General features: G+C 37.5%; 3 protein-coding genes across 5 annotated transcripts in view; 1 reads left to right on the forward strand and 2 right to left on the reverse strand.

The window, feature by feature from the left end:
• Positions 1-7,024: 7,024 nt before the first annotated feature.
• Positions 7,025-75,366, reverse strand: SDHAF3 (succinate dehydrogenase complex assembly factor 3). The gene is made up of 2 exons (XM_072784068.1): positions 75,104-75,366; positions 7,025-7,766 (listed from the first exon to the last, which is right to left on the reverse strand). The coding sequence occupies exons 1-2, from the start codon at positions 75,275-75,277 to the stop codon at positions 7,563-7,565; spliced, it is 378 nt and encodes a 125-aa protein (XP_072640169.1). The 5' UTR covers positions 75,278-75,366; the 3' UTR covers positions 7,025-7,562.
• A 67,096-nt stretch (positions 75,367-142,462) lies between these two features.
• The window catches only part of DLX6 (distal-less homeobox 6), a 20,670-nt gene continuing 18,953 nt past the window's right edge, over positions 142,463-144,179 (reverse strand). Inside the window, exon 5 of one of the 3 annotated variants that reach the window (XM_072784063.1) lies at positions 142,463-142,709. In XM_072784063.1, the coding sequence (XP_072640164.1) occupies positions 142,595-142,709 (115 nt within the window). In that variant the 3' untranslated portion in view covers positions 142,463-142,594. The remainder of the gene's footprint in view (positions 142,710-144,179) is intronic. The other 2 variants (XR_012011010.1, XR_012011013.1) reach the window with 2 other exon arrangements.
• The window catches only part of DLX5 (distal-less homeobox 5), a 4,383-nt gene continuing 3,866 nt past the window's right edge, over positions 143,663-144,179 (forward strand). Inside the window, exon 1 of the mRNA XM_072784067.1 lies at positions 143,663-144,179. This exon is cut by the window's right edge and continues 61 nt beyond it. Within this exon, the coding sequence (XP_072640168.1) occupies positions 143,886-144,179 (294 nt within the window). The 5' untranslated portion in view covers positions 143,663-143,885.

Below are 144,179 nucleotides of genomic sequence, written 5' to 3' on the forward strand. Positions count from 1 at the left end.
GGATTGTGATGACTCCAGCTTTGTTCTTCTTTCTCATAGAGTTGCTTTGGCTATTCAGAATCTTTTGTGGTTCCATGAAAATCTTAGGATTATTTTTTCTAGTTCTGTGAAAAATTCTATTGATATTTTGATAGAGATTATATTGAATTGGTAGATTACTTTGGGTAGTATGTATCTTTCCATTTAATTGTTTCATTTATTTGTCTTGTTTACAATCTCATTCATCAATGTCTTAGTTTTCAGAGCACAGGGCTTTCACTTGTGTGGTTAAATTTATCTCTTAGTATTTTTCCTTTTCTTTTTTTTTTTTTAAAGATTTTATTTATTCATGAGAGACACATAGAGAGAGAGAGGCAGAGACACAGGCAGAGGGAGAAGCAGGCTTCATGCAGGGAGCCCGACGTGGGACTCGATCCCAGATCTCCAGGATCACATCCCAGGCTGCAGGCAGCACTAAACCACTGCACCACCAGGGCTGCCCAGTATTTTATTTTCCTGATGTGATTGTAAATGGGATTTTTTTTAATTTCTTAATTTCTCTTTCTGCTAGCTCATTTTTATTGTACACAAATGCAATAGATTTCTATTAATTTTGTATCCTGCAATGTCACTGAATACATTTATTAGTTCTAATAGTTTTTTGATGGCATCTTTACGGTTTTCTGTACAGAAAACCCTAGGTCATCTGCAAATAGAGATGGTTTTGCTTCTTTCTTACCAATTTGGGTGACTTTTCTTTTTCTTATCTGATTGTTTTAGGTAGGATGTCCAGTACTATGTCAGATAAAAGTGGTGAGAATGGATGTCCTTCTCTTAATCCTGTTCTTAGAAGAAAAAAACTTAAAGCTTTTTACCAATGAGTATGGAAGATCTTTTTCCATCCTTTCACTTTCAAACTGTATGTGTCTCAGTTTTGAAGTGAGTCTCTTGTAGGCAGCATATAGATAGGTTGTATATTTTAACCATTCAATCATCTTATGTCATTTGGTGAATTTAGACCATTTACATTTGAATTATTGACAGGTATTTACTTACCACTATTTTGTTAACCGTTGTCTGGTTGTTTTGTAGATTTTCTCTCTTCCTTTCTTCTTTTGCTCTCTTCTTTTGTGGTTTGATTACTTTATTTAGTGTTATGCTTGGCTTCATTTTTCTTTATTTTTGGTGTATCTATTACAGCAAGTGGATACCAAGAAGATCTTGTATATAATAGTTTATATTCAGTTGATGGCTGCAATCAAACATATTCTGAAAGCATTACATTTTACATTACTACATTACTACCCCCCTCTATTTTTTATGCATGTCCTATATTATATATTAAAACTTATTTTGTGTATTTGACTAATTTTTATAGATAAAATTGATTTTCTACTTTTGTCTTTTAACTTTATTAGCATTATGAATGATTGATCTAACTTTACTGTATGTTTACTTATATCAGTAAAATGTTTTCCTTTCTTAATTTTCTTGCCTGTAGTTATAGCCTTTTATTTTCCACTTAAAAAGTCTCTTTAACATTTCTTATAAGGCTTGTTTAGTGGTGATGAACTTCTTAAACTTTTGCTTGTCTGGGAAACTCTCTCCCCTTCAATTCTAAAGAACAATCTTGTTGGGTAGAGTATTCTTGGTTACAGGTGTTTTTTTTTTTTTTTTTTCCTTCAGCACTTTGAATATATAAGCCACTTTCATCTGGTCTACAAAGTTTCTGCTGAAAAAGAGGCTGATAGCCTTATGGAGTTGCCCTGATATTTAACTGTTTGCTTTGTTGTTGTTGTTGTTTTTTAATTTATTCATGAGAGACAGAAAGGGAGAGGCAGAGACATAGGCAGAGGGAGAAGCAGGCCTCCTGTAGGGAGCCTGATGTGGAACTCAATCCCCGGACCCCAGGATCACGACCTGAGACAAAGGCAAATGCTCAACCACTGAGCCACCCAGGGATCCCAATAGATTTGTTTTTAAATATGAGTTAGATATGCCAAATAGAATTTCAAACACAGATCTGAAGTTGAGAAATGAGATTTAGGTTGGTGTTATAGATTTGAGAATACAGTTAATATCAAGAGAAAAGCAAAAATGAATTATTGTGACCTCATCAAGATAAAAAGCTTTTGCACAGCAAAGGAAACAGTTAACAAAACTAAAAGGCAACCTACAGAATGGAAGAAGATACTTACAAATGTCTTATCAGATAAAGGGTTAGTATCCAGACTTTATAAAGAACTTATCAAACTCAACACCTCAAAAACAAAAAAATCCAGTCAAGAAATGGACAGAAAACACAAACAGATATGTCTCCAAAGAAGACATACAAATGCCCAACACACATATGAGAAGATGCTCAACATCACTATCAGGGAAATACAAATCAAAACCACAAGGAGATACCAACTCACCTGTCAGAATGGCTAAAATTTAACAACTCAAGGAACCACAGATGTTGGCAAAGATGCTGAGAAAGGGGAACCCTCTTATACTGTTGGTGGGAATACAAACTGGTGCAACCACTCTGGAAAACAGTATGGAGGTTCCTCAAAAAGTTAAAAATGGAGCTACCCTATGACCCAGCAATTGCACTAGTAGGTGTTTATCCAAAGGATACAAACATAGTGATTCAAAGGGGCACATGTACCCTAAGGTTAATAGCAGCAAAGCCCACAACGGCCAAAATGAATGACAGATGAATGGATAAAGAAGATGTGGCACACACACACACACACACACACACACCCCAGAATATTAGTCACCATGAAGAATGAAACCTTGCCATTTATAACAACATGGATGGAACTAGAGAATATTATGCTAAGCAAAATAAGTCACTCAGAGAAAGACAAGTATCTTATGATTTTACTCTTATGTAGAATAAGAAACAAAACAGGAACATAGGGGAAGGGAAAGAAAAATAAAGATGATAATAAAGGAAGGCAAACTGTAAGAGATGCTGAACTCTAGGAAACAAACTGAGGGTTGCTGGAGGGAAAGAACAATTGGGTAATGAGCATAAAGGAGGGCACTCGATGTAATAAGCACTGGGTGCTATATGCAACTGATGAATCACTAAATTCTACTCCTGAAACTAAAATACAGTATATGGTAACTAAATTGAATTTAAATATTTTTTTAAAAGAGTACAGCTAATTGTAGCAATGTATTTGTAAAGTAAGAGTCCTAAAGATGAGTATTACCAAAAAAAAAAAAAAAAAAGAAAGAAAAATCAAAACCATAAAGGACAGTTAGGCAGTATACAAACCAAGAAAGAGTGGTTTATTTTTTTTAAGTTTCTTAATTTCAATATAGTTAACATATATTATATTAGTTATTATATTAGTTTCAGGTGTAAAATATAGTAATATAGTAATTCTGTACACTACTCAGTGCTCATCAAAAGTGTACTCTTTATCCCCAGCATCTATTTTACCCATCCCCATCTCCTTTCTGGTAACCATCAGTTAGTTCTCTATAATGAAGTCTGTTTTTTGTTTTGTTTTACTCTTGTTTTCTTTCTTAAATTCCACATGAGTGAAATCATCTGGTATTTGTCTTTCTTTGACTAACATTTCACATAGCATTGCACTCTCTAGTTCCATCTATGTTATTGCAAGTAGCAAGATATCATTTTTTTGTGGCTGAATAGTTTTCCTGTGTGTGTGTGTGTGTGTGTGTAAACCAACCACATCTTCTTTTTCCATCCATAGATGGACACTTGGACTGCTTCCACAGTTTGTTGTAAACAGTGCTGCAATAAACATAGGAGTGCATGTAACCCGTTGACCTCGTATTTTTGGATTTTTTGGGTAAATACCCAGCAGTGGGGTAACTAGACCAGGGGGTCTATTTTGAACATTTTGAGGAAACTCCATACTGTTTTCCACAGTAGCTGCAACAGTTTGCATTCCCACCAACAGTACACAAGGGTTCCTTTCTCTTCACATTCTTGCTAACACTTGTTGGCTCTTATGCTTTTAATTTTAACCATTCTGACAGGTGTGGGGTAATACCTCATTTTGGTTTTGATTTAGATTTCCCTGATGATGAGTAATGTTGAACATCTTTTCCTGTGTCTGTTGGCTATCCGGATGCTCTCTTTGAAGGAATGTCTGTTCATGTCTTCTGCTCATTTTTAATTGGATTATTCATTTTATGTGTTTTTATCAGTTCTTTATATATTTTAGATACTAGCCCTTTGTCGGATATGTCATTTGCAACCATCTTGTCCCATTCAGTAGGTTGCTTTTTAGTTACTTCCTTCATTGTGCAGATTTTTATTTTGCTGTAGCCCCAATGTCCCATGGGACTACATGAGAGTCCCATGTAGTCCCATATGAGAGCATGTGAGTGAGTTGGAGACAGAGGGGCAGAGAGAGAGAAAAAGAGAATCTTAAGCAGGCTCCACACTCAGTGCAGAGCCAAATGCAGGACTCAATCTCACAACCCTGAGATCATGACCTGAGCCAAAATCAAGAGTCAGATGCTTAACTCAGCCACACATTTGCCCTGCCCCAAAGGTTTATTTTTGCTTTTGTTTCCCTTACCTCAGGAGACATATCTAGGAAAATGCTGCTATGGCCAATGTCAGAGAAATTATTGCCAGTGCTCTATTCAAAGATTTTTATGGTTTCAGAGCTTACATTTAGGTCTTTCATCCATTTTGAGTTTATTTTTGTGTAAGAAAAAAAAGCGGTCCAAGTTTCATTCTTTGGCATATAGCTATCCAGTTTTCCTGACACCATTTGTTGAAGAGACAGTCTTTTCCCCACTGCATATTCTTTCCTCCTTTGTCATAAATTAATTGACCATGTAATCATGGGTTTATTTCTGAGTTTTCCATTCTATTCATCTGTGTCTTGTGCCAGTAACATACTGTTTTAATTACTATAGTTTTGTAATATAACTTGAAGTCCAGGATTGGTACCTCCAATTTTTTTCAAGATTGCTTAGGCTATTTGGGGTATTCTGTGGTATCACATCAATTTTAGGATTTTTTTTTTCAATTTTAGGATTTTTTGTTCTAGTTCTATGAAAAATGCTGTTGGTATCTTGATGGAGATTGCATTAAATGTATAGGTTGCTTTGGGTAGTATGGACATTTTAACAATATTTGTTCTTACAATCCATGAGCATGGAATGTCTTTGTGTCATCTTCAATTTCTTTCATCAGTGTTTTATAGTCTTCAGAGTACCAGTCTTTCATCTCTTTGGTTAGGTTTATTCCTATGTATTTTACTATTTTTAGTGCAATTTTAAGTGGGATTGTTTTCTTTCTCTTTCTGCTGCTTTGTGTATAGAATGAAATGGATTTCTGTACAGTGATTTTATATCCTGCAACTTTACAAAATTCACTTAATCAGTTCTCTAGCAGTTTTTTGGTGGAATCTTAAGGGTTTTCTATATACAGTAAACAGGAGTGGTTTAAAAACAGTAAGGAATAGTTAATACCATCAAGCCTCACAGGATAACATATCAGTTTTGCAGTGCATAATATCCTATTGGTTTTGACAAGTGAGTTACATTAGTGAGAGCAGTGGATGAGGTTAAAAGAAAGGGAGACAGTGACATTGAGGGTATTGCTAAATGGATGGAGGAAGTGAAAGATCAGAGAAACTAGGACAGACTAAGGTAGAAGTGAAGGCAGTACAAGAATAACATTGAAAAAATTGAGTGGCCAAAATCCTAGAGTTCATAGTTAAAGACCATTCCCTAACACTGCCAAGTGCAGCAGTTCCCAAACTTTCTCAGTTTACATACTCTTAGTGTCTCAGTATTTACAAAGCATACCTACAGCAAAAACTAACAACAACAAAAACCCCAAAAATTCAAGTTTCATTTACTACATAGTTCTAATAACTCAGTTTTTATGCCCTAACAACTTAGTATTTGTTTGGACACAACACAGCTTTTCAAACTTTGTAATCATATTGAACATTTTTGTGTGATACTTTTATCACAGCAATTGCTAAAAGCACAGTTTCTCAAAGAAATGTCATCCAAAAGGATGCTGCAATGTAACAGTAAAACTTTGAAAAACCTCAAGCTAGTAATTTGTTTGGTGTCCAATAAGTATGGCTGTGATTTCCGGAAAATTTTTTATGAGTGGTTTAAGTGAATTTTGAACCATTAGAAAACCATCAGGTACTACATATGTCAACCATATGGATGTATTAAGGTCGCCAAAGTGATGGCAAGACTTGAGATGGAGAAGTATGAGCCAGTTGCCAAAGAAAAAGAATAGGGAAGTATAACCAGAAAGAAAATAGTACAAATGAAAGAATTAAGTAAAGGTGGCATGGTGATGGGTTGAAAGGGACAACAGGAGGAGATTCTGTGTTACAGTAAAAAGGATCCACAACTCCCACTTCACAAAACACAAAGAAGTATTGTCCTTTTGGGTGTTAGATGTCTATAAGCCAGGAAAGATGAAAAAGACTGTATTGTGCAGAGTTTAAGGATGTGATATATTTGTTCATGATGAAATGGTTCCTAGATACAAGCTAGATTTTAAACTCCTAGAGGGCAAAAGCTTTATTTTATTCATTTCTTATATTCCTGGGGCCTACAATGTAGACCCTAGATTATCACGGATTTACTGACTCCCTTTCAATGAGAAAAGACAAACATCAACCTCCAAACTGACTCAATGAGGGATACTAAAAAGGACTGAGGAGTCTGGCAGCCATACACAAAGAAAAAGCCCAATATGGCAAAAGAGAGTAAATATAAATCAATTATTAATCTGAAAAATGATCACTTCAGAATCTCAAAATAGACATACATAACTATTTTTTTTTGATTAAACATTTTAGGATATGCATGGGATTACCACTTGACTATTTCAGTTCATAATGAATTAAAAAAATTTATGAGTATTTTTATCTCCCCAATTATGAGGCAATACATGAGATTCTCAAGGTAACTACAAATTGTATAATTTAAGGGTTCATCTGTTATTAATAAACACTGTAGAAACATTACACTAAAAAAAAAATCACACTACCATTTGTACGATAGATTATACCATGTGTGGTACTGAATCTTAAAGCTTCTTTTTAATCTTCCATTATATCTAAACAATGACTGAGGGAGAAAGGATATTTACAAGAATAATCATACATGCATTATTAAAGTAGAAATGATGAAAATTTCAGGGTGACAATACATAAATACTAACTCTGTTGGAATTCCACATCTGTTATTATTACAATATACTCATCTACTGATGCTAAAACCATGAGGCTAATGCTTGAACAAAAATAGCATTAAATTTATACATAAACTTCTGGCAAAATTCTACAATTTTGTCCATTTTAGTCATTCTTTCTTGTTTAGTCCAAAAATCAAATCCTATCTAGCAAATACTGTTACTTCAATAATCCAAAGTTTTGTCTACTAGTCATATATTGATCTATACATTGTCGATAACATCCCCAAGTAAAAGAATATTTCATTAATACAGGCATTCTCAAAGCCTAAAATCTTAAGAAATAAATTTAAAAAAAAAAAACATGAGAGTTAAAATAAGGAGTTCTGAACTTAAAATGCTTTGCTAAGTTTTATTGTATAGATTAAAATTCTGGTTTCCTAGATTCAGTAATACTAAATTGTCTGTTGGGTTTAGTAGCTTCTTGCATCAGCTCCTGCAACTGTCCAATTTGTTCATCACGAAAGTCATTAAGTTTTTCTTCCGGTAGGGCAGCTCCAAAACATACTTTTTCTGTTGAATTTTGTCTGTTTTCATTAGTTTGTTGCCATAGCACTGAGGCATACACCTAATAAAAAGACCAAAAAAAAAAAAAAAAGTTATATATATAAAAGTAAGATATATATTTACTCATTTAATGTTAGAGAACTTAAAAAAAGTCTAATTCCAAGTCACTATTTTTCTCCCATCACTGAAGATACAAACAAAATGGCTGCTGATTTACTATTGGTGAAAATTTCAAATATATGTTATTTTTAGCACTGTTAAGAGTTTCAATAGATTTTAGCAAAGTTTTTAACCTGGAGATCTGGGGGGTTGGGAATGGCCCATGGATAGACTTGAAGAACATGCATAAACCACCCAAAAGTGATATGCTAAATTGTACGCACAGAACTACTGCAAATAGTTCTGGGGCTCTAGCTTTCCTCGGGTTTTCTTTTTTTTCTCTTTTTCTTTTTAAAAAATTTTTATCTATTTATTCATGAGAGATACAGAGAGAGAGAAAGGCAGAGACACAGGCAGAGGGAGAAGCAGGCTCCATGCAGGGAGCCAAGCCAGGACTCGATCCTGGGTCCTCAAGATCATGCCCTGGGCTGAAGGCAGTGCTAAACCACTGAGCCACCTGGGCTGCCCTTTCCTCAGGTTTTCAAAAGAGAGTGGTGGTTCTTATAGACTTAACAGTAGGTTTCAAAATGTATTGTTAATTCTCTTACTTTCAATTAAAACACTAATTCTCTCACACTAGAGAGAAAGTTATCAAATCCTTAACCTTTTAATATTTAATAATAATCTTTGTCAGGAAAAAATTCTCTATTTTTCATGCTGTAGTTTTTCTCTCATTCAATCAGCATCTTTAGTCTAATACTCCAACTACTGTTGTCTGGCACAAGTGATACATTTTTGAAGCAGACTTTCACTCTACAATCAATCCTTTAATCAGACAGTAAGTAACAATATATTTTAGTTCATGAAGTTAAAAGAATGTATGCACCCTCTAGGTAAGTAAATATTTAACTCTATATAATGCCACTAACTCTATCTAGTTTAATTAAATTGTTTATAACTGGACTGCCATTATTACCAAAGAAACTTTAATTCAAGACATTCCAAATCTTTACCTGTATTGAAAATATTTTATGTTTTACAGAAGTCAGTTTCATATAATAACTGAAAAAGAGTTGCACAAATGCAAGCTTTATCAATCCCACCTCTAAGTATATGCCCCAGAACAGGGTTTCTCAACCTTCACACTATTAACAAATTGGATAATACTTTTGTAGTGGGGTGGATGGGAATCTGTTCTTGCACCATAGGATGTTTTAGCAGTATATCTAGTCTCTACCCAGGAGATGCCAGTAGCACACCCTCCTCAGTCTTGATAATCAAAAATGCCTCCAACCTTGCTAACTGTTCCCTGGCTGACCCAGGTTGAGAACTATCATTCTAAAGAAACTTTCAAACATGTGACTGAGTAGCATAAGAAGTGTGGTACTACTTGTTAAAGCAAAAATTGGAAACAAGGGCAGACCCGGTGGCTTAGTAGTTTAGTGCCGCCTTCAGCCCAGGGTGTGATCCTGGAGACCCGGGATCGAATCCCACATCAGGCTCCCTGCATGGAGTCAGCTTCTCCTTCTGCCTCTCTCTAATAAAAAATCTTAAAAAAAAAATTGGAAACAATCTCACTGTACTTCTCAGTAGAAGAAAGAACAAATACACTAAGGTTTATTCAGATACTGCATCTTTTCAAAGAGCCAGGTCTTGGTTTCATTGATCTTTTCCATTGTTTTGTTTTGTTTTTTAGTCTCCATTTCATTTATTTCTGCTCTGATCTTTATTATTTCCTTCCTTCTACTAGATTCAGGCTTTGTTTATTCTTTAGCTCGTTTAGTTCTTTTAGCTAGCTAGCTCTTATAGGTGTAAGGTTAGGTTGTTTGAGATTCTTGTTTCTTGAGGTAGGCCTGTATCACTATAAAATTGTTTTCACTGCATTCCAAAGATTTTACTGTTGTGTTTTCATTAATCTCCATGTATTTTTTAAATTTCCTCTTGATTTCTTTATTAACTCACTGGTTGTTTGGCAGCATGTTGTTTAGCCTACTACATGTGTTTGTTTTTTCCATTTTTTTTCTTGTGACTGATTTCTAGTTTCATACCCTTGTGGTCAGAAAACATGCATGATACGATTTCAATCTTCTTAAATTTTTTGAGACTTAATTTGTGGCCTAACGTGACCTATCCTGGAGAATGTTCCATGTGCACTTGAAAAGAATGTATATTGTTGTTTTGTATGGAATGTTGTATATGTAAGTCCATCTGGTCTTGAATACAAAGCCACTGCTTATTAATCTTCTGCCTTAACGACTACCCAGTGATATAAGTGGGATATTAAAGTCCCCTACTATTATTATATTACCCTAAATTTCTCTTAGTATCTGTTTATATTTGCTTTCTGTATTTTGGTCTCCAATGTTGGGTATTAGATATTTACAATTCTTATATCCTCCTGTTGAATGATCCTTCTATTATTATGTAGTGCCCTTCTTTGTCTCATTACCATCTTTGTTTTATTTTTTTAAGATTTTATTTATCTGAAAGAGAGCACAAGCAGGGGGAGTGGCAGAGGGAGAGGGAGAAGCAGGCTCCCCACTGAGCAGGGAGCCTGACATGGAGTTCCATCCCAGGACCTTGGTATCATAGCCTGGCCCGAAGGCAGATGCTTAACCAACTGAGCCACCCAGGTGCCCCACAGTCTTTGCTTTAAAGTCTATTTTGTCTGATTTGAGTATTGCTACCCAGTTTTTCCTCCCTCCCTTTTACATGGAATATCTTTTTCCATTCTTTCACAGTCTACATGTTTGAGCTCTGATGTGAATCTCTTGTAGACAGTATACAGATGGGTCTTGTTTTTTTTAATCCATTCAGTCATCTAATGTCTTCTGATGGGAGCATTTAGACCATTTACATTTGAAGTAATGGTTGATAGGTATGTAACTGTCATTTTGTTAAACTGTTTTCCAGTTGCTTTAGTTGTTCTCTGTCCATTTCTTCTTCTCTCTTTTCCCTTGTGATTGGTGAATTCCTGTGGTGTTATGCTTGGCTTCCTTCCTCTTTATTTTTTTGTGTATCTATTATAAGTTTTTAGTTTGTGGTTACCATGAGGTACATATATAACATTATATATAACAAGGATAAAGCAACTATATTAAAATGGCAGCCACTTAGGTTTGAACATTCTAAAAGAACTTTTTAACTCCTACTTTCACAGTTCATGTAAATGTTGTCATATATTACTTTTTATTCATATTTTCCCTACTTTCAATTAGGGCCTCCCCCTCCCACCTTAAGTCCCTTTAACATTTCTTATAAGGTTGGTTTAACTTTTCTTTGTCTGGGAAACTCTTTCTCTCTCCTTGCCAGGTAGGAAACAAAACAAAACAAAATCATAAAACCAAAAATATTCTTTCAGCTCTTTACAGGCCAGAAGAGAGGGGCATGATACATTCAAAGTTTCTGCCGAAAAATCAGCAGAGGCTTTATGGAGTTTCCCTCTGTTACTGCTTTAAAATTTTCTCCTTATCTTTAACTATTGATATTTCAATTATCATGTGTCAAGTGATGTGGACTTCCTTGAGTTCATCTTGTTTGGAATGTTCTGTAGTTCCTCAACAAAGATGCCTATTTTCTTCCCCTCTCTTCTCCTTCTGGGACTTCTATAATATAAATGGGTACTTGAGAGTCTAAAAGATATTTTGAATCATTTAAAAAGCTTTTTCGCTGTTCAGCTTGGGTGCTTTCCATTACCTTGTCTTCTAGATCACTGATCAGTTCCTCTGCATCCACTAACCTGTTGATTCCCTCTGATGTATTTTTCAATTCAGTTACTGTATCCTTCAACTCTGATTGGTTCTTTTTTTGTATTTTCAGTCTCTTTGTTGAAGTTCTTACTGAGTTCTCTTCAGTGAGCATCTTTATGATTATTACTTTAAATTATATCAGACATATTACTTATCTCCATTTCATTTGGAGTATATTCCTCTGTCTCATTTTGCTTGACATTTGGTGTTTGTTTCTATGAATCAGAACTTTCCTAAACTTGAAGGAATAGCTTTGTGTATGGTCATCCCTGGTGGAAGCTTTGGCTTCTTGGTGGTGACTTTGGCTGGCTGGAACAAGGTGGGGGTGGGAGGGTCTCAAAGCTCTCTGTTCAGAGGATATCCTGGCAAGATAGCTAAAATGAGAGAAAAGTGGGGTGCTCTAATGGGGCAGGGGCCCTGGAGTCCCAGGGACTTCCACGTAGGGGGTGTCCTGGTGGGGTGGTTGGAGCCAAGGTGAGTCCCAGGATGCTTAGTACAGTAGATGTGAGCTAGGAGGTCCCCAGAGCATACTGAGTAAGCCATCTGGAGCCAAAGCAGTGTGGCCTAGACTGTTCCAGGATGCTTAGCACTGGTATACCTTTGTACCTTGGCATGATGGCTGGAACAGCAGTAAGTGCTGACCATGGGTATTCTGATTTATGTTTCTCTGAGGCTGCCTTGGTGGGATGGCTGAGGCTGGTGTGGACTCGGGTCCTGGGGCTCACTGGGGTGATAGGTTAGCTAGGGCACCCAAACCATTCTCCTGTCCATGCTACCTAGGAGGAGGGGGAAACATAAACCAAGGCTCTTGCTAGCCCCTCCTACCCAGAGAGAATTTCAGCAGCTCCCTTCTTGTTTGGTCAAGTTTCTCTTCTTGTTCAGATCCTTTATATTGTAATAGTAGTTGTTGTTGTTGTTGTTTTTTTTTTTTTTTTTTTTTACCCCTTACTTAGCTTTTCTTTTCTTTTTTTTTTTTTAAATTATGATAGGTGACAAGGATTGAGGAGTGTACTATTTCACCCATTCCCCCACCTACCACCCCTCTGGTAACCATCAGTTAATTCTCCATAATTACTTGTTTGGTCTTTAATTCCACATGACTAAAATCATACAGTATTTGCCTTCCTCTGGCTTATTTTGCAGAGCATTATTTTCTCTAGCTCTATCCATATTGTTGCAAATGGCAAGATTTTTATTTTATGGCTGGGCAATAGTCCATTGTATATCCATACCACACTTTCTTTATCCATTCATCTATTGAGGACACTTGGGCTGCTTCCATAGTTTGGCTACTGTAAATAATGCTGCAATAAACATGGGGGTGCATGTATCCCTTTGAATTAGTGTTTTATATTTTGGAGGTAAATACCTAGTAGTAGGGTAACTGGATTACAGGATCTATTTTTAACTTTTTTTAAGGAAACTCTATACTATTTTCCACAGTAGCTGCAACAGTTTGCGTTCCCACCAAGAGCGCACAAGGGTATCTTTTTCTCCACATCCTTGCCAACACTTGTTTCTTGTGGTTTTGATTTTAGCCATTCTCATAGTGTGAGATGATACCTCATTTTAGTTTTGGTTTGCATTTCCCTGATGATGAATGACGTTGAGCATCTTTTCATGTGTCTATTGGCCATCTGGAAGCCCTCTTTGTAAGGATATCTATTCATGTCTTCTGCCCATTTTTTAATTGTAGTATTCATTTTGGGATATTGAGTTTTATCAGTTCTTTATATATTTTGGATACTAGCCTTTTATCATATGTCATTTGCAAGTATCTTCTTTCATTCAGTAGGTTATCTTTTCATTTTGTTGGTTCTATCCTTCACTGTACAGAAGTTTTTTATTTTGCTGTAGTCCCAATACTTTATTTTTGCTTCTATTTTCTCAGGAGACCCATCTAGAAAAATGTTGCTATGGCCAATGTTAGAGAAATTACTGTCTGTGTTCTCTTCAAGGAGTTTTATGGTTTCAGGTCTTACATTTACATCTTTAATCCATTTGGAGTTTATTTTTGTGTATGGCAAAAAAAAAAAAAAAAAAAAAAAGGTGGTCCAAGTTTCAGCCTTCTGCATGTAGCTGTCTGGTTTTCCCACCACCATTTGTTGAAGAGACAGTCTCTTCCCCACTACATATTCTTTCCTCCTTTGTTACAGAATAATTGACCATATAATCATGCATTTATTTCTGGGTTTTCTGTTCTGTTCCATTGATCTATATGCCTATTTTTTAAATTTTATGTATTTGTTTGAGAGAGAGAAAGCACAAGCAGGGAGAGGGACAGAGGGAGAAGCAAACTCCCTGCTGAGCAGGGAGCTCCAAAGTGGGGCTCAATCCCAGGACCCAGGGATCATGACCTGAACCAGAGGCAGATGCCCAATGACTGAGCCACTCAGGTACCCTATTATGTCTATTTTTATGCCAATATCATACTGTTTTAATTACTCCATTTTGTAATATAACTTGAAGTCCGGAATTGTGATAACCTCCAGTTCTGTTTTCCTTGTAGTTGCTCTTCTTTGTTCTGTGCCCCAGGGCATCTGGCGCTGGTGTGTGCTAGATGGTCTGAGCTCACTGAGGCACCAGGCCTGTGAAGATGCTCAGCCCCTGTTCCCATCTGTACTTTCAAAATGGAGGGGAAGCATAGGCCTGGTGCTCACCAACAGTTCTCTTGCCATTTGGCAGGATTCTAGGACTGGTTCCTTTACATTCTAGTTGCCCCTTTCAGCCATGGCTTTTTTTCTATAGTCTAGAGCAAACATATCTGCTTATCATCCCTCAGTACTATCCCTCCCCACCATAGTTTGCAGTGCTTGGGGTGGAGGTTCTCTTTGTTACCATGTAAAGAATAGTAAGAGAGATGGAAACATGGTATATCTATCCTTTGTTGTACAGAAGCTGTTCAGTCACCCCTCAGGTTTTTGTTTTTGTTTTTCAGGAGGAATTGCTCTATTAATAGTTAAATCAATAGGTATACCAATGAATAAATAGGTATACCTATTTATCGATATAAATAGGTATATCAATGTTGGAGGTAAGGTCTACTCATAGTAAACCATCTTGGACTAGAATTTCAGACACTACTTTATAACCCATTAACAGGTAAATAAACTGTCTATTTATCAGCATGGATGAATGTCTAAAACAGAATCCAAAAATTGTATTTTAAAAAGTTCTGAAAAGAAGAACAAATTTGGAGCATTCACAGCATCTGACTGCAGAACCGACAAAGCTACATTAAATAATTAAAACAATGTGATACAGGCTTTAAGATAAACATATAGACCAACAGAATAAAATTTAGAGTCCAGAAATAAACCCTACATATATGGCCAATTGATTTTCAACAAGAGTATCAAGTCCACTCAATGGGGTAAAGAATAGTCTCTTCAAGAGACACTCCTGAGAAAACTGGATCCCTCCCTCCCAGTATATACAAAACTTAATACAAAATCCATGAAACTTCAGATCTAAATATAGGAGATAAAACCATAAAACTCCTAAAAGAAAATAAGTCTTCATGACCTTGAATTTGGCAATGAATTCTGAAAAATGACCCCAAAACACAAACAATAAAAGAAATAAGGAGATCCCTGGGTGGCTCAGTGATTTAGCACCACCTTTAGCCTGGGGCATGATCCTAGGGACCCGGGATCGAGTCCCATGTCAGGCTCCCTGCATGGAGCCTGCATCTCCCTCTGCCTGTGTCTCTGCCTGTCGTTCTCTGTGTCTCTCATGAATAAATAAAGTCTTAAAAGAAAAACAAAACTGTGCCTTTAACAGAATCAAAAGCTTCTTTGCACATTATTAAAGTGAAAAAACAAACTACGGAATGGGAAAAAATAATCACAATCAATGTATTGGATGAAAACACCCAGCCTATAAAAAAACAAAACACAAAACTCCTATAACTCAACCACAAAAAGACAACAGCCCAATTTTAAAAGTAGACATTTCTTCAATGATGATATAGAAATGGTCAACGAGCATATTATTTTTTAAAATATTTTATTTATTTATTCATGAGAGATACAGAGAGGCAGAGACATAGGCAGAGGGAGAAGCAGGCTCCATGCAGGAAGCCTGATGTAGGACTCGATCCAGGGACTGACTCCAGGATCAGACCCTGGGCTGAATGAAGGCAGCCTGCTTAACGGCTGAGCTACCCTGGGGTCCCAGGTCAATGAGCATATTAAAAGACACTTAACATCATTAGGGAAATGCAAATCAAAGCCCTATTGTGTTGGCAAGAATCTGAGGAAAATAGCATTGCTGATGGGATATGAAATGGTACAGCCACTATGGAAAACAATTTGGCAATTCCTCACAAGGCTAAAGAATTATTGTATGACCCAGCAATTCCACTCATTGGTATATAACCAAAATAAATAAAAGCAGGAACTCAGAGACTTGTACTCCTCTGTTCATAACGGCCTTACTCACAAAGGCTAGTATGTGGAAACAACCCATGTGTCCATTAGATGAATGGATAAACAAAATGTGGTATAGATACAAGGAAATAATATTTATCCTTAAAAAGGAATGAAGTTCTGGTATATTCTACAACATGGATGAACTTTGAAAACATTATGCTAAGTGAAATAAGCCAATATTCTTCACAAAGAATATTGTAGGATTCCAGTTACATGAAACATGTAGAATAAACAAATTTAGAGGGACAGAAAATAGAACAGAGGTTACCACGGGCTGGGAAAATGGGATTTATTTCATAGCAGGCACAGGGTGTCTGTTTGGGTAAAAAAAAAGGGTTTGGGAATAGAAAGTGGTAACTGATGCACATTGTAAATGCAATTAATGCTCATGAATTATATGCTTTAAAATGGTTGAAATGGAAAATTTTATGTTATATACTTTTTTTAAATCACATTAAGAAAAAGGTTATGCAAGAAATTTTATATCAATTAATGGTGGAGTAGCTTTTATCAGACCAACTTTCCTGCAGATAATCTTGTAACTCCAGAGAACTATAATCAAACAACAACCCCAAGGCACTTGAGAACAACCAGAGTTACACAGAAAACAGAAAGGAGTTGACTCTTCAGAAATTGACAGAGAATACTGGGTTAGATTCCCATATTTATGGCTTTTAATCTAAGATTCCTGTTGGTGCTGAGAGGTAAGGGAAGAAGCTGTGGACACTGTGGGCTAACTACAGCAATTGGAAAGTGACAAGGGGATATCACAGGAAAAAAAAAAAGAACTATAGAAAGGGAACTCTGAATTCTGTAAATAAACTCTGCCAAAATATCTGGCTAACCCCATAACTATGAATGCTCAGAACAGACTCAAAACAGCCCCCCAAAAAGGGTAAAAAAAAAAAAAAAAAAGATATTTCAGTAGCTTCTCATCAAAGAAGACAGAATTTGGAATCAGAGTTCTGCCAAATTAACTGCTTGATAAAATCAAGACACTTTGGAAGAAAATAGTGGAATAATGTCTCTACGATGTATCATTCAGTGTCCAGGAAAAAAAAAAAACCAAGATTACTAGAAGCTTGGAAATTCAAAAGAAAAGATAATGTATGAATGGAAAAGTTAATGTCTGAAAAGATTCTATTTTTAAGTAATCGCTACACCCAATAAGAGGCTCTAACTCACAACACTGACATCAAGAGTTGCATGCTCTACTGACTAAGCTAGCCAGGTGTCCCTGGTGGAAAGGGATTTTAAAGCAGCTATTATAAATATGTGTAAGTATATAAAAGAAAATTTGACCATAATGAATGCATACATGAGAAATTTCAGAACAGAATAAATTGTTAGAACCAAATGAAAATTCTAGAACTTCATGATGCATTATCTGAACTGTAAAAAAAAAAAAAAAAAAAAAAAAAAAAAACCCACTGGGCTTAAAAGCATACTAGAGTTGAAAGAAGAAAGATCCAGTGACCTTGAAATATATCAGAAGTCATTCAATCTATAAGAAAAAAACTATTAAACTTAAGATCAATGTTATATGAGACAAGGTCAAAACATTTATTTAGATGGAACTGGAGAAAAAGAATGAGGCAGGAAATATATTTGAAAAGTAAATATCTGAAAAACATACAGATTCAAATTGCTTAGCAAGTTCCCAGCAAAAACTTACAAAATGAAGCCACTCTTGGCCACATTAGAGTTTTAAAAAGGACCAATAAAGCAAAAATCTTACATTTATAAACAGTATACCCATTTTTTATAGATTTCAAAAATATATTATTCATAAACATATATAAATGCAAAATATATTAAAACAAATATGGAAACAATAGCCATCAACGTCAAGATACTGATTATCTCTGAGGACGAGGAAAGGGGAAAAGATTGGGATAAAGTTTTATCTTCACTCTTAATATCTTTTTTAAAGAACTAAATCAGTAAATTCCAGGAGTAAATGGCCTCACTGGTAAATTCAAACTCTTGCAAAAAAATTTAGAGTATATTTCCTATTTTACTCATTTTACAAAGCCAGCATTACCCTGATACCAAAACCAGACACAGCCACTGCACACAAAGAAAATTAGAGGTCAATATCCCTGATGAACATAGCTGTAAAAATTCTCAACAACACATTACCGAGCCCAATTCAACAATACATTAAAATGATCATACACCATCAAGAAGTGTGATTTATCCCTGGGATATAGGATGATTCAGTGTCCATAAATCAGTGTGATACACCACATTAACAAAACGAAGGATAAAAATCATATCTCAGTAGATACAGAAAAAGCATTTGACAAAATTCAATATCCATTCGTGATGATGGTAAGAGCAGATGTAGTGGGCTTGATGGTGCCATATATATATATATATATATATATATATATATATATATATATATATTATATCAAGTCCTAACTCCTAGAACCTGTGTTATCCTATATGGTGAAGGATTTACAAATGTATTTAAAAGCTAAATACTTGGGCAGCCCTGATGGCCCAGCAGTTTGGTGCCGCCTTCGGCCCAGGGTGTGATCCTGGAGACCCAGGATCGAGTCCCACATTGGGCTCCCTGCATGGAGCTTGCTTCTCCTTCTGCCTGTGTCTCTGCCTCTCTCTCTCTCTCTCTCTCTCTCTCTGTCTGTCTTGAATAAATAAATAAAATCTTTAAATAAATAAATAAATAAATAAATACAAGCTAAATACTTGAGATGAGGAAATTATCCTGTTGGACTCTAATACCATCAGAAATGTTCATCTAGGAGAGAAGTAAGAGAGAAATTAAACACACTAGAAAAATGATGATGTGAAAATAATGATGTGAAAACAGAGTTTGGAGTGATGTGGCCACAAGTCAAGGAATCCTTACATCTACCAGAAACTGGAAGAAACAAGGCTCAGGTTCTCCCCCAGAGCCTCCAATGCCTTAATTAGGACATCTGGCATCTAGAACTTTGAGAGACGAAACTTCTGTTGTGTTAAGCCTTCATGTTGTGCTAATTTATTACAGCAACCCCAGAAAACTAATATAGCAGTAAACTACTGAAAATTTTAGAAAAGTCTAGTAGAAAAAAACCACCCTTCATGTTATAACAAAAGATGTTACCTGTTAGCAAAAGATGAATTCACTGTGGCTGCTAATTCCATTTCTCACTAGGGCTTTTTAAAAGGCAGAGGACCTACAGTACCAGTTAATCAGGGATTAAAAGACTAAAATACCTTGAGACTAGTTCTGCTTTCACTGCACTTTCTATATATTCAACTTGAATCCAGTTGATACCACTAAAATACTGGTAAGAAAGTAGATAGAATCTATTAGAATATGACTTTAATGTATATAAAAAATAAAAATAAACTTAGTTTAATAAAATTATCTCTGAAGTATTAGAAGACCAACTTCTATTGCACAGGGTTTTTTTTGTTTTTGTTTTTTTTTTTAAGAATAAAAGTGAACTGTATGAGATTTTTTTTTTACCAGCTTTGGAAATTAATAAACATTACAGGGATATCCTAACAAGAGAACAACCAGATATGATGCACCCCCTGATACTTATCACCTATACCAAAAACCAACCTACACCTAACAAGCCCATACATCTAACCCAATTTACAGAATAATGTGTTAAACCTCACTATGGGAATGCAATCAGCAAAACCCAGACTATAGGAATGCAATTGGCAGAAATCCAAACAATCCCAATCTAAGCTAATAAAGGAAAAATCACAGTAAGAAATCAGTAAGACACCACCTTAACCAAATGATTGAAGTTAACACAGTAATAAGTGATATTGATAGCATTGTACCTCCTGCTAACACTGCACTGAAAAGGGTACGTCAGCTCTGTAGTATTTCTCCCAGTAATGTACAACCTCAATGTAATCCTAAGAAAACATCGAATTGCAATTCAGGGACTCTTCATCAAATAACTACCAGGAATTTTCAAACGTTTTAATGATGAAAGGAAAGACTAAAGAACTGTCACAGATCAGAGGAAACAGTGGCAACGTGACATCCAAATGCAGTGTGATATACTGAATTAGACTCTGGAGCAGAAAAAGAATATTAGTATAAAAACTGGTGAGACTGACTATACTAAGTAGTTAATAATATTGTACTGATGTTAATTTCTTAGTTCTGATCATTGTACTGTAATTATGCCAAATATTAACATGTAGGGGAGCTATACTATTTTTGCCACTCTAAGTTTAAAGTTAAAGTAAAAAGCTAAGAAAGGGCAGCCTGGGTGGCTCAGCGGTTTAGTGCCGCCTTCAGCCCAGGGCATGATCCTGGAGACCCGGGATCGAGTGCCATGTCAGGCTCCCTGCATGGAGCCTGCTTCTCCCTCTGCCTGTGTCTCTGCCTCTCCCTTTCTCTCTCTCTGTGTGTCTCTCATGAATAAATAAATATCTTTTTTAAAAAATCTAAAAAAATGTTTAATTTCATAAAAAGGGAGATTTAACAGACATACCAATTATGATGTACTAATTTATCTGGATTCTTTATTTTTTTTAAAAGAAGAAGAAGTTTTAATGCCAAACTTAATTTTTGTAAATCGAAGAAAAAAGCAAGCGTTTTCAGGTTCAATATTATCTGTTCTTTGCCATGTCAAATTCTAAAATAACTTTAGTTTTCTTCTTTGAATTCTGATGACTTTACAAGAAAAAAGTTTGCTTTGAAGCTATCCTTTCTCATCCTGAGATATTTTTTTCTTAAAGATTTTATTTTTCTAGGTTGAAGCACTTATGTGTTGGTGAAAGGCTGTAGTGCTTTCCTGGCCTGTCATGGAAGCCCATGCAGAAAAAGGAACCAGAAGCTCAAAGTAGTTTGGAGTGCTGAGCCCCCTACATGGAGAGCAGCTGGAGAGAGTCCCACAGTCCTTTGATGAATTTGATGGGAATGAGAAATAAACTTTTGTTAAACTATGAAAAATATTTTCTTTTGAGAAGTCTGTATACCCAACATTGGGTTCGAAGCCACAACCCTGAAATCAAGAGTTGCATGCTCCACCCACTTAGAAACCAGGCACACACACATGCCCCCGCTCCCCCAGATCTTTATTTCTAATGAGGTCAAAATTATTTCCTGGCTACAAAGTTCTATCCCTTTTAGTTACTGTTGTTAATTAATTTTGTTTGATCCTCACTCTTTCCTGCTGCCAATTAACCATTTCTTTCAGTTTCTCCTTCCTCTCTAGTAAGTATTCATTAGAGAACACACTAAGGTTCTTTTTCTTTAAGACTTTATTTATTAGAGAAAGAGAGAGAGAGAGAGAGCGCACATGTACAAGCGGGGGTGGGGTGGGGGGAGAGAAGAGAGAAAGAAGACTCCCTGCTGAGCAGAGAGCCTGACTTGGGGCTTAATCTCAGGACACACACACACACACACACACACACACACACACACGGAGATAGTGACCTGAGCCCAAGGCAGAGACTTAACTGACTGAGCCATTCAGGCACCCCCACAGGTTCTTTAATGAAAAAACAAACAACAACAACAACCACCTACATTTACCAGCAGTTTTTCTTCTTTCTGTTTCTGGAACTATTTATTGAATACCTTACCATTACCATAATTCTTAAGCCGTAAGTAAAATATATCAAAATAATTTTTATTTATTTATACATGAGAGACAGAGAGAAAGAGAGAGAGAGAGAAAGAGGCAGAGACACAGGCAGAGGGAGAAGCAGGCTCCATACAGGGAGCCTGACGTGGGACTCCATCCCGGGTCTTCAGGATCAAGCCCTGGCCTGAAGGCGGCGCTAAACCGCTGAGCCACCGGGCTGCCCACAAAACAATTTTTAAATAGGTTTCACAACAATTTCCTTACCAAAAGAATAGGACCTCACTTGATACTTTTTTTAAAAAAAGATTTTATTGATTTATTTATGAGAGAGAGAGAGAGAGAGAGAGAGAGGCAGAGACACAGGCAGAGGGAGAAGCAGGCTCCATGCAGGAAGCCTGACGTGGGACTCAATCCTGGATCTCCTAGGCCCTGGGCAGAAGGCCGTGCTAAACCACTGAGCCACCTAGGCTGCCCCTGCTTGATACTTTAGCATATGCTGTGAATCCTGATTAAATTCACTTAGTGTACCATTAAATTCACATTATAAATACAAGTGGTAATCACTGAGTTTGCACCATCTGCCTCACAGGCTAGCATCAAAGGTAATAAGACTCCTCATACACCTGGCATACAAAAATTGAGACTGATTGGTTCTTATGAACAAATCTGGGCCACAATTCTTTTAAATGCAAATATCGAACACTGTTGGTAAGAGAATAAGATTTGAATATGGGACAATGATAGAGTTACAAAAAGCCAGGAATCAAGTCAATAAATCTATGGACTTCATACAGTTCAGACTATAATTGTGAGTGATAGGATTTTCAGGGCAGAAAAGATACTAGACCCATTCATATCTTTAAAAAGTCTCATGTATATACAAATAGATATAAGGATTGGTCAAATTTGGGGCACCTGGGTGGCTCAGCGGTTGAGCATCTGCCTTTGGCTCAGGTCATGATCCTGGAGTCCTGGGACTGAGTCCCGCATCAGGCTCCCTGCAGGGAGTCAGCTTCTCCCTTTGCGTATGTCTCTGCCTCTGTGTGTGTGTGTGTGTGTGTGTCTCTTTTATTTATTTATGAATAAATATGTGCTCGCTTCAGCAACACATATACTATTTATGAATAAATAAATAAAATCTTTAAAAAAAAGGATTGATCAAATTTAAATAGGTACACCTATACTATGCAACAGTTAAAATGAGCTCCCCAAGACAAGTGAAAAAAGCAATTTGCAGAATATTATGTTAAAAAAGTCATTGGCATATGTTTTTAGATTATGTACACATTTATATAGACAATAGAATACTTATATATTTATACATGCAAATGAAGACACTGAAAGGATGCCTACAAAAGTTTAGGGGGTGGTCTTTCATATTCTGTTCCAAACATTTCACTTCTGTAATATTTTGATCTTTTATAATAAATATTAAATAATGTTTAAGTAATTAAATGAAAGGAAAACAAAGCAAAGAGAACCTTTACTGGACAAATTCTGGAATGAAAGAACTTAGGGCTCTGATTTTCATGATTTGTCCTAACAGCAGAGGCCAAGTCAATTTGCCATAAAGATTAAAAGAAAACTCAAATTCTCATTTTGTTTAATCACATATCTACTATTTGCCCTTTGTTCTTTAAAACAAAATTACAACTGAATAGCCCAAAATACAGAAACATTTTTTTTGTAGTTTTATGGTTTTTACAGAAACATTTTTAATTCTAGAAGAAATCACGATACAATAATAAAAATTACCAAATTCTAAATTAAAAAATTGTTTCACAAAAGGATATTCATATATAGAAAAACTTTGTCATAGGTCCCTTTTAAAAGTGAAAACAAATGAAGATCTTTTTTTTTTTTTTTTTTTATGGCAACAAGTCTATTTGCATACAAGGTGACCCGGCAGGTGACCATCAGAGAACACACTGCTGTTTACAGATACAGAGAACCGAACAAGAGCGTGTTAGCACGCGGCCTTACTGTACACATGGGACACTGGTGAACACTGGTTTCAGACACTGCAATTAGGAAACAGAATGGGCCAACGCCACCTGTCGAGAGGTTCACGGATCACTCAGCAGTGCCGTGGGCGGTCTTTACCTGAAAGCAGAATCACGATCACTCTGGCAGTCTCTGAGCAACTCTAAAACGCAAGTCTAGTGAGAGGTACGACAAGCAAGCAAGCGAGAGATACCCTGTCCCATCAGAGGGAGGCTGATTCAGGGCCTACATTGGCACGTTTCTCAGCGGCAATGTAGCCGTTTTAATAGCCTGGGTTTCCCTTACCACATTTGTTGGCCATCAGCAAAAGTAAGAATTTCCGACACATGAGCTGAATAAGCCTAGGATTAAAAAGCAGAACACTGTCCACGTTAACAGAGCTGCTGCTACTTTGTGACTTCTGCCCAGTTCTCACCTGTTGTCCTGCAAAATCCCCTCATCTGATGAATTTTAGCAAAGCTTCTAGCAACTGTTAACAGACCTTTCCTAACCCAGCTCTAGATGCTAAGTATCAGAAACAAGTGCCCGTGAAGTGGATGTGTCCATGGGAAAATGGCATTAGGAAAGCCTAATCTTTCTAACTACATATCATTTCACGTATTATTAGTCCTATTATTAATTCCCCTTAGAAGATAGGCATATATAGTGCTGCCATGCCCAAAACTTCCTGGAAAGCTAAAATAAGAGTAATTTTTCAGGGTTTTGCTAAATTCAATTGTTTGTACTCCTTCAATGTAAACTCCCAAAGAGAAAGACAACTACTAGATCCAGAAGGAAAAAGTTACCTTTCTCCCAAAAATTACTTAATTACTATAAGATTTTATTCAGTAACATTGAACCAACAAAGTTTGGAACATTTAGTCAAGCTTTCTCTGGAGAACTGATTAAAAATGCCATGTCTCCTGGAGGAGCAAAAACAACAAAAACACCCCCCTCCACAATAAACCTGAAAGTTACCTGAATTTTAATAATTAAATTCAAAGACACCTTAGGGATTTCAATCACAGCTTCCTAAGTCATTAACACAATATTTTATATTAAAGAAAAAAAATGAATCTATTTTGTCAATAATAAATTTGATTTTTTGGCTGACAGATTTTATGGTTTTCATGTCAGCAATGACTTCCATTTTTATGGCACAAAAACATCAAATACCACCTACGCTATTTCTTAGCACCCAAATAGCTATAATACATCACACTGATTCACAGAATACAAACAATAAGAATAGAAAGTAGCACTAGAACCACCTATTGATGTATTTCTCAGGTGGCCATGAACCTGGGCCTCTCTGGAATCAAGTTCCCCAGGTTCCTCTGCCCAGTGAAAGCAAGCAGACTCTGGACTCATCTGTGACTCCAGGGATTAACAAAAAAAAAAAGTGTTAGTTGCTACTCATGGGAGAACAAAAAAAGAGACTAACCACATGGAACATAGAAGATTCCTGGTTAGGGATATAGTATGGAAATGTAGAGAAGATCTGGTTCACAAATGCTCTTTACAGTTGTTTATGATGAATTCTGTATGTCCTTGATATTAGACCCATACAAATCAAGTATTTCATAATGGCAGAAATGAAAAGTCAATACGAATAACTATATTTCTGTTTAGGAAATTCATCCAAAAGTTTCTAGAAGCTTAATACTAGCATTGTATTTAAAGTAAATATTATTACATAAGATATCTTACTTAAAGGCAACTATCACAAAAAACATATTCATAAATTTTTTTTATTTAACTGGTCAATTTTTTAAAACTATGAAGATAAATGCATTATATGTACATTTATTCTTTATAATATAATTTGTTTCAGTAAGTTTTAGAATACATTATGTTCTGCATAATGTATATAATTCTGATCCATTAACAGAATATTTTAAAAACTATTAATCAAGCTCTCAAACTAGATACCTTTATTAATCAGAACTAACAAATATGTATAGTGTAGGATTGTTGTGAGAATTAAATGAAAAACTGTTAATATTTCTATAAGATCTTTGCATTCAGTCTGTAAAATACTATAGAATTCTCTTCATGGTTGTCTTTATGAATACTCTTGCCTGGAATGCTCTTCTCATGGCTGGCCTCTTACCTCATGTCACAACTTAAATGTCTCTTACTTAGAAAAGCCTTCCTGATCATATAACTTTGTTACTCTTTTTCTCAGTACCCTAAATATTCTGCTCAGTACTTATCCTTATCTGGTATTTTTACTTGCCCCACTAGAATAAAAAGTCTGTGGACATAGGGACACATCTGTCTTTTTCACTACTGAATTCCCTTCATCTAACATGGTGCCTAGGTCAAAGAAAGTGCTCAATAATTACCATCTTAATGATGACTAAATAAATGTCCAAACAACTACCAGAAACCACTCTTTCGAGGTATTACAGGCACAAGGTTAATGCATCATCTTCAAATATGCCTAATTTATCTAGTTTTTTTAAAGATTTATAATTTAAGATATTGAGAGGAATACAGATATTTCCATAAAGTGAAAATATCAGACCTTATTTCTTACTTATGATTTTTCCAAAGGTTATCTTTGCTCAAAGGTTGTCAAACATTTTGGTCTCAGAACTTTATATTCTTAAATACAAAGAAAGAGGTTTTCATGTGGATTATATCTACCAATGTTCACATTAAAAATTAAAAATTTTTAAATTCATTAAAAATCTATGTATTACCAATAAACTCAAAGTAACAACACATTTTTATGGAAAATAACTTTTCAAAAACAAAAACATCCTAGAAGAATGGTACTGGTTTACTAATCTAATAATTGGTTTACTACAAAGACAGCTGGATTCCTTTTCTATTGTGATATGTAAATTTGGTTGAAGTAGATAAAGAAAATCTAACCTCACACTGATTAATAAGTGTAAAAGGGAAGCATTTTTAGTACTTTTTCTGATAACTGTGGATATCTGATAACTGTGGATATTATTCTTTGATACTGCACCAAAACTAAGTAAGTGGTAGTTTCTGGAAAGTTGCCATGTACCGTATCAATGAGCTTTTCCTACTCTACTACATTAACCCTTTGAATGAAATGTTTATCCCTCCATGGTTCTGTAATATCATGCATTGGTCATGTTTAAAATAGTGGTTCACTAAGTTATGCTCATCTCCTAAATGCTGATGTTTCACTACACAGTATTTTAAAATTACATTTATTAATATCATTACTGATAAAATGAGAAAAGACTTTTTCTTGGGAACTGTCAAGCTTACATTGATACAAGTTTTCCAAAATCCTAATTTTTGCTCAAAAGCTCAAATTTTATCTTTGGCAATCAATATCAGTAATTTTCCATGACCTGATGAGCTCACTTCACTCATTTTTGAGAAGATGTCTGCAAATATCACATCTGAGCAATGATTTATCTGTCAGTTGCTCTTTTCAGCAAAAACTGTACACAACTTAAAAAGTATTAACTAAAATACCTTTATAAGTGCTTTTACTCAAGACAATCATCATACTTTGGTATGTTATGAAGCCAAAGTGTTTCATGAGTACTTCCTATTTCTTCACACCAAATATTAAAAAGATGCACTCAAAGGTAAATATTTAATAAAATTAGTAACATTTACTATTTCATTACGGACATTCTTATATAAAATTGGCTCAAAAAAAAAAAACACCTCAGGGAGTTGAGGACAGATCTAGAAGAGGATCCTGAGTTCCCTTCACCCCACAGACACAACTACGTATATACAACTAGCTCTGTAAATGACTTGAAGATTAGCAGAAAAGATCTTCCACAGTTACAGAGAGGAGGCCACATTGAAAAGACAGGAGGGGTGGAGACTCCAGCAAGACCAAACACAATTGGGAGGGACAACCCAAGCACAAAGAAGCCAGAAGATCAGACATCACATGAGACAATGGACACTTACATTGGAAAATGAGTCCCCATAACAAACATCTGGCTTTGAAAACAAATGGGGCTTACCTTTGGGAGCTTTTCAAATAAGCAGGACTCAAACTCCAGGTACTTTAGAACTCACTGGGCTTAACACCAGGGAGAGCCAAGGTTGACAGGAAACTGAGTCCCTGCCTTTAAAGAGCCAGCATAATAAATTGGGCCAGAGACACCACACAGAGTGTGGAAAAGTTTGAAAAGTGCCTGGGATATACATGAAGGAGATTTATTTACTATCTCAGAACATGTGCTGCCAGGGAAGGATCTTCAAATTTCTCCAGGAACAAAATGCTGGCAGATGCCATTTCTCTTTCCTTTCCTCAACCAAGATAGTCAGATATTCTTGGAAGCCACCACTAATGTATCTATCGTGCTAGTACCACATGCTCGGCCACTGCATTCCCCTGAGGACCCACCCATCTAAACCTGCCTGCTTTGGCTGACTTCCCTCCAAAGCAGCTCCAGCTCCACCACACCCTGCAAGCAGCCTCAACAGAGACCACCACTCCAAAGTGACTACTATCCTGAGGAGAGGGGAAAATAAACCCACACATCAGCACACTTGTAGTTCTTGTATTGCTGAGCCTCTTAGCTGGTAGCACAGAGAGCAAGCCCTGCCATTCAATGCATCTGCAACTGTGGCAGGGAGGTTAACTGCAGACACCTACTCTGGCTGCTAGCCCCACCACCTAAAGCTTGTGGTGGCCTCAGAGGAGCCTCTTAATACTGCGGGGATCAAACCCTGCAAGGTGCACCCACAGCAGACAAATCAGGACATTGCAGCTAGCTAGGCTGAAAGCAAACACAGCTTAGCCACAACACTAGGGTGCATGCAGTCCATAGAGAAGACACCCTGGAGCACTTGGTGACCCAACAAGATTGAGCACAGGGCACCACAGTGACCTGTTGTACACAAGGCCACTACTTTCAAGACCAGGAGATGGAACCAACTTCTCTAATACATAGAAAACAAGAGTTAGGCAAAATGAAGAGATAGAGGAATATGTCCTAAATGAAGGAACAGGACAAAATGACAAAATGAACCAAATGAAATGGAAATAAGCAAAATACCTGACTGATAATTCAAAATAATGATCATAGATACCCACTGGACTTGAAAAAAGAGAAGAACTCAGTGAAATCTTAAAGAGACAGATAACATTTAAAAAAAAATCCAGAGAGCTGAAGAATTCAAGAGTGACATTAAATAGTAAAAAAAAACAAAAACAAAAACAAAAAACAAAAAACTGCTTCACATTACATAGTGAAAAAAAAAAATCAAGAGTAGAAAAAAATACACTAGAGGGAGTCCATAAATTAGAAGATGCAAAAGAATGGATTAGCAATCTGGAAGATATGATAATGGAAAGCAACTCCATAAATTAGAAGATGCAAAAGAATGGATTAGCAATCTGGAAGATATGATAATGGAAAGCAACTCCATAAATTAGAAGATGCAAAAGAATGGATTAGCAATCTGGAAGATATGATAATGGAAAGCAACTAAGTTGAAGAGCAAAGAGGAAAAAATAGTAATGAAAAATGAGAATAGGTTAAGAGAACTCAATGACACTAACAAATGTAATAGCATTTGTATTACAGGGATCCCTAAAAAGAAAAGTGAAAGAGAAGGGAACAGAAAACATGTTTGAAGAAATAGCTAAAAACTTCCTAATCTGGGAAAGGAATGGACATCCAGATCCAGGAAGTACAGAAAATCCCTAAAACAAGATTAACCCCAAGAGCTCCACACCAAAACACATTAATAATTACAATGGCAAAAAGTAAAGGTAAAGAGAGAATTCTAAAAGCAGGAAAAAAAAAAAAAAAAAAAGAAGCAGCAGCAGCTACATACAAGATATAAGAGAAACTCCTTACAACTACCAGTTGATTTTTCAGCAGAAACTTTGCATACCAGAAGAGAGTGGCATGATATATTCAAAATCCTGAGAGGAAAAACCCTGCAACAAAGAATAATCTACCTAGCAAGATTATCATTAAAAATAGAATGAGAGTTTCCCAGACAGACAAAAGTTAAAGGAGTTCATCGCCACTAAACCAGCTTTATAAGAAATGTTAAAGGTGCTTAAAGTGTAAAATCCATTAAAAAAAGAAAATTATAAAAGCAAATATATAGTAAAAGTAGTAGACTAATCACTTATAAAGCCAGTATGGAGGTTAAAAATCCAAAAATAGGGGATCCCTGGGTGGCTCACTGTGTTAGCACCTGCCTTTGGCCCAGGGCGTGATCCTGGAGTCCCAGGATCGAGTCCCACATCAGGCTCCCTGCATGAAGCCTGCTTCTCCCTCTGCCTGTGTCTCTGCCTCTCTCTCTCTCTCTCTGTGTCTCTCATGAATAAATAAAATCTTTTTAAAAAAATCCAAAAATAGTAAAGTGAATTACTTCTATAAAATAAGATATCCTAAATAAAAAGATGTAAAATATGCAATTATATACATAAAATATGGAAGTAAAAATGTAGCATTTTAGAATGTGTTCCAACTTAAGTGACAATCAACTTAATATAGACAAATGCACACATGTATATGACTCTAATGTAACCATGAATAAAAAACCTGTAATAGATACACACAAAGCCAAACACAAGATAGCAAAAGAGAATGAACTATAAAAACAACCAGAAAATAATTAACAAAATGGTAATAAATACATACCTATCAAAAATTAAATGTAAATGGACTAAATGCTCCAACCATAAAATATATGTAACTGAATAAATTAAAAAAAAAACAAAACACAAGAACCATCTATATGCTGCCTACAAGAAACTTGCTTCAGACCTAACAACACATACAGGCTAAAAGTGAAAGAAAAAAAAAGGAAAAACATATACTATGCAAATGGAAATGAAAGAAAAAAAAAAGCTGGGGTAACAAAAATTATATCAAACAAAATAGAACTTAAAACAAAGACTGGGCAGCCCGAGTGACTCAGCTTTAGTACCACCTTAAGTCCAGGGCCTGATCCTGGAGACCTGGGATCGAATCCCATGTCAGGCTCCCTGCATAGAGCCTGCTTCTCCCTCTCTCCCTCTCCCTCTCCCTCTCTCTCTCTCTCTCTCTCTCTCTCTGTGTATGTGTCTCTCATGAATAAATAAATAAAATCTTAAAAAAAATAAAAATAAAACAAAGACTATAGCAAGACAAAAAAGTACACCACATAATAGAGGGATCTATCCAACAAAAGGATTAACAAATATAAATATTTAAGCACCCAACATTAGAGCATTTAGATAGATACAGCAAACATTAATAGACATAAAGGGACAAATTTGACAGCAATGTAGTAATAGTATGGAATTTTATTTTATTTTTTTTTTTTTAGTATGGAATTTTAACATCCACTTACATCAATGGATAGATCATCCAGACAGAAAAATCAACAAGGAAACAGTGGCTTTGAACAACACAATAAACCAGATAAATACAGAATATTCTATCCAAAAACAGCAGAATACACATTATTTTCAAGCGCACATGGACCATTCTTCAGAACAGATCACATGTTAGGCCACAAAATAAGTCTCAATAAATTACTCAAGAGACACAAAAGGATGTAAAATATGAGGTAATATAAATAAACCATGGAGGAGACAGTGGCGTTAAGAAGACTGAAATGTCACACATCTTTTCCAACCACAATGATACGAAACTAGAAATTTAAAAAATCTGGAAAGAACACAAATGCATGGAGACTAAAGAACATGCTACTAACAATGAATGGGTTAACCAAGAAATCAGAGGACATAAAAAACATATGGAGATGAAAATGAAAACACGTGACCCAAAATCTTTGGGACACAGCAAAAGTAATTCTAAGAAAGAAGTTTATAGCAATACCAAAACTACCTTAACAAAATGAAAAATCTCAAATGAACTAACTCTATAGAAAAAGAAAAAACAAAGTCCAAATTAGAAGAAAGAAAATTATAATTATAGTTACTTACTATATTATTTATAAATATATTCCTATATTTAAAATATATGGAATATATAAAATAGTTTATTATAATACATATAATTTTATATATGTAATTTTTAAAAGATTAATGAAACCAAGAGCTGGTTCTTTGAAAAGATAAAACTCATAAACTGTTAGCCAGACTCATCAAGAAAAAGAGGACTCAAAATCAGAAATGAAGGAAGAGAAATAATAATTGGCATCAAAGAAATACAAATTACAAGAGAATACTATGAAAGAGTATATGTCAACAAATTTGGACCATCTAGAAGACATGGATAAATTCCTAGAAATATATAATCTTCAAACTGAATAAGGAAAAAAAAAAAAAAACGAGAAAATTTGAACAAACCAACTACTAACAACAAAATTAAATAGGCAATCAACAAACTGTGAACAAAAGTCTAGGACCAGATGGCTTCACTGATGAATTCTACCAAACAATTAAAGAAGAGTTAATATCTATTCTTCTCAAATTCTTCTAAAAAAAGAAAAAGGATAACTTCCACAAGACCAGCATTACCCTAATACTAAATCCAGACAAAAACACTACGAAAATAAAAAACTTCAGGTCAGTATCCCTGGTGCGTATAGATGCAAAAATTCTCAAGTAATTATTAGCAAACCAAATTCAAAGATACATTTAAAAAATCATTCACACATGATCAAGCGGGGATAGCAAGAGTGACTCAATATTCACAATCAATGTGATATACCGAATTCAAAGAGAAAGAATAAAAATCATATTATCATCTCAATAGATGCAGAAAAAGCATCTGATAAACAACAATACCCACCCATTCATGAAAAAAAAACTCTCTACAAACTGGATTTAAAGGGAACATACCTCAACATAATAAAGATCATATATGAGAAACCCACAGTTAACATGTACTCAAAAAACAGAAAGCTTTTCCTCTAAGATTAGAAATAAGACAAGGTTGTGTACTTTCACCACTTTTATTCAACATAGTATTGGATGTCCTGGCTATAGCAATTGGACAAGAAAAAGAAATAAGTCATCCAAATTGGTTGGGAAGAAGCAAAACTGTCACTATTTGCAAATGACATGATACTATATATAGAAAACCTTAACTAGTTCACCAAAAATGTTATTAGAATAAATGAATTCAGTAAAGTTGCAAGATACAAAATTAACATACAGAAATTGGTTGCATTTGTCTACAGGAATAATGAAGCAGCAGAAAGAGAAATTAAGAAAACAACTACATTTACAATTGCACTAAAAAGAATAAAATAACTAGAAATAAATTTAACTGAGGAGTTGAAAGACCTATATTCTGAAAACTGCAAAACATTGATAAAAGAAACTGAAATGACAGAAACAAATGGAAAGGTATACCATGTTCATAGATTGGAAGACTACTGTTAAAATGCCCAAACTACCCAATCTATAGATTCAATGTAATCTGTATCAAAATACCAATATTTCCGAAATGCCAATGTTCTTCACAGAACTAGAACAAATAATACTGATTCTAATTGTATGGAAACACTGATGACCCTAAATAGCCACAACAACCTTGAAAAAGAAAAACAAAAGTGGAAGTAACACAATGCAAGACTTCATGATACACTACAAACTACAGTAATCAAAACAGTATGGTACTGATACAAAAACAGACACATAGATCAACAAAACAGGATAAAGAGTCCAGAAATACGGGGCAGCCCAGTTGGCTCAGTGGTTTAGCGCCGCCTTCGGCCCAGGGCATGATCCTGGGGATCTGGGATCAAGTCCTGCGTCGGGCTCCCTGCATGAAGCCTGCTTCTCCCTCTCTGTGTCTCTGCCTCTGTGTGTGTGTGTGTGTGTGTGTGTCTCATGAATAAATAAATAAAAATCTTTAAAAAAAAAAAAGAGTTCAGAAATAAACCCAAAGCTATATGGTCAATTAGTCGATGACAAAAGAGGTAAGAATATACAATGGAAAAAAGACAATCTTTTCAATAAATGGCGCTAGGCAAATCTGACAGCTTTATGAAAAAGAATGGAAAAAAAAAAAGAAAAAGAATGAAACTAAACCACTTTCTTACACCATTCACAACTCAAAATGAATCGAAGACCTAATGTGACACCTGAAACCACAAAACTCCTAAAAGAAAATATAGGCAGTAATCTAAATACCTACAGAAAGCCAACAGGCAAAAGACAAAATGCTCAAAATCACTAATCATAAGAGAAATGCAAATCAAAACCACAGTGAAATATCACCTCACATCAGTCAGAATGGATAGTATTAAAAAAAAAAAAGGAAGTGTTAGTGAAGATGTAGAGAAAAAGAAATCTTTGTGCACTGTTGGTGGGAATGTAAATTGGTGCAGCCACTGTGGAACACAGCATGGAGGTTCCTCAAAAAATTAAAAATAGAAATACCACATGATCCAGTAACTCTACTACTGGATATTTAGCCAAAGAAAATAAAAACACTAATTGAAAAACATATGCACCTCTTTGCTTACTGCTTATTGCTTATTACAATAGTCACGATATGGAAGCAACCTAAGTGCTCACTGGTAGACGAAAAGATAACGATTTGGTGTGTGCATATATATACACACACACACAAACATATATATGGACGTATGTGTGTATATGTGTATGTATACACACAAGTATATATATGCATATACACATATGCACATGCACACATATGTATACAATGGAATATTACTGGGCTACAAAAAAGAATGACATCTTGCCATCTGCAACAACATGGATGGGCAGAGGGGATATTAAATAAGTCCAAGAAAGATAAATATTGTATGTTTTAACTTATATTTGGAACTAAAAAACAAAATGAACAAGAAAAGAAAACAGACTCTTACATACAAAGAACAAACCTGTGATTGCCAGAGGGGAGATGGGTGGGGGATGGGTGAAAATGATAAAGAAGATTAAGAGGTACAAACTTCCAATTATAAAATAAGTCATGGAAAAATATATATTTGTAAAATAAGTCATGGAGATCAAAAGTATAACATAGGAAATATAGTCAATAGCACTGTAATAATGCTGCATGGTAACTATACTTATTGTGGTAAGCACTAAGTAATATACAGAACTGTCAAATCTGCTGTTGCATATTAGAAACCAATATGACACTGTATATTAATTATACTTCAATAAAAGAGAAAACTGCAAGTGCAAAGCAGTGATGAATACAATTCTACCTGTGCCGTGGCCTCAATTTGTGCTCAAGTGCCAGCAGTTTTACCCATCATTGTTCTGAACCATCAGTTCCACTTTTAAAGCACAGCCTTTCACAAAGTTACCTTTCATTGACTTCTTATCTCACTATAAGTCTTCCTGAGAAAAGAGAATTTTCTACTTACATATATTTGGAAAATGCTGCATGCTATATTCCATCTTAGAAATTAACTTTATTTGTTAGTATATTAAGGGTTTGAAACATACCAAAAAAAAAAGGAAGACCATAAAACTATTCAACAATGTTCCAAAAACGTATCTACATGACCTCTTTAATGAGATCAAACAGATCTCAAAGCACATACCTGAGAAAATGTTGGTGTAACTATAAAACCTCATCTTTAATATGAAGATTCCAAATTGCCTCACAGAAGAGCCACTCTTTTTTCTGACTTTGCATTTTTCTTTCATTAAATCTTTACTTTAGTTGTCAAATATCTGACTGCTATTAGGATTTAACAAAAATCTATAAAAACAAGACTAAGTCTTTATAATTTCTCTTTGGGACAATACACGTAAAAATGTGAAGAAACATTGTCAACTCATATGACATGAAACAAATAAGGCAAAACTATAGTCAAGAAGGCAAAATGATTTGCATATAATATAGTTAACAATCAAGAAAACTTCAAAAGATTGACTAAAAACATTAATCAATAAGGGTGCTCAATAAAATGAGTTAGTACCTAAATTAACAGCGTCACACAATATGTAAATATCAAAGATAATTTAGAGAAATAAACCCATGTCAATTCTCCCCAAATTTACTTATAGACTCAATGCAATCCCAAATCAAAATTCCAGCAAAGTTTTTGTAGAAATCAACATGCTGATTCTAAAACATATATGGAAAGTCAAAAGAAATAAAATAGTCAAAACAGCTTTGAGAAACAAAAACAAAGTTGGAAGACTCATACTACCTGATTTCAAGACTTGCTATAAAGCTAAAAACTCCAGATAAATATGGCATTAGCAAAAAAGACACAGAACAGAATAGAAAATTCAGAAATAGCCCCCATGGCCAAATGATTATTTATAATGATGCAAAGGCAACTAAGTGGAAAAGCGATCATCTATTCAATAAAATGTGGACAATGTCTAATTATAAAATCAACTTAACATTTAAATGCAAAAAAGTGAAAATCCATACCTCATACCATGTACCAAAATCCATACCTCATACCATATACCAAACTTCTAGAAAAAAATCATAGGGAAATACTTTTTGACCCTAGAGAAAGCAAAACTTTATTATACACAAACCCAAAAACAATCCATATAAGAAAAAATTATTAATTGGATTTAATCAAAAATTTTAAGTGTTTGCTTCCCTAAAGACATTGTTAGAAAAATAAAAAGGTAAGCCACAAACTGGAAAAATATATTTGCAAAGCATGTACCTGACAAACAACTTGAATAGGATAAAGAATTCTGGTAACTCAATAATAAAGAAACCAACAATAAAAGGAAGGGCAAAAGATTTGAATATAGAATAGGGATTGCAATAAAAACACAGAAAAATGCTCAATGCATTAATTACTAAGGAAATCCAAGTTAACAGTGAGGTATACTACACATCCTAGAAAGGCTAACCATACATACTAGGACTAACCATATAAAGTGTTGACAAAGGGATCCCCAGGTGGCTCAACGGTTTAGTGCCTGCCTTCCGCCGAGGGCGTGATCCTGGAGACCCGGGACAGAGTCCCATGTCAGGTTCCCTGCATGAAGCCTGCTTCTCCCTCTGCCTGTGTCTCTGCTTCTCTCTCTGTGTGTGTGTGTGTGTCTCTCATGAATAAATAAATAAAATCTTAAAAATAAATAATAAAATAAAATAAAATAAATAAAATAAAAGTGTTGACAAGGATACAGAACAACCAGAACTCTCAAACACCATTGGCAGAAATGAAAAATGGTACAACCACATTGGAAAACAGCTGGGGGGAATCCCTGGGTGGCGCAGCGGTTTGGCGCCTGCCTTTGGCCCAGGGCGCGATCCTGGAGACCCGGGATCGAATCCCACATCAGGCTCCCGGTGCATGGAGCCTGCTTCTCCCTCTGCCTGTGTCTCTGCCTCTCTCTCTCTCTGTGACTATCATAAATAAATAAATAAATAAAACTTAAAAAAAAAAAAAAAGAAAACAGCTGGGTAGTTTCTTAAAACGTTTAAGAAATGACCCTCCTATTTTAATCATAGATATTTACCCAAGAGTAATAAAAGTATATGTCCACACAAAGACTTGTACCCATTATGTTCATAAAAGCTTCCAATAACCAAAATTGGAAGCTCAAATTGCTCAACAAGAGATAGACAAATTATGGTAGAGCCATACAACATAATACTACTCAGCTATTACTCAACTACATTGATGGATCTCAAAAATAATTATGCTGAGTGAAAGATGCCAGGCAAAAACAAGTACTTACTGTATAACCTCATTTATATAAAATTCTAGAAAATATAAACTGATTTATGTGACAAACATAATCCATGTTGATCTGGGCCTGCGGAGGAAAGAGAAAAGCAATAAAGAGAATAGAACAGAAGGCACAAGGAAACTTTTCAGAGTGATGGATAATTTGTCACATTGATAGTAGTGATGGAATCATAGGTCAAAATTCATCCACTTTAATATGTGCAATTCACTTTACATCAATATCACCACAGTAAAGCTGGGGGAGGGGGAAAGGAGGGAAGAGGGGAAGAGGAAGGAAGAACATAGGAGGAAGAAGGAGAACAAAACTAGCCAAGTCCCTCTGTACTTATTCTCTCCTCACAACCCAGTGCCACTGGAGGAGGGAAAGTCCCAAGAAATCAGCAAGGAGATAAAATTAACTATATCTAAAGATGGTAAGGATACAGTGAGATATGAATGCATATACATAACTGATTAATAATTCACATGGAACAGAAACAGCTTATGTGGATGATACATAATGATATTATGACAAGACTCGAAAAACATCTTAAAAATCCTCTTTTATTTACCCAATAGTTTATCATTAAAATGTTTAAGCATCAAAAACTACTTTCAGTTTAAGAATTAACAAGAAAATAGAAAAAAAGTAGACATATAGAGATTAACTTCATACTTTATTTTTACAAAAAAAACCTGATATATTTATTTTTTTAAAGATTTTATTTATTTTTTCACGAGAGACACAGAGAGAGAGGCAGAGACACAGGTAGAGGGAGAAGCAAGCTCCATGCAGGAAGCCTGATGTGGGACTTGATCCCAGGACTCTGGGATCATGCCCTGAGCCAAATGCCGATGCTCAAACACTGAGCCACCGAGGTGTCCCTAAACTGATATATTTTAATAATTACTTTTCTTTTTCATTCTACAGACTTATATTTGGTAAATAAAAAGTTGTATAAATTCTATACTTTTTCTAAAAGTCTTTTACTGTTTTTACTACTTTTCATATATAGTGCAGGATAATCCTGCATTTTGAAAAAAGGAAAGATGAAATAAATGATTATATAAATTAACTTTAGAACATGATGCATTCAAATTATATTTTAATATAATCTTTTTAGAAAGTGACTGCTTTCTAATTACTAACATATTCTGGCTTGCATCCAAAAAATCCAAAAACAACTTACATAATTCTCAATTATTTTCCAAAACAATCTACCAAAAGATCAAGTGAGTTACTCTTGATCAAGCTAAATAAGGTATTTTTTAAATCACATATGAAATTGACAGTAATTTTACATTTCAATTTAGGGTCATGTGCCATGATCTAAAGCCGATTATTATTACCTTAAATATTACTTTATTTCTGAAAGACAAACTTAACAGGAAATAAAAATATGCTAGGTCTTAAAAAGTTATTTTCTGCATTTAAACATTATTGTAATGAATCAAATAAGAGAGTGTAGCATTATCACTGTTACAATATTACATGAGTTACCCAGAAACCACTTATTTATAACAAATGGAAAAAAAACAAAAAACACAACTCAATCACTAAAAGAGACAATATGATTAATCATATAAAAATGAACTTATAGGATATTTACTAATAGGTTCAAAAACAGAGATAACAGGAAGAGAGAACAAAAATTACTTTATAACACAACACAATAATAAAAGTAAAAGGTGGGATGAAAACACAAGCCAAAGTGTAAATCCATCCTCAACACCCCTCATTAACTGCATTGGCATGAAAAAGGGCATTAAATTTTTTAAAATGTTATCAAGCATTTTCAAGCGAAAGAGAGCCTGGATCAGTCACAGGAGTATTTTGATTCCCTAAGCATAACCTTATAGTGGAGAAAGTTATACCACTATAAAAGCCCATGGTCATAAAAGCCCTTATACGTCACATGCAATTTTGACACATGCAATTTTTTCAAACTGCAAGGATGGTGACCATTATTTCTACTATTCTACAAGATCCTTCATCATCTGGTATCTTATGTCAGCCTCATTACAAACTACCTATAGTTCCCAAATATACCCCATTCTAGTTCATGCATCAACAACAGGCATATATTCCCTCTATTTGGAATGTCCTTACCTGTTTCATGGCATAAGACTTCAAGACTCAGCTTGTGTGTCATTTTCTTCTCCATTACATCTATAGCCCTACCCCATCTGCCTGTGGTGTTCCCCTGGCACTTTGTATACATTTCTTAAAGCATACATCTTACAGCAGGTTATTTATGTTATTATGTTCTTTATGTTAGATTTTGAAGCCAAAACCTTCAGGCAAAGGAGCATGCCTAGGCACTCATGCCTTCAGAGTCCAGCATTACCAAGCTTCAATATATATTTATTAAAGAAAACAGGGAGAGAAAAGTTATAAAATGTGCTGGCCTACTAAGACCCCTGTTCTCAATTCACCTGACAAATTTTGTCTCACAAAGGAAAGAGCCAAGTTAGCAGTATGTATATTACTCCCAGCATTTCACAAAACAAACAAAAGTCAACAAATTTGAAAGGATGAGCCTGCAAACCTAAGTATCAGAATTCAGACCCTAATTTAAGGTCCGAATTAATAAATTTAAGGTCCTTCATTAATAAAATGAAGATATTCAGTGAGGATTAATAAAAATGTGATTATCTGGGGGTGGTTTTCATGTCTCCTTTATACTGTTTCATAGAACCTCCCCTAAGATCTTATTTTTTTAATCAAAAAATATTTTAAAAGCAGCAGTCTCTTTAATACTACATTCACAAGTCAAATGTTAATCTTTAAATAAATAAAATACTTAAAAACCAACTAAAGAAATACTAAACAGGAAGCAAAATGAAGAAAAACAAGCAACAAAACAAAAACAGGAAAATTTCTTTCAGATATCCTAATTTGAAGTAAAGAAATTTATTTTACCAGTATATAAATATAAGTATAACCTGGTCTCTTAAAACTAAACTTAAAAGCAGTTCTAAGGATAACCATGCCTTCCACTTTCTTCTTCTCTTTTTATATAAAACCTGCATCACTCAAAAGAATAGTCTCAGTGGTAAATAATCAATCACAACAAATTCCTTTAGTTTTTCATTTTTATTTAAAGGATAAAATGTAGCTATTTTATATATGTGTTTAAACTTTCTCAAATGATGAATAAAATTTAAAGACTGCAGGATCCCTGGGTGGCACAGCAGTTTGGCGCCTGCCTTTGGCCCAGGGCGCGATCCTGGAGACCTGGGATCGAATCCCACATCGGGCTGCCGGTGCATGGTTCTCCCTCTGCCTGTGTCTCTGCCTCTCTCTCTCTCTCTCTGTGACTATCATAAATAAATAAAAATTAAAAAAAAATTTAAAGACTGCTTAACAAAAAGCATTGTTTTGAGAGGATGATTCACTTTAAGACACCATCTCTTTTCTTTTTCACAGCCAGCTAGTTTAATCTGTTTAAGAGTTACTCCATCATTTGATCAAAGATGTTTGATCAAGCTACTGTTTTCCATTAAAGTTCCTCATAACTATAATAACATTTTAACTATGTTCCCTAATATATTTATTTTGCCATCTTTCTTATAGTTTAAGTTCACTATTCAATTGTTTATATGATAATAGTATGTGGCTTCAAAGTTCAGCAAATTATGAGAAATTACGTTAGTATGTCTTAACCTCCCTCAACCCCCAAATTGGTAGACTGGCTTTACTCCAAAACTTCACTCCTAGTTATTCCAACAATTTATCAAGTGGATTAGCAGCATAACTGTCATAGCTATATAAAAGAATCATGAATCAGTACACCTTAAGTTTAGTTTGGGGATAATGATTACCTTGCCACTACACATTCAGAAACAATGACATTAAATACAGTCATTCTGCTATGAGAGAAACCATAATGGTGTCCTATTTCTCACTGGATCAAATTTAAATTCTATCAACCAACCCCAGAATTATTTTCCTATTTAAACAGGTATTCCCTACTCCCACAGTAGGAATACGTGTGTGTGTGTGTGTGTGTGTGTGTCCAACTCTACATTGGCATGGCCCATAATTTTATTACTTATATAGCTATCACAGTCACTGGAAGCTACTATCTAGCAGGCAAGACATTTTATTCAGACAATGAAAGATCAATGAATTAAGTAAGAAAATAAATACCAAATCACTTTCTCATTGGACCCATCTCCAGGTCTGCTTTTCCCTTCTTCTAAACTCCTACTCCAGCTATTCCTTCCATCTGAAATGCCCTCCTTTTTCTCATTTGTCAATCTAAAACCTTGCAGGGAAGACAGGTAGACCAACATTGAAACTATAGCTATAAAAGCTCTTTGTATTTTAAGATTCACTTTAAAAAAAAATAGATAACAAATTGAGTAAGGTCAATATCAGTGATATTTTACAGAATATAATTTGTTCAATTCTACTTATTTGCACATTAGAAATGTTTATGCTTTCCCTTTTCTGTACTTCAACTAGATGCCTACAAATTTATTTTGCTTTGTATATGTGATATGCATACACTAAAAAGGCATTTTGTGCACGTGTGTGTGTGTGTGTGTGTGTGTGTAAGAGAGTAGGTGAACATCAGATCACTGGACTTAATTAAGATGATTGCCTTTAGGAAGCAAAAAAGAAATGCAAGAATGGGGAGGTATGGGATAGAACAGTAATGTTTATTATAAATGTTTTGGTGCTACTTGATGTTTGAAGATATGTAAACTTACAGCTTTAAAAAAATAATGTTCAGGGCTAGACCGGGTGGCTCAGAGGTTTAGCGCCACCTTCAGCCCAGGGTGTGATCCTGGAGACCCAGGATTGAGTCCCATGTCAGGCTCCCTGCATGGAGCCTGCTCCTCCCTCTGCCTGTGTCTGTGTCTCTGCCTCTCTCTCTCTCTCTCTCTCTGTGTGTGTGTGTGTGTGTGTGTGTGTGTGTGTGTCTCATGAATAAATAAAATCTTTAAAATAATAATAAAAAAATAAAAAAATAATGTTCAATGATTATGACTTTCTGACAGTTGACTGTATACCCTAACTGCTTCTCAGATTTCTAATCTGCATTCATTTCCTAAAGTGAAGTCTTCTTCTGTTTTTCTGTCAGTTTATCAGTCTTAAATCTCTAAAACAAAGAGTCATCATTAGCATCACCTGGGAGCTTGTTGAATATGCAAATTTCTGACCTCATCTCAGACCTACAGAATCAGAAACTTCAGGTGGGATCCAATAATCTTTAAGAAGCCCTCCAGGTATTATGCTGAGTGAAATAAGTCAATCGAAGAAGGGCGAACATTATATGGTCTCTTTCATTTGGGGAATATAAAAAATAGTGAAAGGGAATAAAAGGGAAAGGAGAAAAAAATGAGTGAGAAATATCACAAAGGGAGACAATATGAGAGATTCCTAACTCTGGGAAACATAAACTAGGGGTGGTGGAAGGGGAGTTGGGCAGGGGATGGGGGTGACTGGGTGATGGGCACTGAGGGGGGCACTTGATGGGATGAGCACTGAGTGTTATTCTATATGTTGGCAAATTGAACACCAATAAAAAATAAATTTATAAAAAAAAAAAGAAGCCCTCCAGACGATTCTTATGTACCCCGAAGTTTGAGAACCATTACTATAATGGTTTAACATTCTCTTTTCCTGACTCCTTCCTTCACAAAGGCTGCAGCCTAACAATTTCCGTACATAGATATAAGTGCACAGCCCATGTAAAAGATTGGTTCTATTTAACATATGTACCTGGGGGAAGGGGTGAATTACCACAAACACTGCTCTTTATTCTGCCCTCTAATATCCAGGAACTAATAGTTGTTAAATAATAAAGTTGAGAGGTGCCTGGTCAGTCGGTTAAGCATCTGCCTTCAGCTCAGGTTATGATCCTTGGGGTCCTGGGATTGAGCCCCGTGTTGGGGCTCTCTGCTCAGAGGGGAGCCTGCTCCCCCTGCCACTCCGTCTGCTTGTGCTGTCAAATAAGTAAATAAAATCTTTAAAAATAATAAATTTGAAATGTTTTAAGGGTTGCACAAAAAGAAATAGTATGAAGACCTTTTCACGAAATAAGTTGTCTTTCTTAACAATAAATTAAAATAAAAACTACTATAACATTTAAAAAAGAAGTACTTAAAGATATCACACTTTTTACCACTCTGACTAGTCCTCTCTTGATTCTTAATAAAACCATAGAATGTGTTCTATAGGGGCAGCCCTGGTGGTGCAGCAGTTTAGCGCCGCCTGCAGCCCAGGGTGTGATCCTGGAGACCGGGGATCGAGTCCCACGTCGGGCTCCCTGCATGGAGCCTGCTTCTCCCTCTGCCTGTGTCTCTGCCTCTCTCTCTCTGTGTGTCTCTCATGAATAAATAAATAAAATCTTTAAAAAAAAGAATGTGTTCTATAGCACATATCCATAAATGCTAATAAAGCAAAACAAAGCTTCTAAGGATTATTAATTCTTCACAGCAATAAACATTTGGAAAAATCAATTGTTACTGTCATTCTAATGATGAAAAGCTAATATGGACCCTGGAGCAAAATGGAAATCAACTGAATGTTTGTTGGGGAAGAAGAAAATAATAGAGTTAAACGGAGCTTAGTTTAATACCAAAGTAAATTTCAATAGCAGCAACTATAATGTGTTGCTAGTTTTAGTTTCTAAAAATTAATCAGCAATAAAATTAAAGTGACTATGTAGGTCAGAGTCTTAGTAAGATTTTTTTTGTAATTTTGTTCTACTTTGATATATCTTAAATTGCAAACACTTCTAAACAAACATTAATATATTAATATTTCAAGTGGTATGGGCTTGGAAGAGGGTTATTTTCTCAATAAAACCTTTATTCATTATATTAAAATGTAAAAATTTTTTAAAGATTTCTTTTAAAAGAGAGAAATGCGCAAGCAGGAGGAGGAGCAGAGTGAGAGAGACTACTCAAGCTGACTTCCCACTGAGCACAGAGACTGACACAGGCCCCAATCCCAAGACTGAAATCATGATCTGAGCTGAAATCAAGAGTCAGAGGGTTAGCCCAGTGAGCCACTCCCACACCCCAAAATGGAAACTTAATGTATTCAGTATGATCTCAGGCTGAAAATAACAGACGTATAAATGATTAACTTAAGAAAAATATTATGCAAAAAAATTATATATATATATATATATATTATATCTGTCAAAGTACTGTTTCTGGGAAATTTTATCGACCCAAACATGTTATCTTAGATCTACTAGAAACAGGTTCATATTATGTTACATCTAGCAAATAATTTCACTTTAAAAATTCTAGACATTAATCAAAATAAAGAAAAATTGAACAAATTTCTATCATGGCCAATCCCTAAAATGACTCAAGGTGAAAACTGAAGACATAATTTCTGATAACTTAGGCACCTGGCTATATTAGTATATCCAACTCTAAGCTCTGGCTTGTCATAAATATCGTACCACACTGTAGAAAGCCCTACTGCAAACTGTGGATTATATCTCAATGTTATACCATACTGTAGCAGAATCAGCTTAAGAAAAATAATTCTCTTTTACAAAACAAATTTACCATTTCATATGCAGTCTTACCCATTCTTTTTAAATAAAATACCTTCTCAAACAGAAATAGGACTATTTTTAAAAGGCTCTTAAATACAACTTAACCACAAAATCTCAATAAAATGTAAAAATTATTAACTTCCATAACAAATAGTTCTGAACTACCGTAATAATGGGGAGATACAATAATGAAGATAATACAAATAACATATGGTTAAATTTTATGTATACGCCACTCAGCTGAACTGGGCCTTAGGCTATTTTTCTAAAAACAGTTTGACCTGCTAGTCTGTGTTTCAAACAAGCTGAGACCAGAACCACTGCAGCTACTAAGAATCTTAATCACTGAAGGTTCCAAGAAGAATGAGACAGTGACTGAGTATGTTGGACCTGTCTCGCATGCCTCCTACAGTGTCCAGAGGAAATGAGCCAGCATTCTCTACTTCTCACCTTTCTCATTTCCCATTTTGGGAAGGTCATATTCAAACAGTAAGAAAATGCAAAGAAGTAGAGATGCTGCACTCCACAAGATTTATGCTCCCTTAACAAGTTAACAAGTTTCCCATTTCACTGAGTTATTAGGCCCTGGCCTTATAATGAGACCAACTTCCAAAGGATGTACATAATCTCCAGTGCATAGAGATCATGTAAGTTTTTATACTAATCTTCATACACTGTAGAACAAGAATATTTTAAAGAATACATTTTCACAAAATTGAATATTCAACCCTAAACAGAATTTCCTTAAAATCTCTACACTTCATTAGTATATATAAAAATTGTTATCATCTAAACCAATATATTAGGGAAAATGCTTTTTTGGTGTTTCCAATTTCAATAATAGAGTCTATAGTATACTGTCCTCCTTTTACAATTTAAAAAAATGTATATTATTACTTTGGTAAAATACACTTGGGGAGCAATTAAAACTTTCATTTCATGATAGATCTTCCCTTTCCAGTCTAATTATGGATTGATTTTCAAAAGACAACTTACAAGTCACTAGAGAGAAATTATTTTGAAATTCCCAAAGGGCTATGATTCAATCTGTATTATATTTATGAACTACACTTTTGAAATTTAATGGCATTTTTTTTTCATTTCTAAATAATTAAAGCCTCTGGTATTTTACCTTAGAAATTGGCAAAGTATACTGGAATTTTTGATAAATTTCATCTCATTGACTTTTCTTAAATGCCTGTAGGCTTGTAACAAACCGGTAAATCTGACAGAAATAAAGACTAGAAGGAGAAGAAATGAAGAACAGTTCAGTTTGATTACTTGGACAGGAAAATAGAAAGTATTTGTTAAATTGGTTGTTGAAGTTGATTCAGCAGAGATTAAAAAGCTCTAGTATTAATGGTAAGTAGAAATGAGCTACCTGAGTATTGGGAGGAAGAAGGAATTGGTAAAGTGAAAAAAAGGTAACAAAAATAAAGATGATACGGGGTATTTCAATCTTTCTTATTTAGTACAAATCAGTGATTCTGATTAAAAACTAATCAAAGAAACACTGTTATTATAATCATTCCTTCTTCTATCCCAACCAATAGCAGCTAATTTATAGAGTCCCACAAACTACATGCTATTTTTTTTTAAGAAATGACAAAGACCCTACATTCACTAATTACAGTAGCCAAGATATGGAATCAACTTAAGTATCCAATGATAGATACATGGGTTAAGATGGGGGTGGATGTGTGTAATGAAATATTACTCAGCCATTAAGAAAGAATGAAATTCTGCCATTTGTGACAACATGGATGGATCTAGAGGGTACTGTAGTAGGTAAAGTAAGTCAGAGAAAGATGGACCATATGATTTCACTTATATGTGGAAACCTAAAAAAACAAAACAAGAGAAACAGATTCACAAATACAGAAAACAAATTCTTGGTTACCAGAGGTGGGAGGGGTTGGTGAGAACTAAATTGGTGAAGAGGATTAAAAGGTACAAACTACTAGTCATAAAATAAATAAGTCATGGGGATATAATGTAAAGTGTAGGAAATACAGTCAATAATATTGCAATAACTTTGTATGGTAACAGATAGTGACGACTTATTGTAAGGACCATTTCATAAAGTATAAAAATATCAAATCACTATGAGGCACAACTGAAACTAACAGGATAATGCATTCAATCACATTTCAATAAATACATAAATTTCAAAAATAAATTTAAAAAGAGATGACAAAGAAACTGGCACAATGTATAATTTTATACCAAATTCTAAAAATAATGTTTCCATTCCAACAAAAAGTTCTACTACCAGTTTCACAGGTTTTCTTTTACACAATGACTGTATACTGTTCTCCAAACCGAAATCCTCAGGAGCCCTTTGCTATTCTTTTTACAAACTTACTTCTAAATTCCAGAGTCTCAACATTACCAAGTCCAAAGCTAATCTCAAACTTTAACGCCTCTCCCTTTCACTACAATCCTGTATTGACAGCTGCCTACAGTTTTTCTCCATTTGGATACTTTCACTGTGGGTATCATGTCCTTGTCTTTCCCAATGTGCTCAGAACAGAAATATTCTCAAACATTAAAAAAAAACATAAAAACAGATGTCACCAAAAATGGCAGTGTAGGAAATTCCAATAGTTCAATAGCTCTCTCCACAAAAGCAACAAATATACTGGCAAAAATGTCAAAACCAACTTTTTCAGAACTCTGGAAACTAATGGAAAACTTGCAGTAACCGAGTAAACATTTAGCTAAGAAAAAAAGGTCAAATCTTGGTTAGAGAGCTCTGTGATATTTTAACTCCCTCTAGTCCTGTCCCACCCCCTCCAGCTGGACAGCGGTTGAGGACAACCGGTAACTTTCCCAGTATAGGTATTCAGTATCAGAGAGAACAGAACAGACCTTATTCTCAAATGATTGGGATTTTTTTGTTGGTGACTCCTTAGAGGAGCAGCTAGCTCAAAGGGCTCGCTTTTACCTGTCCTCTCAGAACTCTCCCAGTGCTGAGGGACCACCAGGGATATCTGTCAAAAACAGGTAAGGCAAATGTACTAGTTACTGATGCTTGGGGTAAGAGGTAACATTTGAGGCAAACAACAGATTAACCAAAAAATTTGGAATAAAAGTCTAATGAATAAGATTCTCTGCTAAGTAAAGGTTTTGAAAAGCACCCACATATTTCTGGGAATTTAAAAGGTCACATACAATGGCCACATGTCTAAAATGTTGAGAGTTTAGATTTTGTGTCAATGTTTAGAGGAAAGCCCTCCAAGAGGGATGCCTGAACAGGAACATCCATACACACTTTTCAAGAGCAAGACATAAATTTTTTTTTTCAAGACATAAATTTTTATCATAAACCACTGAGACCCTGGGATTGTTGCAGAAGTTGGCATTAATTATATGAATAATACAGACCTAGAATCTAAGGAACCTAGAAGATATACATGCTATTTTGCTCTAAAATGAACAATTTGTTTAAAGAAAAACGAGTGACTTTTTTATACTATGTTCTGTTCACTTAGGCTCTCAGCAAATATATTTTCTTTATAGCTTTAAATCACTAACAAGTATTAAAAAGAAAAATATAAATACAGACTGTTTTCATATGCACATACAGGTATATTTTTCTGTAAGTTATTTAGGGCAGTGTGTTAGCCCCCACACCATATCTTAAATTTCATAATACATATTGTTAGGTAAATAGAAGTATATATACTCAAATTTAACTTTGCTGCACTACATCTTTTTTATGAGTTTCACCGGAGTCAGAGAGTTTTAGCATTAACATCTGGGAGCAATAACTGAAAATAACAACTATGAACTAGTTTCAAGCTAAAAACAAAAAGCAACACAGTCCATACAAATCTATTCATATGTATTCAAGTCCATGCAATTACTCTTCTTAATAATAATGCTTCAGAAGAGAAATATATGACAAAAATAGCTGTGAATAATAAAAAGAGAATCACCTGAAACAATGGGAATGCAAATTAAATTAAAAACATGCAATTGTTAACAGTTCATCTGGAATGACCAAATCCCTAAACCTGCATTCATCTTGAATTCATATTTTTAAACAAAAAAATTAACAATACTTTTAAAAAATGCTCTAAAAAGTATATAGCAAAAAAAAATTTTGGAAGTGATATTTCAAAAAATGTCAAAAATGTTAAAATATTAACTTCCTTGTGCATGTTGCCATATTCCTTACTTAAAAGTAACATGATTTTTTTTTCCTTATAGTAGCATCAAAATGCCAGTTACAGGATGCCTGGGTAGCTCACTGGTTGAGTGGCTGCGTTTGGCTCCTTATGATCCTGGGGTCCTAGGACTGAGTCCCACATCAATCCCCAAAGGGAGGATGCTTCTCCCTCTACCTGTGTCGTCTCTGCCTCTCTCTCTCCATGTCTCTCATGAATAAATAAATAAAATCTTAAAAAAAAAAAAAAGCCAGTACAGAGTTTTCTAATTTATGAGTCCTGTTTGAAGATTTAGTATTTGGTAATTTTCTGATTATAATGTAGCCCATAAATGCTAAAATCAGAGTACCAAAAATGTCATATTAATAAGTATAGAATATATAATATTGTATGCAGTAAAACAGATTACAAACTAAATGCATGAGGTAAATGTTTTGCTTAAAAATTAGATTACAGATGCCCACCCAAATCGCCCCCACCAAAAATACGCATCATTAACTTTACATTTGTAATAGTTAGGCAGCATAGATTGTCCAAATATTACTTTATACAAAATCTATTAACTGGAATCTCGTAATAATAAGAATCTGTCAAAAATGCCTAAAGATACATACCTTACTTGGTAATGGACAATTCTGAAAAAGCTGCATGCACCTTATTTTATAAGTTGAATTATTAAATGAATTACAGAATGAAAGGGTTTATTCCTAAAATCTCTGTTAATGTTTAAAAAAAAAAAGCCTTTGGAAATAAAATCATCAGTCCTAATTAATCACATCTTGGGTTCATATTCCATAAAGGTTTCCATTAAATGATTCTGGTCTATATTATTTTCTAGTTACTTTTTCCAGCATTATAGCACATGAATCTTCCCATTTTAAATAAATATTTATAAATATAGAAACTAGGAAAGTGGTTATAAGATTAAAAGAAACGTAGATTTAAAAAAAGGAAAAAGAATGACAGCATTCAAATTCTATATTCCTAGAGAAAATAAATGTCAGCCTCCTAGAAATAATCTCCTCATTAACCCACCCTGAAAAGGAAACCAAGGAATCTAGTAATGGCTGTGATTTCTATAACAGTTCCCCAGCTCTAACTGACTGGAATATAGAAACCAAAACATTCGGTCTTGTTATCAGGAAATAGAAGAAAACTGTCATAACATGGATATCATGCACAAAGTAATACTGACTTGAAGAAGTCTGGAGAACATAGAAAAGAATCAATTTAGGGAGAAAGTAAAATGATCTTTGAAATTCTTTTAATTCACTAGCCCATTAGTCTCCAGAGTGAGATGTGAGCACCTGAGGGATACAGGGATTACAGCAAAGCAATCTACCAGAGTAAAGGAAGAAAACAACCAGAATTTCTATGTAAGTTTCTTATTTAGGAAATAAGGGGAATTTTGTTTTACTGGTATTTCGGTTATAGGTTATCACTGACACCCTCCTATGTAACAAAATCATGTAGCATTCAGATAATAAATGAGGTTAGTTCTCCAGTTCCTCCATGCCACCAAAGCAGACAGAGACCTCTCCCTCTAACCTCTACATCTGCTTCTGGTCTATGGCGTTTGGATGTACTAGTTTGATAAGCCAGTTAAATAGATTTTCAATTTATATTATCTAGTTTAACTAAACTAATTCATAAAATGGACATGTGGCTTTAAAAGATGCCCATGAAGAACCCTCTGGTTGAACACAGTATTAATAACACAGTGCCAGCAAAGAAGATAACAGAACACTTTTCCAACTACTATTAAATCATCCTAATAGTACATGTACTACTAGTACATCGACCAGATTAATGAAGTAAAAACAATGGCAAAAATGTACCCTTGATATGTGATGAGAATAGAATTTACTTTTGTGGTTTTCCTCCCCAAAACTCATAACCCCAGTTTATTCATGAGGAAAATATCAGCCAAGTTGCAGTTGGAGGACATTCTACAAAATACCCAACTTGCACTACTCAAAATTGTTAAGGTCATCAAAAACTGGGAAAGTCTGAGAAACTCCCAGTCCAGAAAAGGCTAAGGAAACATGAGAACTAAATGTAATGTGGTCTCCTAAATGGGATCCTGGAACAGAAGAAGGTCATTAGGTAAAAACTAAACAAATACGAATAAAGAATGAATTTCATTGGTTGTGACAAATATGCCCTAACTTTTTGAAAAATGGTAACATAATTAGGTCTAAAAAACTCAGCCTAAAATTTTCAAAAGCATTAATACTATCTGAAATACAAATTTACATCCACTATTGATAATGATGAACATTTTGCCTTAAGTGCATATTGTGCTTCAGATATTAGCTAATTAATGATAAGATATACTCAGAATTTATAAAATAGTAAGTATATATAAATTTATGCCCCAAAAGGATGGAGACCACAATTCTAGAAAATGAGTAGATTAATTAGATTTGATACTACTGTTAATGTATCACCAATTATTTATTGAGTACACATTAAATGTCAGGTGCTAGAGATACAAGGATAATCATACAATTTCTGATTCAAAGCAGCTTATAATTTGGTAATCAAACAGAAAGTAAAAAAGTAATTAGTACACAATGTAATCATAAAAAGCAGTAAGAGAATAACTGCCATAAATAGAAATGAATATAGTTCAATGAGAGTGCTTGGACTGAGAAATGAGACATGAGGCACAGAAGATGCCTGGAACTAGGTGCCATATAGACTGACTCTCAAAGGACAAGAAGTTGGTCAAGCTAAATAGGAGGAAGATGTTCCAGAAAAAGGGACCAGCATGTACAGGAGTCTAGAGCTATGCTATCCAAGAGCACAGCCACTAGCAACGTGTCTACTGAACACGTGAAATACAATTACTGAGAACCTGAATCAATCTAGGGAAAAAGTAAAATGAATAGAATAATTTTATTTCATTTAAAGACTGAAGCAGAGGATCCCTGGGTGGCTCAGTGGTTTAGCGCCTGCCTTTGGCCCAGGGCACAGTCCTGGAGTCCCAGGATCGAGTCCCGCGTCGGGCTCCTGGCATGGAGCCTGCTTCTCCCTCCTCCTGCGTCTCTGCCTCTCTCTCTCTCTATGTCTATCATAAATAAATAAATAAATATTTAAAAAATAAAGACTGAAGCAGCTCAGCATAGTCAAGATATCAATTCTCTCCCAAGTTTAACACAATTCCTACCCAAATCCCAGAAATGATTTTCGTAGACACAGACAACCTTATCCTCAAATGTATATGGAAAAAAAAAAAGGTCTTAAAACAATTTTGGAAAAGAAGAATAAAGTGTGAAGAATCACTCTACTTGATGTTAGGACTTACTGTATAGTTACAGCAAACAAGACAGTTTGGTGGAGGGACCAGCCACACAGATCGATGGAACAAATTGAAGAACTGAGAAACACATTCACATGCCTAATTGATTATTCTCAACAAGGTGCAAAAGCAATTCAATGGGAGAGAAATAGTCTTTTTAACAAATGGTGCTGAAGCAATTAGACATCCATAGGCTAAAAAAAATGAACCTTGAGCTAAACCTTATGCTGTATGCATACGTTAAATCAAAGTGGAACACTGATTTAAATGTTAAAAATATAAAACTTCCAGGAAAGAAGAAAAAAAACATAAGAGCAAATCTTTAAGGGAGTTCTTTGACTTGACACCAAAAATATGATCCATAAAAGGAAAAAATGATAAATTGGACTTCAAAATTTAAAACCTTTGTTCTGAAAAAAACTGTGAAGAGAATGAATACCAAATTACAGTCGAGAAGAAATTTGTGGGGATCCCTGGGTGGCGCAGCGGTTTGGCGCCTGCCTTTGGCCCAGGGCGCGATCCTGGAGACCCGGGATCGAATCCCACATCGGGCTCCCGGTGCATGGAGCCTGCTTCTCTCTCTGCCCCTCTCTCTCTCTCTCTCTCTCTCTCTCTCTGTGACTATCATAAATAAATAAAAATTAAAAATATATTAAAAAAAAAAAAAAAAAAAAAAAAAAGAAATTTGTGTAAGCCACATATCTGACAAAAGCCTAAAATCTAGAATACCTATTAAAGAATTCTCAAAACTCAATAGAAAAAAATCTAATTAGAAAATGGGCAAAAGGCATGAACAGACGTTTCAAAGACAACATACAGATGGCAAATAAGCATATGCAAAGATGTTCACCATCATCAGTCATTAAGAAAATGCAAATTAAAACACAATGAGATATCAATACAGAGCTATCAAAATGACTAGATAAAAAAAGTAGTGACAGTAAGTGCTGGCAAGGATGTAGAGAAACTGGTCAATTATATATTACAGGTAGGTGCGTAAAATGATATAGTTGGTCACTCTGGAATATAGTTTGGCAGTTCCTCTGAAATAGACTTGCACATTGGGACACCTGGGTGGCTCAGCAGTTGAGCATCTGCCTTTGGCCCAGGGAGTGATCGTGGAGTCCTAGGATCAAGTCCCATGTCGGGCTCCTTGCATGGAGTCTGCTTCTCTCTCTACCTATGTCTCTGCCTCTCTGTCTGTGACTCTCATAAATAAATAAATAAAATCTTCAAATAGACTTGCACTGCATAAAATATTTTCATAGGAAACACAACTTTCTTGTTTTAACAACTGCATTGTGTATGATACTGCTGTCATGCTGTACTAAGGGAGGCAAGTGCAAGCGTTACTTAGAGCACTACACACAGCACACAATCAATCTAGTTAGTCTCCACAGACTGACACAGCTCAAGTGAGGTTCTTCTAGGCATCAGTGTCAGGCATATTAGAATACGCAAGACAGCATGACCTACAGTGATACCTATTAATTGGTAATTAAGTCAAAATACCTGTTTTTAAAATTATACATAATTAAATTTGTTGCAGCTTAAAAATACAATATGGACAACTTTAAATTTAAAGGAAAGATATATTGATGCAAAACTGAGTAGATTCAAAAGCTAGAACTAGGACCAAAACATAAAAAAATAAAAAAATAATAAAAAAAAAAAAAACCTGGAAGAAGCTATTACAAACTTCATGATGAATGGCAACTGTAATTTACCAGAGCAGAGTAAAATGAGGAAGCTGTTAGGTTTTGTGTCGATCATTAAATTTATAGATCCAAATTCACCCAAAGACTGCTCTGTGAAATGGGCCTAAGCCCTTTAAATATTTTTCTTTTGCCAGCTGGCACAGTGTTCAGCTTTGTCAGTAAAGAGCACAGGAAAGACACCGTAGGACTAAAGGGCTTTGCCTCCTCAGGCTTCCTCCAGGAGCGTTCCTCCAGAACACTTAGCTCATGTAATACCCAGTGGCCAAACAATCAGTAGCCAACAGCTCCCCTGTGTAGTGAGACATCTCTGTGTACACAGCTTGGGTGCTCATTTCTGGCAAGATCGAAATGGCAGATGGCTAGCAGGTGCCAGCAAAGCACCACAGCAACTTCTCTGTCATCCAATGAGTTATAGCTATGCCCCCAGCAGCAAGGTCTGGATTTAAGACCTTAAGGTTAGTGGAACACTTTCAATTGCTATTTCTTAGGAGTGCTATTGTTGGCAGCCCTAAAATTTCACCTTATGTGGCCATTAATTCTTTTAGGTTTAGATTTCTTAAGATCCAAATGTCTTGCCAGGTCTTATCTGTTCACATAATACTTTCTAGCAAAACAGATCTAAAGCAAATATTCTTTTTATTTGGAAGATGGAGAAATCAAAGAACTAAACTATGAAACATGACAAAGGTGATAGGGCAAATCAGTGGCCAGGGTCAAAAACTAAAAACTCTTGACTAAATTCAATATTTTATTCCTAAAACTATAGTATACCATTTGTCTACCAAATAAACATTAAAGGGATAAAAATATAACCACCACACATTCTGACTGATAGAGGATCATCCTGGTTTATTACCAGTTTTCACATTTCATCCAGTTTAAAATTGGTAAAAAGTGAAAAAATCCAGGACCAAATTATTAACAATTGCATTAAGATAGCTGGACTGGTACTGGCATACCTTCATTTTGTACTTCCAACTTTGGCCGGTCTAGTCTAGTAGAGTAAAAGATGAAAAAAAGACAAGCTCTCAAATTAATAAGTGGTCATCCTAGAGGATGACTATAAATAACCCATGTGTCTTACGTAACCCTTTCCTGATTGGCGTAACCAATATGTTCTTCTTGAAGACAGCACGCAAGGCCTGAGTGATAAGCAAGTGCACTCAGACACAGAGCTTCTAAACTTGTAACTTTCTAGTCTAGAGTAGAACACAATTAACTCTCTTAAAGATGAAATATGTGACATTGTCAGCGCTACTGTAAATTCTGCAAAAAAAGAAAAGTTCAACATTATTTTTACATTATTTAAGTGATAATATGAATATATATTTTGGTGGAGTGCCAAAGAAACAGTTTTATTAAATTTAGAGACCCTCCTTAGAGAAGCAATGTACTTGGCATTAATTGTAGTGCATATACAATTTATAAGTATGCCCAAACTGTGATATTCTAATCAAAATAGAATCTGTTGTCAAAATTGACATTTTTAAAAATCCGTAGTTTACACAGTAAGACTAATCCAAAAATTTTGTGACAAGGCTAACATTAAATCAAACACTTCAGCATGGTTCTATGAACTTCCTCTCTGCGCTGCCTATCTATAGATTTAAAAACTACTGGAGCTTTAAAAAAAACTAATTTGTAAATCAACCCAAGTGTTCTATAACAATACTGAACTTCTTTTGCAAACGAGTCTTTAAATTTTGGTTGCATTTTTTTTCAAATCCGTTGGAATTCTTAACATAGGAGACAAGCAAAAAGCTTATGCTTTTAAAACTTTCAACAAATGGCTTTTTAAAAAAACAAAACTTGTAAGCAGGAAGACTGAAATTTACTGTTACTAAAATGAGAAACAAATTAAATGTTAAGAGCACAAAATGTATACAAGATTTAATTCTGAAATTCTATCGTTACATATCTATCTCAATTTCTAGCAGCAATCTTTTAAAGGAGCTATTTACAATTGGATGTATTTATATTCATACTAAAATGGATAAAAATTGAAAAGTCCTAGGATTTTAGAGCATCTCAATTTGGTAAAACATTCAAATTATCATAAAGACAACTTATCTGAGAAGCTCTGTCTCATGTATTTGTCAAAGAAAACTACCCTAAATGGAAACTAAAAACTAGGGATTCCTGGGTGGTGCAGCGGTTTAGCGCCTGCCTTTGGGCCAGGGTGCGATCCTGGAGACCCGGGATCGAATCCCACGTCAGGCTCCCGGTGCACGGAGCCTGCTTCTCCCTCTGCCTGTGTCTCTGCCTCTCTCTCTCTCTCTGTGACTATCATAAATAAATAAAAATTAAAAAAAAAAAAAAAGGAAACTAAAAACTAGTACCTGTTAAAATATTTGGGCTTAAATACTGATACATTTAAAAGCCAAGGGATCCCTGGGTGGCGCAGCTGTTTGGCGCCTGCCTTTGGCCCAGGGCGCGATCCTGGAGACCCGGGATCGAATCCCACGTCAGGCTCCAGGTGCATGGAGCTTGCTTCTCCCTCTGCCTGTGTCTCTGCCTCTCTCTCTCTCTCTCACTATCATAAATAAATAAAAATTTAAAAAAAAATAAAAATAAAATAAAAGCTAAAAGATGTTGATTTGAAAATATCCTCCATTGAGCAGAATTTACCTTCAGTTCCTTTGATATCTCAACACCCACAGAAAGGTGGTTTTCTCAATTAAGTCAACAAGTGAAATATGTTAACGTTATCATAAAATATAACTGTAAAAGGCTTGAAGCAAGCAATTTTAAGGGAAAACTTTAAATAAAACCATATTGCTAAAACTATATTCTTCAGGAAAAAAGTGATACAGTATCACAGATACAGCTATAAAGAAAGGACTAATATTAATATGTCCTGACATAAACATCCTATTTATGTTCTTTCTGTATTGTTCATATAATCACTGTGGAGGGGGTTTGTGCTAAAGTAAACAGACTTATGTAATTTTTATATTCTGAAAACTTATTTTTGGAAAGTTTTCAATAAGAGCTATTTTATAGGTCTATCAATATAAGCCAAATTTTTAAGTCAATAAATATACATTTTACGTATGTTGTTAATTTTTAGTGCTTTATTCCCAAGTGTCCCAGTTTTGACAAATTATACAGATAATATATAAGATAAAACACTTGCAACTTGAAAAAGGCCAGAATGTTACTAGCTACAGGTAAAAAAAAAAAAAATGTCATGTTATTCCCCTTTTTTTAAACTAGATAATCTAGTGTTCAAAACAAAGAAAATAATTGGCCTATTTAAGTCTCCACAAAATTTCCACACCTTATTTTGATCTTTCTCAGGTCATCATTTGAATAACTCATAATTTTACAGTTAACCTGCTGTACTTACACAAAACATGGTATTTAAAATTTTATTAAAAGTATACTGCTTTAGTAAGAATCACAAACATTAACTCAAACACAACAATGTATCTGGGTAGCTATCTACCTTGCAAGATAGTGAACTCCGGAAAACAAGAGTATATCTGGTGAAATTTTTTTACCACTATGAATTATCATCTGTCTACAGTGGTATATGAAATGTAGTAAACAATTAATATATATTTACAGAATGAATGAATTCCTTAAATTAAGACAAGGGTGATTTCAGAGAAGATATGACAATGACAGAGAAAACAGTAAAGAGCAGGAAGCATGAAACAGCCATTCAAAACTCTAAGCAAATTAACATAAAAGAATGTATATTGCATCAACTCCTTAATTTCTAAAATAAAGTCAAATACAAGTCCACATATCAGGTTTCATACATTTATAAACAGTAAACAACCATACTAAATTTCCCCTAAGCTAATAATAAAAAAAAAAGACATTTACCAAAACAATTATTTTAAACATTATTCAAGGGAAACCCATGAAACCTTCAAAAATAGATTAAAACTGTATACAATAGAAAAAAATGCCACTTTAAAATTAGTGAAAACACTTAAAATGGCAACAAATCTGTAGCCGACATACAAACATGAAAGTTACTAGCTGTAATATGAATAGATAAATACTATTTCAGATAAAATTGAAACCAACTTTTCTGAATTTTTCAGTCAATAATCTTTCCAGCTATAAGGATCTTCTGCCATCATGTGGAAATTTTTGAAATTACACTTATACAAAAAAATGGCAGTACCTTGAGAAACCTCTTATATTGTTTCCCAATATTAGAATCCAGTTATAAGCTAGATATATATTCTTAGAAGAATTTGATGACAATAATTGTGCACAGGAACGCTTAGCTCCTCTCTTCTGAAAGAAGATGGTGTTTGTTCATTGCAGCTTAAGGAAACTGCATGACTTTCAACTTCTCAGTTTCCAAGACTCAGCAGTTATGGCTTTCCTAGGTCTCTCCCAGTTTATGATCTTAAATTCCTTAAATATGCATTCCTTATCTCTTCTCCATTTAGGCACTTAAAAGAGTATCTTCAATGGAAAAGGAAACAGAAATATAAAGTTATTTTAACTTATCCTAATTAGGAACCACAGATGTCAAATATAAATTTTATAAAGACCAAAAGTTTATCAACAGCTATAGAAAAAAAAAAACAGCTATAGCAAAAAATAAAAATAAAAAACTGAACCAGCTATTCATACATTCATATGCCTAATGACTTATGAATATATCTAGATAAAAACATAGAGTACTTGGAATAAGCCTAGTACCTTATGAAATATAACACTGAATTCTGGGCAGCCCTGGTGGTGCAGTGGTTTAGCGCCGCCTGCAGCCCAGGGCGTGATCCTGGAAACCGGGGATAGAGTCCCACGTCGGGCTCCCTGCATGGAGCCTGCTTCTCCCTCTGCCTGTGTCTCTGCCTCTGTGTGTGTGTGTGTGTGTGTGTGTGTGTGTGTCTCATGAATAAATTAATAAAATTAAAAAAAAAACCACTGAATTCTTATATACTTATGAAATAAATTTAAAACTTCTCATATCACAGTAAAAGCCTTTGTTTAAACTATTAATCTTTATAAAGACTACAGTTCACACATTCAAATGATTGTTAACTTTTTTTCTTTTAAAGATTTTATTTATTTATTCATGAGAGATACAGAGAGAGAGAGAGAGAAGCAGAGATACAGCCAGAGGGAGAAGCAGGCTCCATGCAGGGAGCCTGATGTGAGACTCGATCCCGGGACTCCAGGATCACACCCTGGGCCTAAGGCAGGCGCTAAACCTCTGAGCCACCCAGGGATCCCTTGGTTAACTTTTTAAACTAACCATGGGCATTAACATGTTTGGTCTTCATCTTAAATATAATCACACGTTTTTTTTTTTTTCTTTCTTTGGGGGGAAAATAAGATTTACCAAGCATTTATTATAAGCAAAATACTGTCCAGGAGCTTTAAAGTATACAAAGATAGGTAAAACATAATTTTCGTCCTCAAGGAACATACCATCTACTAGTGCCAAAATGATGTACACAAATAACTATATAATGCTGAAAGCATGAAGTACCAAAAAAAAAAAAAAAAAAAGACCCAAAAAATACTGTTTTAGGAAATTAGAAGATAGACGTTGGCTTTTTATTAGAAGAATTAATTAAGAAAGAGTTGATAGGCAAGTACTGGAGCTGCTATGAATGAAAATTTAGGCTTTGGCCATACAGAAAAAGGAAACTAGTTAGGCCACATGAATAGTAAAAGCCAAAACAACTTATGGCCACATTCAGAGAACACCACTCAGTCAAACAGAACCAGAACATAGGATACATGGCAGAGAATATTGAGATAGAAAGTAGGAAAAATATATTCGAGTCAGATTTTGTATGGTTTTAAGCTGTAGGTTAAAGAGTGGTCAGTGGGAAAATAGTGATGATTTTCGATAGAGGCAATAATGTCAAAGTTTTTTTTTTATAAACTGGCAATTAAAAGAGACTAAAGGCAAGATTATTTATGAAATTACTACAAACACCTAGCGATAATGAGAATGGGGACAGTAAGTCAGGGCTCTGATATGGTAAAAGGATAAAGATAAGAGAAAAGGAAGAGGGGAATCCCTGGGTGGCTCAGTGGTTTAGTCGGCCTAGGGCATGATCCTAGGGTCCCGGGATCAGCTCCCACATCAGGCTCCCTGCATGGAGCCTGCTTTTCTCTCTGCCTCTCTCTCTCTCTCAATCTCTGTCTTTTATGAATAAATAAATAAAATCTTTAAAAAAGAGAGAGAGAGAGAGAGAAGAATTAGAAATAATGAAATCACAAAATTTGTTTTCAGCACCCGCAAAACTCTTCCCTGGAAATCTTGCCTCCTTCTTTTTTTTTCTTTTTTGAAGATTTTATTTATTTATTCATGAGAGACATAGAGAGAGAGAGAGAGAGAGAGGCAGAGACACAGGCAGAGGGAGAAGCAGGCTCCATGCAGGAAGTCCAACATGGGACTCAATCCCAGGTATCCAGGATCAGGCCCTGGGCCAAAGGCGGTGCTAAACCGCTGAACCACCCGGGCTGCCCGCCTCCTTCCTTTAATCTCCTTCTTACTCTTCACTAGAGGTAAAATAGCTAGCATTTATTGAGTACTATGGTACCAAGCAACTGTTATGAATATATTACCTTATGGCCTCCTTAACCTTAGAGGTAACTACTGCAGGTATTCCCATTTTACTGATGAAGAAACAGGCTTGGCATGGTTAATCAAATTATCCAAGGTCACAGGGTAAGGGACTGGATGTTAGCCAATGTCAATAATCATTAAAGTGTTACTAATGGAATCTCTCATAGAGATAACTATATTTTTGAAAGAATCTCAAAGATAAAAAGATCTTCAAAACCTGGCAGAATGGATCAATATGAAGGAAGTCAAGTGACAAGGCAGATACACGAGTAGAAAACTGCCTAATCATAAATTCAATTGGTTAAAGAGAAGTTTTCCTCCCACTGGACTCCTACTACCCATTGTTTACTGCCAAAAGACCAACATTCTCAACCACTATTCTTTAAGGTACACCGAGTCTCATATTATCTTATACAGACTTGTAGTGGACTTAATAAACTTAAGGATACTGACCATGTATTAGCCTCTGAATTGACTGAAAAATAACAGGCACTGAATGAATGAATGAACACTGAATGAAATCAACTTAGGTGGTGGGCTGCTTCTGTCTCTCCTCCCTGGCATAATGTGACCAACATCATCACAAAATTCATCCCACATTTGGAACAATTTCTCCATGTCCCACCTTGAATATGATGAAACCTCTCTTCTGATTCTTTGCTTTCTTTCCAGTTTCTGACCTTAATAATGTCCTCTAGATTATCCGTCAACACTCTCAATTTGTAAAGACCAAGGAAAAACAAATGGCTAGCCCCATTTACATTAGAAGAGGTGTTTCTGGGATCCCTGGGTGGCTCAGCGGTTTAGTGCCTGCCTTTGGCCCAGGGTGTGATCCTGGAGTCCCGGGTCCCGCATGGGCTCCCTGCACGGAGCCTCCTTCTCCCTCTGCCTGTGTCTCTGCCTCTCTCTGTCTCTCATGAGTAAATAAATAAAATCTTTAAAAAAAAAAAAGAAGAAGGAGGAGGAGGAGGAGAAGGAGGAGGAGGGGGAGGAGGAGGAAGAAGGGGGAGGAGGAGGAGGAGGAGGGGGAGGAAGAAGAAGAAGAAGGGGTTTCTCCTAAATCCTATGACCTTTCCAAAGGTTCCCTAACCCACTGACTCCCTCTCCTCATTTATCAAGGAAAGGCTTTACTTTCCAAGGGATCCAACAGTACCCATGTGCAATCATGACAGGATTCTCCTTTGCTGGACTATCCAGTAGGCAGTGAAGAGGATTTGAAAGACGGGGCCAAGTCTCCAATGCTCTCAGCTTTGATTTGTATATACTTTCCCAGAGAAACAATATACTAGTAGTTAGGCTCCTAGGTAGCCCTGCAGAAAAGTCTATTCAACCTCAGTGCAGTTCTAACTGTAATAGCACAACAGCAATTACATTTTATGTTTTCATTTTAAATATACCATATTTATGCCATATTACAGGCTAAATAGTTGTTTATGGTTAATTCCGGTTAAAAGCATCTCAGTATCCATAAAAGGAGGATGAATTATCATTAGTCTTCCAAGTATTGAGTAGAGCAATAAACTGCTGGGAATCAAACTACACTAAGTAGAAAGTTAATAAACATATTATAATTAAAAGCAACATACACTTCTATAATTACAAAGATAAAACAAAAAGAAAAACAAATCATTAGGATTTGGGATCCAGTTTGCTTTTAGGGAAGAAAAAAAACTACTAAATAACTTTTCAAACTTCGGATAACTTCAAACTAACCCTGCTACTATTTAAGAAAATATAGCTTAAAATTATACTATAGTTCAATCTTAATATATGAACACTTGCTACCTCCTTAATTTAGGGTGTGGAGCACATTTTGATAGCATTCAGTTGAAAAGAATAGAACTAAAATGATCTGGTATGTCTCTCTCATCAAAAGTGCCAAATCTAAATTTGTTCTTCACATCAAACAGAAATTAAATTTTATTCTTTTTAGACACACGACATCGACATTTGTAGACATACCCTATTTAAAACAAATCTGATGTATGCAAATGCAGGTTTACACAAAGAAACAAATTACGGGCTGATTATTCACTTCACAAAGGATTCACAAAAGAAATCCCTTTAATAGTAAGTTTGCCAGTATACTTAAAATATAGTTAAATTTCAAAAGAAATCAATTTATAAACAACTTTTCAAAAATATAGTACAAAATACAAAAGTAGTTATAAAGTATCAAGCTTCAGAAACTTCTATTATTACAATGTTTTTCCCAAAAGCTTGACAAATCTAGAAGGTGAAACTAACAGATTAAATACAATAGCTGAAAATGGCATAGAAATGTATTTTTTAAAAAAAAAAGAAATGTATATTTTAAATAGTTCTTAAATATATACTTTTCTAACTATCCTAGTAATAAACTACCAAATTCTTCTTTAAAATTACATGCAGAGACTAGCAAACCATAGTCAATATGGCTAAAGGTGACCCAAGAAACCAAAGAGCAAAGAGTCTGTTTTGCCTTCTTTATATAAGCCAGAAGTACAGAAGAAGAAAAGATCAGATATCCCAATCGGCATTGCAGTTTTTATTTTGTTTCTCCTTTGCAGTGTTCCAAGTGCTCGGAGATGTAGAAGATAATCTCTGGGAAAAGGAAATCCAAATTTAATGATTCAAGTATAGAGATTTTTTGGACCAACTAAGGGAAGAGGGAAAGATCCTAATGCCCCCAAATGGTCATCACTGGCTAAATTCTTCCTGTTCTACTCAGAGTTCCACCCTAATATCAAATCCAAAAACCCCAGCATGTCCACTGAAGACCAAACAGATGTGGAGTAATCTGATAGCCAAAAAAGCAGCTTCACAATAAGACAGTGAAGCTAAAAAATAAATAGAAAAAGAATTTAGCTAGTGTGGGAAAATTTGATGGTACAAAGGAGATAGCTTGTTGTCTAAAAAAAGAAAAAAAAAGGACGAGGAAGAAGGTGAAGAAGGTGAGAGGAGGAGAGGAAAGTGTTTGGGGAAGAGAGGAGGATAGCAAAAACTGAATATCTATCTCCACATGAATTTCAGAGTACAGAAAACATGGTTATAAACGTCTTTGAGGTGTCTCTGCCCTCATTAGATTTAATCACAAAACTAGAATATAATCATACTGCAGTTTCTAAAAACATCCTAGAAATATTAAGTGATTTACCATGAATGAAGTAGTGAAGGGTTTCAGGGCACTCAGACACTATAAGAAAGTTATACATATTTCCAAGTATTTTTAAATTAGTTTTCTCACTCTGTGCACCTTGCTCTTGGTCTTGGAAAGGCATCTAAAGATGCTCATGACATTTTTTATAAGTGGTGCTAACTAGGGTTATAGGGTTATTGGCTAGAAATCCCAAGTTATTAATTGTATATATCCATTGCTTATAAAATGAATAAGTAACACACAAACTATCGAGGCCCATGCTGGGAAGTGTGAGGCAGTGAACAAGATGCCTTTTGGAAGAGTCATGGTTTAGAATGTGTGCCGTGAAGCTAGACCCCTTAACGCTACATGCTGATGCTGTTATACGTACATGTGCATTTGCCATGCCATCTACTGACACTTTAGTTTGGAAGGGGGAAAGTTTTTTTTATAAGAAATGTATGTATTCTTTTATTCAATGGAATAGTTTTTAAACAAACTGTAGACCTCTTCACCTTAAACAAAGAGTCACTGCACCAAAGTCCAGAAACCTTTGCTACTTACATAAAATTAGCAACATTCTGCAATTTTTCATTTGTTTATAATGATGGTATTTTTTTTTAAAGAAAAATACACCATGTGGGTATAGGCATTTAAAATCTATTCATAGGGGATCCCTGGGTGGCTCAGTGGTTTAGCGCCTGCCTTTGGCCCAGAGCACGATCCTGGGTCCCACATCAGGCTCCCAGCATGAAGCCTGCTTCTTCCTCCTCCTGTGTCTCTGCTCTGCCTCTCTCTCCCTCTCTCTATCATGAATAAATAAATAAAATCTTTAAAAAAAAAAAAGAAGAAGAAGAAGAAGAAGAAGAAAGAAAGAAAGAAAAAGAGATGCCTAGTGGCTCAGCCGTTGAGTGCCTGCCTTTAGCCCAGGGCGTGATCCTAAAGTCCGGCATCCCTGCATGAAACCTGCTTCTCTCTCTGCCTATGTCTCTGCCTCTCTCTGTGTCTCTCATAAAGAAATAAAATCTTCAAAAAATAAAATAAAAAATAAAATCTATTCAAATAAAACATAAATATTTGAGTGAGAGCATAGAAGTCAAAATGCAGTTTATTTTGGAAATGCTTCCAAGTTCTAGTGACTTAGGAGAAGAGCAAAAACTTGTAAATAAGAGAAATATGATCCTCCCTTAGGAATCAAGCTAATTAAATCAACACACCATGGGAAGTATCTGAATTCTCTCAGGCCCAGATGATAATTTGGTAGCTTAATCTATTAACATGTTAATAGCAATAATGGTTTAACAGAAAATGTTTACAATGAAAGTAATAAACTGTTAAGAGTCGGCAAACTTACTAATACGTGTTCAGCACTGCCCAGGAGAAAAAGGGCAGTGAAACAGTAGAACCCATGATGTTTTCTACTGTAGATACAGTGAGGCCTGATGAAAAATCTCTCACTTTCCATTATTATTTAAGATTTTATTTATTTATTCATGAGAGACACAGAGAGAGAAGCAGAGACATAGGTAGAGGGAGAAGCAGCCTCCCTGTGGGGAGTCTGATGCCTGACTCAATCCCAGAACCCTGGAATCACAACCTAAGCCAACGGCAGATGTTCAACCACTGAGCCACCCAGGTGCCCCCCACTTCCCATTATTTTAATTCCATGTTTACTAAGCAACCTTCTAAACACTAATTCCATTTCCGAGAAAGCTTAACAGAGGTCCACAATCCCTTACCTACAGTTCTGAAGTCAAGAAAGTTTCAACAAACAAAAGCTTTTTCAGAACTTATTTGGCAAGAAATTCTGATCTAAATGGATATGAATCGTTTATTTACTCCACTTAATATTAAAAGTCAAATTTACTATGGAAATATTAATGTTATTTGATTACAGGGTACCACCCCAGATTCCACTGGGGTGTTTCTTAAAATTCAGTCATACTCCTTATTACCTTTCTAAAAATTAAAAAAAAAAAAAATTCTGAATTGAGACACATCTGAAAAAGAGTTCCCAGGATCTAGATATAAATATTCTGACTCCTGGAAGAGAAGAGCCCCCTTCACCAGTTCCCACTCTCCTCCTCATAGAAATGAATATTCTGGCCTATACTTCATTATTTATAAATTTAGTTAGTGTAGTCTGATGCCAACATCTGATCATCTCTGGGTATATTGGTATAGTGGTATATAAAGTTCAATTCCAGACCTACAAGATCAATTACTAGGAATTATAATCACAATGTTGGGTGGCACATACCTATCAGGAATCTTTTTCCTAAACCTACTGGCTTCCAAGCCACCAAGTCAACCTGTTTACCTGTCTTCCATTTTCTCTGACCTACCAGAAGACAAACCAATAGTTAACCAATCTCCCTCCCAGTCCCATCTGTCAGGCTGATACAACTCCTACAATACCTAAAAAATGCGAAAAATACTATAGATTTTTAAGTTATTAAGTAGCAATTTAATTTTGATCAAATTAACTTAGTGGAGAATCGATGAATATTTAAGTACATCTCTAGGAAATTAAGCAAGAGAAGATTCTTCATGTTGTTTAAAACAACTTATACAAATGGCCCTGATGATTCTTTTCTGATCTTGGATTATAGCACCAAAAATTCTAAAATAGGTCTTCTAGTGGTTAGGTAAAAGAATAACTAGATAAAGTTTAATTTTGAGTATACATATATCTTTTTTTCAGCAATGCTTCATAGTTTTCAGTTTATAGGTTTGTACATCCTTTGCATCATCCCTGAGTATTTAATATTTTTGATGGTAAGCAATATTTTTAAATTTTAATTTCCAAATTTGCATTGCTAGTATATAAAAATAGTTAATTTTTGTATGCTGATCATGTATCATGCAACTTTGATAAACTAATTCCAAATTTTTTTGTAGATTCCATCAGATTTTCTGCATAGATAATCATATTGTCTGTGAATAAAGACAGTTTGATTTCTTTCTTTCCAATCTGGATATCTTCTATTTCTTACTTCAGTGGCCATTTACAATGCTGAATACATGTTTAGATTTTCATTTCATTTACAGAACTTAGAAATAAATCATAAAATATATAGCTGACATTATTCATTAAATATGAAGAAGTTTAAGTTTAACCTACAAAATTTTAGAGGCCAAAATTAGGAAATATATTTATAAGGTGCTGGTATTTGACTCTTTTAATGTGTTCACCTCAGTGCTTTATAACATGAGACTGGTAACAAAAATAATTGAGTATATCCAACTGCATTTTTTTAAATAACATTTATTGGCTTTTCTTATAATTACTAAGGTAGCCCTGATCTTTGCAGAGAATCTGGAAAATAGGTGATTCAAGGAAGAAAATTACAATCACGCTTTATCATATCTAACCCAAAGATAAACACTATTTACATTTAATTATAACATGAACAGTTTTCCCAGTCATTAATTCTTCTGAAACACTATTTCTAGATTCATACTAACACACTCATCATATGGCTACCTATCATTTCATTCTTGATTCCTGATTATTTCATTCTTGCCATCACTGGATATCTACACTGTTAGATTTGTCATTATTACCATATACATGCAGTACAATTAACATCCTTGTAAATAAATCGTAGAATGGTCTCTTACTAGATAGAGTCCCTTTTGCCCATTCTTTTATTAAAGCTGTGTTTTCCCTATCCAAGCTAATAAGCTTTTTATATTCATTCTATTAATTATATATCACATTAATTCAAAATATATTCCATTTGCCTTTTTAACTTTTTAAAAAATCAGGAGTTATTAATTTTATGTTAATTGTAACTGTATTACAGAAACAAATAAAATGTATTTTTTTTACCCATTCTATTACTATTAAAACATATTACCCTAAAACTAACAGAAAAGATTAAAGAGAAAAATCAGGATTAGCAACGGAAAGTTTAAAATAAGTTAAGCCATTTGACATAGTTTTAACTCATCTAATATAACCGTATCTTAGAAGTAAAAGAGAACTTATCGGTTCATCCCTATATTCAAGGATAAAACATTACTTTTTCTACTGAGACCACTGAGGCCTAAATAAATCTTTCAAAAATTACCCAGAAAACTTATGTGCCAGACTATAACAAAAGTTTAACAGTTACGTAACATCAACTTCCATTCTCATTTTATTGCTGATGAAAATTCTTGAGAAAAAAATGTCTGGCAATAGCATCTTGGGCTAATAAACTTAAAAAAAGGTCATTATTTAAATAATAACTAAACATTGGTTTATTATGCTAGAGGTACAGAGAATAAAAACATGAGTAAGAAGCTTCTCTTTCCCTTAGGAAAAATACAAAAAATGGAGAAGCAAATATACAAATAAATTGTAGCAAGCAAACAAGCAAAATTCAAAAGAAAAATATTGATAACCATTTTATACTGCAAAATTTTAATATGTTTTTGAAACAATTAATTTCATGAGGTAAGAACACAAGATTTTTGTCCTATGTAGCTAGCTGTGTGATACTAAACAAATCATTTTACTGCTATAAATCTGTTACTTTCTCTTTAACATGACAGAACTGGGGTTCCAGCTTAAGACGACAGGCTGGTAAAATCATAGGAGCATATTTTTTATATCCTCCGCTCTCAAAATGCCTTTAAACTGATAGTAAAGAATTTTTAAAAGGAGTAATCTATAATGATTAAAAGAACAAGGATGGAGCCATTGGCAGTCAAGAGATTTCAGTGAATTTCTCAAGACAGAAAGCAGGTAGAAGAGTGAACTCATAGAAAGTGCACATACAGGGAGCGACAGCTTAGAACAAAAAAAGAGAGAATATAGCTGAAGATAAAGCCCAAGTGCCAGAACCAACTGAACACAAACACCAGATAGATAAGGAAATCAGGAATGAGAAGCAAATCTAAGGGCAATAATGGAAACTCTATGCCTAAGAGTAATTTTCCAATCAACAAGCCTATCTTAGGCAAAGTTCTGTTTCTTACTGCTTTACTTATAAATAGGGACAGATAACCAAAATTCACAAGATATTTGAAACATAGAATATGGAACAGAAATATTACTCTTTACTATAAGCCCTCCCACACTAATTTTTTAAGCAGATATTGATTTTTTAAGTACATTAACTGAAAAAAGCATTTACTATAGCAATTTGAAGCTGCCTTTCAATTCTAATACTCTATGTAATATTTCAGACATTTGTTTTTATTAAGCAACTGTAAAATATATTTCAAAAAATAGTAAAACTATGCATATACAATCCTTTATCTTCTTAAATTCTTTTTTTATCTTCTTAAATTCTATGCAAAAACTTATTTCAAATTTTTAAGACTGTGTTATGTATAAATATACATGTGCAGAACTGGTTTTTATTTATTTATTTATTTATTTATTTTTTAGGGGGCACCTGGTTGGCTCAGTCAGTAGAACACATGACTCCTGATCCTAGGGTTGTGAGTTCAAGCCCCGCACTGAGTATAGAGATCTATTTTAAAACTATAATCATTAGCATATTATTATACTATCACCATTATTTAAAGTCTGTAAGTTTAAATAAATTTTAAATCATTTAAATAAAAGAAATAGATCTCTATGTTTCAGTAACAACATCAATATACACAATATTGATCAAATTAGTATTTTAAAAATACCTTTTGTTATTTATAACACAAGCATTGTTATAACACATCTCATGATATCAAAAGTTAAATATTCCTAAATAAAAATACCTTAAAAGCATCACTAAAAAGCCAAATGCTTCAGAAATAGAAAAAAAAATGTTTTATGTTCCAATGATAGTTTCATCTCCTCTCCTTTATCCTTTTTTCAACCATTAGATAAGGACCACAATATTGCTAAAAAAATTTTAAAAGGTAAAGCTTAATGTAGAAAACATACACACCATCCAATAAACCATCACAAAAACACTACATTGAGTAACCTTTCTGCATAAACAGTACAAATGAGAGGTTAACAAATTACTCCCTCATACTTGGTGGATACATTGCTCAACATATCCGATCCATCTACTAAACAGAGAGGTAATTCATTCCTTTTCTAATGCAAGCTAAAATACAAACTACAAATCAGAATGTTCAAAAGCAACAAAATGAGGCCCCCAAATTAGGTAAGAAAGGCATACAATTATAAAAACTGCAAAATACCCATCCAAGCCTAATTATCCTAAGTTAAGGAAACTTTAAATATAGGTGACAGGCAAGTTAATCATACATTTTTTATCTGATGATCTACTTCAAAGTCGTAAATAAGACAAAGATATCCCATGTGAGTTATAAATGGATGGTTACATGAAATGTGAAGCACTTCCTCTTCTCAAATACAGCAAAACAAAATAAATCAAATGTTACGTATTATGTCTAGACCATCATACAAAGAATTAAACACAAGAAGGACAAAAGAATGTTCCTTTTCAGAAGTAGCTAGAAACAACCAAATACAAAAAAAAAAAAAAAAAAGAAAAAAAAAAAGAAAAGAAAGAAAGAAAGAACCAACCAAATACAGAAGAAAAGAACAGTTCCAGCATTGTACTTCTACCTTCACTCTCTTAATTCCTAAATGTTAGTGATCTATCTTCCTTCCCCCACATTTTACCCAACCTGGGCACTTTCAGCCACACCTTTGAACCAACTATAGTTAAGGAATTCCAATTCTTTATTTCCAGCCACAATCTCTCTTCTGACTATGAGACTATGGTTTCTACATTAAGCCTTACCTTTTATCTCCACTTGACTGTCCCACCAGAATGTACCATACTGCACTCATTCTCCACCTGCTCCTTCTATATACCTAGTCTGGTTACTGGTATGATGTTCTTAAACCTGAGAGTTATCCATTCTATTTCCTCCCCTTTTATCAATCCTCTATGGGTCCCCAAGTCAAGTCTCAGTCTACCTTATAAAGGATAACACATACATCCATACTTTGCATTCTCAACACCTGTCTTGGTTCAGGCACATATATATTAGGGATTCCTACATCCCTCCTAGGAGTTCTCCCTACCTTCAATCTGAAGCATTCTTCAATCATTCCTTTGTATTGCTGCTAAAGTGACCTTCCTAGAATATAACTCGAATCATTTCACCACTGCTTAAAATCTTCCAGTAATTCCAAATAAAAACCTAAAATCCTTAGCAGAATACCTCTGTAACTTTCTCTTCTTAATCTCTCATTTAAGATATTAAATTTTAAACACATCATTGCAGATCCTGGAAAAAAGTCATACTGTTTCTTAATTCAATTCCTCTGCATAGGTTAGTCCCTCTTTCTACAAAGTCTTGTTCTTAACATGGTAATTTTGACTTGCTCAAGGCCCAACTCAGACATTGTATGTGGCCCTCAATTTCTCCATTCCCTATCTGCTCCCATCACATTTAACAGACACACTTTCATACTGTATTATAATTATCTAACATATGCTACTAAATTTCGGACACCATGAAAGTAAAATACAATTATCATTCTTTTTTGTATCTCACAATGCCTAGCACTTCGCTGGCAACAATAGGTGATCAATAACTATTTACAGAATTTGTAAGCCGTTTCACTTTTTCCAGAAACAAGTTCTACTATAAACATCACCCAACAGAGAGAAACAGCTCCTTAAGAAAAAACAAAAGAAACCAGGAAAGCAGTAGACATAAACAAATGGGGCAGAAAAGGAAAAACTAAACACAAAGAGTCTCTTCAGAGTGGCTCTTGAGAACTGTTTTTTACCCTTCATCTCACATTCTATCACAAATGTCTTACTTGCTATTTAATCTTCAACACATTCTAATTTTCCAGAAAATAAGTGATAAGAAGTTCTCTCCACAATTGGGCAGGCAGAGAAAAAAAATGGAAAGTACTACCTAAATCAGCTATTCTTCAAAACTGAGCAGTTAGGACTTTAAAAACATCATAAGACCATTGATATATCCAGCCCCAATTCCACTTCTAACAGTTGCCTCCTAAAAGACTTAAGACTACAATATTTCACCAATGAGATATCAAACATTCTCCCTAACATACTGCCAACATCTCTTTCTGAACCTACGTTTTTTTTCTCTTCCGTAAGATATTATATAAATTCAGTATTTACTCTGTAAACAAGCATATGCATTTTTATCCCTAAAATGAAATACTTTCTTCTGACTTTCCCCTAAGTGGTCCTTGAACAGAAACTTCCCCAGCTGAATTCCCTTTATCATTTGCAACAGTTTTCCATGATTACAAATGAAAGGAACAGAGACCTTTCCTCCTAATGCTGGGGCCTCTATGATGTTTGATCTTTCCCTTCTCTTTTCCCCAGTGGTTCCCATACCTAAGTTTGCCCCTTAAAGTAAAACAAATTCAGAATCTATTCAAGTTCATACGTAATTTTAGAAGTGTGTGAGAATATCAAAACCCAAAGTCCACAAAGCACAGGAAGTCCACAAGTGTGTTACTCTCAATTAGCTTGACAAAAACATAAGCATCAAGCTAGTAATATTCATGTGTGCCAAGTATGTAATCATCATTAACCAAAACAACAGAAATCCATGCCATAACTAGTAGAAACAGGTATAACATAATCATTAATTAGATGTTTTGAAGAATACGTGGGGTAGGGGAGGCCCAGAGGACCGAAGGATATCACTTTCCAGTATCACCGCCCTAACCAAGTTGTTCTCCCCCTCCAAGTTATTAAAATCTTCTCTACCCTTCATCTTTGGAAAAGAGCAACTAGCTCTCTTGGCAGAACCCAACCCACACCTTGCAACTCCAAGGCTTAGACTGAGCTGCCTTGCAACTGTGAGAATTATGATTTTATCCAAATAGTTAGATTACTAGGTTTAAACTAAATTTTACCCAGCTGCTAACTCATTAATTACCAGGGCTCTAGCCCCATGGAATACACTTTTCTCCATTCTAAAAAATAAGTAGAAATGTTAGATCGATAATAGGGAAGAAGGGAAAAGGCTTACCTACAGAAACATTCCAATAAATAAATTCAAAAGTAATGAAGGAAATAGGAAATCACCATGAAAACACAATGAATAAGAGCAAAATCAATGATGTTCCAAAATAGTTGGCAAAATTTAAGGAGAAACAGAGTATCTGTATAGCTTCAGAATATCTCCCCAAAATATACACTAATTTCACAATGGCAAACAGTAACTTTACAGTGGAGAAACTTGGCAGACATCACCTTAACTAAGTGATCACAATTAACATCACCATCAGTAAGTCATGTTGACATCATGTGCCTTCTTATAGGACAGGTTTAGAAAAACTCACCACCTTTGTTGGTATCCCTCTCACTAATGCACATCAGTCTAATCAGGAGGAAAAAAAAATCAGATAAACCCAAATTGACAGACAATCTACAAAGTAATTTACCAATACTTTTCAAAAAAAAGTGTCAAACACATGAAAGATAAGAAAAGATTGAGAACTATCATAGACTAGAGAAAATTAGGAGACAGGATGACTAAATAAATGCAATATGAGATCCTGGATTGGATCCTGCAGCTGAGTAAGAACATTAGCAGATACACTGACAAAATGTCAATAAAGCCTCGGTTAACATCACTGTAGCAACGTTAATTTCTTTTTATGTCAATTTCTTATTTTTGATAACTGCACCATGGTTATGTACAATGTTATTAACATATGCAGAACTGCATGTAGGATGTATGGGAGGAGGGACTCAGTTCCTGTCTGAGTAACTCTTCTGCAAGTTTTAAATTAATTTAAAAAAAGAAAAAAAAAGCTGAATTCCAGATACCAAGCTGTGTAGGTCAATCAACAACCCGGTTGTTTGTTTTTTTTCGTTGCATCTCTCTCTCCAATTGATTCTGTTTCTACTCTTGTGCTAAAAAGCTTCCAAGTTCTTAGACTTTAGGAACTCTCAAAGTGCCCTATTTCTTCTCAAACAGAGCTAGACTTCCTTCCTGTCCTGCCACAAACCGACCTGGCTTAAAAGATGTCACTTAAATGCCCTAACTTCTTACAGATTCACTGCTATTAGCTATTCACAAAGTGCTATTAAATGGCAGCTAACTAATATTATTATTTCACAGATAAAACTAAGATAAATTAAGTGATGTGACATTTAATAAATTCCAGACTCTGAATATGAACCCAATTCTTTCAGCTCTAAGACCAAGTTACCATATTAAAAGAAAGCAATTTGCATGTAAAATTCAACTTCCCTAGCTCCATGCAAGCTGATTACCGCTAAGTCATGGTTTTAAAGTTCTAAATTGGGATCCCTGGGTGGCGCAGCGGTTTGGCGCCTGCCTTTGGCCCAGGGCGCGATCCTGGAGACCCGGGATCGAATCCCACGTTGGGCTCCCGGTGCATGGAGCCTGCTTCTCCCTCCTCCTGTGTCTCTGCCTCTCTCTCTCTCTCTCTCTCTCTGTGACTATCATAAATAAATAAAATTTAAAAAATGAAATAAAGTTCTAAATTTCACGACTGTCCTAAACAACACTCTTGCAAGCTACAATCAAGAATTCTGAGATTCAGTGAAAAAGGCCTGTGTTCACCCTAACCATAACCTATATAATTAAAAAGAAAAAAAGACATTGGTCTAAACCAACTTTTTAGGCTTTCCAAGCATCGCTTACCTCTGTTCTTTTACCGACACTGCTTCATGCTTTCAAACACCTGAGATGTCCCTCTAATTTCCAATTCCATTAATTTCTTGATATTTGCAAATCATAGCGAAGAGCAATTCTGCTAGGCCTCCAATCCCACGAAATACTCTAAATACCTTTTCCCCACCGTCACTCAAAAAAAAAAAAAAAAAAGGGAGAGGGGGTCGTCAAAGGGCTAAAATCTAATGCCTGTGTCTGAGTTGTAAATGTGCAAGGAGACAGGGCAATGTAACCAAGTACCGGAACTTGAGACCCGGGAAAAATCAACTTTCATCTGACTTAAGTCTGAGCATTTTTCCCTTCCACCGCTTGCCGTTGTATCTGATATCTCAGTCAACTGAGAACATTATTAAGACCAAGAAAGAGGGCAGCCCGGGGGGCTCAGCGGTTTAGCGCCGCCTTCCAACCAGACCCTGGAGACTCGGGATCGAGTCCCACGTCGGGCTCCCTGCATGGAGCCTGCTTCTCCCTCTGCCCCCCTCTCTCTCAATCAATCAATCAATCAATAAAATGTTAAAAAAAAAAAAAAAGAGCACGGAAATGTAAAAAAGCGGCAGTTATGGAAACAACCCTCAAGTCTGAAAACTGGGTAATGAGAAAACCAGTAATTCGTGAATGAGCGTTCGCTACGAGGGGGCAAAAAGCTGGTGGACGGGACTTCCTCAACTTTGTGACCTCCCATCCCCATCCCCATCCCTTCCCTCCCGCCTCGCACGCGCAGGAGCTCCAGAGGATGGACCGTCCCGGAGCCGCCGAGGTCACCCCGATGTCACCAGCTGCAGCCCGGAACCGGCGGGGCAACACGCAGGCACGGGTCGTAACTCTGGGAAGGGCTCCCAGGTTCACACCAACAGGCTGCGGCTGTGCGATGCTGCGGGGCGCCCGGGGCAACCAGCGGGCACAGGGGTCTCCCACAGGGACACCGCGGGACACCTCTGAGGGTCTGGGGCATTCACTTGCCTCCCATTCCCGCAGGAAACGCTGGGCCTCGTCAGAACCCACGGTCTTATGTCTCCTAAATTCGTCCTTCACGTACAGGTCGCCAAGGGTTTTGAGGTCTGGGGGCAGAGCCCGGTGCAGCAGCAAGATGCGCCGATACAGGGCCCGGACCCGCGAGACGTGCCCGGCCGGCATAGCGGCGCGCGCGGACGGCCCAGCACCACGCAGGCGCACAGACGCGGGGCGCGCCCCCTGCCGCCCTCCGAAGCCGGGGGTCGGCCCACCGGAAGCCGGGCGGAGGAGGGCGCGCGACCTTCATCCGGTTTGGTCCGCTCTCAAATCAGGACCTTCCGGAAACCCCGCTGCTGTGACTGACGGGGAAATGGGCGGGTTCTGGTCCGGAGGGGGCGTGGCCCTGGCGGAGAGGCGCGCGCGGCCGCACCGTTAAGGCCCGCCTTGGCCCCGGCAGCGGCAAGCCCAGCTCGTGTCGCGCCTCAGCCACACCGCGTGGCCTCTCCCGTTCCTCCTACCCTTCTTTCCTGATGAAGGCTGCGAAAGCTTTCATCAAAATCGGGCTCCTCCAGGAAGCCTGCCATGGTTGGCTCCACCCACTCCGAGCGTTTTTCAGCGTTTTTCAGTCTCCGAGTGGGACTAGGGTCAATCCCTGCCTTCAGCACTACCCGCTACATACTTTGCGTCGTGCTGTGTCCCTAATTTGTACCCTGAAGGTGCAGCCTCTTTCACTTAACTCAGCCCTGAGCCAGCCAGCAGGTGTCATTAGCTCAAGTCAAGTTGGCTGCAGAAGAATCCTAGAGCAACATTTATTTTTTAAGATTTTATTTATTCATGAGAGACACAGAGAGAAAGAGAGGAGCAGAGACACAGGCAGAGCGAGAAGCAGGCTCCATGCAGGGAGCCCGATGTGGGACTCGATCCCGGGTCTCCAGGATCACACCCTGGGCTGAAGGCAGGCGCTAAACCGCTGGGCCACCCGGGGATCCCACATTTATTTATTTTTTTAAGATTTATTTGAGAGAGAGAGAGGGAGGGCAGGGGGAGGGGCAGAGGGAGAGGGATAAAGAATCTCAAGCAGACTCCCCTTGAGCACAGAGCACACCCCGGAGCTTGATTTCACGACCCTGAGGTCACGACGTAAGCTGAAATCCAGAGCCGGAGGCCTAGCCCACTGAGCCACCCAGCCTCCTCTAGAAACATCTTAAACGTGTCGTTTCCAGGGCCATGATTCTGGAGATACTGATTAAATAGTCTGAGCTGAAAACATAAAATCGGGACATTTAAAAAAAAATCTCCACCTTTTGCAAAGGTGAGAGCGAGAGTGTGACTGCTTTCTAAAGCTGGCAGCCACTTGGCCTCTGCTTTCCCACCACACCTTTGGTCCTTCAGCAAATGCTGATGGCTCCACCAGCAAAATGTATGCAGAACTGGACCATTTCTTACCGTGCCCTCAAACGCAACCATCCCTCTCTCTCCAGGCAACGCCTCCTAACATTACTGTAGCTTCTTGTGTCTCTGCCTCGGGCTGTGATGAACGTAGGTCATGATCCACCTAAACTGTAAGTTAGATCATGTTGCTCCTCTGCTCAACAAAATCCTTCAGGAAAACCAGAAGTCTCTCCACTTCTTAGCTCTCTAAATTTTCTCCTACTGCCCTCTCCCTAGTTGGCCACACTGGTCATCTTTGGATGATACTGGCATTCTCCCAGGGGCCAGATACCGGGCATACTCCCAACTGAAGGCCCGTGTGCTGGCTGTTCCCTGTAACTGGAATGCTCTGCCTCATATATATCTTCTTGTCTAACACCTTCCTTTCACCCAGCTCACTGCTTCAGATCCCCCCTAAGACGCTCCCTGGAGACCATATTTGAAATTACATCACCATGCCAAGAACTCCCTAAAGCCCCCTCTAAGCTACATTTTCCTATAAAACACAAATTTTGTCTTCTTGCTTATTGTCTGCCCCCCCACACACACACACACCCTAGAATATAAATTCCATGAGGCATTTTGTGATTTTGAGGGTGTCAAATGACTCCTATGGCCTGCTGGTGAGGAAGGGGCAAGAGTATAGGAATTTACGTGATTCCCTCACAGATTTTTTTCTGTGTCAAGACTTTTTCAAGGTGAAAGAAAACACATACCCTGCTAGCAAGGGCAGGGACTTCCTTATTTTAGTGCCCTTTCCAGGGACCACCACAGTCCCTAACAAATAGTAAGTACTCTAATATGGATTACCTTGAGTGGACTTTTTCCTTCTGCTTAAAATTTAGAAGAAAAAAATATTTGTTTAAAAGAACACAGAAAAATTTTTAAATGGATTTAATTTGGTATTATGACAAACCACATTAATGGCAAAAATTGAATGGCAGTGTAGTTATTTTACTTCAGGAAATTTTTTTAAACCATATTTCATCTGTTAATATCCCTATAAATTGAAAATTAATTTCTTGTTCCAGTTTACTTTTTTTCTGGTTTCCTTTGGGGCTAAATTACGTGTATAATAAATATTTCTTTCAGAGTCAAAACTCTTGTAAAAATGTGGAAAAAGCATTCTGCCAATGAATTAATAAAAAATAACAATAAAAGACTTAATTCAGCCTAAAGGGAGCAGAAAAGGTCCACAGAACATTGGGCAATCAATACTCAGAAATGGCAAATGATGGGTGAGAGAGAAGCCAAGACATAGCGGTTAGGCCTTGGGAAGAGGAATCAAGTAATAACATATATAATGATAGATGACCTTTATTTTTTTACAAAGAGCTGGACAGTGAGGTATGTTTTGAGGACAAAACTTCTCTGATTCCTTGACCTTCCAATTTAGGCTGGCAAGTTTTCCTCTTGTGGTCAAAACAGCCATTAATTGAAAATAAGATCAGAGTTATATTCTTGGCCACTAATCCAGATCAGTTCACTTCAAGTAGGCCTTTCCTTTATCCTTCCTCCATATGTTTCTTTTTCCTGTGTGTTATTAAGCAAGACACTCAACCACTCTGTGCTTGGATTGTCTTACATGCCAAATGCTGGCTTAGGTCATTTCATACCTTCCAACTCTGGTAATCTAATCCTGATTTGTCCCAGATTCCTTCTAGAATATTTTGTAAAAGTAGAAGCAGACACATATCTACTCTGAAATAATTACTTTGAAAAGACTTTTTTGTTTTAAAGTAGGCTCCATGCCAGACTGGAGTCCAAAGCAGGGCATGAAGCCCATACAAGGCTTGAGCTGAGATCAAGAGTCAGTTGCAGGGTGCCTGGGTGGCTCAGTTAACTAAGCATCTGCCTTCTGTTCAGGTCATCATCCCTGGGTCCTGGGATCGAGCCCTGCAATAGGTCTTCCCTCCTATGGAGCCTGCTTCTCCCTCTCTCTCTGCCCCTTCCCCCTGCTGTGCTCTCTCTAGGTATCTCTCTCACAAATAAATAATATATTAAAAAAAAAAAAAAAAAGAAAGAAAGAAAAGCCAGTTGCTTAACTGACTGCACCACCCAAGCACCCCTGCTCCGAAAGGACTTTTAAAAGAAGGGAAAACTCCTCAAAACTTTGTGTGGAATACATCACCTAAGCCTTTCAGGGCACACAAAATATAACAACCATAATACACCCATACCCATAAAGAAGATCAATGCAGCAATTTCACTATGCAGTATGGTACCTGTGCAGACCAACTCCTGCACAAATAGACATAGAAGAGGCTGCTAGAGAAGTTTTTTGCCAAACAGAGAACTTTGAGGTCAAAGGAGATCGAGAAAAATTGATGAATAAGAAAAAATAAACTGAAAAAAAGAATTCCATTTTTAAGTAATCTCTACACCCAATGTGGGGCTTGAACCCACAACCTGAAGATCAAGAGTCACATGCTGTATGGACTGAGCCAGCCAGGCCCCACACACATTTACATTTCCTATTTCTATATAGACATGCATCAGAAAAAGCTATTCATTTTTTTCTGGTGATCAATTAAAATGTATACTAATTTTTTTTTATTTTTAATTGTTTTAATTTAGAAAAAGTAAAACTAAACTGAAAGGAGACAGGAAACACCTGTGTGAGGCATACTGCCTTGTTACTTTGTATTACGCTCTAGTGTTTACATGAACATGTTGAGGGACGCCTGGGTGGCTCAGCAGTGGAGCACCTGCCTTCAGCTCAGGGCATGATCCTGGAGTCCCAGCATCAAGTCCCGCATCAGGCTCCCTGCATGGAGCCTGCTTCTCCCTCTGCCTCCCTCTCTCTGTGTCTCTCATGAATAAATAAATAGAATCTTTTTAAAAATGTTGAAAATAATCTTACTTGCTAATAAAGTTGAAACCTTTCCCCTACAGCAGAATGAGAAAGGGTTGGTGAATGTGAGAGGCTGGTGGTGAAAGCTCTGAACACTCACTGCTTTATGTCCTTAGGAATGGAAACACATGCTTAGGCTTGAATTTGGTTTCATAAGTGGCTCATTTTTTTTAATTTATGGCTACTAAATTCCAAATTTCCAATCTTTGAGAACAAAAAGCTAAATGCCTAGAACAAGATACAACTTTGACTCAAACAACCTTCACATGCTTAGGGGTCAGGAGAGATGAATAAGCTGGATTTAACCACAATAACTACTTATAGTCCCCCAAACAACACCACAAATGGTCTTTTATTTTCCATTTTACCTCAGAGTCCTAAATAGGAACATCACTATGTGGAGGTGAAAATGTAAGAGGAAGGACTTCTTTAAACATTTTTACTTGGTTTCTGAGTATCTCTAAGTATTGAGATGCAATGGTAAGGAAGCAGATCATCTTGAAATCCAAAATTTCAAGTTTAAATGTAATGGTTCAAAGAATGCAAGAAGCAAATAAATTCATAGAGAGTCTGTTCTTTGAAAGTCAGTTTGGAAAACAGATTAGTCTTCATTTAGTATATTCCTAAGTTTCTGAAACATGTTACACAAGAAATATCAAAGAGGAACTAAATGTAGAGAAAGATCTAACTAAAAGGAATATTTTAAATATTTACAATTGTTGATAAATGGGGATGGAAAATCAACCAAAGTTGAGATACATTGTCATGTATAATAATTTAAAATACTAAATATAGAGATCCCTGGGTGGCTCAGCGGTTTAGCACCTGCCTTTGGCCCAGGGTGTGATCCTGGAGACCCGGGGTCGAGTCCTGCATCGGGTTCCCTGCGTGGAGCCTGCTTCTGCCTCTGCCTGTGTCTCTGCTTCTCTCTGTCTCTCTCATGAATAAATAAATAAAATCTTTTAAAAAATACTAAATATACTAATGTTTTTCTAAGGGGAAGAAAACTGACCATTGCCATGAAGCTGAAAACAAATTCAACACCCATTTCTGATTTTTAAAATAATAATAAAATAGAAATCAATGGATTTCTTTTTTTTTTTTTTTCTCTCTCTTGAGAGAGAGCAGGATTAGGAAGGGCAGAGAGAGAGGGAGAGAAAGAATCCTAACCAGGCTCCTTCCACTGGGAGTAGAGCCTGATGTGGGGCTCGATCTCACAACCCTGAGCTGCAATCAAGAGTCAGACACATAACTGACTGGGCCACCCAGGCACCCCAGAAATCAATGGATTTCTCAACACAAAATCCAACATCTTATTTAATGGAAAACATCTAAAATAATAGGTAAGTTTTGCATAAAAGGAAATGGAAAAAGAACATATATTCTCCTCACAAAAGATAAACCAAAAACTGATTTTTTTTTAAGTTACCTATGAGGATGAGTTTGGGTGAGGGGCAAGGCAGAGAGGATACAGATGGAAGGGAGATGTTTCTAAGTTTATATAGTTTCAACTTTAGAGCAGTGAAAATCCATAGAAAAAATCACATTAAATTTTTTTAAAAGCTAACATCAGTATAGAAAGCAAATCTTAAAAATGATTGCTAAACATTGTTTTGCCCATACACTGTCAGTTTTGTTCAAAATAGTTCATCACTGGGGTGCATGGGTGGCACCATCGGGTAAGCATTCCACTCTTGATTGCAGCTCAGGTCATGATCTCTGGGTCCTGGAATTGAGGCCTGAGATGGTCTCCACAAGCAGTGTGGAGTCTGCTTGAGATTCTCTCTCCCCCTCCTCCTTTACCCCTCCCACTGGTGCTGCCTCTCCCTCTCTCTCTCTCTCTCCCTCTCAAATAAAAAAATAAAACCTTTAAAAAAAACAAAAAATATAGTCTATCACCTACATTTATATCCTCCTTTCCCAAAAGTTATTTAGTTGATGTAAAAATTGATGTTTACCCCTCTTTCATAAATGTTCTCTAATTTTGCTACATTGTAATCAATGAATAAGTTGTAATTTATCAAATCATCAGGAAAAGGAATTTCTTCAAATTTCCTTTGAGCTCTTTTTTTTTTGAGTTTCCAACTATGCTTAAAAGAATATGTTGTTTCGTAAGAAACAATAAGTGTTGGCAAGAATGTGAAGAAGGGGGAGGAGCAAGACGGCGGAAGAGTAGGGTCCCCAAATCACCTGTCTCCACCAAATTACCTAGAAAACCTTCCAATCATCCTGAAAATCTATGAATTCGGCCTGAGAATTAAAGAGAGACCAGCTGGAATGCAACAGTGAGAAGAGTTCGCGCTTCTATCAAGGTAGGAAGACGGGGAAAAAGAAATAAAGGAACAAAGGCCTCCAAGGGGGAGGGGCCCCGCGAGGAGCCGGGCTGAGGCCGGAGCGAGTGTCCCCAGGACAGGAGAGCCCCGTCCCGGAGGAGCAGGAGCTGCACCGACCTTCCCGGGCGGAAAGGGGCTCGCGGGGAGGTGGAGCAGGACCCAGGAGGGCGGGGATGCCCTCGGGCTCCCGGGGACACTAACAGGCACCTGCGCCCCGGGAGAGTGCGCCGAGCTCCCTAAGGGCTGCAGCGCGCACGGCGGGACCCGGAGCAGCTCGGGGGGGGGGGGGGGGGGGCGGCTCCGCGGAGGGGGCTGCGGGGCGGGAGCAGCTCGGAGGGGCTCGGGGGCGGCTCCGCGGAGGGGGCTGTACGGCCCCGGGAGCAGCTCGGAGGGGCTCGGGCAGAGGAAGAGGCTCCGTGCGGAGGGGGCTGCGCGGTTCCAGGAGCAGCTCGGGGTGCTCGGGCGGCAGCTCCGCGGAGGGGGTTGCGCGGCCCGGGAGCGCGAATCCAACAGCGCAGGCGCCGGAGCACAGGGCGCCGGGACACAGCCCAGGATCCGGCCTCCCCCGGGACAGGCAGAGGCCGGGAGGGCCCAGGACAGCAAGGAAGCGCCTGCCCCGAGCTGAGCAGATCAGCGGCCCCGCCCCGGAGCCTCCAAGCCCTGCAGACGGAGTTCCTGCCGGAGCTGAATCCAGGTTTCCAGAGCTGCCCCGCCACTGGGGCTGTTCCTCCTGCGGCCTCACGGGGTAAACAACCCCCACTGAGCCCTGCACCAGGCAGGGGCACAGCAGCTCCCCCAACTGCTGACACCTGAAAATCAGCACAACAGGCCCCTCCCCCAGAAGATCAGCTAGACGGACAACTTCCAGGAGAAGCCAAGGGACTTAAAGAACACAGAATCAGAAGATACTCCCCGGTGGTTCTTCTTCTTCTTTTTTTTTTTTTTTGTTGTTTGGTTTTGTTTTGTTTTGTTTTGCTTTTTGATTTGTTTCCTTCCCCCACCCCCTTTTTTTTCTCCTTTCTTTTTCTTTCTCTTTTTCTTCTCTTTTTTTTCTTTTCGTTTTTTTTTCTTCCCTTTTTTTTCCTCTTTCTCTTTTCTTTCCTTCTTTCTCTCCTCTCTTTTTCTCTTTTTCCCAATACAACTTGCTTTTGGCCACTCTGCACTGAGCAAAATGACTAGAAGGAAAACCTCACCTCAAAAGAAAGAATCAGAAACAGTCCTCTCTCCCACAGAGTTACAAAATCTGGATTACAATTCAATGTCAGAAAGCCAATTCAGAAGCACTATTATACAGCTACTGGTGGCTCTAGAAAAAAGTATAAAGGACTCAAGAGACTTCATGACTGCAGAATTTAGAGCTAATCAGGCAGAAATTAAAAATCAATTGAATGAGATGCAATCCAAACTAGAAGTCCTAACGACGAGGGTTAACGAGGTGGAAGAACGAGTGAGTGACCTAGAAGACAAGTTGATAGCAAAGAGGGAAACTGAGGAAAAAAGAGACAAACAATTAAAAGACCATGAGGATAGATTAAGGGAAATAAACGACAGCCTGAGAAAGAAAAACCTACGTTTAATTGGGGTTCCCGAGGGCGCCGAAAGGGACAGAGGGCCAGAATATGTATTTGAACAAATTCTAGCTGAAAACTTTCCTAATCTGGGAAGGGAAACAGGCATTCAGATCCAGGAAATAGAGAGATCCCCCCCTAAAATCAATAAAAACCGTTCAACACCTCGACATTTAATAGTGAAGCTTGCAAATTCCAAAGATAAAGAGATGATCCTTAAAGCAGCAAGAGACAAGAAATCCCTGACTTTTATGGGGAGGAGTATTAGGGTAAGAGCAGACCTCTCCACAGAGACCTGGCAGGCCAGAAAGGGCTGGCAGGATATATTCAGGGTCCTAAATGAAAAGAACATGCAACCAAGAATACTTTATCCAGCAAGGCTCTCATTCAAAATGGAAGGAGAGATAAAGAGCTTCCAAGACAGGCAGCAACTAAAAGAATATGTGACCTCCAAACCAGCTCTGCAAGAAATTTTAAGGGGGACTCTTAAAATTCCCCTTTAAGAAGAAGTTCAGTGGAACAGTCCACAAAAACAAGGACTGAATAGATAACATGATGGCACTAAACTCATATCTCTCAATAGTAACTCTGAATGTGAACGGGCTTAATGACCCCATCAAAAGGCGCAGGGTTTCAGACTGGATAAAAAAGCAGGACCCATCTATTTGCTGTCTACAAGAGACTCATTTTAGACAGAAGGACACCTACAGCCTGAAAATAAAAGGTTGGAGAACCATTTACCATTCGAATGGTCCTCAAAAGAAAGCAGGGGTAGCCATCCTTATATCAGATAAACTAAAATTTACCCCAAAGACTGTAGTGAGAGATGAAGAGGGACACTATCTCATACTTAAAGGATCTATTCAACAAGAGGACTTAACAATCCTCAATATATATGCCCCGAATGTGGGAGCTGCCAAATATATAAATCAATTATTAACCAAAGTGAAGAAATACTTAGATAATAATACACTTATACTTGGTGACTTCAATCTAGCTCTTTCTATACTCGATAGGTCTTCTAAGCACAACATCTCCAAAGAAACGAGAGCTTTAAATGATACACTGGACCAGATGGATTTCACAGATATCTACAGAACTTTACATCCAAAGTCAACTGAATACACATTCTTCTCAAGCGCACATGGAACTTTCTCCAGAATAGACCACATATTGGGTCACAAATCGGGTCTGAACCGATACCAAAAGATTGGGATTGTCCCCTGCATATTCTCAGACCATAATGCCTTGAAATTAGAACTAAATCACAACAAGAAGTTTGGAAGGACCTCAAACACGTGGAGGTTAAGGACCATCCTGCTAAAAGATAAAAGGGTCAACCAGGAAATTAAGGAAGAATTAAAAAGATTCATGGAAACTAATGAGAATGAAGATACAACCGTTCAAAATCTTTGGGATGCAGCAAAAGCAGTCCTAAGGGGGAAATACATCACAATACAAGCATCCATTCAAAAACTGGAAAGAACTCAAATACAAAAGCTAACCTTACACATAAAGGAGCTAGAGAAAAAACAGCAAATAGATCCTACACCCAAGAGAAGAAGGGAGTTAATAAAGATTCGAGCAGAACTCAACGAAATCGAGACCAGAAGAACTGTGGAACAGATCAACAAAACCAGGAGTTGGTTCTTTGAAAGAATTAACAAGATAGATAAACCATTAGCCAGCCTTATTAAAAAGAAGAGAGAGAAGACTCAAATTAATAAAATCATGAATGAGAAAGGAGAGATCACTACCAACACCAAGGAAATACAAACGATTTTAAAAACATATAATGAACAGCTATACGCCAATAAATTAGGCAATCTAGAAGAAATGGACGCATTCATGGAAAGCCACAAACTACCAAAACTGGAACAGGAAGAAATAGAAAACCTGAACAGGCCAATAACCAGGGAGGAAATTGAAGCAGTCATCAAAAACCTCCCAAGACACAAGAGTCCAGGGCCAGATGGCTTCCCAGGGGAATTCTATCAAACGTTTAAAGAAGAAATCATACCTATTCTCCTAAAGCTGTTTGGAAAGATAGAAAGAGATGGAGTACTTCCAAATTCGTTCTATGAGGCCAGCATCACCTTAATTCCAAAACCAGACAAAGACCCCACCAAAAAGGAGAATTACAGACCAATATCCCTGATGAACATGGATGCAAAAATTCTCAACAAGATACTGGCCAATAGGATCCAACAGTACATTAAAAAAATTATTCACCATGACCAAATAGGATTTATCCCTGGGACACAAGGCTGGTTCAACACCCGTAAAACAATCAATGTGATTCATCATATCAGCAAGAGAAAAACCAAGAACCATATGATCCTCTCATTAGATGCAGAGAAAGCATTTGACAAAATACAGCATCCATTCCTGATCAAAACTCTTCAGAGTGTAGGGATAGAGGGAACATTCCTCGACATCTTAAAAGCCATCTATGAAAAGCCCACAGCAAATATCATTCTCAATGGGGAAGCACTGGGAGCCTTTCCCCTAAGATCAGGAACAAGACAGGGATGTCCACTCTCACCACTGCAGTTCAACATAGTACTGGAAGTCCTAGCCTCAGCAATCAGACAACAAAAAGACATTAAAGGCATTCAAATTGGCAAAGAAGAAGTCAAACTCTCCCTCTTCGCCGATGACATGATACTCTACATAGAAAACCCAAAAGTCTCCACCCCAGGATTGCTAGAACTCATACAGCAATTCGGTAGCGTGGCAGGATACAAAATCAATGCCCAGAAGTCAGTGGCATTTCTATACACTAACAATGAGACTGAAGAAAGAGAAATTAAGGAGTCAATCCCATTTACAATTGCACCCAAAAGCATAAGATACCTAGGAATAAACCTAACCAAGGAGGTAAAGGATCTATACCCTCAAAACTATAGAACACTTCTGAAAGAAATTGAGGAAGACACAAAGAGATGGAAAAATATTCCATGCTCATGGATTGGCAGAATTAATATTGTGAAAATGTCAATGTTACCCAGGGCAATATACACGTTTAATGCAATCCCTATCAAAATACCATGGACTTTCTTCAGAGAGTTAGAACAAATTATTTTAAGATTTGTGTGGAATCAGAAAAGACCCCGAATAGCCAGGGGAATTTTAAAAAAGAAAACCATATCTGGGGGCATCACAATGCCAGATTTCAGGTTGTACTACAAAGCTGTGGTCATCAAGACAGTGTGGTACTGGCACAAAAACAGACACATAGATCAGTGGAACAGAATAGAGAATCCAGAAGTGGACCCTGAACTTTATGGGCAACTAATATTCGATAAAGGAGGAAAGACTATCCATTGGAAGAAAGACAGTCTCTTCAATAAATGGTGCTGGGAAAATTGGACATCCACATGCAGAAGAATGAAACTAGACCACTCTCTTTCACCATACACAAAGATAAACTCAAAATGGATGAAAGATCTAAATGTGAGACAAGGTTCCATCAAAATCCTAGAGAAGAACACAGGCAACACCCTTTTTGAACTCGGCCATAGTAACTTCTTGCAAGATACATCCACGAAGGCAAAAGAAACAAAAGCAAAAATGAACTATTGGGACTTCATCAAGATAAGAAGCTTTTGCACAGCAAAGGATACAGTCAACAAAACTCAAAGACAACCTACAGAATGGGAGAGGATATTTGCAAATGACATATCAGAGAAAGGGCTGTTTCCAAGATCTATAAAGAACTTCTTAAACTCAACACCAAAGAAACAAACAATCCAATCATGAAATGGGCAAAAGACATGAACAGAAATCTCACAGGGGAAGACATAGACATGGCCAACATGCACATGAGAAAATGCTCTGCATCACTTGCCATCAGGGAAATACAAATCAAAACCACAATGAGATACCACCTCACACCAGTGAGAATGGGGAAAATTAACAAGGCAGGAAACCACAAATGTTGGAGAGGATGTGGAGAAAAGGGAACCCTCATACACTGTTGGTGGGAATGTGAACTGGTGCAGCCACTCTGGAAAACTGTGTGGAGGTTCCTCAAAGAGTTAAAAATAGACCTGCCCTACGACCCAGCAATTGCACTGCTGGGGATTTACCCCAAAGATACAGATGCAGTGAAATGCCGGGACACCTGCACCCCGATGTTTATAGCAGCAATGGCCACGATAGCCAAACTGTGGAAGGAACCTCGGTGTCCAACGAAAGATGAATGGATAAAGAAGATGTGGTTTATGTATACAATGGAATATTACTCAGCTATTAGAAATGACAAATACCCACCATTTGCTTCAACGTGGATGGAACTGGAGGGTATTATGCTGAGTGAAGTAAGCCAGTCGGAGAAGGACAAACATTATATGTTCTCATTCATTTGGGGAATATAAATAATAGTGAAAGGGAATATAAGGGAAGGGGGAAGAAATGTGTGGGAAATATCAGAAAGGGAGACAGAACGTAAAGACTGCTAACTCTGGGAAACGAACTAGGGGTGTTGGAAGGGGAGGAGGGCGGGGGGTGGGAGTGAATGGGTGACGGGCACTGGGGGTTATTCTGTATGTTGGTAAATTGAACACCAATAAAAAAAATAAGAAGGTTAAGAATCAAAAAAAAAAAAAAGAATGTGAAGAAAAAGGAAACTTCTTGCATTATTGGTAGGAATGCAAACTGGTACAGTATGGAGTTTTCTCAAAAAGTTAAAAATAGATCTACCCTATGACTCAGTAGTTCCTCTAATGGGTATTTGTCCAAAGAATATAAAAACACTAATTCAAAGGAATATATGCACCCCAATGTTTATAGCAGCATTATCAACTATAGCCAAATTACAGAAGCAGCTCAAGTGTCCATCTGTAGATGAATGGATAAAGAGGATGTGGTATATATATATATATATATATATATATATATATATATATATATATAATTTACTATACATATTTACATATATATGTATCACATACCAATATGTATATTGGAATATTACTCAGCCATTAAAGAAGAAAGAAGTCTTATCATTTGCAACAACATAGATGGATCTAGACAGTACAGTGCTAAGCAAAATAAGCCAGTCAGAGAAACATAAATACCATATAATTTCACTCATATGTGGAATTTAAGAAAGAAAACAAGCAAAGGAGGAAAAAGAGAGAGACACAAACCAAGAAACAGACTCTTAACTATAGACAGCAAACTGATGTTTACCAAAGGAGGGGGAGAATGGGTGAAATAGGTGATGAGACTGGGTATTGTACACCTGAAACTAATATTACACTAATGTAAACTAATATTACACTGTATATAAACTATATTGGAATTAAAATTTAAAACTTAATGAAAAGATACTACATTAAAAAAGAGTATGTCATTTCTATTTTGTAGGTACAAAATATATATATGAAATATATTTTAGATTAAGCTCAATTATTCAAATTTTCTATTTTTTATTTTTATGTTTTTGCCCACTTGATCTTTCAGTTTCAGAAAATAGAGCATTGCAGTTGCCCAGTATGATTGTGGATTTGTCAGTTTTTCTATTTGGTTATACTTGTTTTTGCTTTCTATGTTTTGAAAGTTATGTTAGATATAAAAATTAGTTTGAAAGTCAGTGATGTTAGACATATTAAGATTTATAATTGTTATATCTTCTTGTGCATTTTAGCAATGAGTTCTTATGGGCCTCTTAAGTATTTTATCTTAAATTCTATTTTGCCTGATATTTATATAGTTACAATTGCTTTTCTTTTGTTAGCATTTGCTTCAGGTACCTTTTTATTGTCAACCATGATCTGCCATTCTCTTTTGTCCCCTCTTCATTATTTATAGCTAGATTTAATTTTATTATCCACTATCTCAGTAAGTGAGTTTAACCTGTTCATATTGATTGTGTTTAATGGCCTTTTTGAACTAGTCCCTGCTGTCATATTTTGTTTCCTGCTTACCACAATTTCCAGGTTATTTCTACTGTATTTCCTCTTACTGAACTATTGACTGGAAAGTTTTATATTCTATTTCTATATTTCTGGTTGTAACTCTTGCATTTTAAATGTGTGTCCATATTGTTACATTCTTCAAACAATATTTAATCAGTAGCTATATCCTTCTCTAAATAAGATAAGAACATTGGCATTCTGTTTCCCTGCCTCCTTACCTTCTGCAAAGTCCCCTGTGGTTATTGGTTGGAATTGTAAATCCCCAATCAGAATCATCCACATTTGAGGAGAACCAATATCAGGAAAGATAATGAACTTAAACCAAAGAACCTACACCCCAGAATTTACTTCTGTATTCAGATGCCCTATTAGTGCTTCTATTCTCTCCACTTTCTTTAAGGGAAAGGCAAGCTAAGCTACTAAGGATTCCATGCTCATCTATCTTCAGCAAGAGTAGGGGCACATAAGGGACATGCCCTAGGGTGTCATGCCAGTTTGGGTATCTCAGTGGTCAGTCTTCCACTTTAAGAATTCCTTTCCCCTTGTCAAGCCACCAAAGGGCACTCACTTCTTTCTCTGAACCAAGTTCCGGTACTCACTGCCCTCACCTGCAGACAGACACCTGGCTGCTCCTGCTGTAGCACCCTAACCAGTCACCTTCTTAGCTGCCAGGACCCTCCCTGCTCCTAGCTTTATCTCCCCAAGTGTAGCCTATTCTTGGAATCACTCTCATCTGTTGCCACCACTACTCAACTCACCTCTTGAGCTGAAATTTTTTTTTTTTTTTTTTTTTTTTTTTTTTTTTTTTTATGATAGTTACAGAGAGAGAGAGAGGCAGAGACACAGGCAGAGGGAGAAGCAGGCTCCATGCACCGGGAGCCCAACGTGGGATTCGATTCCGGGTCTCCAGGATCGCGCCCTGGGCCAAAGGCAGGCGCCAAACCGCTGCGCCACCCAGGGATCCCCGAGCTGAACTTTTTAAAAGGATATTCCATCTACTCTCTTTTTCTCAGGGATTCTTCACACTTTCAAGAACATCATGAATTTCCTTTATTTTTCCAATCCAGTTGCAGCTTTTTAAAATATACCTTTATCACATTTCTAAGAATTAGCAGGAATGGATGATTATACTGTTTTTCCAGTCTTAACATTTGAAGTACAATGATAAATCATTGTGAAAAAAAAATCAAATCTAAATGTCCAACATCAGGGAACTGATTAAGTAAATTATGATATATTTATGCAATGGAATATCTAATATGCTTTTAAAAACGATGCCCTAATGATATTTAGTGTGAGAAAGTCCATCTTAATTATTGTTAAGCACCAAAAGCAGGAGATAGAGAGATAGAGTTACTAATTTTTTAACGTAAAAGGAAACCCAGGAATAAATATTTAAAATATAAACAATGCTGTTGTTTCTGGTAGGATTGTTGATGTACTTTCCAATTTTGAGCAAGTTCTCTTTTATATATAAAATTTATTTTACAATACTATTTTAAAAGCTGGTGAAAAAAGAGTTTATATTATTTTCAAGCTTGCATTAAACCTTTACAAAAACTGATAAAAAAAACTAGATCATGGATGGGGCGCCTGGGTGGCTCAGTTGGTTAAGCATCTGCCTTCAGCTCAGGTCATGGTTCCAAGGTCCTGGGAAGGAGCCCCTACCTTAGATCAGGATCTCTGCTCAGTGGGGAGCCTGCATCTCTCACTCCATCCCCCTCCGATCCTTCCCCTGTTTGTGCTCTTTCTCTCTCTCTCAAATATATAAATAAAATCTTGGGCAGCCAAGATTGGGTGGCTCAGTGGTTTAGCGCCACCTTTAGCCCAGGGCCTGATCCTGGAGACCTGGGATTGTGTCCCACTTCGGGCTCCCAGCATGGAGCCTGCTTCTCCCTCTGCCTGTGTCTCTGCCTCTCTCTCTCTCTCTCTCTCTCTCTCTGTGTCTCTCATGAATAAATAAATAAAATCTTTTAAAAAAATAAATAAACTCTTTTAAAAACAAACTAGATCATAAAGAAAAACTTCAATGAATTTTTTTAAAAGCAAGAAATTCACAGACCTAGTGCTCTGACCACCACACGTGAAATCAGAAAATGATAACAAGAGTTTACATTAGAAGAGTACAACAGTTTGGAAGTTTTAAAATACTCTCTTATGTACATGTTACAGCAAAGGAAAAGAATATAACAGAGTATTTAGAAAATATGAAAAGGAGGCACTAAAAGACTGGGAACTACATGAAACAATGTGTATTTCATTTTAAGTTGTATGGCATACACTCAGTAACTCTTCTAAGAAGACATAGTGTATCTGAATGGTTCCATGGTTGAGCGTCTACCTTTGGCTCAGGTTATGATCCTGGGGTCCTGGGATGGAGTCCCTCATCAGGCTCCTTGGAAGGAACCTGCTTCTCCCTCTGTGTATGTCTCTGTCTGTGTGTGTGTGTTTCTCATGAATAAATAAAATCCTAAAAAAAAAAAAAGACAGATGAGTGGTACTTAGGCACAGCCTTGAATGGCAGAAACAGTATGGGCTGATGAAGGAAAGATGGAGGGCTCTTCAAAAGAGAAAAACAACATGAGAGGAAACCTTGAACTTGTGTCATTAAAACAATGAAGACACCAAGCTAATTAGAATTGAATAGTCTAGTTACCATGAATAGTCTAGACAGTAGTAAAAAATGTTTTGAAAAATAAAATATTTGGAGCTAAAAAGAATATACATATGTTTTGATATGTATATAATACATATTTTATACATATATACTTTTCTAACATCTGATTTTACAGTTGGTGAACAGGTACCAGAGAAGTGACTGCAATTTGAATGGGTTTAGAATATGGAGAGCCTTAAAAGACATTCAACACAGGTCACCATTTTTTTAAAGTAAGCTCTATGCCCAGCTTGGGGCTTGAACCCCATATCCAAGAAAAAAAGTCACATGCTGTACTGACTGAGCCAGCCAGATGTCCCACAATTCACTATTTAGAGGGTAAGAAATGAGTTACTAGAAACTTTGAGCCAGAAGGACATGGTGAGAGTACTCTGTAAAAAAAGAATTACTTGGCAGCCATGTGCAAAATAGGCTATTAATAGAATAAATTAATACCTACTTTCAAAAAAAATAATAATACCTAATTTCATTCAAATGAAAGAAGGGCCTTGTATTGAACCCATGACTACAACGTGCCACTCACAGGAGACTGATTAACTCCACCATCTGCACTTGAGTCAAAAAAGAGAGCAACAGATAGCCAGCAAGTGATGACTGGAGGTAGGCAGAGCTCTACATGGGACTTTGAAGGACACTGGATTTAGGACAAACCAGATGGGGGGAAATGGGAAAATTGGCTGAATGAAAGAGTATCCCTGGTCTCCCTTGGGTGGTACAACTGACAAAGACAGAAAAGTCGAGGAGGTGGGGAACTGCTCTTGGAAATGCATTGTACTTCAGTCACATAAGTTTGGAGGGAAAGCCCATAGTACATGATGCAGTGAAAAGTTTCTATTTGTACCAATGGAATTTCCTATTGGTCTGTGTCAGTGCTTCTCAACTTTGGCTGTATGCTAAAATCACCTGGAAAACTGGTTTAAAAAAATAATGATAATCAAGCCCCACTCCAAACCACTTGAATCAGAATCTCTGAGAGTGGGATGAGGCATCAATATTGCTTAGAAGCTCCTCCCAGGATTCTACTATGTAGGCAGGACTGAGAACCAACGGTCTAGAGTTACAACTTGGAGACACTTGGGTTCTGGGGAAAATATCCAAGATATTAAGACACTGTGTTAAAAACTGGTTACTAAATATCCAGTACTTCCATACCAGAGAGTAGCTATGATCATGGCAATAGAGATTTTTATATAGGTAACAATACTTTAAACCATAAAAGTAAAAATTGTCTCTGAGGAAGAAAATGTAAGAGTGAAAAGAGAGTGATATAAATCTGGGTTGTATCCACAATTATACAGCAAGAGGTAAAGAGCTCACTCCAGAACTGTCCCATTTCCCACATGCCCCATCCACAAAACCAGTGTTTCTCTTAGAACACAGTGTAAGCTTTCCAAATAACTAATGGACATTCATAACACAGCTTACCTATACAAAGTTGGCACTCTTAATAAAGATCCACAAAACCTCCATTTTCTGTATCTTCTTCCTTCCAACCCAAGACTTCCACCAGCATTCTTGATTATAGCCCAATCCTTCTGAGAGGTGGCTTCATAATTATCCACTCATTCTTTCTCTCATTGCCATCTTCAGTTATTCTCTTTATGAGATCATTCTATTCAACTTATAAACATTTATGAGAATACTTCACATAAAAAACCCCCCACAAACTTCCATCTATTCTGTCTCCCTCTCAAACTACCATCCTATCATTCTGCTTCCTTCATTGGCAAACTTGAAAAAAATCACATATTTCTCTATATCCATTTCTATTGCCATATCAATACATTTTAATCTATTATTGGCCCCACTACTCTTCTAAAATCACTTCCCTCAAAGTCACTAGTCATTTGGTTTCAGTTTGTATACCTTACTCTCTCCTGACCTTTTAGATATCTTTCTAGAAATCGAATCTCTATGCTGTACATACACCTGTACTGTCCAGGTGACCCCACCTTTTGGGCCCTATTTCCTCTGTGTTCTTAGCTAGCTGCAATTCCCATCACTAAATGAAATACATCCAAAGGCTCAGTCCAAACATCTACTTTCTGTCAGTGCCCTTGTCCTGTCCAGCTGGTCCTAGCAATTGGTGATGCTCTGCTGCCCCCACCTGGCCAAGCCCATTCTAACCACTTTGGCGGCTTTCCCTGTACCCTTACCTGGAAAAGTGCCAGGACACCTTATCGAATCACACACACCACTGACCTCTCTACAATATTAGCCTTCCTCTATCTAACCATGGGATAAGTTCATATTGGATGGCCCATAACCCTTTCAGAGTCTATGTCCCATTTATCTCATCATTTTTCTCCAAAGACTTCTTTCTCTACCATTCTTCAGTTTACCTAGATTCAAGACTCAAGAGACATCTGTAATATCTTTCACTCTCTTCATCTATCTTGTTATGGAAGAATTCTTGTTACGATTTCTTTTGTAAATCAGTTACTTTATTCCCACATCATTGACCCACCTTCATAGATTCTTTCATTTATTTATTTATTTATTTATTTATTTATTTATTTATTTTTTAATGAAAGTCACAGAGAGGGGGGGGGCGGCAGAGACATAGGCAGAGGGAGAAGCAGGCTCCATACACCGGGAGCCCGACCTGGGATTCGATCCCGGGTCTCCAGGATCGCGCCCTGGGCCAAAGGCAGGCGCCAAACCGCTGCGCCACCCAGGGATCCCTCTTTCCCTCATTTAAATAATCACACAGTCATCTAATTTCTTCAAGGCCTCCAAAGTTTTCCCATTGTCTTCAGGGTAAAGTCTGTGCCCCCAGAATATAAAATTAGATTTAAAAATCCCACTGAAGCCAAAGGCAAGACTTGAAGCTGAGCTATTAGTCTACTTTCTCATTACATTATGTATGTATAAAAGTATTTTATTATAATATACAATTTTATTATAGTATACATTATAATGTACAATTGTATATTATACAATTTTCTTCAAACTGAAGGAGAAAATTCTAAGTGATAAATTCAGACAAAGATTTCAACTTCTTAAGGCCATTATGCTTTTAACATGCAGAAAGCATAAGTAAGTAAACATAATAAACAAATGCAAAAAATAATTGTCTGACAAGGGAAGTCATTCCTCTATCCCCAACCTCCAAATTAGAATAAGTTCATAATATGTGTTCTTCATACTCACAAATTTAATGTGACTAAATCATGTTTATCTTCAGCTAGATTCCAGCTCTGCCATTTTTTAATTTATGTGATCTTGGACTAACATTGAAGCTTTCTGGGTCTCAGCTTCCTCCTCTTAAAATGAGAATGATATTTTGTACATCAAAAGCCTCTTCTATGTTTTAATGATCTAATATGCAAAAAGGATTTAGACTGCCTAGTCAACAGCACATAGAAAGTGCTGATTAGTGTTAGCAGTGATGATGGTGGTGTAAATTAATAGCCAGTAGAAACTGCACTTCTTATTTTAAGAAGTAGGTCTTTTTAAACATATCCCACCTTAAGCATAACATTAATCTTAGATGTGTGAAACTTAAATTAACTGAAATGATGTAATGCTATTTGGGTGACTACCTAAATTCTTAACCAGCATTTATTCCTGGGCCCCTATTATACACAGGCAATGATGACTTTCCTTTAAGCAAGAAGAACGGTTGTTCTTAAAGAGATAATCTCTTGTGGATCTGCACCAAGTTTACTGATTCTAGATAAATACTGCAATATCTGACAGACTCACAGCATTAATGATAGGAACAGGACATTTTAGTCTTGGACCTGTGTTGTGAAATCACTTGAATTGCTACTACTCATGTTGACTGAGAATGACAAATTAAGTGAAAATTAGTGGCTAGTCTCTGTCTGCCATTCTATAGTCATGATGATAAAAGAAGATCATTTATCTAGCTAATGAAGAGTGGGAGCTGGATAATTCTAGAGACTACATTATTCTGAACCAGTAACTTCTTGGAAATTGTTTTCAAGGTTGCATTAAGAGTGTTTAAGCAAAGTAACATTTGCTCCTCCTTCATAAAATAAGACTTTGGCAGTGAATGTTAACAAGATTTCTTTAAAAATGTAACAGCAAATATCACAGATGTCTTAGAATTAAGGCTCAATTTTAGAACAAATTGCAAATTTTCAAAATTACTTTAATTGGACCTCAAATGGCCTTGTGGATAGTCCAATAATGTTCTTAAACAGATGAGATTATTTTAAAATGGATATATGATACAATTATAGCTTCTCTCAAGTATGTCACAACATATGCAACCGGTAATGAAATACACATTTCAAAGTCACATCGAATGGGTTCATTATTAGCAAAAATTTTTAAAAGAATAACAGAAATCCAATCTTTCTTTATGGATATTTGTTAGAATTACAGCCTTTCTCAGGCACTGTGGCAGAATAAACATTTTATAGAGAGTCTACTTTGCCACGTGTAGGTGCATGATATTAAAGAAAAGTTCGGTGGGGCAGGCCAGCTGGCTGGCAAGGGTGGTAGAACATGAGACTCTTGATCTCAGGGTTGTAAGTTTGAACCCCACAAGGGGTATAGAGATAACATAAAAATAAATCTTTTAGAAATAAATAATTAAAAAAATAAAGAATATGTTTTGTTCACAAGTACCTAATTTTTTTTTACAAGTACCTAATTTAAGTGTGTTCACAAATGTAAAATAAATCAGTTTTTAAGATACCTAATTATAGTCTGGCACCATTATAAATTAAATTCAGACATAATTAAAGGGAAGGTTTAAAAACTTATGCAGCAATTCTTCATTTTTATTTTATTTAACAGGCTCCTAACAGGAGCTAAAAGGGCACACAAGATATCTAAGGACGTCTCTAACCCGAGCACACACAGTGTTTTCCATAGTCCTCTTATCAAAAAACCTATATAATGTCCCAAGAAGATGAACCTGAAGGAAGAACGATTTGTCCAGAAAGAACATTTGCCCTACATCTGTGCTTCTCAAACTATAATGTGCTCACTATTCGTCCGGGTATCTTACTAAGATGCAGATTCTGATCCAGTTGGTCTGGGGAGGGCCCTGAGATTCTGAATCTCTAACAAGCTCCCAGATGATGCTGATGTTGCTAGACCACGGACCACACTTGAAGAAGTGAGGTCCTAAAACATTATCTGTATCATCAGCTAATAGAGAATGACATTTTACTTTCCCAAACCGAGTTTTCTTATTCAGATATATATAACGTGGATAGTTTGGATAACTTGCAACAACCTAAAATCTTTCCAAATTGAAGTCCAATTTAAAATATTTTCATTGTTCTCAAAAAAAAAAAAAGTGGTATGAGAAGAAAAAGAAAAGAGAAATAATATTTTTTAATCAAAAGCATCATCTGAAAGGATAACATAAATAATCAAGCGCAAAAAAGGGCAAAAATAAGTCTCAAGTATAATCATCTTTGGGTTAATAAGGCCAAGGCAGACAGAAAGGATACTATGAAGGTAAAGGTGAATCAGTCCAAATGGGGAAGTATTATCTTCAGGTTTGGGGCTTGCCCAGCCTCAGTAGATAGCTTTTGTATGGGGTATGGGAGGGATTAAGTCTTAAGTACTTAAGGCTAGAAGTATTCATGAAGGCCTACAGTTGCCTAATCAAATTGCTTTTATGCCTTTGGATCAGCGTTACATTACCCCACAGGGAATTTAAACACAAACATAAACATGTATTTAAATGAACTTAGAAGAAAGCTTGTTGTCTCGTCTCCTGTTTTAATTAGATATGTCTTATATGAGAAACATATAAATGCAGGCTCTGCGGTTTCCCTGGCAAGGCTACAGTACTAAGTAAATCCACTATAGTATTATTTTGTTTGCTTTTTTCCCTTAATTAAGTTTTTAAAGTTTCCTTAACTCTCTGTGTGGCTGCTTCAGCTTAGGCAGCCGGGTTTGTGGTGAAGGTTTCTGAGAGCTCATACCAGTCTCCCCAACACCCCTCCCAGGCATCTAATCCTACCTCCTGTGCAGCTAGATAGGAAAGCAGAAGAAAAGGGAGGGGAAAACATCTCAACTGCACAATAAATGCCTTTCATAGAAGCCCCCTTATACTGGAAAAAAGCCCATTATTTTCCTGGCATTCTGATAGTAGAGGACCCTCAAAACATCGAACTTCAAGTATGTGGACAGCCTTCCAGGGCTTATGGAAAATAAGGATCACATCCAATTATATAATGCTGATGTATTAAGATATTTTGCTGGCCTAAGTGCTATCTTCACCATAGATCTCTGGACTGAAGGCTCCTCTAGAAGCTAATTTTAGAGGCTGCAATCATGTCCTAGTTAAATAACCGATATGGGGGCAATCAGTATACACACCTCTAACTTCTCTCTTTTTTTTGTTAAAGCCTCAGCAAAAAAGGTAAGTTATGAGTAATGGGACACATTACTGAGTGGCTTCAAACCTTTTTGAACTTTTCTGCATTTGGGGGAAGGAGATTTTGTTTTCTTTTAGTTTAATATTAATTAGACCTTAATTGAATGCTGCTAAAAATCTAGAGCAAAAAGGAGCATATGCACAATATGAAGCATATATTTTATTACAGTAGGCTCCAAACATGTGTGATTAAGCTAATGGTGACACACATGGCTTTGGAGCACTTGAAATGTGGCAGGTCTGAATTAAATGTAAAATACAGTTGACCCTTGAACAACACATGTGTTGGGATCCCGAACCCCTGTGCAGTCAAAAATTCATGCATAACTTTTGACTTCCCTCAAAACTTAACTACTAATGGCTTACTGTTGACCATAAAAATAACATAAAGAGTTGATTAAGACATTTTATATATCATATATATCTGTATTTTTATAATAAAGTAAATCTACAGAAAAGATATTATGAAGAAAATTATAAGGAAGATCTTATACTGCATTTATTGAAAAGAATCTGCATGCCTATAAGTGGATCCATGCAATTCAAACCCATGTTGCTCAAGCGTCAACTGTACATATCAGAGATCTAAGACCTAACAAAATAAAATTTAAAAATGGTGTAAAAATCTCAATAATTGTTTTAATATTAATTGATGTTCATTTTTTTAAGATTTTATTTATTTATTCATGAGAGACAGAGAGAGAGGGGCAGAGACTTAAGGCAGAGAGAGAAGCAGGCTCCATGCAGGGAGCCAGATGCGGGACTCGATCCCAGGACTCCAGGATCACACCCCGGGCCGGAGGCAGTTGCTCAACTGCTGAGCCACCCAGGAGTCCCTTAATTGATGTCTAAATGATTTTTTCATAAATTAAATTTGCTGCACAAAAAAAGCTAATGATGACTCATATAAGATATAGATATATATTTGCATATCTTTTTATGTCTTACGACAGCAGAGAAAATAACATTAAGTCAGTTTCAGTTAAGCAGTATTCTCTAATCTATGCTTCTGTTTTCCAGGTTATGCACTTGGTTTAAATTAGTTAAAATTTATATATGAACCAAGACGTACAAAGAAAGAAGAATAGAAGAAAAATACCTAATGTTAAAAGTGATTATCTTGGAAAGATGAAATTAAAAGCGATTTCTCAAAAACAAAAACAAAGTGATTTCTCATTTTTTTCTTTCTGCTTTACTTCTACCTCCCCGCCAAAATTTCTGAGCCTTTTAAAACAAAATAAACAAGCTATTCCACAAGCAGGCATGTAATTAATGATTTTGCCTGTTGCTATTTGTTCCACAGCTATTTTACATGATTACTAATTCAATCATCCAACACAATTTATTAAAAATCTCCTATGTACCAGTAAGTCTGCTTGGCACTGGGAATGTGCTAATATACATACATTACCTGTTTTTATTTTTTATTTTATTTTATTTTTTTACCAGTACCACATTACCTGTTTTTATTAAATATCTAGCTAAATGCTATTCCTTGATCTATGGAAAGGTGTTAGAAATGTAGGCACCAGGTTACACCTGCTCCTCTACTAAGTTTCTCCTTATTTTCCACCTTTCTGTAATGTCAGTAAGAGTAGAATTACTCCAAGCAAGAGTTTTTAGGACTTTTTTTTATCTTAAAGATGATGTCACCTGATGTTACAGGAGTACCTGACTTCAACCATGAAAGCCTAATGTGTAGGCCCCGTGTTCATCTTTTCATGACTCCATGCCAAGAATCAGTGATGATACTGCAACCTCCACACTCGTCTGATGCAGGGACAGGCCTGAGGAGGCCTCAGTGAACCCCTAATCCCCTCCCTGCTGAAGACACTCATATTTAGGAAGCCCCAAAGGAGGCTGTGTGAGACCAGGCTCATTAAACACAATAAACAAAAACTGATCAAACACTCAAAGACCAAAGTCTGTAAAAGATGCTTAGCTAGTTAAATATATATCTCCAAAATGGAACTTTTGTGTATGCCCCCAGGTTCCAGAAGAAACCACTGTGATTAGCAACTTCCAGCTAACATTTAAATTCTAATGTAGCTAAGTCATGTTCCTTCACTGTCTAGGTGTAGCGTGTTATTTAAAAACATCTGCTGCCAAGCCCACCCTGTTGCTTTCCACAATAGACAGCACATTAAAAAGATTTCTTGACTAGGCATTTAAAGCCCTTCATAAACTGATCCCGCCTTTGTTCCTCCCAATCTGTTTCTGTGTAATCTTCCACTCCAAGCAACTGGCATAACTGGCTAGTTCTAGAACATGCCTCTCCCTTTCCCATTTTTTGTCTCTTTATCCTTAAAGATCCCCCTTTTTTTTCTCCATTCTATCCATTCTCCAATGATAGATGACATTTACTTCTTCATAAAATTCCCTAAAAGAACTTCAGCCCCCAGAATGCCCTTCCTCCTTGGACCCCATTGTGCTACTCTCTATAGAACTTACTAGGCCTTGAGTCAGTATAAGGGGGCATATGGTTTGGAATGGATGGAACTATCAATCCCCAGTCCACACACTCTTAGCGTACCTTCTCTCACTATCTCCTTACCATTCAGGACTGTTGTTGTTTGGTCTTTGCTTGTCTTTTGCCTTAAGGCAGCCCACCTAGCAGAGAGCTTAGATGGATCTTTAACGGCCATAGTGTCCTTTTGGGTTATAGAGAGCAAAATGGGTAATCAAAGAAATGTTAAATCATTATTTTATGATCTCACTTCTCTTCAGCTTTTCAAGATTGAGTCTACGCAAGTAGATGCTGTACTCTGTGGAGGCAAGGATCATCTCATACTTTCATCTAACAGAGTTCCCAAAACAATACTTTGCATAGGTTAGGTACTCAACAGAGATGTGTTTCTTGATTTCTTATTCAAAACTACCAATACCACAAGTAAAAAACTTGCCTTGTAATCTGGAGCTGATGAGCTATCTGGCTCTATTCCTTTTGGACCCTCAGCCAGACCCCTTTTATCTAATTTTTTTTAAATTTTTATTTATTTATGATAGTCACAGAGAGAGAGAGAGAAAGAGGCAGAGACACAGGCAGAGGGAGAAGCAGGCTCCATGCACCGGGACCCCGACGTGGGACTTGATCCCGGGTCTCCAGGATCGCGCCCTGGGCCAAAGGCAGGCGCCAAACCGCTGTGCCACCCAGGGATCCCCCAGACCCCTTTTATAGACTGAGTAATCTTCAGTCATCTCAGACTAGGTATGATTGCAGTGGTTCAGATAAGAAAAGTGTGAATGAAAAGAGCATAATGTCTTCAGCATAGTTATCTCTCCTACTAGCACTTCCATGTAGGCTTGTAACTCCATGTTAATTTTGTGGCAGAGATTGTTCATGGTCCCCTAATACTATTATGATTTCTCCCTTTTAGAGACAGAAATCTCACATTTTAACTGAACACATGGCTGCCAAGCTAACATCATATCGTCCAGTCTTCCTTGTATCTAGGCAGAGGCATACAACTAAATCCTAACCGGTAGGGTATGAACAAAAGTAATGTGTGCACATTCTGAGTTAAATCCTTTTTAAAAGAATTGAATTATTTTCTATCTAATTCATTTTCCCTACCCTTTCCCAGGCTTGAATGCAGAGCATAAAGCTAATAAACCAGTTTTGAAGATGGCAACACACTAAAGGATGGCCTAACAACACAATAGAAGGAACCCTGAGTCCCTAAGTTACTTCATGAAGCTAAACAAACCACATACCCTAAAGTGCCAATTAATTCTGGACTTATATAAAAGGAAATATAGCTTTCTATCTCATTTGAAATCCATGGTACTTTCAAATCTCTTTATGAGAGTCACTTAGCCTTTGCCCTAATTTTCCAGGTAAATAAGACTTGATAAGATCAACCTCTGTCCCCTGACGATACCACATACTTTACTTTCCAGAAACTTATGCACAGGATTTGGCTTCTGATTGGATTTATTTCAATATACAAACCTATTTAAGAATCTAATAACAGGGCAGCCCTGGTGGCTCAGTGGTTTGGTGCCACCTTCGGCCCAGGGCCTGATCCTGGAGACCTGGGATCGAGCCCCACGTCAGGCTTCCTGCATGGAGCCTGCTTCTCCCTCTGCCTGTGTCTCTGCCCCACCACCACCCCTCTCTCTCTGTGTCTCTCATGAATAAGTAAATAAAATATTTTTTAAAAAAAAGAATCTAATCACAATATAGACATGGCACATCATCTTCACCAACTATTGCTTCATTTGAGTTACAGACTGTGGTTTCTCTAGAATGAGTCCATCAAATTTTGGCCTTTTCTCATTTTGTCTTTCTTTTTTTTAAGATTTTATTTATTCATGAGACACACACAGAGAGAGGCAGAGACATATGTAGGACTTGATCTCAGGACCCCGGGATCACTGCTTGAACCAAAGGTAGACACTCAACCACTGAGCTACCGAGGTATCCCACATTTTGTCTTTCTTTTGCCAAACACAGACGTGTCACTTTTTGTTACTTGAATGCATGCATTTGAGGTTTTTCAACAATGCCCTAGTAGTCCAAGGAAAAGCTCTACCATATGGCACATTCTCCAGGAACATATTGTATCTAAAACCTGGGGTCCTAGAAGGAGGGTTCCAATCAGAGAAGCCAGAAGGTGCATATCTCTTAACTCCCAATCTCAAATACAACTTCCACCTAATTTGCTGAAACACTTGTGCTGGAGCCCTAAGATACCACATTAAGTAGTCCTACCTGAGGCTACCATGCTGTGAGGAAGCCCAAACTAAACCTATAGAAAGAATCCACAGGGAGAGGCCTGGGGTACTATATAAAGAGAAAGATGACTGGCCAGCTCTCAGATGTTCTATTCTTCTACTATTCCAGCTCCAACCACTGTCTGACTACAACCAGATAGGAAATTCTGAGCCAGAACTACCCAGCCTTTCTTAAATTGCTATGCCTTTAAAAAAACATGAAATACTATAGCCACTAAGGTTGGGGGTAATTTGTTACACAGCAAAATAACTACAATAGTCACCAAAAGTATAGAATCCATGTTGTTGGGACCAGGAGGGAAAAGGGGGTATTTCTGACCACAGCCCATGCAACCTAAGAATTTTAGCATAGACGCCACAGAGTTTGGATTCAAGAGTCTCAGTCTTTACCTTTTGTTCCAATTTGCTTACAAAGGATAACTTTGAGTATTTAAGTTTTTCAGATTCTTCATCTACTAAGAGCCTATGTGGCTGTAAAGATCAACAGGACACTGCAGGAATATCCTCCCAGAGAAAGTGTTCAGGAAATGTTACCTGGCCCTTGATTGCCACATGTTCATTCAACTTCATGTGGGTCTTGTAAGAAGCCAAAGCTGCCTAAAATGGGTAACAATTTGATGGGTAGATTTCCCTCTACCACAACTCCAAAAGACTCAGTAGAGTGGACTGATTCTAATTAAATGTCATTTACCTTCTGACTTGTTACATTGCAGATGAAAGGCGCTAGCCCTTCCATGATTGTAGAGGGGAATGCTGCTTCCCATCCTAAATTTCTATGTTGTAACTCCACAGGGGCAGGACCCCTTGCTTTTCAGGAAGGAGAAGCAGTACAAATCTTCACTTTTTATGAGCTTTGCTCTCTGTGAGATCCCAGGGAACATATGTGGTCAGAATCATTTCTTCTAGCACCACAGCTCTTTTCAAAATTCTTCCCCTTGGCAGCCAGCAAGTCTCTTATAATCTTTCTGGAAATAGCTTTTCCCTGAGAATAATTGCCCTGGCAAGGAGGCGGGGAAGAACACATAACTCTGTCCCAGGAAAGTCTTGTCTGAAGTCATCAATAATGCCAATCCTAGCACAGTATGGCGACTACTGGAGGAAAGATTGCTCTGGTATAGAAATCAGGCTCTGTGGCTCCTCAGACTGCTCAGGCTCTGGTATAGGGATCAGGCTCTGTGGCTGCTGAGCGTGGGGATGCCTAACAACTGCAGGGGCAGTTCTTACCCATGTGACTTCTAATGTTCAGTAGTTAAAGGAAAATCATGAAAATTCATTATTTCACTATATATTCAGATATGTATCCTGCCTCTAACCAGACAAAAACAGAACTTGAAAGAGCTACTCCCCTAAAAGCTAAAATTGAGACTATTTTCTGAAAAAAAAATATGCCTATACTTTTACATCTATGCAATATTAACTGTTCAATCATTGTAATTTTTGAATGGAAATCTTGAGCAGGCTATTCATTAGTACTATGATCATTAATCGTAAGAAAGATGAGCACAGATCATTGATATTGCAGTTATTAGAATGTTGGAAATTAATAGCTATATTGAATTCCGTGAAATTGATTCTGATTGCATCACTATAATGGATAGCATCCCCTAGAAGATATAAATGTAGAACAGGCTATGTTTTAGGTGATATTTTGCTGATATTTTCCTCATCTTCCAACCTATTTCCACAGCCCTATTTTGCCACAGTAGAAACACAAAGAGATTAAAAAAAAAAAAAAAAGAAAGAGAGAAACACAAAGAGATTTTGTTGCTGACTTCAATTTTTAAAAATCTAATGCAAAGTTAAACTCAATTCTCAAGGCTACCTTGTCTCTTAATTTTCAAAGTATTGAAAATACTAGTTAGTAGACATATGAACAGTTATATTTTTAAAAGGCCAATAAATTCAAACTATTAACAATTTTTAAATTGATTTTTTTCTACTATTATAATTTTTAAGTGTTGCAGGCCTTTTAATGGAAGCTTTCAGAGCTGTATCCTGAGTCATTTCATTTCTGTTAACAGATCTGTCCTGGCTTCTTATTGGCATTTATTCCTCTGCCACCCACGTAGAGCTCCAAATGTGGATCCAAGGACTGCTGAGCTGTGAACACTCTATTTGTGTAATTCTGCCAGTGACCACCCTAAAACCTCAGAAGAATCAAAGGAAAGCAAAGATATGCTGAAATGTTCAGAAAAAAAGCCAACCTTGAGGACACTTACAAGAATGTGAGTTCTATATTGCACCCTGTCAAATTGGGGTCCTAAGGGTCAGGACCACCAATGTACAGTTTGTAACTGTTAGGGCTTCTGGGCACGATCTGTGGCAAAGGTGTATGTGCATATGTACCAGCCTGCCCAACGCTTCACACAGAAGTCAAGACTAACCACAGCTGAAAGAGGAAACCCTCACTTGGTGCAAAGAATAGGCGAATTGTAAAGCCCTGGGCCAAAATACCTTCTTTTACCTTCCTTTGCCCTTAAGGACGATGTGTGTGTGTGCACGCACACACATGTGCACTTTGTACCTTAAAATAAAAAGACATGACACAGTAGGGGTTTCCCACTCAGCAACTATGGATTAGGCAAAAGCTAAACAAAAAGAATACAATAGAATAGTCATTTAAACCTCCACTACTGACTTTCTTGCCAACACCACCAACACTAAAAGGCTTTGTTTCATTTTGACTTCAATTTGTGACTTCAATTTTATTCAGTATTCTGAATTAAAGTGAGGGTAACATCAGTTAATTATAAGTTAATTTTGGCATAATCTGGAATAAATTAGGCGATTGCTTAGTTCACATAAATATATTGTAATCATAAATTGGGATTTTAGACTTCGAAGGGTGCTTTGAAATTATTTCCCATCTAAACCTCTCATTTTAGAAATGAAAAAACAAAACTGGGGATCCAGTGTGATTAAGTGACCTGCCCAAAGTCATGCAGCTAATTAAAAGCTGAGTAAGAACTAGATTCAGTGTCTCCAGCTTCCCCATCTGCTGTTTGTTTTTTTCTATTACACTCAACTTTTGATTAGTCATAATAACAGGTAGCAGTGACTTGGATTAAACAAAACAGCAAAGAAACCTGGTGGCTCCTGTCCTTGTTTCTGAGCTCCTTGAAAATAGGATGGTTTTGTTGCTTGATTACCTTTACAACCTCCGCAGTATCCAACACCTTAGATTTGCAGCAGAAATGAGTTAAATGCACAGAGTAACTGCAGGAAATGGACGGATGTGTCTTTAGAGGAACAGCAGATTGTTAATATTAGCACTGTGGACGGTGAAGGAAGACTCCGAGCCAAGTGGAGAATGATGCGGGAGCTGGTCTGGAGTTTACATTTTCCATTTCTATACCACAAAGAATAAACTACATGGAGGCAATAGAGACTTAGCAGGAAAACACAAATAGCACTATTTTTTTTAAGATCATGTGAATAAGCCATTCCTTTTTTCTCATTATCCTTCTCAAGTTGCTAATGAATCATTCTAACATATATAACTCAACCAGTTCTCATTCATTCTTATTGTTCTAATTCTCAGACATAAACCATCTCCCCATTGAGTGTCATACAACTAGCTTTGAAGATTCAAATTAGGTTGCTAATTACAATTTTTAGCAGGAGTTTCATGTATTTAAAGAGCATTTGACCTGAGAAGTTGGAGACTTGGTTTCTAGTCCTGGATTTGTCACTAATGAGCTGTGTGACTTGAGACCAGGAGTGCAAACCTGGCAGGTGAACCCCCTCCCCTCTTCCCTCCAGCTTTAAAATCACAGGATTCAATATGCTTTCTTAAGGAATTTGCAAATACTTATAGAACAGTACCTAGATCCAGGCACATGTTTATTGTTCTAAAGAAGGTAATTACCTCATTTGGAGAGAGCAAACTTAACACACCAAGTTATCACCATTATAAATAGAAGACTCAAGTCACATGATAGGCAATGAGGAGGTGATGATGAGGGGCAAAGGGATTCAAAAAGTATAAAACAGGGTCTCTGCCCTCAAAGGCTTTCGTAAATCAGGCAAGGAGACAGAACCCTCATGTAGGAAAATAAGTAAGGTTCACATTGGTCTCATCACACTAAGTGTCTAGTTAGTGTCCAGTGGTTTTATTTAGGTATTTTTTTAAAGATTTATTTATTTATTTATTTATTTATTTATTTATTTATTGTAGGAGAGGAATAGAGGGAGAGAGAGGGAATCTCCAGCTGAAAGCAGAGCCTGACTCGAGGCATGATCCCATGACCCTGAGATCCTGACCTGAGCCAAAATCAAGAGTCTGACACTTAGCCAACTTGAGCCATCAGGCACCCGTGGGTAATGTTTTTTAATAAGCACTGAATTCTGTTATATAATCTTAAGTCCCATATGCACACAGAGAGGAGAAATGTGACCTAGACTGGAACAACATATCCTGAAACAACCAACAACAGCAAGTTGAACAACCCTACGTGTGTCCTTCCTATGAGTGGTGAGACCAGGGCAGTCACGTGGGGCCAAATGCTCAGAAGGGCCCCCAAACTGGGGTTAAACACTCTGTGGTCATCATCTTGAAATTCTTAATAATGTTATCTTTGGATTTGGATTTTGTGAGTGAACTCCAATGGGACAATGGAGCATGCATCAGGATCTTGGAACCTCAGCTCTAGTGTGATCCCGCCTCCTTCTATCTCCCCAGGAAGAATGGGCTTTTAGTGGCCTGTTTCTACATTCCCAGACACCCCACACTAGCCAGTCTCTCTCTCCCTCCCCTGCCCCACAACAACTGCCACCCTCCACTGCAGTTAGAAGTACAAGTGCAGTGCAGAGAGGGAAGAGGTGAGTGGTGGCCACCACCCAGTCCTGGGCTTACAGCACCACCACACATCTGTTGAGCAGCCAGCCAGAGGCAGCATCTGGGCAGGGGTGAGCCTCTTCCCTATTCCCATCCAAATTATGTGCACATTCCAGCCCTGAGGGTTAAAAAAACTTGGGGGTCACTCATCCACTGTGGATGGGGGCATCAGCCCCAACTTCCCTAGATCTCCTCCCACCAATGCTGAGGCACCTTGCTGGGTTCAGCGGCTGGCAGGAGCAGAAGCTGGTAGCCATCAGGCCCTTGCACACAAGCCACGCATGCCCTTGAATAGTGTGAGGGGCTGGACTCACCCCACAAATATGCTCTTCTCCTGCCCAAGTAGGGCTTGTATGTCTCTCTGAACCCCTGGAGGGAGAAATTCCCCCTTCATTTTTATATCGTGTTCTGATATTTGCATTTAAAATCAGCATTGCACAATATAAAAATAAATGGGAAATTTCATACATTTAATACCTAAATTTTTCTTTACTTAGAATGACATGAAATAGCAAATAAAATGTATTGACAAGGTTGAGAAAGAGACCACAGCAAAAAGGAAAAAGTTTTATGTGTACCTTTAACAGCACTTTTTCCTCTGCTTTTTAAACAAGGGCTACATATTTTTTTGCACTGAGACTACAAGTTATGTAATCAGAAAGAGTTTTTATTATGTAGAGTATTATGTATGTATTATATTGTGTCTTTATTATGTTTTTCTTATGTGTTATAAATTTTATACTCAGAGTTGTTTTCCCACAAACAAAAAGAGAAATTCTATCCTGAAAAAGTTTACTCATTTGCAGTGATGTTTATATGCTTTCAAAAGGTTGACGGATTTCCACAATCCCTAATCTCATGATCCTCTTTACTTATTTTATTTTATCTTATTTTACTTACTTTACTTTATGTTACTTTACTTTTTATTTCCTCTGCCATTTCCTTGAAGACTCCTCAAACTTCCAAAAAAGTTGAGTTTTAATATCTGGTGCTTGGAAACAGTTGTTCCCCTTGCATACATTATGTCAACCCTTTTGAGACAAAACTATTCACTAAGTACAAACTATATGAAGAAGGGCCCTAGAAGAACAAATAGCACCTGCTGCCTGATACACTAGAAGAGGCTAGTGACCTTTGGCCTAAAGGACTTCACCAGGTCTCACCAGCTGGGCGTACAATAGTACTTGCAGCAGGAAGAAACATTTTTAAAGTGTATGATGGTGATTGGTTAAATATATATATTAACCATAAAAGGAAAATATAAAGGAAAATATCATAGAGACAAATCATATTATATATGACAAATCAATTATATTAGAGATGGCATTAAGATACTATGAACCTACAATTTTGTATTCTGCTTGATTCACTTGACCTTAAGATATCCCAAATGCATCCACTATAATTTACTTAAGATTTGTGTACCTTTAGATATGAATTATTTCTTGTTTTGTGCTCCAAACTCTTCTGTATTTAGGGTTATTTCCTTAAGATAGATTCCCAATTATTGCTACAAAGAATATTATATTGATAAAGAATATTGATATACATTCAAATTGCCTTCAAAAACCATCATAGAAATTCCTACCTCTATAAACTTGAGCATTTACAGCATCTCGTCCAACACCTACCAACTAATTAATAAATTAAAAAGTTGTCTTCCAGGGCTCTTGGGGGCTCAGTTGGTTAAGCATCTGCCTTTGGGTCAGGTCATGATACCAGGGTCCTGGGATCGAGCCCTGCATCAGGTTTCCTGCTCAGTAGGGGAGTCTGCTTTTCCCTTTCTCTCTACCTCTCCCCTCCACTCATGCATTCTCTCTCAAATAAATAAAATCTTTAAAAAATATTAATAATTAGTCAAATTCCAATTCAAAATGTAAATCATGTATTATTTAATTTGCATTGCTTTGACTACTACTACTGAATATTTACTACTCATTTTTACTACCTTTTTAGCAAATTATCTTTTTATGTCCTTTTATAAGAATGAATAGGCTATGATGGCAAAGATGGACAAGATAGCTCTGGGCTTACATCCTATCAGCATAGTAGTGCCAAAAGAACTTCTCTTTTCCAAACTATCACTGTCCTGGATAGGATAACACACACAGTCCTGAGCCAGCCACCATGGGCAAGGGATAGAGTATTGTTTCGTTTGTGAGGTCTAAATCATGTGCCAACTCTGATGCCGAGGGATGGAGTCAGCCCAGTTGAACTGAGAGCAACAAAGATTGCCTGGCACAAGGCTGTGAGCCAGGCCAAGGAAAACTACACAGTCCTTAACTTTAGATGCATCATGGTATATGGTATTAGTGTATTTCCATGCACAACTGGGTATAAATTCTCTTGGGCTAAAGGGAATTGAACAAATAATTACAAAATAATCATCTATAAAAGGTAGAATGTACTTGCAGGTGATCACTTATCGGTACTTAACTTCCCACAGACAAACCTAATGCTCTCTTTTAGAATTAGGCATCTGCTAAAAGCAAGAATTGGACTAGATCTACTGTACACAGTATATTATGACAACATCAAGTTGTATCCTTAATGCACGTCTAAACAAACCTTCCCTTGACACATCAGTCATTATTACCTTCTCCCTGAATGAAATTTCTCTGGAGTGAAATAGAACAATAAAAACCTTTGTAAAAAAATAATAATGGAAAAGTATATCTTTTTAGGGACACATTTTCAACTTGTAGGGTTCAGATAGCTATAAACTATTAGAAGCTGATTGAACTAAATTTCGAAATCTAGAAGTTCAACAATGCACAAAAGTATATAATAAAAGACTTCTGCGAATATGAAATACCTAGGAATAAATTTAACTAACCAAGAAGGTGAATGATCTGTACTCTGAAAACTATAAGACATTGATGAAGAAGTTGAAGAAGATGCAAATTAAAAAAAAGATATTCCATGCTCATGGTTTGGAAGAATTAATACTGTTAAAATATCCACACTACCCAAAGTAATACAGATTTAATACAATCCCTATCAAAATTCCTACAGTGTTTTTCACAGAACTAGGACAAATAATTCTAAAATAGGGGCACCTGGGTGGCTTAGTTGTTAAGCGTTAAGTGTTTGCCTTTGACTCAGGTCATGATCCCAGGACTCTGGGATCAAGCCCCATGTTGGGCTCCCTGCTCAGTAGGGAGGCTGCCTCTTTTCCCTCTCCCTCTGCCACTCCCCTTGTTTGTGTTTGCTCTTTCTCTCCATCAAATAAATAAATAAAATCTTTTTTAAAAACGTTTAAAATGTATATGGAACCACAAAAGATTCCAAATAGCTAAAACAATTCTGGGTGCCTGCGTGGCTCAGTGGCTGAGCATCTACCTTTTGCTCAGGTTATGATCCCAGGGTCCTGGGATCAAGTCTCATATCAGGCTCCCCACAAGGAGCCTGTTTCTCCCTCTGCCTGTTTCTGTGTCTCTCATGAATAAATAAATAAAATCTTTTTAAAAATAAAAATAAATTTAAAAATTCTGAGAAAGAACATAGCTGAAAGTATCATACTCCTTTGTTTTATACTATTTACAAAGCTATAGTACTCAAAACAATTTGGTATTGCCATAAAAAGAGACACACAGACCAATAGAACAGAATAGGGAGCCCAAAAATAAACCCAAGTATATATGGTCAATTAATTTACAACAAAGAAGACAAGGATAGGGCAGCCCTGGTGGCACAGCAGTTTAGCGCCGCCTACAGCCCAGGGTGTGATCCTGGAGACCTGGGGTGGAGTCCCCCATCGGGCTCCCTGCGTGGAGCCTGCTTCTCCCTCTGCCTGTGTCTCTGCCTCTCTCTCTCTGTGTCGCTCATGAATAAATAAAGAAAATCTAAAAAAAAATAAAAAAAGAAGAAGAAGAAGAAGAAGACAAGGATATACAATAGGAAGAGGACAGTCTCTTCAATAAATGGTTCTGGGAAAGCTGGACAACTACAGGCAAAAGAATCAAATTGCACCAGGGCACTTGGCTGGCTCAGTCAGAGGAGCATGTGACTCTTGATCTCAGGATGGTGAGTTCAAGCCCCATGTAGGTGTAGAGATTTCTAAAAATAAATAAATAAACAAATAAACCTTTTAAAAAAGAATGAAACTGGATGGCTCTCTCACCATACACAAAAATCAACTCAAAAATGATTAAAGACTTAAATGCAAGACCTGAATCTACAAAAATCCTATAAGAAAACAGAGGCAATAAGCTCCTTGATACTAGTCTTATGGATATTTTTTGGATCTGACTCCAAAGGCAAGGGAAACAAAAGCAAAAATAAACTATTGGGACTACACCAAAATTAAAAGCTTCTGCAAAATTAAGGAAACTATCAAAAAAGAAAAAAGGCAACCTAATAAATGAGAGAAGACAAATCATTTATCCTTTAGGGGAAATATCCAAAATATTTAAGGACTCATACAATTAAATAACCAAAAGACAAACTATCCAATTTAAAAATGGACAGAGGAGTTCCTGGGTGGCTCAGCTGGTTAAGTGGCTGGCTCTTGATTTTGGCTCAGGTCATGATCTCAGGGTCCTCGGATTGAGAACCAAGTTGGGGTCCATGCTCAGCAGAAGCCCTGCCTGAGATTCTCTCTCTGCCTCTCCCTCTGCCCCTCCACTCCTCTCTCAAATAAATAAATAATTTTTTTAATGGACAAAGACCCTAAATAGATGTTTCCCCAAAGAAGACATGCAGGTGGCTAACGAGCATGAGGATGCTCAACATCACTCATCATCAGGAAAATGCAAATCAAAACCACAGTGAAATAGTACCTTACACCTGTCAGAATGGTTATTATCAAAATAGCAAGAAATAACAAATGCAGGTAAGAATGTAGAGAAAAGAGAACCAACCATTCTGTACTGCTGGTGAGAATGTAATTTGGTGCAGCCACGATGGAAAACAGCATGGAGGTTCCTCAAAAAATTAATAATAGAGCTATCAGAGGTTACAGCAATTCCACTTCTGAGTATCTCTCTAAAGAAAAGAAAAATACTACTTTGAAACACCCCTATTTTCATTACAGCATTATTTACAATAGCCAAGAGATTGAAACAATCACAACAACCACAGCGTCCATCAGTGGGTGAATGGATAATGAAGATGTCACACACACACACACACACACACACACACACACACAGAGGAATACAACTCAGCTATAAAAAAGAGAATGAAATATTGATATTTGCAACAACATGGATGAACCTTGAGGGTATTATGCTAAATGAAGTAAGTCAAACATAGAAAGACAAATACTGCATGATTTCACTTATATGTAGAATCTGAAGGAACCAAACAAAACAAAACCCCAACTCATCAACATAGAGAACAGATTGGTGGTTGCTGGAGCAGAGGGGTTGAAGGAGGAAGGGAGCAAAATGGGTGAATGGGATCACAAAGTACAAATTTCCAGTTACAAAATAAGGAAGTCACGAGGGTGTAATGTACAGCATGGGGAACATAGTCACTAACACTGTATCAGCTTTGTAGAGAGACAGACCATAGCTAGACTTATTGTGGTGACCATTTTGCAAAGTATACAATGTCGAATCACTATGTTGTACACCTGAAGCTAATACTTATGTCAAAATACAACAAAAAAATACTTCTCTGAAAGTGTAAACAGAAGGACCATGTCACATAAGATCATTTCTTAGATATTTGGCCCTCTTAATTATATTCTTTTCCACTTATATTTTGATCACAAAGAGACCAAGTATCATGAAGCAGGAGTTCAGATTTACTTATGTTGGTCCCAAAGTGTCTCTCCACCTCTATTTTTCACTGCTCCTTTCATTGCTGGGGGAAAGAAAGGTGCATGGTGGGGAAGGGGAGGGGGATGTATACAGAAGCCGAGAAACTTTTCTGAAGTCACAAAGATAATCACTAACAGAGCCAGAAACCAAAATCCTGTTTCCTCCAGTCTAATCCCTAAATCCTTCCAACAAGCATCATAACCTCAGCAACTGGATTTTTCTGGGTGTGCATTCCAATGGCTAGAAATCAGGCAAACTGTAAATGCCACCAGTAAGTGCTAAATATGAACTATGAGCACCCATAGCTGAACCCAAATCCCTGCTCTAAACACTCTGTAGTCCATCCATTTTTCACATATTTTCCCGAGTTCTCTTGGATATTATTATAGCTCTGGAAAGAGTTGGTTGGAAAACTTGGCATGAACTGTGCAAATAAAATGAAATGAATAAGTTTTTCTTTTTAGAGAGTTTATTTCTTCAAACCATCGGTTCAGAAGCTGTGGAAGCAGCCGTATTTAATTAAACAAATGCTAAGAAACCTCATGTTTTCAGTGGAGCAGACATGGTTTTTGCCATCTGTCTTTTTGCAACTACAGAGTCTCCACATAGTAGGTGTGCTAGAAAGAAATTATGATTGGTTTCTCCCCTAACAAATGTTCTTCACGGAAATTGTCATCATTTTAACTATTGTCAGAATGAACAAAATATGACAAAACAGATATAAAAGGAGTAGAATTTCCAAGTAGATTTTGAAAAGGTCCTGATTTCTGTGATATGCTGTCCATTTCCTTATTCAAAACACATATACAGTTGTCATCCATTCCAAAATGAACATAAAAAATGGGTTTTTTTTTATTTTGATTTATTTATGATAGTCACACACACAGAGAGAGAGAGAGAGAGAGGCAGAGACACAGGCAGAGGGAGAAGCAGGCTCCATGCACCGGGAGCCCCACGTGGGATTCGATCCCGGGTCTCCAGGATCGCGCCCTGGACCAAAGGCAGGCACCAAACCGCTGCGCCACCCAGGGGTCCCAAAATGGGGGTTTTTAGACAGATAGAAGATATCTTGATTTTGACGATATCAAGATTCCTGGAAATGCCTTGAAAACCTATAGTTAAGAAGAATAAGATGCCACGTGTGATATAATATAATATAATATAATATAATATAATATAATATAATATAAATAATATAATACAAGTTAGAAATCAACAAAGTGATAGGATTTGTTATCTTGGATAAACCACAAAACATGTGCAGGTCTTCTTTTTGTATTTGTAGAGTTGAAAGAATAATAATGTTACTCAGACATATAGGGACATTTTGTGGTTACAGGATAAGAGGACTTTAAAAGCAAACGGTAGTAGTATTACAGCCGTTTCAGATTTTCACTCCTAAAAGTATTTACAATGTAGAAGTACATAAATCTCCAACATATCTTCCAAAATATCTTGAGTCTACATATTTGTCTTCATTTCCATCATCGTTATTCTAAATAGACATGATCTTACATCAAGATGGCCTCCACTCATATCTCTGCCTCCTTTCTTGCTGAGGCCTGGCCCCAACTCCCAAAAAGATAATGGTTCCCTCTCCTCTCCTAACGCTATATGTAATTGGACTACAAGTGGGATTTATTTTTTAAAAAAGATTTTAGCATGGGACTCTGAAAAACTGCTTTTTTTGGTTTTCAAGGTAGACATATCACTTGCATTTATATGAGACTATTGTTCGATATAGAAGTGTCTCTGTGTTTGAGTATCTGCATTCTGGACCATATTCACTAGAATCTAGAACTAAGTTCTGATGAACTAACAAAAAAAAAACCCATGAAGATCATGGCTTCACATTCATGAATCTTAATCAAAATTTCAAGCTCAAGAATCACTGCGCATGGCACAACGGAAATGCTACTTATGTGGCACTTTATATTTTTGTAAAAGAAAATGCTTTTGAGAAGCACACATCTGTTGTTTTTGCCCGCTCAGCATCCACTAACTGTTCTTCTCTGGGAGACCAGCCTCATCCATTGGATATGCCTTTGAGAGGACTTAAATCAAGGCAATGAGCATCCGACTCAGGCTAGGTCAATCTGAAGCTTTTCTGCTGGAATCTGAATACTGAACAAGTAACAAAAACAAAAAATAAATTCAAGTTATTCACCCTAATTGCAGTAACCTTGAGAACTGTCCACTGACTATTGTTATGTATATTCCTAGAGCTATTCTAACTCCCATCCTTTTGGAGGCCAGGGCTCTTTAGTTCTGGTAACAATATCCTTCTATTAATTTCCTTTTTTGTTTAAATGGTCCAGAGTTTGATTTTTGTTTGCTACTTGCAACCACAGCTCTATGGACACTCACATTTTTACTAGAATTTGAGAGAAACAGAGCTAAATTACAGGTCAGCATCAAATAATAAATAATATTAAGTGGACTTTTATAAATCTAAAATATTCTTACTCATCCCAGACCTAGGGAATTTCTTAATTTTAGCTTTTTTCTCCCTGGGCCCCACATTCCACCATATTTTGGAGGATCTACTTCTTTTGATGCATACATCTTTTTCCAATTTCATCCTTTTTTAGGACTAAGAGGGCACCTTAAATCCTCTTGCCCAAGGTCCTGGAGGAAATTCAATAAGAATCTTCTCGGGACGCCTGGGGGGGGCTCAGCGGTTGGGTGCCTGCAGCTCAGGTCATGATCCTAGGATCCAGGATAGAGTCCCACATCAGGCTCCCTGTGAGGAGCCTGCTTCTCCCTCTGTCTAGGTCTCTGCCTCTTCCTCTCTCAGGCTGTGTCTCTCATGAATAAATAAATAAATCTTTTTTTTTTTTAAAGAATCTTTTCTTAACCTCCACTCCAGAACAGGCTCACAAAATATCATTTCATACCAAAAACCAAAGCTACTTATTTACTTCCATCAACTATTACATGGCGGCTGGAGGAGGGGGGAGGTGACGGTGGGCATAGATAAAACAAATTGGACATATGTTGATAATCACTGAAGCTAGGTGATGAATTCATAAAACCCATCTCTCTATGTGTATAGATATAATAGAATAATAAGAAGTTTGCAAAAAAAATGGTAACATTCATGGAATGAACATAACTACGAATTAGTTCTTTCTGTAGAGGTGGATCTCTCTCCCATGGAAGTCTGTGTCTATGAAGTCTTACAAATGGTAAAAAGCTATGTGCAAACAGTTACTGTCCCCTCCCACTTTTTAAAAAAGGCCTGTTAAGGTAGTTTCCTAAAACATATAAATTCATAAACACAACTGTTCGCTCATTTTCCTCTCTGAAATTTGGCACAAGCTCTTCCCTCTACCTGGAATACTTGCCTCATCTCCTATCCCGCACTTGTACCTGCTAACTCGTACGTGTGTTTCAGGTCTCACTGCCTTTGGAAGTGAGGTCCCCCAGATATTTGCCCCCACAGTCACGTCTACTTCCCTTCTTAACACACATCACACATTCAGTGTGTCTGTTTATGTCATCCCCGCATGTTCTGTGAGGGCAGAAATAAACCGTGTCTTGTCCTCATCTAGAGCCAGAGTGTTTATCATAGTGCCCAGGACACGGAAGGCATCCAATAAATATGTGCTGAATAGAAACAATTGAGTGAGTGATGGAAGAGAGTGGGTGAAAGCACTACCCTAACTTCTGGTCAAACAGCAGGTAACCACACCTATGCATCAAGAGAAGGAAGGAATGGAGGCTTAGAATCAGAAATGTGCAGAAAGGAAATGTATATGCAAATGGCATAGAATATATGTAAAGCACTCAAGCTGGGGAATCTTGATCTTCTTAGTCAAGTAGGAAGCTAATAAACAGTGAGTAAATGGCAAGCAATGAAAACAAATCACATATAAATATTGATTATTTTCAGATATATTATATTTTCTTCCAATCTGTCATCATTGTATTCATGCTTGGCTCATCGTACCTAAAGGTCTATCTGTCCTATTGTCACTTAATGGAAATATTATATTTAACCCAGGAATAAAGGGCATTGACAGTATATAGTTTTAAGATAAACCTATCTTGTGTGTTAAAGCTGTGAAAGAATGAGCCAAGATGGCATAGAAATGGGCAATTAATAGTCTATCTTCATTTATGATTTAGGTCTCTGTGCATCTTTGTATATGTGTGTATGACTTTTGGTGAAGATCTCTCCTTCATTGGGCTGGTGTGGTGGACATTATGTAAATCTGAAAAGTAACATCAAAATTCCCTCCTTTTTTTTTTTCTCTTAGAATTATTGAATTGTCAAGGTTTTCTCTGGTAATTTTCTGATATTTCCTTCCCGTCACAGCAGGACTGATTTCTTGATCCCTAACTCAGAAAAAGCATTAGGCCCAGCCTTGAAATGAAGGTTTTCATAATATTTAATCTTTTTTTTCTTCCTTTGCTGTAGCTTAAATCCCATTACTCCTGGTCTTGTTCTTGTTGACTAATGAGGATAATTGGTCCCTTTCCTCCTGAAAACATCCTTTTATGTATTTTGGAGAGTTATTATGGCACTTTTCAGCCCTCTCTTCTCTAGGCAGAACAGACCTGATTCTCTTAACCTTTCCTCACAGGGCTGATTTTCCAAACCTTTGATCATTTTTGTTCTTCCCCTCTGAACTCTCTCCAATTTGTCTGTCTCTTTCAAAACGTGGTACCCAGGAGAGAATTCAATCCTTCAGTTGAATCTTAACCAATATGGTGTTAACCTGGCCAATGCTTAGTGGATGAGAAATAGAATCTTAAATATTATTTATCCAAATTCTGATATGGAACTTTATTTAAAAAAATAATAGAAACTAGGAATCTCATCTGACACTTGGCCTTCTTTAAACAGTCCACATGATAGTGTATCACAGTATTAGAGAAGCAGTGAGATGCCACACAATAGTGAAACAGAACTTGAGTTGGAGATACAGGATCACATGTTTTGAGTGGATGAGCCTCCTAAAGGAAAATAAATAGAGCTTTCAATGAGTAAGGAAAATTTCCACAGTATTCTATGTCTTTTTGCTCTGTTGTATAAGATCTGATATTTGTGAAAGAATTTATTCTATGTTTATATTGCCTGAAAATCTCCCAGGAATAAACTTTCACAACAACTTGAGTTGCTCTAAGGCTTATTTTATTGATTTGCATCACAGCTTAACATTATACTAGTAGTTACCAAAAACTATAGTCCATTAGCTGATTGGACAAAAGGAAACAGAGCTTTTCCACTGAAACATGAAAAAAAGATTAAGGAATGGTTTAGAAGATAGGTTTTGCATGTTATATAACATTTTTAAAAATTAGGTTATACCAAAACATCAGCTTAAGTTCTTTCATTTGTTCCATTCCTTCAAATAAAGTAATATGGTACCTAACCTCCCACCCACCCACCCACCCCCAAAAAACCTAAGGAAAATATTAAAAAGACACACAGTGAAAAATTGGCAAACATTGTTTTTGCTGGGCTTACGCTCTAAAAGATGAGTCAAGATAAATAAGCATTAAATACTCAAAAGACAGTCTAATGCTTCACTGTGGTTCTAAGTATAAATAAGATGGTAATTCAGAAAACAGATCAGTGTAGATTTAAAGAATAAAGAAGAGATGCCTTCTGAGAAGAGATAGGCTTACAATGATTGTTGAAAAATAAGCAGCAGAGAAGAAAGAGAGAGAGAAGAGAGGAAGAGAAGCAAAGGCAGGAAGGGAGAAGTGAATATGATAGGTCCAGAGGACAGAGAGGAAACTGACTTGGCGGGGACAGAGAAATGAGCTGAGGAACAGTGAGAAACAATTAAAGTGGACTATTCTTAAGGGTTGTTTGAAAGCCAAGCAGACACGTATGAGTTCAATGTGGTGGGCAACTGGAGGCAACTGAGGATTGATGAGAGCTACTATTTGGGAAGATTGGTCTGGTGGCAGCCTTCTGCCTGGATGGGACCAAGTGGGCGGGCAGCGCTAAAGCAAACGCTGCACCTGTGAGCGTTCTATCCATCACTACGCGCGTTGGGCTGTCAAACTTGTCCTTTTAAATATTTGAGCCCAATTATTCTCCCTTTGCTGTACTGCTAGGTGACTTTCATACAAGTCAAAGAAATAGTCAAGTGAAACATTTCAGTCTTAATCCATCAACACGTGTATTTGAAGCGCCTCAGAGACCCAGAAATACCATTTAAGTGTGGATATTAATAGAGAAAATCAACTTTAAATGCTGAGTTCTGATAACACTCTGGAGAGAGCCCGGGTTGGGGGGTGGGGAGATGGAGATAAAGATAAAGAGGGAGGAGACCAAAGCGAAGAGGAATCAATATGACCACTAGATGTCACTGTTGCCAGCCTGCCTCAAGGTTAGAAGCACAGTATTCCGTGGGCTTAAACTGTTTTCCATGCAAGAGAAAAAATTTGAATCCATAATATTTGCAGCCAAAATGTCCCCCTACTTAGCTCTCCCTCACATCCAATCTCTTCTCAAGAGGCAAAGTCAGGTTACCTGTCTGAGGGCGGATTATAATTTCTAAAATAAACTGACTGCAATTCTTGCATTCTTATTTTTAATATAGCTTCCTTCTTTAGCACCCGGCATTCAGCAGTGCTGTCTGTAGGGCTGGCTGTTGCTTCTTAAGTAGTGTACCCAGCCATATTGACTCAGTGGATTAGTTCTTTTTCAAGTGATTCTTAGAAATATTATTCACTAAATATCTGATTTGCAGTGTTCATTCAACCTAGTGGCATGCTTCAGAGGTCTATCGCTACAGCAGAATCCCAGAGTTCCCTGTGTCACTATTCTGTGATGGAGTTTTTAATACAGTGGGCTGTTTGGAAGCTCAAAGCACATTTTCTCATGTGTTTACACAGTCCTCATTACCGAGCCATTAAAGATATGCTGGATATTTTAATTATTTAAGATGTTTAGGCTATAGCTTATGTTCTGAACATAGCATCCTATAACAATATATTTTGTGTATCTAATAAAGGCTTTTAAGTAGCACTATGTGTACTTTTTGTAAATAGATACCACATAAAATACCTCATGAAATATTTAATGACCATTCCCTATGGTAACTGAATTGTATTTAACCCAAATTCTTGGGTTGCTTTCCTACTCCCCAAAGATACCATTTAAATTAAGGTGATGGGAAGCCAGAAACACTGAAATGAAAGCACGGACTTCATAAGCCTGCCACATGAAGCATCTGGATTTTTTTCCCACCTCGTTTTCTTTGGAGGTAATGAAAACATGTAATCCCAGCTCCTGCTTCTGATAGTTACTCCATAAAGGGGCTAAAGATGGGGTTATCACAGAATACCATTCCATTGAACTAAGATGATTAAAAACAAAGATGCATAATTGTTCTTCAAATTCATGAGTATAGATTTTTCTTTTTATTGGAAACTTTTGTGCTTTTTAAAATTTTTGATGCTTCCAAACCTGATTCATTTTCAGGAACTTTGGGAGGTGCAGATAGCCAGATCACTATGCCTTGTAGGGAAAAAAATACCTTTTCTCTGAAGAACTGCTTGATCACTTCTTTACCTGGACTTCCAAAAGCACAAAATCAAAAAGACTCATCTCACACTGTGTTCTAATTCATCTTGCACAGTGGTTTCAGTGCACCAGACATTTTAGAGTCAGAGCAATGTAGAGAATTCAGAGGATTCTGATAGTAAAGCCCTTCAAGATCCCAGACATGATGTGCTGGTCCAGCAGCGTGCAAGCAGCCAGGTTTCTGAGGGTGCCACAATTTATAAAAGAAAGATGTTCTTTCTCCTCCTCCACCCCCTCCAAAGAAAACTTTCTTTTCTTTCCACTTAATCTAAGTCACCATAAAGGACATATTCAGACTAACAAATTCCTTGAGTATATCCATGCAATGTGGAATTGAATGACAAGAAAATTTTATCTCTCTTTATGTACCAAGAAGATGTGAAAAAGTATATCAATCCCTATGTTAAATGCCCCAACTTCTTTAAAACACTAAAACCATGGTAAATTCTTGTGTTGATTGTAATATTCAGATTTTTACACATTGGTTTATTTTCAAAGAATGAACACATATTCTTCTTGCAAGTAAAAACTAAGATATAAAATGGAAGATACATTTCAAATAAAAGGAGACATAGAAACAATATGGATAACTTTAAAAAAGTCTTTTGATACTGAAGGAAAAATAGTATTGGTCTCTTTGTCATGAAGTATATTTAAATCAGAGGTTTCTAAATCTCAAATTAAGCTCACATACAGTTACCTTCATCAAAAATTTTCTGTAATAATAATCCGGAAAGCTTAATTAAGCAATCTGAAAAAAACACTGATATTGTGGAATCTATATTTTATAAGGTAAAATATTTACCCATAAAAATGTTTACATATTTTCCACTATGAATCATGCTAATAATACTTTGGGGAGTTTGTTAATTCATTTGTAGGCTACTCAAAGCAACCAAAAAGGAAATTACTGGTATTCCTCTGTTCCACCAGAAACCATGCAAATTTTTCCTCATTTATATGATGCAATAACATTTGTAACGTAGTTGGTTATTTTCATTTGAGGTCAAATGTGGTAACAATAAAAAATCAGACATTTGGCAGAAATCCTAGGTTTAGCTTAAAGAAACAGAAAAACTTTTTCATCACCAGTAACTTGAAAAAATAAGTTTGTGTTTAGTTATGCTAAAATGTCTTTGCAAATCAACAATGTGTTATCGGTAGTGAAATGGATGGAATGTTTTAATCTGAACTAAAATTTAATAGTTCAGATGGAAAGCCCAGAACAGAGGGGGAGAAATGCAATTAAAACTCTGGGCACAGTGTCCCAGGAGATATGTGTTCTACATGATGACTTGTCTGGAGTTCTCTTTGGAAATGCTTTCACTCCGGATGCTCCCACACTCCAGTGTGGGACCTGTGCCAGTTGCACACCACATCCAAGCAAAGAGAAGGGATGTGAAATCAAGAGCTTGGCTTGGATTTCCCAATTCCAAACCCTGCACAGTCAGTACGAAGGGAGGAGGAGCTTGTGGCTACACAAGGCATGTTTCCTAAACTGTTTCATAGCATTTAAAATATATTTTAAATATATTAATTTCTCTATTTAAATCTGTCTATCTTTTCAGGTGTTACTGCTTGAGGGTGTGCAGTTAGCTCCCTCAGACACCAGACAAGGGTGATCAGGTGAGAAACAGCTGAGTGCTGGCCAGAGCTACAGTACCTGAAGGAAGGGCTCCTTGCTTTAATTCACACAAGGCACAACAGGGCTCTAGACTTTCTAGTTGGTCTCACCCATTTTTAAGAGAAGAGGCAACCTTGTATATTTCCTTGTGTCAAGAGCTCATTTCCCTTGAAAATAACTAAACAAACCAATAACTGAACAACAATGAGATTTAGAGAAATGGTACATTTTGAAGAGATATTTTCAGGCTCTGACCTCACCTGGGGATGCAGGAGACTGGCACCAAGGTACTCACAGAGGCGAAAGAAGAAAGAAGAAAAAAGAAAAAAGAAAAGAAAAGAAAGAAAGAAAGAAAGAAGAAAGAAAGAAAGAAAGAAAGAAAGAAAGAAAGAAAGAAAGAAAGAAGAAAGAAAGAAAGAAGACAGAAAGAAGACAGAAAGAAAGGAAAAAAGAAAGAAAGAAAGAAAGAAAGAAAGAAAGAGGAAAGAAAGAAAGAAGAAAGAAGAAAGAAAGAAAGAAAGAGAAGAAAGAAAGAAAGAAGAAATAAAGAAAGAAAGAAAGAGAAAGAAAGAAAGAAAGAAAGAAAGAAAGAAAGAAGAGAGAAAGAGAAAGAAAGAAAGAAAGAAAGAAAGAAAGGGAAAGAAAGAAAGAAAGAAAGAAAGAAAGAAAGAAAGAAAGAAAGAAGAAAGAAAGAAAGAAAGAAAGAAAGAAAGAAAGAAAGAAAGAAAGAAAGAAAGAAAGAAGAAAGGAAAATTGCTGAGCTTTTTAGGAGTTCAAGGGGCTGGAGCAGAACTTCTCCATGATGCCATGCTTAGAGGAATCTGAAATACCTGATGAGCCATCCACACTGCCTTGCTGCAGATTAAGAGCTCATGTCCTCTTTGGGCTAAAGCATACATTCTCAAAGATAGGATATCACCCCCAAGCAGGTCCAGAAAATCTTACTCTTTATGTATGAATACACAGATGTTCCATAAAGGGAAATACTGTTTATCTGTGGTGTTAAAGTTTCAAGGGGAAGAAGATTAGGAAAACAGTCTGTAAAGGCTCCTGGAGGGAGGAGGGTGTCATGGTGAAAAGCAGGTTGAGAAATACTGGATTTGGGCATTTTCCTTAGAAAATCTCTGTCATGATTATATTAGCAGGAACAATACAGAATCAAATGACTGGCCTACAATTGTTGAGCAACAATCTATACAGCATTCTATATTAGCTATTATAAGAGAACCAAAGAGATACAAAATTTGATTATTTTTTTTAAAAGTGTGTATACATTTGCTGGGTGAAATTCTGGCACAGGGTAAATAGATGCTGATATGAACATATTTGAATATGTCAATAACTAATTAGAATGTTTTTAATAATGGGAAACAGTCTGTGAAAAGGGCCAAATAACTCTACCAACAATAAGGTCAAGAGGAGCTCAAAGGAAGATCAGGGTGGCGGTCAGGGAGGATTTCATACAGCAAATGGGATTTGAACCAGATGCCAGGATGGGAGGGGTTTGATTTAACAGAGAAGAGAAGGGAAATTACCCAAACAAGAAAATGGCTTTGGGGCAGAGGACTTGCATCAGAACACAGTAAGACTTTCAAGCCCAGAAAGAAAATCATCTCAAGGGATCTAGAAATAGTTTACAGACTACACCAAGCTTAGACCAGTTTGAAAGTTGCATTGGGACCTACTTTTTTTTTTTTAAATTTATGCTAGCCTTCTCAGTGCATGTGAAGTGGTATCTCATTGTAGTTTTTTATTTAGTATAATATACACATCATAAATTTACCATTGTAACCATTTCAAGTGTACAGTTAAGTGGCATTGTGTACATCCACACTGAAACTCTGTACCCATTAGAGAATCAAGTACATAAAGACAGAGTGTAGAACAGTGGTTATCAAGGGCCAGGAGAAGAGGGGGGATGGCTAGTTATTCTCTAATGGAACAAGAAGGAACAGTTGGATACAATGGAATATTATTCATCTCTTAAAAGAATGAAATTCTGATACTGGCTACAACAAGGATGAACCTTGAAGACGTTATATTGAATGAAATAAGCCAGACACAGAAGAACAAAAATTGTATGATTCTACTTATAGGAGGTACCCAGTACAATCAAGTACATAAAGACAGAGTGTAGAACAGTGGTTATCAAGGGCCAGGAGAAGAGGAGGATGGCTAGTTATTCTCTAATGGGTACAGAGTTTCAGTATGGCATGGTGAAAAGTTCTGGAGGTGGACAGTGGCGATGGTTGCACAACAATGTGGATGTACACAATGCCACTTAACTGTACACTTGAAATGGTTACAATGGTAAATTTATGATGTGTATATTATACTAAATAAAAAACTACAATGAGATACCACTTCACATGCACTGAGAAGGCTAGCATAAATTAAAAAAAAAAAAAGTAGGTCCCAATGCAACTTTCAAACTGGTCTAAGCTTGGTGTAGTCTGTAAACAAGCCATGGGGAGGCCAGATTACTCCAGGTTGAGCTGTAGTCAGTGAAAGACTCTCTAGGGCAGCCCAGGTGGCTCAGCGGTTTAGCGCCGCCTTCCGCCCAGGGCCTGATCCTGGATACCCGGGATCCAGTCCCGCATCGGGCTCCCTGCATAGAGCCTGCTTCTCCCTCTGCCTGTGTCTCTGCCTCTCTCTATCTGTGTCTCTCATGAATAAATAAATAAAATATTTTTTTAAAAAAAGTCTCTAACCAAGGATAGATATAAACACTATCAGGAAAACTCTCCTCCAGAGATGAGAACAGGGGAGTGATCCAGGGCAGAGCACACAGGATGCCACACTAATACCTGCATCCCTGGCCTCAGTTGGGAATGCTGCTCCCAGAAGAGCTGCAGGGCGGCAGCTACCACAGTGACTGAGGAAGGGCTAAGAAGTACTGAGGGTTGTAGCAAGGGGAAGGAATTTTATTCCTGAAAATAAAATCAAGAAGTGATTTAGTGTCAAATACTATTATGATTTTGATCCTCAGGACTTAAGGATAAAGAAAGTGGCATGCAGAGGCTTGGCCTGGTTTAGAGTTACAAGATGATTCAAGAAGGAAAGAGCTGAAAACTAAGACAATAAGGTTGTTGTGAAACAGTGACAGAAAGAAAAGATGTAGTAGGGCATATTATTGTTTCTGTAGGTGTATTGGTTAACTACTGCTGCGTAACAAGCCACCCCAAAATTTAGTGGCTTAAAATAACTGTTATTTCTTGTGACTCTATGAGTTGGCTGGAGGATTCTTCTCAGCTGTGTCAGGGATGAGTTATTCGTTCGGTCAGCTGGGGCTAGCTGATCTAGGATGACATCTGAGATGACCTGAGTTTTTGTGTGGGTTTCTTCTCCAGCAAGCTAACCAGGGTTTGTTCTCATGATAAAAGCAGAGGTCCAGGAGAGCAAGCAGAAGCTTGAGACCTAGACTTGAAACTGGCATGTCATGATTTCTACCATATTCTTTTGGACAAAGAAAGTTGTAAGTCCAGCCCAGAATCGAGAAGTATACTCTACTTAATGGGAGAAGCTTCAGTTTCACGTTGTAAATGGAGTGGATACAAAGAAAGATGGAAAGTTTGAGTGATTTTTGCAAGCTGTCTTTCCACAGAAGGGGAAATGTAACAGGGCTTCATATTTACAAATTATGAAAATAATGCAAGAAAAAAATCGTGCTTCTTCATTTGCCATAACCAATCTTATCTTCCTCATGAGACCTCACTTCCTTAAGTATGAATCTAGGTTCAAGAAAATTTACACTTAAAGTGTCATGGTCTCCCTGCTTTAAAGTCACTTTGCAGTAACTCAGTCTTTTTTTTTTTTTTTTTTAGTTATTTAAATTTATTCAGTAAGTAATTTCTACCCCCATCGTGGGGCTCAAACTCACAACCCTGAGATCAAGAGTCGCATGCTCTTCCAACTAAGCCAGGCAGGTGCCTCTCTTTTTGAAAGCTGCTTAATCTTAATATTTCAGATTTTTTCTCTCTCTTTGTTCCTACTAAGATGCATCTCAATGTTAGCAAGACCCATGTAACATCACAGAATGAGGGAGAAAAAACTTGGACTCAAGATGTGAAAACAACCATTGACAGATGAGTGGATAAAGAAAATATAGTATATATACAACGGAATCTTATTCAGCCTTAAAGAAGGCTTTCCTCTTTCTCTCAGTCCAAACTCTTCTACATTGCATCTCTCTTCTACCCTAAAGCATAATTTCACAGTGTACCCATCACAGGTGAAAGGCAAATCTTCCTTATATTATGGCAAAACCTCTACAATCTAAGTTGGCTAAAGGTGGATGTGAAAACTGTGAGACAACTGTGGGACAAGGAATTAGGGTTTGCATGGGATAAAACACACCAACTTGATATCCTCCCCCCAGAAATATCATCTCCGTTACAGAAATAAGAGAGGAGGAATAATCAAGGTTGTTGAAAAGTTTTCTACCTTGGTGAATGCGGGAATTTTGGACTCACTGAAGAAAGAGGCAAATCAGAAGCATGATGATGAAGCCCATCTTGCCTGAGCTGGAGGTAATTATAGAACCAGTTGAAGTGTTGACTTGCAGATGTGTAACTGGAATTTGGGAGAGAGACTTGAAAAAGGGAAGTAGAATCAAAGCTCATGTGCTGAAAATCTCAGCACCAAGTGAGCTATCCCAGGACACTGACAGGCTCCATGTGTGGACAGAAAGATAAATGATTACAAAAAAAAAAACCCACGAAAGAAAGAAAGAAAAAAAGAAAAGAAATAAAAAGCGGCAATCAGAAAAGTAAGAGAAGGGAGGGCCTGGGTGACTCAGTCAGTTAAGTGTCTGACTCTTCATTTCAGCTCAGGTGTTGATTTCCCTGGGGGTGGGGGTGAGTTCAAGCCCTGTGTTGGGCTCCACACTGAGCATGGAGCGAAGAAGAAGGAGAAGAAGAAGAAGAAGAAGAAGAAGAAGAAGAAGAAGAAGAAGAAGAAGAAGAAGAAGAAGAAGAAGAAGAAGAAGAAGAAGGAGGGGGAGGGGGAGGGGGAGGGGGAGGAGGAGGAGGAGGAGGAGAAGGAGAAGGAGGAGGAGGAGGAGAAGGAGGAGGAGAAGGAGAAGAAGAAGAATTATTATTCACCAGGTAGTTGAGGGCAGGGGCCATGCCTTTGTCATCTTTGTGTCACTAGTACATATAAGTACCTCCCATTGTAGTAGATGCTCCGTAATGTATTAAGAAGAAAGATGAAAAGAAATGAAAGAAGGCAGGCCAGAAATAAAGAAGGACTGGATCAGAATGAGGCAATGCCATGGAAGCCAGGTGTGACAGAATAATGGCCGCCCAAAGGTCTTACTTAGTCCCTGGAACCTATAACTATGCCACCTGACATGGCAAATGGGACTTTGTGGATGTAATTAAGTTTACAATCCAGAAATGGGAACATTACCCTGGATCATCTGAGTATGTCCAATCTAATCACATGAGTCCTTTAAAGAAAAAGAATTGGTCAGAGAGATGCAGCATGAGAAGGACTCCATTCACTGTTGTTGGCTTTGCAGATGGAGCTGAGGAGTGAGCTAAGGAGCACAGCAGACTCTAGAAAATGGAACAGCTTTCAGCTGATAGCCAGAAAACTGGGACCTCAGCCCTGCCACTACAAGGAACTGAAATTGACCAACATTCCCAAAAGCAGGAAATGGATTCTCCCCTAGAGCCTCCAGACAGGAGCACAGTCTGCACATACCTTAATTATAGTCTGGTGAAACCCATACCTGACTTCTGACCCACAGAACCGTAAGATGATAAATTGTGTTACTTCATGCCACTAGGTTTGTGCTAATTTGTTATGGCAGCAGTAGAAAATGAATATAGCAGGTAAAGGCAAGTAAGAAGAGGTCACTAAAATACAGATTATGGGAAGGCAGGGGCGCACAAAGCTATCAGTTTTAGGTTAGTAGCACTATAGCGGTAATTAGCGTGCTGATTAATGAAAAAGCTCTAGAGTACAGGGCAATTCTCCAGAGAGGGACAGGTCTGTGGGAAACCTTAAGTATCCATAAGACAGTCCTGGGAATCCAAGGGAAAGAAGAAAAAGGAGCACTTAAAGACAGGTGGTAAATTAGATAAATTTCACCTATTTTGCAAATTTTGTTCTCAAGGTTAAACATTGTAAAACAACAACTCTGTGGCATCCCATCTTATGCTAGGTGTTATTTCTGCTATTTGTGATTATTTCCTGGCAGAAAAAAAAATAGCAAAAAAGGGAAAGACTCGGTAACTAAGTTTATATTCTATACATAGTAATTATCAATAATTTTAAAAGTATAAAAATTAGTAGATGCGATTCATTTATAATTCTATCTTGAAGTACAATGATTTATTATCAGATAAAACTCTATTACTGGGGCACCTGGGTGGCTCAGTGGTTGAGTTTTTTCCTTTGGCTCAGATCATGATCCCGGGGTCCTGGGATGGAGTCTCACATCAGGCTCCCTGGCAGGGAGCCTGCTTCTCCTTCTGCCTATGTCTCTACCTCTCTTTGTGTGTTTCTCATGAATAAATAAATAAAATCTTTAAAAAATTCTATTACCTGTATAATCTTAGAAATTTACTTAGTTTCTCTGGGCCTCAGTTTAGTCATTTTTAAACCCAGATATAATACTTTTCCTACTTACAAAGAGTTATACTAGGTTATTTTTTTGAAGCCCTTTCTGGATCAAAAATCAATGATTCAAAAAAAAAAACAAAAACAAAAACAAAAAAAATCAATGATTCAGGGACTACTGACTTCTCCCAACACATCTGCAGGGATCTCACTGTAGATCATTGTGCTTTGAGATTAGGGAATACTCAAGTCAGACTTAAAATCCAATAAAATCAAAAGATGCCCAGATGCCTGTGGCATAGACATCAGGGAAAGCCAACAAGGCTCATCTAAAGCATTATTGTCTATCGGTTGATTGAAGCTGACTTAAGTACTGTGATAAGAAGGATTCTGGGGGGGATCCCTGGGTGGCTCAGTGGTTTGGCACCTGCTTTTGGCTGGGGGCGTGATCCTGGAGTCCCAGATTTGAGTCCCACATCAGGCTCCCTGCATGGAGCCTGCTTCTCCCTCTGCCTGTGTCTCTGCCTCTTTCTCTTTCTCTCTCTCTCTCTCTCTCATGAATAAATAAATAAAATAAATTTAAAAAGAAGGATTCTGAGGCCAATGCTAGGCTCAGTAAATCTTGTGCTTTAATTTCGCTATTTAACTGGGATAACTGTCAAGGGTGTAAGGAGGCAGGATGTGACTGTATGAGCCACATATTTACCATCTTTGCAGTGCGCATTAAGGATGATGAGGGAGTGTAAAGGTCTACCTATGACACTGCTTGCTATTTCCTAGAGGAGGAGACATTTGAACTAAGCCTTGAAATGGGTAGATCTTGGTAGACAAGGAAGAGGGCAGCCCCTGGTGTTACACCACAAACATATATACATCATATATCATATATATAGGGGAGGTGAGCAAAAACATGTGTTGAAACCAGGGACTGGCTCTCTCAACCTCCATTCACCTTCTTTCTAGTTGCTTTCATGTACACCAAGATTTCTTTGCAACTAGAATTCTGGCTGCAGTGATAGGCACTGTGTTACACAGAGAAAGCAGAAGTGAAGGAGAGGCCATTTTCACATCCCTTTTAGCTCTTTACTGCTAGCTATAGAGAATGAAAAGGAGTTTGGGGATTTTTTCCCCCTTCAGTCACATTCTAGTGGGGTTTTTTGCTTGTTTTTCTCCTAACAGCTTCTTCTTTGGTTGAGGAGCAATTGCAGTAGCAGTGATGGCAGCAGCTTCTGATCCTCATATTGCTGCAATGTGTTTGGGAATGAAATCTATCTGGTAGCAGCTTCCATGGTGCTCCAGGAGTGATCACTCCTTGGAGGCCTGGCCTAGACTCTTCCTCCAGCCCTTCCGACACTTTTGTAGGCACCCAACTGCCTCTATGAAGTTCTTTGCTGCCTAAAACAACTAAAATGACTTCTGCTTTCTACACTGAACCCCAACATAGGGGAGACTGGTTAAAGATGTAGAGGTAAAAAGAATTTTGGTGAAATAAGGTGCGAGGAGGAAATTAGCTTGACTGAAGAAATGGTATTGTTTTGGGAGCTCAAGGAGATGGAGATATATGGAAGCAATGGGGTCAGAGGCAGATTCTGGAAGCCTTCTATGCCACAACGTGGAATTTAGACTAGATCTCCTAGGGAATGGCTATCACTGGAGAAGCAGAATGGGGTTTAGTTGATGGGGGTGGAACATGGAGAGGCTGTAAGTAGGAAGACCAACTGGAGGCTATTGCAATTGCAGGGTCTGAGACAAAGAGGGCCTAGAATAAAGTAGAGAGGTGAGAGTAAAAAAGAAAAAAGTTAATTCAAAGGTATAAGGAAAGACTGAAGGTTGTGGATAAGATATAAAAGAAGCAATATTCCTGACCTCAAAAGTTCATCTGATTAAAAATACTAATTTGTCACAAGAGATATAACTGTAAATAGGCCACTATACATGGATATATGGATAATCCTAGGAGTTATGACTTTATTCAATTAAGGGGAAACTTTCTATTCCCCTCATTTGGTTTCTTCCTTTTACAGGCGGATAAGGATAGATTTGGTAAAATTATATTAGTCAAAGTTAGACAAACTGGTTCTGATCCATCTACAGGCTCCCTTTGCTGACACTGCTCCCTTTCACTGCTGAATCATTGCAGAGAGTGTCCAAGTAAAATAATAATCCCTGAGATTCTGGAATGTTGCCCTATCCTGGCAGTGTAAACCTAGCAAAAGAAAGGCCAAGAGTGAAGAAATGTCCCCTGAGAAGTCCTACTCCCAAGCCACCAAAGTTTCTGCCCTAGTTCCCAGGCTAGTCAAGGTCTTTCAAGTTATAATAATTGTTCCTCTTTATTGAGAGCCTACTATGCCCAAGCACTGAGCCAAGAGATTTACATCTGGCATCTCATTTTACCATCATGACAATCTTTGCAATAAACACTTTCTTCGTAATTACACAAATGAGAATACTGAGGCTCAGAAAGTGTATAAAATTTTTTATTAATTCATACAACCAATTTGTACCACCACTTTAAAACTGGAAATGAGGGTGAATTATGGGACTTAGGAAAAGACAACTGGCCCACCATCTCCTACCCAGATAACTCTCTTATCTGGGTGTTATTGGTCAGACATTATCATTATTAGATAGTTTTGAAAAAATATGAAGGAACTTTTGATAATTTTCCATTTTCAAGATTTCTATAATCCTAAAGTTGCTTTTATAGCAAAAAGAAAAATTAATTTTTAATCACATGATTTCCTGATCAGTTACTAAAACCTAAGTGAGTTTTCTCAGATCAGATAAATTCCATTTTTTTAAATGAAACCTTTACATAAACCCAGATTGTGTATTGACCAACATTCACAAAACCTAGAAGAATTAGCTCTCATTAATTGCCAGGATAATCATGTAAATGAAAAAGAGGAAAAGTGGAATTCTTAAATGAAGTGAAATTTTCTTACATGCCTAACCTTTCAAGATAGTGACTAGTTACCATACATCTTTATATCCAACTTTTTTAGGCTTAAAAACATCAAAGAATTTAAGAAAAGTTTGGCTATTGCCTGGTTTTGTATATATTGTCTAATGAAAGTCAGTCTCTTTCATTATCCAACTTGGTAAAAAAAAAAAAAAAAAAAAAAAAAAAGAATAGTAAGTTTCACTGGATCCCAAGAGCGTTGGGCATACTAATTAATAGCTATAAAATGCTTTCAAATGCAGAATACTATATCTGTATGTGCTAACTTTTTTTTCAGTGATCATGTTAATACCCTATTCATTTCACTGGTAATTGTATAGCGCCATCACCATAATGTAATGATGTGCGCCATGCAAAAGTCAGGTGAGATGATCTAATGATGTCAAGATGAAATGCTGTCAGTGTAAGTCTATAAAGATAGTATAACACTGTCAAAAATGAAAGGAAATTATGGCATTGTAAGCTCTACTACCATTAAAAGATGTTAGAAGGAAAGGGTTCCACAATCTGGGGCAATGTCTGTTATGACAGATGTGCTCAAGCAACTTAAAAGACAAACTGGCATTCCTCATCTAATTTTCTTTATCCAAAGAGTTTTTATTAAAATTCTCTGTTAATTTCCTACATGAATATCTTCAAGCCCAGAATAGGACTATGATTCTCAAAAGCAATTTGTGTTTGAAGCATTCATTGTTCTTCGGGTCTATGGTCCAACATTAATTGCACCAGATCGTCGTATCTTTTCCAAGGGCAGGGAGTACCGCTTAAAAGTTTTGTGAAAGGTAACAGTTCTCCAAGTTTCGCTTTTTGAAGAAACCTTGGCAGCGAGAGAAATGTCTTTGTTATACATGGCACACCTCACAGAAGAAAAGAAACACGGCCCCTTAATGCATGGTCAGTTTAGGCACGGCATTTATCCTCTCTGTATACCAGATTTTGAAAAGCTTTAAGAACGTCCAAGCTGAAAAGAAAACAAAACCTCTCAGTATACTTTTGTGCATTTGGGAGCCTTGGATTTCAGTGCTCTGAAGTTTTCTATTCTGTGAGGGATTCAGATTAAGTGATTTTAAAAATATAGAGGCGTGATTTCTGCCAAGACTATTAAAAAGATAATAATCAAAATGAAATAAGGGATTTAGAGTCAACACGTAAGAAAAGTTAGACAAAGGATTGAACTCTGCTGTACTCACGGATTCCACCAGCCTGTGGAGTGAGTTAGAGCTAGAGTGTAGTGAATTTGTGTGAATTAGAAACAGATGCACTTTTCTTGAGGCAGATACAGCCCCTTGCCTGGACACAGGGCTGGGCAAGTATGGTGCAGGCTGGATTTCAGCTCCCATTTTCCCTTCCTCGTGGCACCCTTGGGATGTGCACAACTTGCACGTGGTCTTGACCATCCATAACCTCCTGGGAACAGGCCAAGTAGCTCGGTCCCAAGCCATCTAGAAAATCTCTGCTCTACCTACCCTGCAAATTCTCATGATGCCCCGCTACTGGGCAGAACTTCCTGAGATGGCCTCCTGAGAGACTTTGAGGAGCATTAGAAATATACCATAAAATCAAGATTTGGCCAGAACCATAAGAGCTTATTCCTGTTATTGTAGGGTACTTATTTCCGTCCTCTTTTCACTTTCAAAAGTGCCCTGGTTTGAATGATATGACATATAGTCACCCTACACATAACTCTGATAAGCTGAAATTTTTGCCATAATCGTCTATAGATGATATGTGAGATACCTATGTGAATGCGAAGGTGGGTCAGGTGGGAGAAAGGAATCAATGGAGGCAAATGGTGGAATAGGATCTCTGGCCGTTTTGTGTGGGTTTGTCATTAGTTAGCGCCAGTCACCAATTCCTCATTGACATTTAACATCAGTTATGGAATTAAGTTTTCTATTGGAGCAACTTAACCTGAATTTTCTGGTTCCAATGCTAAAAAGTCCCCCACCCCCAGACACAACTCATATCTCAATTCAATTTCCTAAGTTGCAGATCCTAATACCCAGCAACTGGATCCTCAAGAAAAGTATAATTCATTAAAGGAAAAGAAAATAGTTGACTTAAACAAAGCTTTACAACTAGGGGCGCCTGGGTGGCTCAGTGTTTGAGCATCTGTCTTCAGCTCAGGGTGTGATCCCGGGATCCTGGGATCTGAGTCCCGCATCAGGCTCCCCACAGAGAGCCTGCTTCTCCCTCTGCCTGTGTCTCTGCCTCATTCCTGTGTCTCTCATGAATAAATAAATAAAATCTAAAAAACAAAAAAACAAAAAACTTTACAACTAAAAGACTTATTGCCTGTGTCTTTAGAGAAAGAATATGACGGAAAGGAGAATAGCAACAGAAATGGTGTTCTGGTATCTAAAGTCACAACTGTTTGCTTTTATTTTCCATAGGGTGAAGGATTTCTGATTTTGGATATTTCCCTATGCAATAATCTTACTAGCCATGGGAACATAATTAAATCTCTTTGCTTCTCTGTCTCACATTCCTCAATACAAATGGATTGACAATGGCCCCTCCTTATGGGCTGTTGTAGAGATGAAATAAAATAATACACACAAAGCAATTAGTACAGAGGTAATGTCTCAGGTGTTATTTTTTACATTAAAAGAGTAGCAAATTTACTTCAGTCTATGACCACCTGTGTGTGTGTGTGTGTGTGTGTGTGTGTGTGTGTTTACAGATAGCATTTTAAGCATGGGAAATTGTGACTAGTGCAGGTAACAGTACTGTCTTACATAGTGCGTGCCAAATAAGAAGTCAAGTTTCTCCTGCCTTACTTTTCTATCAAGCCTATTGTGAGAGTAAATATTAAATTATGAGAGCACTCTGTTTTTTTAAGTTTAAAACTCTAAGCAAATTCAAGTATTATTATGAAAATTGTTTGGGCTTCAGTTTATTAATCTGTCAACTAGATAATCAAGGAGTAACTTTTATTCAAAACACATGTGTTTGAAAGTGTTATTTATGTCTAAAGGGATAAACAAATATAGGTCCCTAACTATGGTTCCCACTGGTGCTCCCTCCCTCTGGCTCAACCACATGGAGCAGACAGGAGGTGCCAGCTTAATTTCCACAGGCATGGGAGGTGCCCACTAGCCCACAGGGACCTACAGAAGCTTGGGCTAACTCAATGCCCATGGAGAGAGTGAGGACTGCAAGGATAGTGGTAGTAGGAAAAGAGGAAAACAGGCCAGCAGGCAGGATGGCAGCTCCACCTGAGCCAGCAATTCCATGCCCGGATATTCCTAGGCATGGTATGGCATGAAAGGGACACTCGCTTGGCAATACTCATGCCAGCCTTCAGAGGCCAGGTGCTTCCCTCCCAACAGTAGTGGCTGGCAGGCAATGCTACTAAATCATGGCTCAAAACCGCCAATAAAGGGTAGGGTAGGAGAACCAATATGGAATATGAGTTAAATGAAATGAGTTAAATGAAAGTTAAATAAAAGTCAAATGTATAAAGGTTGAAGACCACCCATAACAACCTAACACAGCTACTTATTTAGGCTACTGTGAAAGTAAAGTAAATTATATGTGACATCCCTTTGGAGAAAAAAAAAAACATTTAAAGGTCTATAAAATTTGCAAAAGACATGCCAGATGTTCACCATATCACTATGAAGAAGAATGGAGCCTGTTAATATATTGGAAAAACTCAGAGAACTTTTTTCCTAAAGTGTGATATTTAGGGCCAAATAGGATTTTAACGACCTTACTAAAAGAAAGTCAGGACACCTGGGTGGCTCAATGGTTTGGTGTCTGCCTTCGGCCCAGGGCGTGATCCTGGAGACCCGGGATCGAGTCCCACGCCGGGCTCCCTGCGTGGAGCCTGCCTCTCCTTCTGCCCGTGTCTCTGCCTCTCTCTCTGTGTCTCTCATGAATAAATTAAAGAAATTTTTTAAAAAATAAAAAAATAAAAGAAAGTTGAAAGAAGAGAACAGTCATTAGCACTTTCTATCTCATACATTCCAACTTCTCTGGGAAGAGTTTCCAAAAGACAAACCTTGGGTGGGCAAGTGCTCTTTCCTAAATGCCACCCCAATGATGATTCTAACACAGAGACAACAGAGTGGTTCTTTTTTTTTTCTCTTAAAAATTATTTATTTATTTATAGAGACTCAGAGAGAGAATGAGAGGCAGAGACAGGCAGAGGGAGAAGCAGGCTCCATACAGAGAGCCCGATGGGGGACTCGATCCAGGATCTCCAGGATCACACCCTGAGCTGCAGGCGGCGCTAAACCACTGCGCCACCGGGGCTGCCCCACAGAGTGGTTCTTATTGCCTAGCTGTTTTCATCTTTTTGCCTTCCATTCTTCCACCCATTTCTCTTCCAATCTTTTTCCATTGCTCTTGTAAGTTAAAGAAATTTTACCAGGCGATTTTAATAACTGAATACTTTTTTCCTCCAGTTCCACATCTAATTCACTGGCTTCTATTAAAGATACTATCACTGGGGCACCTGGGTGGCTCAGTTGGTTAAACATCTGACTCTTGATTTCAGTTCAGGTCATGATCTCAGGACCCTGAGATCGAGGCTTCTCTCCTCTCTCTCCCTCTGTCCTTCCTCCTGTGTTCTCTCTCTCTCCCTCAAATAAATAAATAAATAAAATCTATTTAAAAAATACTATTCCTGTACAAAGATGATTGGTTCACTATTTTTCTCAACGCTAAAAATTTCTCCATATCATCTCCAAGTCCACAGTGTAGGTTAACTACCAGAGACCTAGCACAGTTATTCTATGATACAACCCTGAAAGTGTCTGCAACTCTTAAATGGCAAGTATGAAAAAGCTGTAAAAACCCCTGAAGCGGCAAGAAACTCAAATAACAAAGTATAAAGAAAGAATGGTATATCCATAAAATATTTTCAATTTTTCCATGTACGAACACAGCTACACTAGCCTGTATGTGTCCTCTGTTTATTTAATTTGTTGATTATCATCTTCACTTGTTTTTGATGGAGAGGATTTAATGCAATGTCTGAATGTATTCTGTGCAACTAGCTGAAGTCCAGAGTTTCATAAATACAATTATCTTTTCCCTCTATAGTTCCAAGGATTCCTGGAACATATAAGAAAAATTCCAGATATCTCTAAACCCCACTTACTGTATTTTTCCTGTTGAGGTATAATCGATATATGACACTGTATTAGTTTCAAGTGTACAAAATAATGATTTGATATGTATATATATTGTGAAATGATCACAATAAGTCTATGTAACATCTGTCCCCATATATAGTTACACAAGTTTTCTTCCTATCCTGAGAACTCTTAAGATCTACCCTTTTCTCAACCTTCAGATATGCAATACAGCGTTGTTAAGGATAGTCACGCTATATTTTACATCCATGACTTACTTATTTTATAACTGTAAGTTTGTACCTTTTGATCCCCTTCACCCATTTTCGCCACCCCATCCCATTTTAGACTCATCATAGTGCATGCTGACACATGTATGTTGCTTGCAAAGTGAGATCTGTTGAAAAGTTACAAGAGCAACCAAAGCATTCCCCAATTTTCTAAGCAACCAACTGAAATGCATACATCCATTGGGGTTAAAACTGAAAATGCACTCAAACTGTTAATGCATGCAGTCAGTACCCAAAATTGCAAACCGGGATGGAGCAATAAATTATATGAATGTATATGGTCACGTAATACTTTGCAAAATGCACCATCCAAGAGCCTGTTGAGACAGTGAAATAAAGCTGAAAACTTAATGTTGCAAAAGTAAAATTTGACTTAATTTGCCCATGGGCTAAATCGGTTGACCATAACTAAGATTCTGGATGGCAGAGTAATGTATCTTTTCTGCCCACAATTTTTAAAAGTGACTCTATTGCTGTGTCAGCTACACTCCACTTGGAAAGCTATTGGCTTTTCCTTTCTGTCGCCTTAATTTTCTTTTGCAGGAGCACAGAAGGATACAAGTCCAGGTGGGCACCGTGCCTCGACTGATTATGCTGTGTAACACAGCAGGGAAACCTCTTATCTCAAGCTGAGGTTGTCTGTTTAAGAATCTCTTTTCTTTTAAAAGGTATAAGGTAGTAAACACAGCTGTAGAAAAAGATTTTGCATTTTCTTGCTGTTTGTTTTAATCTATTAAAATAACATAATTAAGAGAGAGCACAAAAACATCTATAAAATTACACTACCTGCCCATGTGCATATATGTTACATGCCAAGTTTTACCCAGCTCATGGTGTTTGAATAATCTGAATGGATTTGACTTTAGAAGTGGTTTTTTACATCTTTGCCTATGGTGTTGTCAGATCATAAAAATACAGTGGCTTAGGATCAATGAACTTTAAAATTCTAAATTGATCTTGGAATTAGGATGTTATTAAAGATGACTTAAGCTTCACTCTTGCTATTTCCTTGCCAGAGATGGATCATTGCTCTGAATTCCTGTCTGCCGATTACTTTTCTTTTAACTCCACAGGGGTATTTTTTTTAATTGGAATATTTATATATCTTTAAGAAGAATAAAGATTTTGTAAATAGTATCACAGCCAAACCTTCCTTTCAAGAAGATGAAATCTGAGTTTATGATGAAGAATATGACTCAATTCAGCTTGCAAAGACATATAATAATATAATCCCATTTACTTCCTACTTAGATGAACTTGAAGTGTTTTCAGCTGTGATATATTAAATTCGTCTCATAGAGAATAGATTTGAGTGGATACTTAAGGCCTTTTCCTAGTCAGTTATGTTTAAGTTAAATGAATAAACATATTTTAATGTCTTAATTATAAAAATAAAATGTGCAGAAGTCTCTAATCTGCACTATCATTTGGAAATAAACTGAGAAATCCTATTAGGTTGGAATTAAGTGGAAAATAGTTTCCCCCTGTGGGGATTTTTAATTTATTCAGAATATTTCAATTTTTTAAAAAAGATTTTTAAAATTTATTCATGAGAGACAGAGATAGAAAGGCAGAGACACAGGCAGAGGGATAATCAGACTCCTCGAAAGGAGTTTGATGTGGGACTTGATCCTAGGACCCCAGGGATCACGCCCTGAGCTGAAGGCAGATGCTGAGCCACCCAACCGTCCCACATTCAGAATATTTCTATAACTGTTTGCTAGTGAACCCTTTGAGATTACTTTGGTAGAGACACTCTTGAACTCCACATTTTTCTTGAGGACAAAAGGGTACTGTAATTAATTTCAGCATGGGAGGAATCTTGCTTTCTATTTATCATTTCCATCACCTCCCATATTCTTTCCCTCCCCTCTCTCCCTGGGTGAGTTCATTGTCAATTTATAAGGGCTTCAAAGCATGTGAATTTGGGCCTGGTTAGTTGAGCCTCACAACTACATGGGTGAAGAACTAAACAGTTTTGCTAACTCAGAGGATGAACCACCTCTGCATGTCAGTCCCAAGCCAGTGTGCCTGGCTCTCTATTGGGAGACACAAAGGCCATTCATCTGAGTTGCCAAAACCAGTGACCAATAACTTGTGATATTTTTGAAAGCCTTCACCACTTTTGAAACAATCATTCCTGTCTTTTCACCTCATCCTAGTTCATAGAAATGTATCTCTTCTAAACAAACATCAAACTCAATATTTCAGGGCTGTTAATCTCAAGTTATTAAATTGTCTTAGAGTCCTGACTCAGAAAAAAATGCAGCTCTGATCTAACTATATGAAATGTATGACATAACCAGCTCTTAAAAAAAGATTTTTTTTATTTATTCGTGAGAGACACATAGAGAGAGAGACAGAGACATAGAGGGAGAAGCAAGCTCCCGCAGGGAACCCGATGTGGGACTCGATCCCTAGACCAGGCAGGGATCGCACCCTGAGCCAAAGGCAGATACTCAGCCACTGAGCCACCCAGGCATCCCTATAACTATCCCTATAGTTCTGCTCCTTCAGAACTTTCAATTAAAAAAAGATCCTCTTCAACTACTCCCAGTCACCCTAGTTCAGTAGATTGAACGGAGCCTGTTATTACCCCCCAAATCTCCAGATTTCTTATTGAATCCCAGAAAATGGTGATCCAGTGGAAGGAGGGGAGGGAGAGTGTGAATATAAGGAGTCAAAGAAAGGAACAAAAGGGCGTGGGGTGGAAAGAAAGATCTTCTGGAAGCAGGAGGAAGGAAAGCCACGTGGTGTCCTCGAACCCCCCAAAGACCAGCCGCTGTTGTCCAGCCAGTGACTGAGCTTGGGAAACATTTGCCATTTGCGCGCCTTTCCTTGCGGACACTGGGTGGCGCTCATGGTAAAGACTTGCACTTCTCTTAGGGGCCAGCCCGCCCCCCACTCCCGCCCCTCGAGCCCCGTGCAAATTTCGGCTACCAGGAGATGAAATTACTCACATTCTTCCTACGTGTCGCCGTGGGGAGAGCACTTCTGGATAATTTTGATGCCGTGGGGCTGTTTCTCTACGACGAGGCCTGTCGGTTGGTTTTGAAAGAGGCAACAAGCAGCACCGGGCCCGCTGGCCTTAAAACGAAGTTCCAGGCCTTGGCGTCGGAACCAGCCACAGCGGCGGCAGAAGTCGCTACCCCGAGAGCCCTGATTTCCAGAGCCTGCGCACCCAGCTCCCGAACGGGGGCCGGGCCGGATGCCGTCGGTGCACAGAGCCACAATGACCATGCCGTTAAATGAAATGGGACTATATTGTGACCAGACCTCTTTCAACCTGGAGCTCCCACTCCCTCTTGCTTCCTATAAGAAAAGGGTAGATGCTGAAGGCAGATGAGGAGGTGAGGGGGAGGTGAGGTCCAGCTAGAAAAGAAACAGAACAAAATCAAGAAAGTTGAGGCTCTGGACCTTCAGAGGCACACCCAGATTTGGAGGTCTCATACAGCAGCCACCTTTCTTGACACAAGTGGCTCTAGTCTGGCATAAGGACCAACACTTTAGAAATTGAAACAAAGGTGTTAAATCCCTCCCTACCACCCCATTCCTTCTCATCTTGGATAAAATATGAAAAAGTCTTTTTTGACGGTGGGGCGGGGGGGTGTGAAATTGAGCAAGGTCTAAACTAAACATTGTAAAGCTGTGTTCCAGACTAAGATCCCTAACTTCTAACTTGGGTCCAAATTTTGCAGTTTCCAATCCCATACTAGTTTGAAATCTGCCTGCTTAGCAAGGTCTAAGGACATAAACCATTTTGAGCGTAGCCCTATTGACCTTATTTCGCTTCACGTAGTAACTTTTAAATCTATAACAAACAAAAAGTGAGGGACTATGGGGACCAGCTAAGGCAGCTCAGCTCCCTGCACCACTTACTTGCCTTTGCTGGAAGTGTTTTGAATCGTCCCTGGCATTGCTCTAGGGAAGCGATTCCACCTATTTAAATGGCAGGATATGTGTAAGGTGACTCGATGGGCGCCAGGAACTTCTCCAAGGGCAGAGACCAGGACTGGAAGCTCAATGGGGCTGGCACTGCTTTCCCAACACCCTGTAGTTCTTCACAATTTAAATCTAGGGGGTGAACAGTGGTGCCATAATCAACACCTTGCGGAGAGAGTGAGCAGACAGCCAAGGCTCCGTTTACCTGGGCAACTATCTCACAGAAGTTCAGGGCTGTGCAGGCCTAAAGCAAGAGGCTGGGGCTGGGGGTGGGGATGGCGGTGGAGGGAGGTGGGGATGTGAGGGGACCTCGTGACACACACCTCTCCTTTCCTGTGTATTCTTGCCCGGAGATGGTCTCTAAAGGGCAATGCGGCAATAGCGAAGGTTTTACCGCACCCAGACTGCAGGGGCAGGGAGTTGGTGTAGGTGTGGCTACTCTGATTTGCAGTTCCACAGACAGGCTGGCATCCTGCTCTGAGTTCCAGATCCCTCGCTCTCCCTGCTGTCCTGTTTTGAGTCAGAGTAGCTCCATGGCCCCAGTAAGGCTAACCTAGCAGTAGACATAACTATGTAGACACTTTCTTTGATCCAGGGTGGGTGAGTGAAGGAATGAGAGGCCAGACCAGCCCACCCTAGTTGCTGGGTGGAAATACCAGGTTCAGGATCTCATATTCCCTGGAGGTAGCTGCTGGCAGGGCCCAAATCAGGATCCAGCTCCTGAAGTTGCCTATTCGATGGGAGTGGAAAGGGGGTGGTAGCTTGACTTACGTTAAATTTCTAAATTCTCAGCTGGATCACCACTACAGCAAGAGTGACATGAAAAGCAAACTCTGGACCTCGAGTACTAAGTGTTTGATCACTGAGCCTTTATTCCCTTTTCATATGAGCTAAGGTGTGTTCGCTGCAGGAAATAAAGGGAAGGAGGATACAGAAACTGGGACTTGAGAAGTGGAAAGTCTGGCCCTTGGGTGCCATGTCTATGGAGTTAGGAGGAGTGATCCGTGGGCTGATTCATGGGCTTCCTGCACCTTCCCCCAAAGAGCTTCTGCCCCTGTTTCCTTCCTAGTCTTCTTAGGGTTTCCCCAGTCCAACCTGGAGGAACAACAGATTGTAAATGAACCATTCACTGCTGCAGGAGTATTTGGCCACTGAACACAGTTATGGACCTTTCCATTCCAACGGTATCCACAGACAAGAATAGTGAACAAAATGTGGGGTTGCCTGCTCCTCTTGGGGAACAGCAATTTGGGCATCGTTAAGTTATTTGTGCTTATGACAATGATATTTTTAAGTGATTGTAGCGATTTAGGGTTGCAGGAACTTTCTGCCATTAACAGCTGAATGGGCAGCGTGCATTCTGGAGCATCCTTAGCCGGCCCTTGTCTGAGAAGTACTCCTCTCTCGGGCTAAAGAAGTGCTTGCTGCAAATTTGTGTCATTCCCCAAATCACAAATTTTCAACATCGGTAAGTTATAACTTGGCTCTCAGCACCCCACTAGGAATATTGTTCTCAGTCCCTTTTTGCCTTGGGTCCTACATCCCGGCTCCCCCACCCTCACCTCTATTCCCTGCTTTGGTTCCTCATTTCAATATCAATGTTCAGTTCTCCCCCTCCCTCCACCCCTGCAAACCAAAGGAGTAGGAAGGTGGGGAACCAGGAAAGACCTTCGCCCGCCTCACCCCCCAAATATGTGCACTTTCTGAGGCCGATGATTGGAGCACTTTGTCTCCAGACTTGACTGAGCTGGGTGTTGGGGCTTCTGCGTTGTCTTTGGTATTCACTGAAAACAGACTGAGACCCCCTCCCCCAACAAGCAACAACAACACACACGCGTGCGCGCGCGCGCGCGCGCACACACACACACACACACACACACACTCCCCCCCCCCCCCTTTCTCTCTCTCTCTCTCTCTTTTAAGCAATGCTTTGTTGTGCTAAAACTAGTTGGACGAGTTAGGGTGTTGCTGCTGCTCCCGAGGCCCTGGCCAATGGAACCCGATCCACCCCGCTGTGCGTAAGCGCGCAATTAAGGATTTAACCAAGGCTGTGCTGCGCCTCTGCCATCAGTCAGCCCGCCGCAGACGGAGCCTCCACGACTCCCAGCCTCCTCCTCGCCGCCGCCGCCGCCGCCTCCTTCTCTCCTCCTCCTCCTCTTCCTCCTCCTCCCTCGCTCCCACAGCCATGTCTGCTTAGACCAGAGCAGCCCCACAGCCAACTCGGGCAGCCGCCGCCGCCACCGCAGCCGGGACAGCCGCCGCCTGTGAGCGATGACAGGAGTGTTTGACAGAAGGGTCCCCAGCATCCGATCCGGCGACTTCCAAGCTCCGTTTCAGACGTCCGCAGCCATGCACCATCCGTCTCAGGAATCCCCAACTTTGCCCGAGTCCTCGGCCACCGATCCCGACTACTACAGCCCCACGGGGGGAGCCCCACACGGCTACTGCTCTCCTACCTCGGCTTCCTACGGCAAAGCGCTCAACCCCTACCAGTACCAGTACCACGGCGTGAGCGGCTCCGCCGGCAGCTACCCCGCCAAGGCTTACGCCGACTACAGCTACGCC

This window comes from Canis lupus, chromosome 18 (genome assembly GCF_048164855.1).
Source record: "Canis lupus baileyi chromosome 18, mCanLup2.hap1, whole genome shotgun sequence".
NCBI classification, from domain to species: domain Eukaryota; kingdom Metazoa; phylum Chordata; class Mammalia; order Carnivora; family Canidae; genus Canis; species Canis lupus.

Bases quoted from the DNA above. Each gene is read 5' to 3' on its own strand.
- SDHAF3 (XM_072784068.1), bottom strand. From the start codon at position 75,277: ATGCCGGCCGGGCACGTCTCGCGGGTCCGGGCCCTGTATCGGCGCATC. The intron at 7,767-75,103 runs GCAAGTGAATGC...TCTTTTTATTAG, and splicing joins GTTTCCTGCGGGAATGGGAG to GTGTATGCCTCAGTGCTATG.